The sequence below is a fragment of the Oncorhynchus keta genome, chromosome 30 (genome assembly GCF_023373465.1).
Source record: "Oncorhynchus keta strain PuntledgeMale-10-30-2019 chromosome 30, Oket_V2, whole genome shotgun sequence".
Classification (NCBI taxonomy): domain Eukaryota; kingdom Metazoa; phylum Chordata; class Actinopteri; order Salmoniformes; family Salmonidae; genus Oncorhynchus; species Oncorhynchus keta.
Genome location: NC_068450.1, coordinates 35,538,142 through 35,646,178, shown reverse-complemented (window position 1 = coordinate 35,646,178; position 108,037 = coordinate 35,538,142). Strand labels below are relative to the sequence as shown.

Genomic DNA, 108,037 nt, shown 5'->3' with positions numbered 1-108,037 from the left:
AATGGACCAGCCCATCTGGCATTTGCCCAAAATGCCTGATGGCAGGTCTGGCCCTGTCCAAAGGTCATTGTCATAGCCTATGAGATGATATCTTGACATGGGGGGGGAACTCAGGGGGAGGGGTTGACTGTCAAAATTGACCACAATTTTACAAATGAGTTTTATTGGCAAGGCAGCAAGTCATCATGTCCTGGCTATCAGACACACAGTAGACTTCCATAATATAAGGGACAAATATCTGCAGTGCCATTGGAGAGCACAACATTAGCTAGCATTCTCTGTAATCAAATTAACGAATGATGCAATGCTGAAGATCTGTTTACAACAGGGAGGTATGGGGACTGGCTTTTCTCTCCCTCCACATCGTTATCTGGCAAGTGCCTGAGTGGGCCTGCAGTGTCTCCTGACCCCTCCTGTCTCAGCCTCCAGTATTTATGCTGCAGTAGTTTGTCTCGGGGGGCTAGGGTCAGTTTGTTATATCTGGAGTAATTCTCCTGTCCTATTCGGTGTCCTGTGTGAATCTAAGTGTGCGTTCTCTAATTCTCTCCTTCTTTCTTTCTCTCTCTCGGAGGACCTGAGCCATGCCCCAGGACTACCTGACATGATGGCTCCTTGCTGTCCCCAGTCCACCTGGCCATGCTGCTGCTCCAGTTTCAACTGACCTGAGCCCTAGGACCATGCCCCAGGACTTACCTGACATGATGGCTCCTCACTGTCCCCAGTCCACCTGGCCATGCTGCTGCTCCAGTTTCAACTGTTCTGCCTTACTATTATTTGACCATGCTGGTCATTTATGAACATCTTGGCCATGTTCTGTTATAATCTCCACCCGGCACAGCCAGAAGAGGACTGGCCACCCCACATATGCTCTCTCTAATTCTCTCTTTCTTTCTCTCTCTCGGAGGACCTGAGCCCAAGGACCGTAGCCCAGGACGACCTGACATGATGACTCCTTGCTGTCCCCAGTCCACCTGACTGTGCTGCTGCTCCAGTTTCAACTGTTCTGCCTTGTTATTATTCGACCATGCTGGTCATTTATGAACATTTGAACATCTTGGCCATGTTCTGTTATAATCTCCACCCGGCACAGCCAGAAGAGGACTGGCCACCCCACATAGCCTGGTTCCTCTCTAGGTTTCTTCCTAGGTTTTGGCCTTTCTAGGGAGTTTTTCCTAGCCACCGTGCTTCTACACCTGCATTGCTTGCTGTTTGGGGTTTTAGGCTGGGTTTCTGTACAGCACTTTGAGATATCAGCTGATGTACGAAGGGCTATATAAATACAATTTGATTGATTGATTGATAGAGGTGCCTAGACCAGTGGCGGAAAAAGTACCCAATTGTCAGATACCTTAATAGAAAGTTACTCAAGTAAAAGTCAGCCAGTAAAATACGACTTGAGTAAAAGTATTTGGTTTTAAATATACTTTCACCTTTATTTAACCAGGTAAGCTAGTTGAGAACAAGTTCTCATTTACAACTAAGACCTGGCCAAGATAAAGCAAAGCAGTGCGACACAAACAACAACACAGAGTTACACATAGAATAAACAAGCGTACAGTCAATAACACAATAGGAAAAAAAAGAAAGTCTATATACAGTGTGTGCAAATGGCGTGAGGAGGTAGGCAATAAATAGGCCATAGTAGCAGAGTAATTACAATTTAGCTAATTAACACTGGAGCAATAAATGAGCAGATGATGATGTGCAAGTAAAGATACTGTTGTGCAAAAGAGCAGAAAAGTAAATAAAAACAATATGGGGATGAGGTACGTAGATTGGGTGGGCTTTTACAGATGGACTATGTACAGCTGCAGCAATCTGTTAGCTGCTCAGATATCTGATGTTTAAAGTTAGTGATGGAAATGTAAGTTTCCAGCTTTGGGGATGACCCCTGAGATATACCTGCTGGAGCGAGTGCTACGGTTGGGTGTTGTTATCGTGACCAGTGAGATGAGATAAGGCGGAGCTTTACCTAGCATTGACTTATAGATGACTTGGAGCCAGTGGGTCTGGCGACGAATATGTAGCAAGGGCCAGCCGACTAGAGCATACAGGTCGCATTGATGGGTGGTATAAGGGGCTTTGGTAACAAAACGGATGGCACTGTGATAGACTGCATCCTGTTTGCTGAGTAGAGTATTGGAAGCTATTTTGCAGATGACATCGCCGAAGTCGAGGATCGGTAGGATAGTCAGTTTTACTAGGTTAAGTTTGGCGGCATGAGTGAAGGAGGCTTTGTTGCAAAATAGAAAGCCGATACTAGATTTGATTTTGGATTGGAGGTGTTTAATATGAGTCTGGAAGGAGAGTTTACAGTCTAGCCAGACACCTAGGTATTTGTAGTTGTCCACATATTCTAGGTCAGAACCATCCAGGGTAGTGATGCTAGTCGGGCAGGCGGATGCGGGCAGCGAACGGTTGAAAAGCATGCATTTGGTTTTACTAGCATTTAAGAGCAGTTGGAGGCCATGGAAGGAGAGTTGTGTGGCATCGAAGCTCGTTTGGAGGTTAGTTAACAGTGTCCAAAGAAGGGCCAGAGGTGGATCAGGGAATAACCCGCAGCAAGAGCGACATCATTGATATATACAGAGAAAAGAGTCGGCCCGAGATTTGAACCCTGTGGTACCCCCATAGTATGAAAAGTAAATGTGATTGCTAAAATATACTTAAGTATCAAAAGTCAAAGTAGAAATAATGAAAAATTACTTATATTAAGCAAAGCAGACGGCAACATTTTCTTGATTTTAAAATTTACGTAGAGTCAGGGGCACACTCCAACACTCAAGACATTATATACAAAAGATGCATTTGTGTTTACCGAGTCCGCCAGGCCAGAGGCAGTAGGGATGACCACGTGTTCTCTTGATAAGTGCGTGAATTTGACAATTTTCCTGTCCTGTTAAGCATTCGTTAAGCATTCAAAATGTAATGAGCACTTTGTGTGTCAGGGAAAATGTATGGAGTAAAAAGTACAATATTTTATTTAGGAATGTAGTGAAGTAAAAGTTTTCCAAAATTGAAATAGTAAAGTACAGATACTCCAAAAAACTACTTAAGTAGTACTCTATAGTATTTTTACTTTTGTACTTTACACCACTGGCCTAGACACCGTCTACTGATGTGAGACACATGCATGCAAGCATCCGCACCATGAATACAGCAGGTTTTACAGAGATGCCATCTACAGTATTCTGGAGCACCATATCAATAAGGCATCTATTTACTGTATTTCAATGATCACCCTGATGGTATGTGTATCTGTGTATTGGTATCCAGCCAGAGGCGGCAGGTAGCCTAGTGGTTAGAGCATTGGACTAGTAACTGAAAGGTTGCAAGATCGAATCCCTGAGCTGACAAGGTAAAAGCTGTCGTTCTGCCCCTGAACAAGGCAGTAAACCCACTGTTCCTAGACCGTCATTGAAAATAAGAATTTGTTGAATTTGTTGAACATCTCTGGACAACTGAGAGAAAATAACTGCAGCAATGCGCCCCATCCAATCTGACAGGGCTTGAGAGGATCTGCAGAGAAGAATGGGACAAACTCCCCAAATACATGTGTGCCATGCTTGTAGCATCATACTCAAGAAGACTTGAGGCTGAGATGGCTGCCAGAGGTGCTTCAACAAAGTACTGTGTAAAGGGTCTGAATACTTAGCGAAATGTGGGATTTCAGTTTATTTTTAATAAATTAGCAAAACCTTTCTAAAAACCTGTTTTTTCTTTGTCATGAGGTAGTGTGTAGATTGATGAGGGGGAAAAAACAGCCATTATAGAACAAGGCTGTAACATAAAAAAATGTGGAAAAAGTTGAGGGGTCTGAATACTTTCCCTGTGTATTGGTATGTACTATATCTTAAAAATAGTATGGTGTAAGGGAAAATATCCACCCCCCTCTCGGATTGTGTATCAGGGAGAGTGGGATATGCAAAAAAAAAAAAAACACATTTCCAAGTCACAAATGCATATTAATACACACATGTGAAATAGGAAAATAAGCACCCACCAAATTATTAAAATATGGGTTTATATAAAAGGAGACATGTAAATACAGTAATCTCTTTATTACACATAGAACTAGATATTATGCCCAGGACATGGGATCATTAAAACAAAATAAAAATACAGAAGGAAAAAAAAAGTGTGAAGACATATTCAGATCACCCTGATGGATCCACGAAATAGTCCTGCAAAGCATAATAATGAATCACAAAAACATTAGGCGGTCATGTTTTTCTTTTGTAATATAATAAATCGAAAGAACAACAATCTGAATTCAAACAGCAGACATTTTTACAAGTGTATTCTTGAAAGTCCCACATGCATTACCTTTGAAATTACTAAACTGAGGGAGACTTGAAGAGGGTAAGACTCACATGTTGTCATAGCGATTCATTCCAGGCCATTCCTCACTTTGTACTCATGCACATCAGTGCTGTGCTGTTTGAAGAGCTGCAGATGAAAAAAATAACCTCTATAGTTTGGCATTCATCCTGGACTGCATTCAAAAATCCAAACAATGTTCTGCAGTATTGTAAAAGGAAATCAGGGGACAAATGTACAAATATCAGTAGGCTAACTAAGTAATCTTATGTTTTGTGTGTAACCCCCAATAGAGGAGGTGAGCAGTCATTACCAGGCCCCAGAGGAAAGCGGACGTCCCGAACGCTAGGCCCACACGCAGCCAATTGGGGTTGGTGTGATCTGGCTTTGCTGCGGTGAATGCAGACCGACTCCCAACTGCAAGATAAAAGGACAATGAGATTAATAATCAGCATTTGACTGACTGGCAATTCAACAGAAAGAGTTGTGAGGTTGTAATGCTTCAGTTGTTACTGTATGAGTCTGTTCTTGCTGACTCCCAATAGAGACCCCACAAGTGTCAAGTTAGTCACAAATTGTGCATACATTATTGTAGACTACACCAATACTAGGTTGACAGATTTGTCTCTCTTTATCTCCATAATTACAATCATTCGTGAGGTAATTATCGTGCATGAAAATCCTGTGTTTGGACTAATGATTACATCCCAGGTAGCTAATAATACCTAATTAACTAGTAGACTATTAGTAAGCTAATGTCACTTAGCTACTATACCTAGATAGCACATTCAATCATCTGAATACAGCTACTTTGTGTTTTCATGTCAATTGCAGTGTTATTAAAACGTGAATGGCTATGAATGTTGCCATATAACTTAGTACTTCACTTAGTCAAGACAGTTACGCTAACCTTTCTAAAATAACGTTAGCTATTGACATTGGCTAATATTAGCTAGCTAAGCTAAGGTCAGGCCTCAAAACAGCTCGATAGCCAGTCTTCTCGCAAGGTTAACGTTTTTTTTAAGTATATATATATATATATAAGGATTATTACACAAATTATACACCAGTTTCCTTTTTATTTACTTACTCTTGCTGGCGCTTGCTGCCCGTAGTAATAAACGATTTAGTGTCATTTTAGCCACAGAATTTGTTCCCTCATCCGAAATCGGTTCGTGACGAGCTTTGATCGACTATGTGCCCTGTCCAGTGGACCAGAATTTGAAATGATCACAGAATAATAGATTTTTAAAAAGAGGGATGATTTTATTTAGAGATTAAAGGCTCAGTGTTCCTAAAATAAAGTACACACTTGAACCATTTACTGTAAAATTTTGCAATAACATATTCACTTCTATATGTCATGTTTTTACGTCTATGATGCAAATGTCATGTTTTTACGTCAATAATGCAAACCACATAACAGTGATGACAATGCTGCAATGATGGATAATGGCTACGGAAATGGACTGTAATCTTATCTAATTCATTTAAAAAATATATATTTCTGTCTGGGACTGGGCACGGTGCCATGTAGCTAGCTCTGGAGAACCCAAGATTGGAATGAGAACTGAGAAAAATATATTTTACATCACGTCTATTGCAGAACCGAAGTGATGCACTATAACACGTCCCCTTCCATAATTGTCTTTGGTTGATTGATTACATTTGTAACTTTTCAGTTTGACAATTTTTCACCATACAGCAGCGGCACGCACACAGACCCAGAGAGCAGCTTGACCCGGAGGAGAAGGCGGCCATTTTGGTCTGAAGGGGGCCTTGGCTGTCACCACGTGAGGAAGAAGAGCCCGAAAGAGAGCGAGACAATTCCGGGAGCTTTGACTCGAAGAGACCGAGAGGGGAGAGAGAGAGAGGAAACTTCGATTCTGATTCATGCGCGAAGCTACAGAAGAGTAGCCAGATTACAGAATGCCCTCAATTACTCTACCGCCGAAGGAGAACGCTCTATTCAAGAGAATATTGGTAAGTACCTAGCTGCCGCTCGCTAGTTACGTTAGCTAACTTGCTATATATAGCAAGCTAGCTAACTTGCGCACGTTACAGTAGCTACTCTATACATGACCAGTAGCTAGCTAGCGTTGATTCGATTTGAAATAAAACAGCATGTATTCATGTTGTATCGTTAGTTGACATATGTTGTTCCTTCCATCACCCTCTCAACGATTAACGTTATAGCTAACTCGTGGGCTAGTATGTCGCGAGGCACTCGGAATGGCCTGATTGTCATCATTAGCTTGTTAGTTAGTGGTTTCAGTTTTACACCGTTTACCAACTAGCTAGTTACCATGAAACATGGCTAACAAGCGAGTAAACTTACTAACTTGTTATATGTTGTATCAGTTTGATGTAGCGGACTGGTTCAAAATAAACGCATGACTTTGCTCCAAAACATGATTGGCAAGGAACGTTAGCTAGCTACGGCTAGATAAGTTGGCTAACGTAGGAAGCTAGCTCGCTGCAAGCTCATTCTACACCAACCGCACAGGTACTTCATCATTACTCAGCATTTTAGCAACAATATAAACTATAACTAGCTATGGAGCTAGATAGGCGTTACATTTAACATGCTCAACGTATGTGCAGTGTTGTCCCCAAAGATATTACTGCAAACAGCGGTATGTTAAGTATTGCAATCCTTTACCATAGATTGCAGTTAGCTAACACAACCTAGCTACCCAGCCAGCTAGCTGTCACTCACGCTTTACTGAATCATATATCATATGGAAACTAATTATAAACAATTAACTTCTTATCATGCCAGCTAAAGTGCACACGTTTGGTCTACTTTTCTGAATATTGACCACCATTCACACAACCATTTCCTATTTCTGGACATGGTGTTTAACAATGTTGGCGTTATTGGCGAAGTTAGGTTGTCAATAGCTCGGCATCTCTCTAGGCCTGCAAATACAAGTAAGCCACACCTACAGTGTAAATATAAATATATAAACTTTCAGATGAGTTAGTTGCCAAGTAAGTATAAGTATACTCGTATATTTTTGAGCAATTATGTATATTGAGGAAAGTACATTACTGAATATATTTCTACAGGGTTGGTTCTCTGCAGAAGAAAAAAATCCACTCTGATGCAAGGCAAACATTTCTTTACCTTAGTTCCTTGCATTATTTTACTCTGCAAATATAATAATTAATTGGCCAATGCTGTTTGAGGAGAGCTTGCAAGGTTGTAAATGCTTACCACAAGTATGTTTTGTGTAGATGTGAATTGTCTGTTTCCACTCAGAGCCTCTAACGTTCTGTACAACATTCTGAAAACGTTTGTTTTAGTTGCTGTGTTGAATGCTCCTCAGTTTCCTTGGAGCCCCTGCCTTCTCCCTATGCCAGTGTGGATTCCCGGGTATTAGCGTTATGCGGGGAATTGGCAGGCTGATCACTGAGGTGCTAGGCCACACTGTGCTGACCCAGGCAGATAGGAATCTACGTCTGACTGGTTCTCTAATCACTGCATCTCATCACCCACCTGACCACACATTCACACAAAGCTAGATGTTTTTTCAGACCCAATCAATCAAGATAATACTTACTGTATTAGGTTGTGGTGAGCTACTGTCCCTGCTTGCTGGCAGGGTGGTATCACCAGACAACCTACCCAAAGGTGTTATTTGTAACTATGTATTTGGGTGATTCATCAGATCTGAACTCTAAGAACAGGCTTTACAAAAACCTTGATGACAACACACCTCTCCCCTGTTGCAGAGATGCTATGAGCACAAGCAATACAGAAATGGACTCAAGTTCTGCAAACAGATCCTCTCCAACCCAAAGTTCGCAGAGCATGGAGGTAAGGCCTGCTTCAACAGCCACTACTCACTTGTCTTTCGGTGGTTGGAACATCAGTGTTGGTAATTCATTTCTTGGCCTAATTATGTGTTTTGGCTGTGACTGACACTAGTTCCTTTTCTCCCTCATCTGTCCCTCAGAGACGCTGGCGATGAAGGGACTGACCCTGAACTGTCTGGGGAAAAAGGAGGATGCGTACGAGCTGGTGAGACGAGGCCTGCGCAACGACCTCAAGAGCCATGTCTGTATCCTTTTATACTAGGGCTAATGAGGTGAGGGTTCATATGAACCTCCTAGTCGGAGGAGGGAAGACATTCACAAAAGCTCGACATCATAATAAGCCCAAACTTTTGACTCCATCCCACAAGCCCTTACTGCGCCATGTCTACTGCACATAATCCAGGCAGGGAATGGGAGCGTGCTAGATTGGCTCTGACTGTTACTGTGACATCTAATAATATTATAGGCTTGGTTGCATTAATACAGGGTTCACTGTTTTCATTTGTCACCATGAGTATTAGCTTTCTTTTTTGCCTTGAAATGTAGTCATGTGTTTTTAGTAGTCCTCCAAATGGGTTGTTTTAGCGAGGGATTTAATTTCTGAGGTTTGTTAAAAAAAAGATATATATATATATATTAGGTAAGTCAGTTAGTAAGAACAAAATCTTATTTACAATGATGGCCTACCCCTGGTTTAGTGTGTGTGTAGTCTGTTGTTTTGCCTCCTTAACCTTTGCTCTCCCAGGCTGGCATGTGTATGGTCTGCTGCAGCGGTCGGATAAGAAGTACGATGAGGCCATCAAGTGCTACCGCAATGCTCTGAAGTGGGACAAGGACAACCTGCAGATCCTCAGGGACCTTTCTCTTCTCCAAATCCAGATGAGAGACCTGGAGGGCTACAGGGTGAGGACCCAGAGACGGACCGTGTGTGCACGCATGTCTCTACTCATAAGTATGAGCTCCTGCTGTGTATAATAATTATTCTGTTATGCTCCCTCTCTCTGCAGGAGACCCGCTATCAGCTCCTGCAGCTGCGTCCCGCGCAGAGGGCCTCATGGATCGGCTACGCCGTGGCCTACCACCTGCTGGAGGACTTTGAGATGGCCGCCAAGATCGTTGAAGAGTTTCGCAAAACGCAACAGGTGAGCTTGACCTCTGTGTTTTTGAGTCGAATAATTCTCATTGGGTGCTCTGTAGAGTTCCTGTATCACCCATCTGTGTACATTTTTCTGATTGGTCACCCTGCCTGGATCAGTACACCCAATTGGTCACTGCCTGTGTCAGTAAATGTGGTGGGTGGTGCTGTGTTTCAGACGTCACCAGACAAAGTGGACTATGAGTACAGTGAGCTGCTGCTGTACCAGAACCAGGTGCTCAGGGAGGCGGGGCTGTTCAAGGAAGCACTGGAGCACCTCACCACCTATGAGAAACAGATCTGTGACAAGCTTGCTGTGGAGGAGACACGAGGTGTGTGTGTGAGCGAGAGAAGGGGTGAAAGTGCATGTGAAAGTGTGTATTGAGTGTTTTAATCCTAATGTGTGTGAGGGTGTAGGGTTGTGTTTGTAGATCTATGCATAAAATGTGATTCATGTGAACCTATTTATTGCTCAGGAGAGCTGCTACTGCAGCTAGACCGCTCGGAGGAGGCCACTGAGGTCTACCGACAACTCCAGGAGAGGAACCCTGAGAACTGGGCCTACTACCAGGGTCTGGAGAAAGCACTGAAACCAGGTATCCTTTGAACCCTAACTGCTACCTACCCCATTCCCACTGGACCCTCTCTGGTCTCCTCTTTAGCATGGGTCCTCTCACTACATGTGTAGATTCTCTGACCAGATTTGAATCTGCGTATGAATGGCATGCTCTGACTGTTGGCTTCTTGTGTTCCCAGCTTGCATAGAGGAGAGGCAGAAGCTCTATGAGGAGGCGTGGGTGAAGTATCCCAAAGGACTTGTTCCCCGGAGGCTGCCTCTCACCTTCCTAACAGGTACATAAATAAGCCATTATCACTACTATTACTGTGTAATTATCCATGGTGTGACGGCCTTTCAAGACGATGGCTGATAGACACAAGCACGTTGAAATGTGGTCTGTGGAACACCGGAGGATGGGGTGTTGAGGAGCTCCATTCACTTCTTCTTTTCTTTTCAGGTGAGAAGTTCCGGGAATGTCTGGACTGCTATCTGAGGATGAACTTCAGTAAAGGTTGTCCGCCCGTCTTCACCACTCTAAAGTCCCTGTATCACGACAAGGAGAAGGTGAGGGAGAACCACTGCCATTCCATAGGCTCCAGCAAGTCACTGAAGTAACATGCCTGGACTGAGATGTCAGGGTGATCTTGTGTTTGCTTGTTCCTCTCCGTGTAGTTGTCCATCATTGAAGAATTAGTGGTTGGATATGAGACGTGTTTGAAAAGCTGTCGAAAGTTCAATCAAAGTGGTGAGTGCGATCAGATTTTCATGTTTTATGAAATCTAATAGGAACCGTATTAGAATCTCTAATTATGGTGTGTGTATTAGATGACGGTAAGGAGGAGCCCCCCACCACTCTGCTGTGGGTCCAGTATTTCTTGGCTCAGCACTTTGATCACGTGGGCCAGCAGACGCTAGCCCTGGACTACATCAACACAGCAATCGAGAGCACACCCACGCTCATAGAACTGTTCCTCATCAAGGCCAAAATATACAAGGTAACCCACACACAGCCGTTGAGAGCACCCCCGCCCCCGTATAATTGTTCCTCAAGACACACATTTTCTAGAAATGTCATTATAGTGAAGATTTACAGTGTAACACACTCTCTCTCTCTCTCTCTCTCTCTCTCTCTTCCTATCTTTGTCTCTGTAGCATGCAGGTAACATAAAGGAAGCAGCCAGGTGGATGGATGAGGCCCAGGCTCTGGACACTGCTGACCGCTTCATCAACTCAAAGTGTGCAAAGTACATGTTGAAGGCCGGCCTGGTCAAAGAGGCAGAAGAGATGTGCTCCAAGTTCACAAGGGTCAGTCAGTGTTTGTGTGTTAAGCTGTCAATGTGTAGACTGTACATAGTGTGTTGCCTTAAAACCCTTTGTGTGTGTGTGTGTGGTGGTAACTGTGGGTATCGGTGTGTTTCAGGAGGGTGCATCAGCGGTAGAGAATCTGAATGAGATGCAGTGTATGTGGTACCAGACAGAATGTGCTCTGGCCTATAAGTCCATGAACAAGTTTGGAGACGCACTCAAGAAGTGCCACGAGATCGAGAGGGTAAGTTTTCTAACTGGGGGGCAGATTCCCTGACGGGGGTTAAACCTGTATAGATGGCCCAGTGGTAGTACAGGTCTGGTCAGTGGTTGGATTGCCTCATCATATCTATGTGTCCCATTAGCATTTTGTGGAGATCACAGACGACCAGTTCGACTTCCACACGTACTGCATGAGGAAAATGACGCTGCGATCCTATGTGGACCTGCTCAAGCTGGAGGACGTGCTGCGCATGCACCCCTTCTATTACAAAGCTGCCCGCACCGCCATTCAGATCTACCTCGGCCTGCACGACAACCCACTCACCGACGACAACAAGGAACACCAGGCGGATGCCGGTACGTAATTGTGTGTGAGAGTGCAAGACCCAAACTGACGCTTGTTTGATATTGCTCATTTGATGATTTACACACTGGTTTTTGGTTTGGTGTAGTGCAAAGTTCCCTGTAATGTTTTTTGGCACTGAGCAAATTCCAGGTCTGCAGAGCACAAACTTGAACTTTGAAAATTCTGTGCAACTTCCAGCGTGCGTTTGCTGTGAACAGACTGTACCCGCTTTAAGTTAAGTTTTAATTGGTCAAGTAGGCTACTGTGTCTATTTAATCATAATGTAGGCCTACCAGAGTGGGCTACCATGAAAAAAAAACGATGGAGAAAATAAATCTCATAACATTTTAACACGGAAACAGCTGTTCTATCATTCAGCCTACCGTGGCAGCCAATGTGTGGAGTTCATTGTAGGCCTACATTCCATGAGGCTTGAAAAAAACACAGGGTATGACATTAATCTGTTTATCCATTTGTCTTTCAGACAAGGTGACTGGAAATGTTTGATGCAAGAAACTACTTTACAAGATAAAATGTGTTTTATTCCCATACCATTATTCCAGAGAATCAGACACATGAACTTCTTACGGCTGAAATCCAGTTAACGGGATCGATTTGGCAACAGCCAGTGAAAGTGCAGGGCGCAAAATTCAAATAGAAATCTCATAATTAAAATTCCTCAAACACACAAGTATTATACACCATTTTAATGCAGCCGCTGTGTCAGATTTCAATAAAGCACACCATGCAATAATCTGAGTACAGCGCTCAGAGACCAAAACAAGCCATACAGATACCCGCCATGTTGTCGAGTCAACAGAAGTCAGAAATAGCATTATAAATATGCACTTACCTTTGATCTTTATCGGAATGCACTCCCAGGAATCCCAGTTCCACAATACATGTTTGTTTTGTTCCATAAAGTCCATTTATGTCCAAATACCTCCTTTTTGTTCCCATTTAGTTCACAAATCCAAATTCACACAGCGCAGGCACTTAGTTCAGACGACAGTTCCATTACAGTTCGTAATTAATCTTTAGGATGTTTATCATAAATCTTCAATAATATTCCAACCGGACAATTCCTTTGTCTTTAGAAATGAAAAGGAACGCAGCTAACTCTCACGGGCGCGTGCGAGGCTGAGCTCATGCATTCTGCCAGATACCTGACTCGAACAGCTCTTATTCTCTCGCTCTTCACAGTAGAAGCCTGAAACAAGGTTCTAAAGACTGTTGACAGCTAGTAGAAGCCTTTGGAAGTGCAATTGGACCAAATTTTACACTGTATATTGGATAGGCAAAGACAACCTACAAACCTCAGCTTTCCCACTTCCTGGTTGGATTTTTTCCTCAGGTTTTTGCCTACCATGAGAGTTCTGAATATACTCAGACATCATTCAAACAGTTTTTTAGAAACTTCATTGTGTTTTCTATCCAAATCTACTTATAATATGCACATCTTAGCTTCTGGGCCTGCGTAGCAGTCAGTTTTCTCTGGGCACCTTATTCATCCAAGCTACTCAATTCTGCCCCCCAGCCATAAGAAGTTAACCTGTTACGCCTAGACGTTTCGACAACATCCAGTGAAATTGCAGAGCGCGAAATTCAAATTAAATTATTAGAAATATTTAACTTTAATAAAATCACAAGTGCAATACACCAAAATAAAGCTTAACTTCTTTTTAATCCAGCTACCATGTTAGATTTCAAAAGGGCTTTACGGTGAAAGCAAACCATGTGATTATCTGAGCACAGCACCCCACCATACAAACACTTGAAAATCATATTTCAACCAAGCAGGTGCGACACGAAGGTCAGAAATAACGATATGATTCATGCCTTACCTTTGAAGATCTTCTTCTGTCGGCACTCCAATATGTCCTAGAAACATCACAAATGGTCCTTTTGTTCGATAAACTCTTTTTTTATATCCCCAAAATGTAAATTTATTTGGCGCGTTTGATTCAGAAAAACACCGGTTCCAACTCACCCAACATGACTACAAATGATCTAATAAGTTACCTGTAAACTTGGTCCAAACATTTCAAACAACTTTCCTAATCCAACTTTAGGTATCCTAAAACGTAAATAATTGATCAAATTTAAGACTGAATATACGGTGTTCAATAGCGGATAAAATCAACGTGGAGCGTGCACCAAACAAGAGTACACTTCGCTTGACACTCATTCTGAACAGCCGTACTAATTCATTTCTCAAAGGAAAAACATCAACCAATTTCTAAAGTCTGTTGACATCTAGTGGAAGCCATAGGAACTGCAACCAGGTGCCTCATAAATTTAGTTACCCATAGAAAAGTCACCAATTTTATTTCTGGATGGTTGGTCCTTTCCTCTGTTTCGCCTGCCAAATAAGTTCTGTTATACTCAGATATCATTCAAACAGTTTTTTAGAAACGTCAGAGTATTTTCTATCCAAATCTACTAATTATATGCATATCCTAGCTTCTGGGCCTGATTAGCACTGATTAGCAGGTATTTTACTTTGGGCACTCTTTCCATCTGGACATGAAAATACTGCTATCCCAAACAAGTTAACCTCTTGCTTCTACCTGGCACGCAGGCGTCCCATCTAGAGCTCTGGAAATGCAAATGCACTACGCTAAATGCTAATATTATTAGTTAAAACTCATACGTTGATTAAAATACACATGCAGGGTATTGAATTAAAGCTACACTCGTTGTGAATCCAGGCAACAAGTCAGATTTTTAAAATGCTTTTCGGCGAAAGCATGAGAAGCTATTATCTGATAGCATGTAACACCACAAAAGACCCGCAGGGGACGTAAACAAAATAATTAGCATATTCGGCGCTACGCAAACCGCACAATAAAATATAAAACATTCATTACCTTTGACCATCTTCTTTGTTGGCACTCCTAGATGTCCCATAATCACTATTGGGTCTTTTTTTTTATTAAATCGGTCCATATATAGCCTAGATATCATTCTATGTAGACTGTGTGATAAATGGAAAAAAAATAGCGTTTCATAACGTAACGTCATTTTTTAAAATTCAAAAAGTCGACGATAAACTTTCACAAAACACTTTGAAATACTTTTGTAATGCAACATTAGGTATTAGTAAACGTTAATAAGCGATCCAATTAATCACGAGACTAAGTGTTTTCTATAGGGATCCATCTTGAAATACTGTCCGTCTATTTCTCAACCAAAATATCCGGTCGGAGACCGGAAGAAATGGTCTGTCTCTTGTTCGTTTGACCAAGAAACAAATCCTAGGCAAATGACAAGACTGTTGACATCGTGTGGAAGCTGTAGGTACTGCAACCTCAGCCATATTTAATGTCTTTCGCCCATAACAATGGGTTGAAGCGGCGGATGGATATATTTTTCCACTTTCAGTGATCAGATTTTCCTGCACTTTTCAATGAAACGCACATTATGTTAAAGCCACAGCCGTGATTTAACCAGTTTTATAAACGTCTGAGTGTTTTCTATCCACACATACTAACCATATGCATATACTATATTCCTGGCATGAGTAGCAGGGCGGTGAAATGTTGCGCGATTTTTAACAGAATGTTTGAAAAAGTAGAGGGTAGACTGAAGAGGTTAACCTCTTTCAGCTAGGGGGCACTATTTTTATGTTTGGAAAAATAACGTTCCCAAAGTAAATGGCCTATTTCTCAGGCCCATATGCTAGAATATGCATATAATTGACAGGATAGAAAACACTCTAAAGTTTCCAAAACTTTTAAAATATTGTCTGCGAGTATAACAGAACTGATATTGCAGGTGAAAACCCAAGGAAAATCAAACCAGGAAGTGGCCTCTATTTTGAAAGCTCCATGTTCCATTGCCTGCCTTCGCTCCATTTTAAAGGGATATCAACCAGATTCCTTTTCCCATCGCTTCCTCAAGGTGTCAAGTCTTTAGACATAGTTTCAGGCTTTTATTTTGAAAAAATGAGCGAGAAAGATAACATCGCGTAGTGGATAGCTGGGTGTTGGCATGAGTTTTGCTTGCGCAACAGAGTGGGGCAGCCATTGTATCTCCCTCTCCTACTGAAAAGAAATGGCAAAAATCGCTGAAGTTGGAGACTTATCTCCCTCACCAACTTCAAACATCTGCTATCTGAGCAGCTAACCGATCGCTGCAGCTGTACATAGTCTATCGGCAAATAGCCCACCCATTTTTACATACCTCATCCCCATACTGTTTTTATTTATTTACTTTTCTGCTCTTTTGCAGACCAATATCTCTACCTGTACATGACCATCTGATCATTTATCACTCCAGTGTTAATCTGCAAAATTGTAATTATTTGCCTACCTCATGCCTTTTGCACACAATGTATATAGACTCCACTTTTTTTTTTCCTATTGTGTTATTGACTTGTTAATTGTTTACTCCATGTGTAACTCTGTTGTCTGCTCACACTGCTATGCTTTATCTTGGCCAGGTCGCAGTTGCAAATGAGAATTTGTTCTCAACTAGCCTGCCTGGATAAATAAAGGTGAAATAAAAAGACAGTGCCGGTTGATATTATCGATTATATATTTTAAAAACAACCTGAGGATTGATTATTTAAAAAAAAACGTTTGACATGTTTCTGTGGACATTACGGATACTATTTGGAATTTGTCTGCATTGTCGTGACCGCTCGAGCCTGTGGATTTCTGAACATAACGTGTCAAACAAACGGAGGTATTTTGGATATAAAAATAATCTTTATGGAACAAAAGTAACATTTATTGTGTAACTGGGAGTCTCGTGAGTGAAAACATCCGAAGATCATCAAAGGTAAGAGATTTTATTGCTTTCTGATTTTCGTTACCAAGCTACTTTGGTGCTAGGTGTTCATAATGTTTTGTCTAGTGGTCGATGAACTTACACAAACGCTTGGATTGCTTTCGCTGTAAAGCATATTTTCAATCTGACACGACAGATGGATTAACAAAAAACTAAGCTGTGTTTTGCTATATTGCACTTGTGATTTCATGAATATAAATATTTTTAGTAATATTATTTGAATGTGGCACTCTGCAATTCCCACCAACGGTATGGTTTGCGTCAAGTTAAATAAAGGTGACTTTTTTTCCACTATTTTATTTACATTTTTTACAAATCCTGTCTCAAAATAAAACACTGCCCCTTTAAAAGGAAAAAAAGCTCTTTACATGACTTGCTTTTCACAGATGTCTAGAAATGTACACTTTATCTTGTAAGAAGCAATCCCTCACCAAGATCCCAGTTATAGATAATTTGTAGTCAGAAAATTACTCAAACTAGTAAAGGATATGAACAAAATGTGCACACGTGGCTACATGCAGCTCTCGCTTTGATCTCAAAACAAGCTCATCTATTCATGACTGCTCATGCTGGAAACTGTACCGCTGTTTAAATCACACCGGTAATAGATCCGTTGTATTATTTGTGAGACACTGCTGATTGAGCATGCATTTAAATAGTTCGCTTTTTATTTTACCGGGCTGATGGTCTCTGCATCTGATGGTCAGTCAGAGAGCAGCCGACTAAGGGTCCGCCTCTCAACATCCCTCCCCTCTTCCTTTCCTCCACTGACAATGACCAAAAAGGGACACCGTCTTCCAGCTGATGGCGAATCTCGAGTCGCACCGCAGTATTTCTGCCTCATGCACAAATTCATGTTACTCCTATGAACAGAGAAGGTAAAATGTTCCTCTATATTAAAAAATACCCAAGTCGCTAATACTAAAGCAAGCCCAGAGATGCACTTTCCTACTCTTTATTTACTGCTGCAGTGCTTGTTGTAGCGCTGTGTGGAAATAGGACGAACTTGGATTTAATAGCTTATAAAAGTGTTGAATACAAAGTGTTGACAGTGCTGAGTAAAAACTCTCATTAAAAACAGCATCTCTTTGCTGTATTCGTTGAGTCTCTAGTCATGGTTTTAAATGTTTAGAAATCTCACTGTAACAACTCTGCTGTAGCTTTCTTTTATGCCTGCTATGTTACTGCAGACACTGTAATCTGAGCCATTCGATTGGCCAGCGGTAGGCCTATAGTGCACCTGATTTGCTCTCCGGGCCCGCCGGGAAGGCAGAGTTTGTACATTCAGACACATGAAATGGTTCAAAATGGCTAGCTTGCCTGCCCGGCGCACAGGGCAGCTGAATCTGGTGCACTTAACGGCAACAACCGGAGATTGAAAAAAATAAAAATAGGAACAAGGCTTTCATTCGTTTTTTTATGATCGATTAGGAATGCCTTGGAGATCGACTAGTTGATCTCAATCGACCGGTTGTTGACCACTGCTCTAGAAAGTGAACATCACTAAAAATCTCTTGCTTCTCTCTGAATGCTGACATTTCTTCTGTGAAGCAGTCTTGGGCTACTGTGTGCCCACGTGCAGCTTAGAGGGAACATTGGTGTAGTGTCTTGATTTGTAAATGATCCCAGTGTCTGAGAGAAATGACACTGGCCCGTCTGTCCCTGTGCTGGTTCTTGTCCCACAGAGAACCTGAATGATAAGGAGCTAAAGAAGCTTAGGAACAAGCAGAGACGAGCCCAGAAGAAAGCCCAACTAGAGGAGGAGAAGAAGAACGCAGAGAAAGAGAAGCAGCTGAAGAACCAGAAGAAGAAGAAAGAAGATGACGACGAGGAGATCGGAGGACCAAAGGAGGAGCTCATACCAGACAAACTGGCCAAGGTGTGTGTGTGGCCTGTAAAAGATGAAGGAATGACTGAGGCCTATCCCGACAGACTCCTCACAGTGAGCCCTAGTCGTTGGAAATGCCTCAAAGAACAAACCTGTGGTTTCGCTTTACCCTCATGGCTACTGCCATTAGCCCTGTGGGATATCACTGCAGAACATGGTGAAATTACACTAAGGAGACTGAACAGTTTTTTGGGGGGATAAGACCCATGATATTGTTTTCTTCCCCCTGTAGGTGGAGAACCCACTAGAGGAGGCAGTGAAGTTTTTAACCCCCCTGAAAAACCTGGTGAAGAACAAGATTGAGACTCACCTCCTGGCCTTCGAGATCTACTTCAGGAAAGGTAAAGGAACGAGAAGCTGATTGACGTTCTGACACGAAGAATCTGGTACTTTAGTCAAAAAAAATTAAACAGATCTGTTGCTTTCCCTCTCGTAGAGAAGTACCTGCTGATGTTGCAGTCGGTGAAGAGAGCATTCTCAATGGAGCCCTCTCACCCCTGGCTGCACCAGTGTCTAGTGCGCTTCTTCAAAGGAGGTACAGTTTAGTAGGGCTTCTGCCACCTGTCATTTGGCCAGTCTGTTGGGCCTTGTCATCATCCAAACTCCATGCATTTAAGATACCCTCACCGCCATCTGTCTCTGAACCCTATGTTGATTGTTGCTGGAATAGTTGTCTGTGTTCTGGTACAAATAACTCTACCATGTTCTGATTCTGTGTGTATTCCTCAGTGTCTGACAGTAAGGACCTACCGGAGGCTGTGCGGACTGTTTTGAAGCAGGAGATCTCACGGCTGTTTGGGGAGAGCAACCCCCAGAACTTTAACAAGAACTACCTGAGCCAACACTCCAACTCTATACCACACCGCGTGGCTGGTACGTACCCGCACTACCTGACTCAACAGTCCACATGAGACTTCACCATAACTACACACACACTGTCAACTTGTAACTGAAAAGTTCCACGTTGTCCCCCTGCAGCTGCTAAGATGATGTTTTATCTGGACCCGTCCTCTGACAAGATGGCCTCTGAGCTGGCTACAGCGCCAGATGAGTCCCTCACTGGGAGAAGCATCACGGTGAGCGCTTACTCACTGCACTAATTCTTGCGCAACATTGTTATATTTAAATGTATCAAGTACCTTTGGCACAGTAGTCCCACACCTGAACCAGAAACAACATTGTTATATTTAAATGTATCAAGTACCTTTGGCACAGTAGTCCCACACCTGAACCAACATTGTTATATTTAAATGTATCAAGTACCTTTGGCACAGTAGTCCCACACCTGAACCAGAAACAACATTGTTATATTTAAATGTATCAAGTACCTTTGGCACAGTAGTCCCACACCTGAACCAGAAACAACATTGTTATATTTAAATGTATCAAGTACCTTTGGCACAGTAGTCCCACACCTGAACCAGAAACAACATTGTTATATTTAAATGTATCAAGTACCTTTGGCACAGTAGTCCCACACCTGAACCAGAAACAACATTGTTATATTTAAATGTATCAAGTACCTTTGGCACAGTAGTCCCACACCTGAACCAGAAACAACATTGTTATATTTAAATGTATCAAGTACCTTTGGCACAGTAGTCCCACACCTGAACCAACATTGTTATATTTAAATGTATCAAGTACCTTTGGCACAGTAGTCCCACACCTGAACCAGAAACTACATTGGGGAAAAAGGCAAGGAATAATGTCAATTGTCTGTGTGACCCAAGTCTAAGACACCTTGTCTTTCCTGTCAGATCTGCACAGATGTGCTGGAGGCGCTGCGTGAGGGCAATCTGGGCGATGGGCAGCAGAAGGCAGCGGAGGCGTACCGCGCCGCGTGTAACAAGCTGTACCCCCACACCTTGGCCTTCATGCCCCCTGGCTACGAGGACAACGCCACCACCATCAGCGCCAATGGAGACCTGTCAGCAGGCGAGCACGACGACATGGCCAATGACATGTGAGAGGGGAGCGAGGGATGGGAGGGGAGGAGCATAGAAGCTGCCAGCCGCTAGTCTGTCAACAACACCCCAGCTACGGTTGTTTGTGAATGCCCCCTGCAGTGCACTGACCTGGACTGAGAGAGCCGCGAAGAGGAGGGAAAAACAAATGCGCATTTTACTATTTTTTTTTTTTAAAACCCTGTTGACATCTCTTCTTTAACTGAACAAAATAAAACTGTATAAGAAAAGAAGTGTTAGGGTGGCTGCCGTTAAGTCAGGTTTTTACTCCTGTGTTTTCACGCCTGTGTTTCTCCTGTATGTGCATCTGCTTCTCACGTTTTTAAAGGTAATTTATATATTAAAAACAAAGAATTTAAAACATTTGCAAAAATTGAAAGATTATAAATTGTGGTGGTGATGGAGGATTGTGGTTTTACCTGTGAGCTGGCAAGTGCCAAAAATGAAAAGGTGGAACTTTTTAAAAGGAGACATCACTTGTTTCCCAGGGGAGGCGTAGCAGCGATGCACTCAGTTAATCAGCTACTGAGCTCAAGCAGTCCTCTGCTCTGCCACAAGGTGGTGCAGCGGTAGAGGTCCCGGCGTGGCCTCCAGGAGGGAACAGGACACGACTGATCTGAATGCAGAGACACAGAGCTCAATGCTCACCTGGAGTGCTGTATGACTGACAAATGTGCAGATTTCTGTTTTCCTTTTCCGCTCTGTATTTTCCTTCCTAGTTTTACCCATGTGAAAGTCCCATGAAACCACTTCCTGATAAAGCAAAAACACACTGACACTCTACAGTTAGTGGGGTTTGTTTTGGGGTTTTATTTCTGTTTATTGGTCAAATGTTATAGGCTCATCCAATGTTACCAATCCATCTTTTAATTTTTTGAGAAAGGCGTTTGTCAATCATACTGAGTTCTGCACACAGACCACTCCTAACACACAGAGGACTTATCAATAACTAAAGTTGAATAAAAAGCTATTTCCTGATGCCATTTTTCCTGCAGAAGTTTGTATTTTATTCAAGGATTCCGGATCAGTATTGTCAAACACTCAATTATTTGAAGGGTCTTGAAGAGGGACACTTGCTCACGTTGCCTCACATGCTCACCGTAGGTATTATGAGGGATGTAAATACCATGCTATGTTGGACAGGGATTTCAGAGTTTTGGTCTGGGCAGGTCCCCTACTGCCCCACCCTCATGCCTTTTGGCTTGAGAGCTGAGGAAGGTGTGGTCCAGGTTGAGGTAGGTGGTGAGGAACTCTGGGAAATCTCTCTTCTGGACAACCTCCAGGAACATGGCTGCAGCTGTCAACAACCTCTGTTCCTCTCTGGGGGGGGGGGGGAAGAATTGGAGGCTCAGAGGAGTGCAGAGACAGGAAACTTCTAGAAATGCAGAATGTTTGAGTTGTGAGTTACCTTGGAAACCTTGTGCTCTTATCCAACTCCTCCTACCTGACAGTGTGACAGCGTGTGACGACCTTCAGCTCCCCCATGACCTCCTGGGTCAACTCTGTCACAAGACCCCGGGTCACCACCCTGCTATCATCCTCCAGCTGTGTCTGATGACGGATCCACTGCCACACCTGGACACAAAACGCCACACAGACATCTCTCATGAAATGGATCCTGGACTCAAGTTTTTTTGCAATGGGAAGTGCGGCACAGGATGACCTAAACTAAAGTGAACCTACCTGGGATCTGGAGATTTCTGCAGTTGCAGAATCTTCCACCTGTCCCCTGTAGAAGAAGTGACCTTTGCCTAGGGGAGACCCATGGAGCATTACATCAACATTACTCAATCACATATCCATCCCAAACCTTCATTAAGGATGCTGGTTCATTATAATGCATACTCTTGAATTCTCACCTTTGAGCCAAGCATCTATGAACAGGATTCCTACAGCGATGTTATACTTCAAGCCATACAGGGTTACTCCACCCTAGAAGCACGTTTAGAGCAGTTCAGTACACGAGACGTGGAATGGTATTCCAGAGAGATGCATACAGTAGAACAACGTTATTGAGTAACTGACCGCTGGCATACAGAGCAGGTCGTCGGGGGTAACCGTGAGGTCATCTCTAAGCTGGTGCATCTGGTTGTCACCCTGAGAATGCAGCTGGAAGAGCTGAGAAGAGAGTGATACAGAAAAGTGGGGAGAGTGACAAATCCAATTGTATTTGTCACCTTCTTCATAAACAATAGGTGTAGACTGACAGTGAAATGCTTACTGAGAAGATAACAGTTCCTTTAAAGGTATAGCTCAACAATTCCTACATTAAGGACATACTTTCTGCATGGGCTCTATCAAGCCCAGGTCATACACCATGAAGCCATCAACACCAGCTTTGATCTCCAGTAACTTCAGTCTGAAATATGAGAAAGGGAGAAACACATTTTGCTGAATGGTGCAATTGGAGCCCAGTGAAATCATAATCGAGCAATCAGTCGTCACTGCTGTTGTGTAATATGACCAAAAACACAGAACAGATCAGGATCAGGCAAGAAATTGATACAGTACCGGTCAAAAATGTGGATACACCTACTCATTCATGGGTTTTTCTTTATTTTTACTATTTTCAATAGTTTCAGCAGAATAATAGTGAAGACATCAAAACTATGAATAAACACATGTAATCATGTAGTAACCAAAAAAGTGTTAAACTAATCAAAATATATTTTATATTCTTCAAAGTAGCCACCCTTTGCATTGATGACAGCTTTGCACACTCTTGGCATTCTCTCAACCAGCTTCACCTGGAATGCTTTTCCAACAGTTTTGAAGGAGTTCCCACATATGCTGAGCACTTGTTGGCTGCTTTTCCTTCACTCTGAGGTCCAACTCATCCCAAACCATCTCAATTGGGTTGAGGTCAGGTGATTGTGGAGGTTAGGTCATCTGATGCAGCACTCCATCACTCTCCTTGGTCAAATATCCCTTACACAGCCTGGAGGTGTGTTTTGGGTCATTGTCCTGTTGAAAAACAACTAATAATCCTACTAAGCGCATACTAGATGGGATGGCGTATTGCTGCAGAATGATATGGTAGCCATGCTGGTTAAGTGTGCCTTGAATTCTAAATAAATCACTGAGTGCCATCAGAAAAGCACCCTCACACCTCCTCCTCCATGCTTCACGGTGGGAACCATACACGGAGGTCATCCGTTCACCTACTCTGCGTCTCATAAAGACACAGCGGTTTAAAACAAAAATCTACAATTTGGACTCATCAGACCAAAGGACACATTTCCACCGGTCTAATGTCCATTGCCCTTGTTTCTTGGCCCAAGCCAGTCTCTTATTATTGGTGTCCCATAGTAGTGGTTTCTTTGCAGCAAATCGGCCATGAAGGCCTGATTCACGCAGTCTCCTCTGAACAGTTGATGTTGAGATGTGTCTGTTACTTGAACTCTGAAGCATTTATTTGGGTTGACATTTCTGAGGTGCAGTTAATTTCTGATTTCTGAGGCTGGTAACTAACTTATCCTCTGCAGCAGAGGTAACTCTGGATCTTCCTTTCCTGTGGCAGTCCTCATGAGAGCCTGTTTCATCATAGCGCTTGATGGTTTTTGCGACTGCACTTGAAGAAACTTGGAGTCCTTGAAATTTTCCAGATTGACAGACCATGTCTTAAAGTAATGATGGACTGTCGTTTCTCTTTGCTTATTTGAGCTGTTCTCACCATAATATGGACTTGGTGTTTTACCAAATAGGGCTATCTTCTGTATACCACCGCTAGCTTGTCACAACACAACTGATTTGCTCAAACACATTAAGAAGGAAAGAAATTCTACAAATTAACAAGGCACAACTATTAATTGAAATGCATTCCAGGTGGCTACCTCATGAAGCTGGTTGAGAGAATGCCAAGACTGCAAAGCTGTAATCAAGGCAAAGGGTGTCTACTTTGAAGAATCTCAAATATAAATGATATTTTGATATATTTAACACTTTTTGGTTACTACATGATTCCATTTGTGTTATTTAATTGTTTTGATGATTTCACTATTATTCTACAATGCAGAAAATAGTTTTAAATAATAGTAAAAATAAAGAAAACCCATGGAAGGAGTAGGTGTGCCCAAACTTTTGAGTGGTACTGTACATACAGTGTATATATCAGATGACGTATAGATGACTGTGTAGAATAGGTCCTTCACCTGGTGACGTTGGCCAAGGCTGCTCTATAGGGGGCACTGTCCCTGTCCTGAGGTAGCAGCAGGGCTGCCATACCTCCAGTAGCCAGGGCTCCTCTACGGTGACATGTCTGGACCAGCAGGTCCATGTAGCTCCGCAGGAACAGCTTCTCCATGTTGACATACTTACTGCGGTCAGGGAGCAGGAAGGTCCCTCGGTGACCTGTCAGGCAATCATATGAACTTAAAATGACCTTTTGGGAACTAGTAATCCAGTGATGTATCAAGATATACCCAGGGATTACCCATGTTTAGACAGCTGCTGCATTCAGTTTTATAATAAAGTTTAAACTGAGCTGTTTTGGACAGAATGGTCCCAATCTAAAAAACAACATGGTTGAAAGTTGAAAGCTGTCTTCTCCAACATTGCCAGAATAGAGACATTTTGTAGACCCATGAAAACCCTTAGTTTCCATGGAAAAGATGTGATTGAAGTCACTCACCAAACTTGTTGACAAAGGAAGCGGAATAATCCCAGATCCCACAGTTGAGTCCAGCAGAGTGATCCTTAAGCTCATACAGAATCTCCTCCATCTCAAATGCTGACAGCACATTCTCTATCAGCACGGTTGCCTTTATGCTGCCCACAGGCAGGCCCAGCTAGAGGATACAACACACACACACACACACACACACACACACACACACACACACACACACACACACACTTGTATTCAATGTTACTTATGATCAGTAATTTACGGTGTATCAGAGAAGCAATCAAATAGCAAGCATGCTGTTCTAAAGCATTTCACACCTTTACCATGTTGGCATGCTACAAACCTTCTGCTCTGTCCAGAGGAATATGTTGTTCCAAAGTCTCGCTTCCATGTAGCTCTCGACCTAACATGCATCGATGGTGGTGAGGAAAAGAGAGAGAAAGTAGTGGAGAGTTTGTTTTTTTATATCGTGTCAATCCTATTTGCTATTCTAACAGCCAATAACAGCACAGCTATCTACCATAGACTTACTTTGGAAAGGTAGAAGAATGGCCCACTCTCGCTGTCGAACAACAGCTTGCCACAGTGGAACATGAGGAAGCCGAAATCACACAGCGGCCCTGGCACCTCTTTGCCTTTAACCTGCATACACACAAATGAATCAGCGCTGCTGAAATATCATCCACGCAAAAATAAGATGATGGTCAGGGGCCAACTTTCACTGGGAATGGGGGGGGCATGTCCCCCCCAGTTTTATCTTTGGAATGTGATACAAAGGGTGCAAGGGCGTGCTTTAGGACCATGCGGATGCCTCGGAGCGATCAGGTAGGCTTTTCAGAGTGTTTTTCTGACAGAATATATATATATACATTTATATAGTATGTCCCCACCACTTCTAAAACCAAAGTTACACCCCTGATGATGGTTGTAGACATAACATGATCATTTGGATGGCTCTACACTTTCAGCCACTCCAGATGTTGTATGCATGTAAACTGAGGTATTGAGATGAATTTGGACATCAGAGTGTTGAAGTTGGAACTCAATACCATCATGTTGTGTTCCACCATGTTCCAGGCTCTAGGGCGGAGCATCAGAACAGGAGCCTGGGATATCTTGGGGGCATCTGTTGGAGGACAGTAACAGTTGGGCGTATATGTGAATAATAATAATGCAGGTCTTCATACAATATTCTGACCTGTAGATCTACTTAAACATGGTGGAAAGTTATGAAGTCGACTAATGCAGGGTTTGTGATTAAAATATAAGATATTATAAAGTCCAGTTAAACAATCAAGATAGACTGTATCTAGATACATTTAGATTCGGCTGATGTGTGCCAACAAAACGCTTCCTGCCCTGGACCGAGCCCACCGTGAGTAATGGGTAATAGAGTGGATATAAACTCACTGGGAAATTGATTGTGCACCGCCCGGTAAACATTATAAATGCCTTTTATCTGGTTGTGGTACGTTGGGCAGTTCCCATCATCAAAATCAACCTGCAAGAGAAAAACAACACAGTCGTCTACATAGTGAAGAGGGCTTTTCTGGAATGCTCTGCCCACCAACAGATCCAGAATCACCTGATTTATACGTCTTTTAACTTGTATATCAAAGCCTCCTGATATCCAACATCCCTTGCCTTGTAGCAACATTCTAGACTGGGTACATACGTGACTGTTTCTGCATTCAACAATGTTACTTGTATGTTACATTCAACAACGTGTCAAACAAGGCTAATTGGCCCCTGAATATCCTGTACCTGTAGGCCCTGTGCAGGGGAACTGAGGGCCTGAATGAAGCGCTGGGTGTCACAGGGGGCCAGGTCCCCCACATCCACATGTCTCCTCTGCAGCCTCTGGGGGACTGGACGGACCCTCCAGCTAGGGTCGCTTCTTACGGGGGCTGTGACCTCACAGAACCCCGGTAGGTCACCTGACAGGTCCAGGTGGGTCTTCCTGGAGATTCTAAGCCTCAGGATCTTATACGACAGAAAGACACATACTGTATTAGACTAGGTTGATATACTGTATATTTTTTCATGATCGCTGATCACTCAGTTTGTCAACAAGTAGGCCTAGAGAAAACAAATATATTTGGAACAATGTATTAGTGCTTTTTTTTTTACCTACCTTGTCGACCTCTTCATCAAATGCTGAGACCAGTTCCTGTAGGAAGACCAGGGAGCCTGCGGTAAAGATGGTTCGATACTCAGCCTCCAACCCTGGGGGAGAGGGCTCTAGCTCCATGGTTATAGGATCCTGTGGGCCATAGAGTTATTACAATTGCAATAAGATGCCTCAACGCCATGCAAAGAAATCATCAATCAACTGGGACATGACCGTTTTTATGAAGTACTGTACGCTGTACATGAATATGTCTAGTTGGTTACTGACTGTCTATAGATAAGAATGTTACAAACACAAGTTTACATGCATCAAAAAGGGATTGCAGCTTAACTTCAATAAAACTAGCAGGACAGAGCGGAAATGTGTGAGCTTTCACCCGTCATGACAATAAAGATAATGTTACAACATTTTAACAAACAACATTTGAACAAATTGTAATAGGGGGGAATGAGTACTCACGGACATGTTGATGCCTTTTTTCACTACTGAAGTGGACTTTGGTAAGGTGCACCACTAACCATTGTTTGTTTTAGGTAAAGGTTAAAAGCCACTTTCTAAAACATTAACAGGATTTTAAAGTGCTGACACACGTTCGAGATATTATCAAAAATCTGAATACCTTTTCCTATTTCATTCTAATTGTATTTGGAAGAGATTTAGTACTGCAGTTCACTTCTGTGATATTCCCATGTAATGCTTATTTTAGTGTTTTGACTGGGCTCGGTAGGGAGCTGGGACGCAGGCTGCAGTTGTAAGCAACGACCCTCGTGTCGAATCTGATCCAATCCACATCGTCTTTCATTTTCTTGGTTACCTCTCGCGAGAGTTGTGTTTTCTGTCAATGTTGTACGTGGCTTCAAATGTAATGCAGGGCGGGGAAGGAGTTAGAAGGATGCTTAAAGTAGCAACCTGAGATTGTTATTCCAAAACTAATGCATGGTCATATGTTTATATTTGGAGGTTACAGATTTGTCACGAATGTCCAATTCCATTTGTATTGGGCGAGATTGCTTGTCTCATTTTGACAGCTCATCCAGCTAGCATTGGCAGAGGCGCGGTTTTGCAAGCCATAACAGCTCTGGGTTAACGTTAGCTAGGCAGCTACTGTAGTTTGCTAGCATATCCTCGATAATCAACAACCAAACAATATGGCAAGTGTGGAGTCGTCGACGGAATTCACTAGTTCGCTGACGGTCTCGTCTCATCTTCCGCCACCACGGACGCGGATTTTCAAGATCATCGTGATTGGGGACTCCGGTGTGGGCAAGACATGCCTAACCTACCAATTCTGTGCGGGCAAGTTTCCGGAGAAAACCGAGGCCACGATCGGGGTGGACTTTCGGGAGAAACTTATCGAGATTGACGGCGAGAAAATCAAGGTGAATAGATAGATGACATAAAACAAGTGAAATGATTGTTTGGGTTGTTTCAAAACAACACAACCTGGAAACAATTGACATATAAATGCAGTCTACCTCATCCACGTTGGAGTTGTTGTGGCATAAATTTCAAACGTCTCTTGTCTTTGATCATCTCAAGGGCAGTGGCAGAAGCGAAAACAATCTGTCTGGTGCGCTGACTGCCCTCTGCAGAATCATACATATTACATACATTCAGTTCATCCTCTGGCAAACTCACAGTGAATATAAGGTCTCTCTAGGTACTGTATTTCAGTTCCTTGGAGACTGACAACATTCAATAAAGAAGCTGTTCAGAGTGTGTTCATTTGACTTTCCCCTCCAGGTTCAGCTATGGGACACGGCAGGCCAGGAGCGTTTCCGTAAGAGCATGGTGCAGCACTACTACCGCAACGTGCACGCTGTGGTGTTCGTGTACGACGTGACCAGTGCCGCCAGCTTCCGCAGCCTCCCGGCCTGGATCGAGGAGTGTAAGCAGCACGCTCTGGGCCAGGAGGTCCCGAGGATCCTGGTTGGGAACAAGTGTGACCTGCAGAACTCTGTCCAGGTGGGCACAGACTTGGCCCAGCAGTTTGCTGACGCGCACTCCATGCCCTTGTTCGAGACATCTGCCAAGAACCCCAGCAGCAATGGCCATGGTGACGGTAGCCATGGTAACAGTGATCACGTGGAGGCCATTTTCATGACGGTAGCCCACAAGCTGAAGTCCCAGAAGCCACTGATACTGAGCCAGCTGCCCGGGGGGGACATGGTGACCCTGACGAGGGGAAGGGACGAGGGCGAGGAGAAGGCGAGCTGGGCCTGCATGTGCTGAGAGAGCATTGGGGGGAGCAAGAGAAGAAGGTTGTGGGGAGAAATAGGAATCAGGGTAGATTCCTCTACTTCCAATATCAGGGGTAGACCCCCCCCAACAGTTAAGCACCTTTTTATTATTTAAGTGGATGTGTGGTCACCTGAGAGATGGGGTGATGTCATCATATTACAAGAGTTTAGGTGCCATCAGTCTTTGTCAACACCACATATTTCACTCACCTCCTGTGCTCCACCTTGACTGTGTGTTACCACACACATGTTCTGTGTTAGGAGGTAGTCCTGACGGTGTTAGCACTGTCATCAAATGGTAAACATCTCAGTGACCTGGGAAAGCTAAGGATAAAAAGGAACTTGTTTGAAGTAAATCTTGTTGACGGGTTCCACTGAACTGTGTTTGAGCTAGAAAACTGTTGGCCAGATTGATGTACAACATATTCAATTTACACACACACACCTCAGAGTATACAACAGGCAATATCAGTACACCTCACTCAGGCGTTTCTGGACCAAAATACCCATCCATCGGGTTTATAATTGTGCCCCTACGCAAGTCCCACAATATACAAAAGTTTTCTTCAGCAAAGTTATGATCTTCTGTAGCATGTCTTGCATAAGTAACGTCTATAAAACAACTATTACAATATACAACAAATACCATGTGTCTTAAATCTGTTCTAACTGTAACACGTTTTCTACCCTATGATGTCATCCCAAAGGCCTTCACTACCGTCACCATTGCTTTGTGCGTTTGGATCACAGCTGGTCCTGTGGTGCATCGTTTTACGTGTGTTTGTGAGAAGGATGTGTGGCACAACATCAGATCAGTTCAGTACTGTGAGTGCAGCACAGTGTGATGCTGCACGAACCACTTCGCCTGATGAGATCACTGTTGATGTGGGGCAAGACTCGTCATCATTCCCTCTTCATAATCTGCTTTGGCAAAGGAATGATGACAGCTGCTATCAATGCATGGGTATCTTTATCTTTACAACAAGCCTGTAAAATGTGTCAAAAGTAGTGGTGAGGAGATTGATTACCTGTATTGTTGCCGTTGAACCTTAGCTAACAGACCTGCTTCTATGAACATGGGACGGTTGCAAAGAAACCCCTCACCAGTGAAATGACCCTCTAAGGAAGACGGTTGGTGTTTATGTACTGTATGTCAGATAACCTGGAAGTCTTGTCGTATAATTACCGTTTTTAGCCAGCAGAGAACAGATGCCACCCCACATTATGTCAACACAACAATTAGCTGCGCTAAATTACTGTGGGCTTAGATAGCCTTTTCTCAGGATACAGTTCAATGAAAAGATATTCACTCTGACCTGTTGCCCTTAGATTGGTCTATAGAACTAGGCAAGGGGTGGGTGGGGGGGGGAATGGTAGGCTTTATCAATTGCCTTGCACTCTTGTTTTGCTTACATGTGCTTTAAATATTTGTGTTTTTTATGTGTTCTCTTAGTGCTCTGTGTCGTTAATTTGTCATTTCAGGTTAATCAATTCTTTTTTTTCTGTTCATTTTATCTGGGCTATTTGATACAAAGGTATGTCTGTTTTGAGAAAGACACTGTTTATTTTAACGAGACTGATCACGTCAGGAATTAATTCCTGGGCACAAAACGAGGGAGTAAAGCCTTGCAATGGTTTATGGATTACATTAGAAATGTTATGTGTAACCTTGCAATAAAGCATCCTGAACATTTCAGCGCAATGTATGTCATTTCAGGTCGACATGTTATTTGATCTGTGGGATGGGGGGGAGTTAAAGAGTTCAACTATTGTTGTGTTGATCGTTTGTGGGAGCTGTCAGGGTATTACAACTTCAGGGTTGTTGTGATGGTGGAACACCTCGTTGTCATTCTCGCCATTGGTCAACGTTAGGTAGGCATGCCTAGCCTGACACCATCACCATGGAAACACAGGAGCAAAGCACTAAGGCAGGATAAACCTGGTGAGGGTCAAACCATGCTATTAGATGATTGAACATTGTGTCACCTTTGGCAGTCTGTCAGACAATTGTAGCCTCACGCCAATGCCACCTTGATCACCTACCAATACTGTGTTTTTCCTTTGGGAAGCAAAGAGTCACCACAAAATTGAACAAATCAAGTGTTGTACTCTACATTTGACAAATCATTAAAATTGTTTAGATGAAAGAACACTCATATTGTTCACCAAACCAGTCCACACAGGTGCTCGAGTTTCACCGAGGTTGGTGTTTTTGTGTAAAAAAACACGTCAATGAACCCACACACAACGCCACGCAGGCCAACTGCAGCATGCCCAGGACAACGACCCTGCGCTGGTTTAATAAGGATCGGACCCTTTTTTTTTTCCCGGCCTAAAATGACAACCAAATCTAACTGCCTGTAACAGAAACAGCAGCAGTTCAAACTTTAGAACCAATTTCCTACATTTGAATATAAAAATTATTTTATCAAACAAAACTATGCTACATTTTATCTATGGAACCCTCGTGATGACAAATCAGAGCAAGATTACTGTATGTATGTAAGCACATTATTTACCTTCAGACGTGAATGTAATCAAACCCGTTGTCGTGAAGAGTCTTTTGTTGTTGTGCCCTTTCCTCAAACAATAGCATGGTATTTTTGTCACTGTAAAAGCTATTGTAAATTGGACAGTGCAGTTAGATTAACAACAATTGAAGCTTCCTGTCCATATAAGACATGTCTATGTCCTGGGAAATGTTCTTGTTACTTACAACGTCATGCTAATCACATTAGCACACGTTAGCTCAACTGTCCTGGTGGAGGGACACCGATCCAGTAGAGGTTTTTAACCCCTTCTCTGCCGGACACAAATAGCCATCGTTGTACTTCCTTCTTGTGTGACATTGTCCTTTGTCAACAAAGGTCAATTAATTACATTCATAATTTCATGTTTTTGAACACATAGGGTGAATTCTTAAAAAGTGTGATGTCATAAACTAGGACAGCTTAATCCTGACGAGTTAATTTCTTACTAGACCGTTGCAGAGAAACCACATGATCAAAATCACATCACTTCATTGGTGTCACATCATTTAGTGGGTTAAAGCAAGCTTTAAACAGGAAGCTCACTCGTAAGCACATGGTCAGTGACAGCTATTTTTCTGTTTCGAAGTTAAGATTATTAAACTCATAAATAATGCACTGTTTTGCTTTACCAAATATAACTAGCTAAAGTAGAACAACATGGAGCAACTCAAGTAGGACAGCATGGAGCATTTGTGTCTTCCTAAGGCTTGTAGTTCCTGGAGGTGTTGTGTGTGTGTATATGGTGGCTCGACAAATGTATTTCAATGGTTACGTCTTTTCCACTAAAACAAGGCAGGTTTGTCTGAAAAGGTGAACATGGTTTAGTCTGTACTGTATTCTGCCCTTCTTAAAGACCTGGCAACAAAGAAAGTATTTTTTAAACATCACGCTTTGGGCTGGATGTGTTAATGTGTAGTTCATACATACATAATCCATGGGCAGAATTACTCTCTTACCCCAATTAGCCATGACATCTCTAGTTTGAAAGTGACTGTTGTCTTGAAGCTGTGCCACGGCATTTTTCCTACATTTCCCCCCACGTGGGCCAGCCCACTAGCAATTTTAGTTCTAGCAAATGAGAGTCAGCCCCTCGCATTTGAGTGTGTGGTGGTTAATTTCTGTATTATCAAAAATGATGAGAGACAAACTTATCACACAAGTCAGAGTTATACTTAAATTAAATATTTATTAACTTATTAAAGGAGAGCAGGTCACACACACACACACAAGTGAATGATGTGAGTGCTCTGCAATAACGATGGCTGGTCGACGAACCACCCTTAGATGATTCATGGAGAGCACCGACACAAAGGATACAAAGATCTTTTATAGTCTACATGACAAACAACAGATGTGTGGAATGGGTCATACGGTTGGGATTTGTATGAAATAAATGAACAATTCACAGGAAACAGGTTCTGCTGTAAAGGGGTTTTGGGGTCTGGCCCCCAAAACAAGGTTCCTCTCATAATTATAGAAAACAGAAAGGAAAACGCAGCACACTGCTGCTCATGGTCCCAGGTGATATGTATGTACAATGTTTCAACCCTTAGGTCTTCATTAGGCATCCATATCCCAGGTGGGGCTGGAAGGTCCTATATATAGGGGCAGTACTCAGTGACATCACTTCCTGAAACAGGATGTAAAAGAAAATGTATAACATAGTTTCACAATATTACCATTAAATGTATCAATATATATGATCATACACAGGCAATGTGATCAGTATTTACAGTAATATACATACACATACAATATTAAATCAGGATTTAAAATTTTAAAAACAAAAACTCAATTTAGACATTGAAACTATTAAAACGGTTTCAAGATGTGATGGTTATTAAGCACAAAACCTCCCTTTCTACAGATCTCTATAGGAAAACGAGGGACAGGAACACCCTCCTTAGAGGTGACAGCTTTCATCCACATCCACTTATTAAAAGTCTCCCTATAAGTCAATTCAGTCATATCAGAAGAATATGCAGCTCTGATGCTTCTTATCAGGAACATTCCACGGGCCTCACACAAAGATTTAAAGAAAGAGGGTACAAAGACAATTGGGTAAAACATGTCAATGATCATTTTGAAGGACTTACAGTTGGATAGCCTTCAACCAAAAGTAAAAGAAAAAGCAGAACATGTCCAATAATGCTTTACGCAATACTCACCATTGGGGAAGGCATTTAAGGACATTATCAAGAAGCACTGGTAAATTATTGATATAGACCCACAATTGAAACCCATTTTTAAATATCCCCCACATATGGTTTTTAAAAGACCCCCAAACGTGAGAGATCAAATCAAATTTTATTCGTCACATGCGCTGAATACAACAGGTGTAGGTAGACCTTAAAATGAAATGCTTACTTAAGAGCCCCTAACCAACAATGCAGTTTAAAAAAAATACGGATAAGAAATAAAAGTAACAAGTAATTAAAGTAAAATTACAATAGCGAGACTATACAGGGGGGTACCGGTACAGAGTCAATGTGCGGGGGCACCGGTTAGTTGAGATAATATGTACAAGTAGGTAGAGTTATTAAAGTGACTATGCATAGATGATAACAACAGAGAGTAGCAGTGGTGTAAAAGAGGGGGGCAATGCAAATAGTCTGGGTAGCCATTTGATTGGGTGTTCAGGAGTCTTATGGCTTGGGGGGTAGTAGCTATTTAGAAGCCTCTTGGACCTAGACTTGGCACTCTGGTACCACTTGCCGTGCGGTAGTGGAGAGAAGTCTATGACTAGGGTGGCTGGAGTCTTTGACAATTTTTAGGGCCATCCTCTGACACCGCCTGGTATAGAGGTCCTGAATGGCAGGAAGCTTGGCCCCAGTGATGTACTGAGCCGTTCGCAATACCCTCTGCAGTGCCTTGCGGTCGGAGGCCGAGCAGTTGCAACACCAGGCAGTGATGCAACCAGTCAGGATGCTCTCGATGGTGCAGCTGTAGAACCTTTTGAGGATCTGAGGACCCATGCCAAGTCTCCTGAGGGGGAATAGGTTTTGTCGTTCCATTTACATTTACATTTAAGTCATTTAGCAGACGCTCTTATCCAGAGCGACTTACAAATTGGTGCATTCACCTTATGACATCCAGTGGAACAGCCACTTTACAATAGTGCATCTAAATCTTTTAAGGGGGGTGAGAAGGATTACTTTATCCTATCCTAGGTATTCCTTAAAGAGGTGGGGTTTCAGGTGTCTCCGGAAGGTGGTGATTGACTCCGCTGTCCTGGTGTCGTGAGGGAGTGTGTTCCACCATTGGGGAGCCAGAGCAGCGAACAGTTTTGACTGGGCTGAGCGGGAACTGTACTTCCTCAGTGGTAGGGAGGCGAGCAGGCCAGAGGTGGATGAACGCAGTGCCATTGTTTGGGTGTAGGGCCTGATCAGAGCCTGGAGGTACTGAGGTGCCGTTCCCCTCACAGCTCCGTAGGCAAGCACCATGGTCTTGTAGCGGATGCGAGCTTCAACTGGAAGCCAGTGGAGAGAGCGGAGGAGCGGGGTGACGTGAGAGAACTTGGGAAGGTTGAACACCAGACGGGCTGCGGCGTTCTGGATGAGTTGTAGGGGTTTAATGGCACAGGCAGGAGCCCAGCCAACAGCGAGTTGCAGTAATCCAGACGGGAGATGACAAGTGCCTGGATTAGGACCTGCGCCGCTTCCTGTGTGAGGCAGGGTCGTACTCTGCGGATGTTGTAGAGCATGAACCTACAGGAACGGGCCACCGCCTTGATGTTAGTTGAGAACGACAGGGTGTTGTCCAGGATCACGCCAAGGTTCTTAGCGCTCTGGGAGGAGGACACAATGGAGTTGTCAACCGTGATGGCGAGATCATGGAACGGGCAGTCCTTCCCCGGGAGGAAGAGCAGCTCCGTCTTGCCGAGGTTCAGCTTGAGGTGGTGATCCGTCATCCACACTGATATGTCTGCCAGACATGCAGAGATGCGATTCGCCACCTGGTCATCAGAAGGGGAAAGGAGAAGATTAATTGTGTGTCGTCTGCATAGCAATGATAGGAGAGACCATGTGAGGTTATGACAGAGCCAAGTGACTTGGTGTATAGCGAGAATAGGAGAGGGCCTAGAACAGAGCCCTGGGGGACACCAGTGGTGAGAGCGCGTGGTGAGGAGACAGATTCTCGCCACGCCACCTGGTAGGAGCGACCTGTCAGATAGGACGCAATCCAAGCGTGGGCCGCGCCGGAGATGCCCAACTCGGAGAGGGTGGAGAGAGGAGGATCTGATGGTTCACAGTATCGAAGGCAGCCGATAGGTCTAGAAGGATGAGAGCAGAGGAGAGAGAGTTAGCTTTAGCAGTGCGGAGCGCCTCCGTGATACAGAGAAGAGCAGTCTCAGTTGAATGACTAGTCTTGAAACCTGACTGATTTGGATCAAGAAGGTCATTCTGAGAGAGATAGCGGGAGAGCTGGCCAAGGACGGCACGTTCAAGAGTTTTGGAGAGAAAAGAAAAAAAAGAAGTTCCCTCTTCACAACTGTCTTGGTGTGCTTGGACCATTTAGTTTGTTGGTGATGTGGACACCAAGGAACTTGAAGCTCTCAACCTGCTCCACTGCAGCACAGTCGATGAGAATGGGGGCGTGCTTGGTCCTCCTTTTTCTGTAGTCCATAATCATCTCCTTTGTCTTGAACGTTGAGGGAGGGAAAGGTTGTTGTCCTGTCACCACACGGCCAGGTCTCTGACCTCCCTATAGGCTGTCTCGTTGTTGGTGATCAGGTCTACCACTGTTGTGTCATCGGCAAACTTAATGATGGTGTTGGAGTCATGCCTGGCAGTGCAGTCATAAGTGAACAGGGAGTACAGGAGGGGACTGAGCGCACACCCCTGAGGGGCCCCTGTGTTGAGGACCAGCGTGGCGGATGTGTGTTACCTACCACAAAGTCCAGGATCTAGTTGCAGAGGGAGGTGTTTAGTCCCAGGGTCCTTAGCTTATTGATGAGCATTGAGGGCACTATGGTGTTGAACACTGAGCTGTAGTCAATGAATAGCATTCTCACATAGGTGTTCCTTTTGTCCAGGTGGGAAAGGGCAGTGTGGAGTGCAATAGAGACTGCATCATCTGTGGATATGTTGGGGTGGAATGCAAATTGGAGTGGGTCTAGGATTTCTGGATGATGATGTTGATGTGAGCCATGACCAGCCTTTCAAAGCACGTCATGTCTACAGATGTGAGTGCTATGGGTCGGTAGTCATTTAGGCAGTTTACCTTTGTGTTCTTGGGGACAGGCACCATGGTGGTCTGCTTAAAACATGTTGGTATTACAGACTCGGACAGGGAGAGATTGAAAATGTCAGTGAAGAAACTTGCCAGTTGGTCAGCGCAAGCTCGCAGTACACGTCCTGGTAATCGGTCTGGCCCTGCAGCCTTGAATGTTGACCTGTTTAAAGGTTTTACTCACATCAGCTGAGGAGAGCGTGATCACACAGTCTTCCGGAACAGCTGGTGCTCTCATGCATGTTTCTTATTTATTTCCCTCGAAGCGAGCATAGAAGTAGTTTATCTTGCCTGGTAGGCTCGTGTCACTGGGCAGCTCTCAGCTGTGCTTCCCTTTGTAGTCTGTAATGGTTTGCAAGCCCTGCCACATCCGACGAGCGTCAGAGCCGGTGTAGTACAATTCGATCTTAGTCTGTATTGACGTTTTGCCTGTTTGATGGTTCGTTGGAGGGCATAGCGGGATTTCTTATAAGCTTCCTGGTTAGAGTCCTGCTCCTTGAAAGTGGCAGCTTCTAGCTTTTAGCTCAGTGCGGATGTTGCATGTAATCCATGGCATCTGGTTGGGGTATGTACGTACAGTCACTGTGGGGACGACGTCATTGATGCACTTATTGATGAAGCCAGTGACTAATGTGGTGTACTCCTCAATGCCATCGGAGGAATCCCGGAACATAGTCCAGTCTGTGTTAGCAAAACAGTCCTGTAGCTTAGCATCTGCTTCATCTGACCACTTTTTTATTGATCTAGTCACTGGTGCTTCCTGCTTTAATTTTTGCTTGTAAGCAGGAATCAGGAGAATAGAATTATGGTCAGATTTGCCAAATGGAGGGTGAGGGAGAGCTTTGTACGCATCCCTGTGTGTGGAGTAAAGGTGGTCCAGAGTCCCCCCACCCCTCTGGTTGCACATTTAACATGCTGATAGAAATTTGGTAAAACAGATTTAAGTTTCCCTGCATTGAAGTCCCTGGCTACTACGAGTGCCGTTTTCTTGTTTGCTTGTGGCAGAATACATCTCCTTCAATGCTGTCTTAGTGCCAGCCTCTGACTGTGGTGGTATGTAAACAGCTACGAAAAATACAGATGAAAACTCTCTCGGTACTCTTGCTTATATCGTGCACCAGCTGTCATTTACAAAAATACATAGTCTGCCCTCGTCTTACCAGACGCCGCTGTTCTATCCTGCCGGTACAGAGTACAACAGGTCAGCTGGTGATCGTGTCGTCGTTCAGCCACGACTCCATGAAGCATAAGATATTACAGTTTTGAATGTCCCGTTGGTACTTTAGTCTTCCGCGTAGGTCATCGATTTTATTCTCCAAAGATTGCACGTTTTCTAGCAGAGTGGAAGGAAGTGGGGTTTTATTCGATCGCCTATGAATTCTCAGAAGGCAGCCTGCCCTCTGGCCCCTTTTTCTGCTTCTCCTCTTCACGCAAATCACAGGGATTTGGGCCTGTTTCCGAGAAAGCAGTTTATCGCTCGCGTCGGGCTCGTCAGACTCATTAAAAGGGAAAAAAGGATTCTGCCAGTCACTTGTGAGTAATCGCAGTCCTGATATCCAGAAATTATTTTTGGTCATAAGAGACGGCAGCAGCAACATTATGTACAAAATAAGTTTTAAAAATAAGTTACAAACAATGCAAATAAACAAACAAAAAACACAATCGGTTGAGGACACAAAACATCTGCCTTCTTCGGCGCCATTTTAATAATATTGATATTAGATTTTGTGGTTAAATCTGATTACCCACTAGAAACTTTTTTGGACAAGGTTCTGGAGGGTAATTACAAATGTGGCCAATGTGGTCAATGCAGCTTTACATACAAATGCAACTTATTTACACACAGGACAAAGATTTAAGATCAAGGGTCTAATTACCTGCATGTCCACCAATGTTATTTAAATGTTGAAATAGCCTTGTGGTCTGTCTTACATAGGGAAAACCCATAGAAGCCTTAAGACACGGATCAATGAACAACGCAGCAATATACGGACAGGTAAGACAACGAATCTGGTTGCTGCTCATTTTGCACAAGCTGGACATCCTATTAGTTCTCTGGGATACATTAGAATAGAAATTGTCAATATGTCACGCAGGGGAGGAGACATTGAGAGGAAACTTCTTCTAAGGGAATCATCCTGGATCCACAGGCTGAACACTGTCTCCTCTTGGCCTTAACGAGAGGTTTGACTTGAAACTGTTTTTATGTCAAAATGTAGTTACAATTAGAATTTGTTTTAAATGTGTATGTATATTGATCACATTCCCTGTGTATGATCATATATTTTGATACACTGAATTGTAATATTGTGAAACTGTCATACATTGTTTACCTGTTTTTTCAGGAAGTGATGTCACTGAGTACTTCCCCTATATATAGGACCTTCCACCCCGACCTGGGATATGGATGCCTGATGAAGACCCAAGGGTCGAAAACATTATTATAAATAAATATAACCTAGGAGAATGAGAAACAGTGTGCAACGTTTTCTTTGTGTTTTCCATGAGTTTGTCTACAACTCCAGCACCTGTGGAAAGTATCTGGATGTGCGTATGTTCTTCAGCGTTTGTCCTCTCATAATTATCCAAGCAATCTGAACCCTGGTACCTTCCAGTACACAAACAGCAACTCATACTATGGAATGCGGTCTTTAGGTTTTATCACCAAAGGCATTGTAAATCCACTGTCGGCATTAAGCCCCAGAGGACCAACTCAGAAGACAACGCACAGATGAGTGTTCTAAGAACCCTATTCTATTCCATAAAACAACCATTTTATGCAATAACAGTATTATAACATAATTTTGCTCTCACAAGTGACAGCTAGAAGAGACCTGTCCAGCGTTCTCCAATGAGGTTGCAGGGCGGGCCCAATGGCTCAGTGGACACAGCAGAGAGAGAGAGAGAGAGAGAGAGAGAGAGAGAGCAATGACATGGTGCGCATATCTGCTCATATGTGACGTAGTAGGCAATTTTCAGAACTATTGGCTAAAAAGTATACAAAAGTACCAGAGAATCTGTAATGAATAGCTACATTAACTTACTCTGCTTGTCTGTGCTGAGAACCATCCATATTCTCCATTCTCCAAAATGGTTTCTATGATGAAAAAGCATTAGGAAAAGATATTAACAAATGTATGGAGAAAATGCTATGGTGGTAGCATTTCTGTTTTGTGGTATACCTCTGTGCAACTCCAAAATAAAATAGGAATCTTTCAAAAAGCTTTTGACCACGCTTTTACGTGTCTTAACTGTCTACAACAAAATGCAATGTCGTTGACCAGCTGCAGCATTGTTTCAAAGGGGCTCGCAATAATGGCCACAATCAATGCCATTAATACATTAGCATCTCCTGTAGAAAAAGTATGGCTCTGGTTACAATAATCAGTCTTACACCACCCTCTAGCGGACACACGATGAGCATCTCACGAAGGAGGCGCTTGACACCTAAATTACCTTGAACAGCGGCTAGCAGTATTGTAGAATTCTTTTCGGACGTTTTCCTATTTCAGCACCACATTGCATATTTATTTTTTGCTCTTTGAGGGTAAGTAATTTGAATATTTTCTGTCAATTTTTGACTTGTGTTGTTTTAATGGTTTTGTAGAAAGTGTTGTTATGGGTAGCAAATAAGACAGGCCAGTTTGTTTCGCCAGCTGGCCTCTTGTCGGCATAGCTAGCAAGATAAGCTACACAGTCTGCTTACTTTGGTGATATTTTTTTGGCCAGGACACTGGTAGAATAACAATTTATAACATTACCTGTGGCTACGCGATTCGAAAGTCAAAGTGTGAAATAATCATGTTAGATTTTGGGTGGACGAGTGTTTCTAGGTTGTGATTGCGGGCAGACAATTTTGATTTCTTTTAGCTAACGTTAGCTAGCTAGCTGGTTAAATTACATAGGATGCTAAATCAACGCTCAACTAGGGGTCGAGTAATGATATTGTCAGCCTGTGTATCTGTTTTAAAAAAATAAGGAGAAATTGCGATTTAAACAACAAAGCATAACCCCGCCACTGTTTTATTAAAAAGCTGCACTGGGTCTAGAGAAATGTAACCACTCTCATATTCAGACCGAGCTATGCAAGGGATGACAATCAGATTAAGGACTGACCATCCAATAATGAATGGGTATAGCTATATCATTAATAAAAGTCTAAATGGATGTAGCAATTCTAGATTGCTCCTTTTTAAAGTAACTGAAATTAAATTTAAACTAATTTATTCACAATTGATGTGTAACACTTGGCTGCGAATTGACTGGCGAATTGAATGGAGCAGCGGTAACAAATGTAAGTCTACCAGTAGAGACCGTTGCATTGATTGTATTGAATAATTTACAGCAAGTCAGTAAATCCTGCTTCTACACCTGCATTGCTTGCTGTTTGGGGTTTTAGGCTGTGTTTCTGTAGAGCACTTTGAGATATCAGCTGATGTAAGAAGGGCTATATAAATACATTTGATTTGAATCCTAAAACTGTTGATCAATCCACACATGCAGGCGCCATTTCACAAACCTCTACTTTTCTGAACAAAAATATAAATGCAGCATGTATAGTGTTGGTTTCATGAGCTGAAATAAAAGATCCCAAATGTTTCAAAACAACCACAAATATGTTGTGCACATGTGTTTACATCCCTGTTAGTGAGCATTTCTCCTTTGCCAAAATAATCCATCCACCTGACAGGTGTGGCAAATCAAGAAGCTGATCAAACAGCATGAGCACTACACAGGTGCACCTTGTGCTGGGGACAATAAAAGGCCACTGTCCAGTTTTGTCACAACACAATGCCACAGAGGTTTTGAGGGAATGTGCAATTCGCATTGCTGAACGTTGTGAACAGAGTGCCCCATCGTGGGGGTGGTGTTATGGTATGGGCAGGCATAAGCCACGGACAACAAACACAATTGCAATTTATGTCAATTTGAATACACAGAGATGCGTGACGAGATCCTGAGGTCCATTGTCATGCCATTCATCCGCCGCGCCATCACCTCATGTTTCAGCATGATAATGCATGGCCCCATGTTGCAACGATCTGTACACAATTCCTGAAAGCTGAAAATGTCAGTTATTTCATGACCTGCATACTCAGACATGTCACCCACTGAGCATGTTCGGGATGCTCTGGATCGACGTGTACGACAGAATGTTCCAGTTCCCGCCAATATCCAGCAACTTCGCACAACCAATGAAGAGGAGTGGGATAACTTTCCACAGGCCACAATCAACAGCCTGATCAGCTCTATTTGAAGGAGATGTGTTGCACTGCATGAGGAAAATGGTGGTCACACCAGATACTCACTGGTTTTCTGATCCACAGATGCATATCTGTGGGTATCTGCATATCTGTATTCCCAGTCATGTGAAATCCATAGATTAGGGCCTAATGAATTTATTTCAATTGACTGATTTCCTTATGAACTGTAAAATCTTTGAAATTGTTGCATTTTTATATTTTTGTTCAGTATACATAAGAGTTGAACAGGTCAGTCAGGGGCCATTGACCCTTGTCTAAGATCCTATTCCTTCTAAATGTTTGTCCCCTTCCAGTGTCCCTGTAAGTTGCAGCCCTGCATTCCAAAAAGGAAGACGAGTACTTCGCCATGAGCTCCGACGGGGATGGTAAGAGCCCAAGGCTTGCTTCACATACTTTCTGGGAAATGTGCAATGTCAACAGCATTTGTTTCCCGTGGACATGTTTGTAATAGAATGTGTTGTGTGTGTTGTAGGTGACATGGAGAATCAGGCTGAGCTGGAGGAAAAGACTAGGCTTATAAACCAGGTGTTGGAGCTTCAACACACTCTAGAAGGTGAGACGGCTGGATGTTTGCAGACCCATGAAAGCAGCGATAAATAATGTTAGTTATTGCAATTCCTTAAATCATTGTTGTTGTCAGACCTGTCGTCGCGTGTGGATGCGGTGAAGGAGGAGAACCTGAAGTTGAAGTCTGAGAACCAGGTTCTGGGTCAGTACATTGAGAACCTTATGTCTGCCTCCAGCGTGTTCCAGACCACTGACACCAAGAGCAAACGAAAATAAGGGACCAGACAAGAACTGCCACTGCCCTCCAAAACCAACCCCCCTCTACCTTCAGCCCTCCTAACCCAAATACCAGCCAATAACCCCCCTGAACTACAGCTGGTAGAGTTTATGCCTTTGTCGTCATGACATCCATAGCCCTAGACCCCCCCCCTCACTTCGCCACCTTTAAGATTTCTACAGTGAAGCTCAATTGTTTACATTGGGTTACTTTTTAACTTTTCTATTTATGTTACAGTATTATTGCCATTGTTACACAGTTGTTGTATCCGACTTTGTTATTTCTGGGTGTATATGTTTATTTTACTACACATAACCTCGCCTGAAGGAAGAGACGAGGGAACCGTGTCATTTCAGATTGCCTAGTAGTCTAAATAGGCTTGCAAAATTACGGTAACTTTCCCAAAAGTCTGTTTTTCTAGAAATCTCAAGACTATTGCCAGATTTCCTGCTTATCCACTTCTAATTGCAGGAATCTTCCAACCAGGATTTCTGGAAAACCCAGGGAATTTGGAGAAAGTTACTGGAATTATGCAACCCTAAGGGCTCTCTCTATTCAATCCGCATCGAAGTTTAGCTTAACAACGTGATTCAAATTTAAAGGCAATGTTCCGGCTTTAGCAGAGACCTCATTCACGGTAAACGCTGCATATGTCGGCTCAGAGGGAAATTACCTTTACATTTCTATCGAGGAATCTGTAACACTTCCGCTTTACAGCTTGAATAGAGCATCATGGTTTAATATCGTATGTTTTAATATTGTTTGTCATATTATTAGACTATGCTTTTAGGTCTAGGCTTAATTGGAATGCTGACTCTCTCCACTGGCAAAGTTTTCATCAAACACACAAGATGTTAAATCAGAGTTCAGACCTTTTGTTTTTCTAAAATTAATTGTTATTGTATGAACAATTTGGGGCTTGCGCATGTGCATCAATGGTAGAGAAAGTTGCTTCGTTGCATTTGTCAGCCAGTGGAAGTCACCCTAAACCTTGGTGTGTAGCCGTTGTGTACATTATGTTCTTTTTAAATGCATTTGTTTTAATAAAAGTGTTTGATTTGCCTGTTGAGTGTATGTGGTGGTATTCCTCTCCTGTCTCCACATAGTCCTCTCTAAACCACATCTCCAGCTTCCACATGGGCTCTAAGGGTGCCCGGAAAAACAAATGAGGAACAGCCACCATTGAGTTTTGCATCTCACTGAGGTCATGCTGTAAATGTATCTGTTGACATGTCGAGGCATGTGTCCACAGCTAACGCAAGGCTCAGTGTCTCAACAGTCAGGAACATGTTCTTATAGTTAATATTATATTTCAAAATCTGTCATGTGCTGCTGGGTCCTGTGGTAGCCTGATTTTCAGTTGACAAACCAATCCCTAGACTGATTATTTTTAACCTTTATTTAACCAGGCAAGTCAGTTAAGAACATATTCTTATTTTCAATGACGGCCTGGGAACAGTGGATTAACTGCCTATGCCTGTTCAGGGGCAGAACGACAGATTTTCAGGGGCAGAACGAGAGATTTGTACCTTGTCAGCTCGGGGGTTTGAACTCGCAACCTTCCGGTTACTAGTCCAATGCCCTAGGCTACGCTGCCGCCCCATTGAACTTAAATGTATTGACCACAACATTTATTTATAAAGCCCTTTTTACGTCAGCTGACGTCAAAGTGCCTATACAGAAACCCAGGCTAAAACCTCAAACGGCAAGCAATGCAGATGTAAAAGCACGGTGGCTAGGAAAAACTCCCTAGGAAGGCAGAAACCTAGAGAGGAACCAGGCTATGAGGGGTGGCCAGTCCTCTTCTGGCTGTGCCGGGTGGAGAGTATAACAGTACATGGCCAAGATGTTCAAACGCTCATAGATGACCAGCAGGGTCAAATAACAATCACAGTGGTTGTAGAGGGTGCAACAGGTCAGCACCTCAGGTGTAAATGCTGGTTGGCTTTTCATAGCCGATCATTCAGAGTTAGAGATATCAGGTGCGGTAGAGCGAGAGGGTCGAAACAGCAGACACGGAACAAGGTAGGCGTGTATCCATTGAATTAGAAACGGAATTTCTCAGGGAGATTCTCAATTAGAACAAAGTCTGTCCTCTCCTCGAGTCCTCTGACCTGGAAACCGATAATTACCTAGCAGTGTCAATTTGGACGGAGGAGTTTACTTCTCTCCTCGATTGACTCTGCCGGCCTCGGATACACAAATGTATTCTCCCGGCAGCAAATATTTTGTTTTAATATCCGGAGGTGAGGATTGGCGCCAAACCCCATATTCTCCATAGAAGTGATTGTTGAGTTGACCCAGCTGCAAGACTTGTGCAGTATTAGTGCCCCCTGCTGGGGAACATTAGCGGCGACTGTCTGCAAGTCGAAGTAAACTCGAGACTAAACTTGGGGAGAAATTGAGCTAACAATACTACTTACTCATCAACTATAATATCTGTAGCTATTGTAAAGTCAGACAATTATAGTCTAGTTTGTAGAGTAGAGAGAACCTGTATTTTCTACCTATGAAATATGGAACACTTATCACAGGAGGTTGGTGGCAACATAATTGGGGAGGATGGGCTCGAGGTAATGACTGGAGCGGAATTGTATCAAATACATCAAACATGTGTTTGATGCCATTCCATTTACTCCGTTCCAGCCATTATTATGAGCCGTCCTCGCCTCCACTGCTACTTATACGTTAAAGGTTGGGGAAAAAATCAAGAGAATTTGTCAAGCAGTTAAATTGCTATCCACAATCAAGAATGCCTTCATGTTCTTTCTTTATATACAGCACATAGTACCTACGTGTGGAGTGACTGATCCCCATTGAAACAAGTAGACTTGCAGTTCAGTACCAGGGAAATGCACCTATGGCAAAATACTAACTTGTGGAATGAACCTGATTGACAGCATTTTGGCCAGAGACATGAACTTGCGCAAACAATGTAACTAGCACTCAATAATACAGCCATACAATCATTGCATCAGTCCACATCTTTTTCTCTCTCACACACACACACACACACACACACACACACACACACACACATTGCATTCATTACTGGCGGAGTGTATCAATCAAATCATCTCTTGCTGAATTGTCGTTGTTATACTCTAACATAGCCCTGTACACGTTAAATCACGTTTTCCCTCAAGAGAACGGAGACTAAAACCGCAGCTGAAAGCTGGTGTCCAGTATAAAGTCTTCCACAAACGTGGAAATGCTCAAATTGATTGACAAACTCATTTAGGAACACACCAACTGAAACTGTCTCTTCCAGATTCACATTATAGTCATGGGTTGAAAAACTATCCGAAGGGCGAAGAGAACATCCACAGTGTGTGTGTACTTCCATTCAGTAGCAGGTGAGACGGTTAGAGAAACTGCATTGACTATCCATGTCCAATAGAGGTCGCTGTTGGTCCAGTTGTGGAGTGTAACAGGTAGGGGGGAGGCAGCGCGGGAGCTCAGGTTCCTGCTGTTTCTTCCCGTCATCAAAGTTTAATAAATATCTGACAGACAGGGACAAGCATGAGCATTAACCAAACCTGTAATCCGACACAGAAACACACTCTCTCTAATGCCCCCCATAATCAGTCAAGAGTAATTAACACAATGCTTAGCATATTGCTGCTTTCTCTTTCTGTAACACACATGATTTCCAGGGCTCTATTTGTGACACTCGTTTGTCCACGGGTTGTGATTGACACCAGAGCTACTGAAGGTACCAAGACACACTGATGGTTATTGTAAATAAGTTCAGAGTTCCCTCTAAGTTAAGAGAGGGAACTATGTAGGAATGTGGCTCTGTTCATTAGAAATTGAAAGGTAATGTCCTATTGAGCTGACATATACGCCAGTTACCATGAATGCATTCTTCCCTAACGCAGGAATGTTGCCTTTAAATTTCAATCACACCGTTAATGCTGAACTTCTGCGATACGGACCGCAGAGAGCCCTTGTCATTCTCGTGAAACAAATCCACTTCCTCTTTCAGGACACAGCACCTACAAGCTGAATTTACACTAAATTCCTTTCACTTCCTCATTCGCGCACACAGCTCACCTCACTGAGCAGAACCCACACGTCAGAGTCGCTGTGTACCAGCAGACGTAAAGCAGAGATGGGCTGCATCTGTGCGTCTATCTGTCCCTCAGCCATCCCATCCACAAAGGAACCTACAAGCGTAAGACAAAACATGCAATAATATATTAGTCACTTGAATGTGGCATTATTCTGAAAACCCCGGGCAGAATATACAGTCTATTATAACAGCAATCGACTCTATATCCAGTCATGTACAAAACATCCCACAGTGGGCTATAACCTTTTAACAATTGGAGTTTCATATGAGACTATTGTCTATGAGGAATTATGTTGGTTATGTATGAATGGATTGGACTCTGACATCAATGGAAGGCTTCTAAGGTGTGTCCCTTTCTTTGTTCTCCTCTCTCTCTCTCTCTCTCTCTCTCTCTCTCTCTCTCTCTCTCTCTCTCTCTCTCTCTCACTAGTTACCACAGCCACAAAATTCTATATCATAAAAAGTCATATACATATAAACAAACATGTATTTTTGGTCTTAATTTAAGGTTAAGGTTAGGCATATGGTTAGCAGTGTGGTTAAGTTTAAATCACATTTTAAGAAGATAAATTGAAGAAATATGTTGGGTTTATGACTTTGTGGCAACTATTGACGATCGTTCTCACTTATAGCAGTGATCCACTATGCGACTAGCACGCTAGCTTCGCCCTCATGTTGGTGTTAGCAAGCAGGTTAGGTCGTGCTTGTTATCAACAGCCAATCCAGTAGGGGCTGGAAACTATATAGTAAGCTTTGATTGGTCAACAGCAATGCAACATCACAGAGTACGCAACATCGCAGAGTACGCAACAAAAGTTACACTTTCCCTAACTTTGGTCCCGCCTTGTTCACGCTCCCTCACCCATGTTTATGTCATCCAACGGTCCCCACCCACTTCGCTTCCCTTCATTGAAAACGAATGGGACTCAGTTATTTAATCTCCCCCAAAGTGCTAGATGGATTTCTGCCATTAAGGGGAACATTGACTTTAAATTTCAATCCCGCTTTAAAAGCTAAATGTTATTTTTCTTTTTTCTCCCTTTTTTAAATCACCAAGAGAATCCGTAATTAATCCCAGTCCTACTGCTGTTGCCGCCCTAGGTCTAGTATTTCTAAGACTACTTCTCGCTCTCGGCCTCCTTGTAACTCTATATCCGTCTCCCTTGGCTTTCCCTTCTTCTGGCTCTTCAACAATTGGGTCTTATATCAGGTGTGTACCAGCTAATTAATATAGAGCTGATGTCCCCCCCCCGTGTAAATGTCATTAGTATAATAAATAAAATCCCTGTCATAATCCATCTGTTTAAACCGACAATTGGTCTTCTCACAAACCTATATGACCCCAACATCAAAAGGTGAGACTCATGAACACATACAGTACCTTTGGAATGTATTCAGACCCCTTGACTTTTTCCACATTTAATTACATTACAGCCCTATTCTAAAATGTATTAAATAAATACAAATAAAAATCCTTGTCAATCTACACACAATACCCCAACTTGATTGGAGACCAACTGTGGTAAATTCAATTGTTTGGACCTGATTTGGAATGGCACACACCTCTTTCTATAAGGTCCCACAGTTGACAGTGCATGTCAGAGCAAAAACCAAGCCATGAGGTTGAAGGAATTGTGCGTGTCAGGATTGTGTAGGGGAACAGATCTGGGGAACGGTACCAAAACATTTCTGCAGCATTGAAGATCTTCAAGAACACAGTGGCCTCCATCATTCTTAAATGGAAGAAGTTTGGAACCACCAAAACTCTTCCTAGAGCTGGCCCCCCAGCCAAACTGAGCAATCGGGAGAGAAGGGCCTTGGTCAGGGAGGTGACCAAGAACCCGATGGTCACTCTGACAGAGCTCTAGAGTTCCTTTGTGGAGATGGGAGAACCACCATCTCTGCAGCACTCCACCAATCAGGCCTTTATGGTAGAGTGGCCAGACGGAAGCAACTCCTCAGTAAAAGCCACATGACAGCCTGCTTGGAGTTTGCCAAAAGGCATCTAAAGGACTGAGAAACAAGATTATCTGGTTTGATGAAGTATGGTGGTGGCAGCATCATGCTGTGGGGATGTTTTTCAGCGGCAGGGATTGGGAGACTAGTCAGGATTTAGGAAAAGATGAACGGAGGAAGGTACAGAGAGATCCTTGATGAAAACCTGCTCCAGAGCGCTCAGGACCTCATACTTGGGCGAAGGTTCACCATCCAACAGGACAACAACCTTAAGCACACAGCCAAGACAACGCAGGAGTGGCTTTGGGACAAGTCTCTGAATGTCCTTGTATGGTCCAGCCAGAGCCCGGACTCAAAACCGATCAAACATCTCTGGAGAGACCTGAAAATAGCTGTACAGCAATGCTCCCCATTCAACCTGACAGACATTGAGAGGATCTGCAGAGAATAATGTGAGAAACTCTCCAAATACAGGTGTGCCAAGCTTGTAGCGTCATACCGAAGAAGACTCAAGACTGTAATCGCTGCCAAAGGTGCTTCAACAAAGTACTGAGTAAAGAATCTGAATACTTAAGTAAGTGTAATATTTCAGATTTATATTTTTAATTAAATGTGCAACCATTTCTAAAAAACTGTTTTTGCTTTGTCATTACAGGGTATTGTGTGTAGCTTGATGAGGGGGAATTAAACAAAATAAAAAACATTTTACAATAAGGCTGTGACGTAACAAGTCAAGGGGTCTGAATACTTACCCAATGCACTGTATATGGTCAGTGTTATACTCTATGACCCCCACAAGCTTCACAGGCTTCGTCTGGTGTCGGTACCGCCAATGTGTTAACTTCTGTCTGTAGCGTCCTAACAGTTTGGCCTACAAACTAATATGGCCTCGCCATCGCAATCTGACACTCTCACAAACATGTACATGTCAGTTGTTTTGTTCTACAACGCCCACAAGCCTCACAAGACAGAAGGTAACCCGGGAGCAGTTTTTAAAAAGTGAATGATATGTAAGTACTCTAGTGCCAAAAAAAAGGGGTTAAATATGGGTCAATTTGGGGGGTGGGGGGTGTAATTTCCTGGGCTTTGTCAGATCTCTTAGACATAGGACAGCCACTTCAAAACATAATTCCTTTATTTTAATTGTATTTTTTATGAATATGTTATTCAATGTGTTTCTATGGGCTAATACTGTAGCAGTAAGGCTAAATTCAATGTTTCATCAAATGACTATTGTAGCTGGAAACAGCTGAACCATCACTCCTGTGTTCCAATGGCACATTGTGTTAGCTAATCCAAGTTTATACTTTTAAAAGGCTAATTGATCATTAGAAAACACTTTTGTAATTATGTTAGCACAGCTGAAAATGGTTGTTCTGATAAAAGAAGCAATAAAACTGGCCTTCCTTAGACTAGTTTAATATCTGGAGCATCAGCATTTCTGGGTTCCATTACAGGCCTAAAATGGCCAGAAACAAAGTACTTTCTTCTGAAACTCGTCAGTCTATTCTTGTTCTGAGAAATGAAGGCTATTCCATGTGAGAAATTGCCAAGAAACTGAAGATCTCGTACAACGCTGTGTACTACTCCCTTCACAGAACAGCGCAAACTGGCTCTAACCAAAATAGAAAGTGGAGTGGGAGGCCCCGGTGCACAACTGAGCAAGAGGACGAGTACATTAGAGTGTCTAGTTTGAGAAACAGGCGCCTTATAAGTCCTCAACTGGCAGCAAAGTTAAAACCATATCTCTGGCCAGTGTCTGTTCTTTTGCCAATCTTAATCTTTTATTTTTATTGGCCAGTCTGAGATATGTTTTTTTCTTTGTAACTCTGCCTAGTAGGCCAGAATCCCGGAGACGCCTCTTCCTTGTTGACGTTGAGACTGGTGTTTTGTGGTCATATTAGTTCTTAGGCCAAACTGTTAGGATACTACAGACAGAAGTTGACACATTAGCGATACCGACTTCAGACGAGGCCCGTGAAGCATATGGGGAAATGTAAATGTAAAACACTGAACATGTAAAAATCTGCCGTTTCCAGCTAGGATAATTTACAATATTAACAATGTCTACACTGTATTTCTAATCAGTTTGATGTTATTTTAAATGGACAAAAAAAAAGCTTTTCTTTCAAAAACAAGAACATTTCTAAGTGATCAAACTTTTTTCTTTTTTTCTTCTTCATTAGGAAGTTGTGTAAATGTCAGATGTTTCCTGATTGATGTGGTGCTATTGTATATCATACCATTTGAAACGGCTGTTTCTCAGCTTTCAAAATATGTATCATGTTTTTGACACCAGCAAGTGATGCTCATTAATGCACACGAAGGTCATGGTCTCAGTAAATTCAGGAATTCCTAAACTCAACTATCGATGACGCAATAATGCCAATATAGCGATTTACAGTTACAATTCGCTGGATTTCTAAAGCCTAGTGTTTCCATTCCCCTTTGAGGTGATTTATGATTCAGCAAAGCTTAGTCATTCCTTCTCTCTCTATTTGCGCTATCTCAATCACAGAAGGCATTAAGAGGGCCAAAGGTACACTTATACAGACAACCAACCGCCACCACACAGACACTACCAGGGTAGAGTCCGATAGCTATTCTAGTTATTGTATTTCTATGATTCCGAATAATCCAGACACAGAACAACACCTTGATGGAGGTGTGTCTGCCCCGTCTTACCCTGGCAAGTGCTTGTGTCTATAAGGCCAGAGATGACAGAGAAACTACTAGCAATAAAAGGAGATCAGAGCTTTTTCCGACCACATCACCTGACCAGGAATAAGAATATTCAAACTCATGTACCAATCACTATGAAGCCTCCGTAAGATCCTTCGTATTGAGGAGACTGGCCACCCACCAGTCTGTCACTCACCGAGCTCTGGAGAGGAAAAACACATGTTAAACTGGGTTAAAATGGACCTCTGTTTTCACTATCTCAGGTCGCGTTCAGCAGAGCTGTGTAACGCAACATCTATGTCCATAGTCATTGCACTATGACGATGGTTCTGCTCCACAGTACTATACAAATAAAGTTATATTTGAATAGTTCTACGAAACACAGCCATTAGGTAACGGAAGTTTCTATGGAGTACAGTCATTCAAATGAGTATCATTTTAAATAGCCACACAAACACGATATGAGCAGAAGTCTATAGAACACTTCCACTATAACACTAGAACTAGAATGGGAATGTTTAAGATACATAAAGTTCATAGTCATTTAAGAGTAATTAACACATAGCTCAGCATATTTATATGTTTTCCCATCTGTAATACACTCGATTTCCAGTGTTCTATTGTGTGAGACTCACAAGTCACCAGACTAGTTACTGAATGTCAGGGATTGTGCTCATATCGTTTGATAGTGATTGACGTCAGAGCTACTGAAGGTACCAGGACACACTGATGATTATATCGATGACATTATGAACAACGTGTGACTCTTTCATTTTTTACTTTGTATAAGACTGTAGTGTAGTATGGACAGGAGTGAAAGTTTCATATTTTGTGTTGATTTATCTCAAACACACACACAGAGATAGGCCATCAACGTGTTAGCAGATAGCATGTGGTGGTTGGTGTTTCCTGTCATCTTGTTACATAGTCCCCAGGATCTGACACCTGAGTGTCACATCAGTCTCTTAGACCAGCTCCATGACACTGCAGTCACCAGAGAACTCTCTCTCTCTCTCTCTCTCTCTCTCTCTCTCTCTCTCTCTCTCTCTCTCTCTCACACTCACTCACTCACTCACTCACTCACTCACTCACTCACTCACTCACTCTCCAGTTAGTATGACCTCCATGGCACTCACATCACTAGGGAGCACCTCCACAGTGGTGTTATAAAACTTGTCTCCGTTGATCTCAATGTTTCCGCTGCGAAACAGGTACCTGGAGAGACAAGATTGGATCATCGGAGTCATTACCTACTGTAGAATTGCAACAGTTGGGCTGACTGGTCAAAATAGAATACACCTCTGTCATATATCCCTCTCATACCATAAATGACCACGATCAACAAGTGTCAACTAACTCAATACCTACAATGTATTTGCTCATAACTCGTAATTTCCTTTAACTCCATTCTAGTTGCTTTGAGACATTCCCTGTGTGTCTAATCACAGTGTGGTATTAAATCAAATAACATGTTCTTGATCGCATACACATATTTAGCGGATGTTGCGGGTGTAGAATTGTCCATTGTGAGAGAGGGTGTGACAAGTGGAAGGCAAAGTCCTGTTCCACAACCTTTATACAGGCAAGCAGACAGAGGGAATGGGAGTCAGCGTCGGGAAGGACAGTTTTTTAAATGCGACCTGTGGTTGAAGTTCAAATAAAAGTGTGTGTGTGTGTGTGTGTGTGTGTGTGTGTGTGTGTGTGTGTGTGTGTGTGTGTGTGTGTGTGTGTGTGTGTGTGTGTGTGTGTGTGTGTGTGTGTGTGTGTGTGTGTGTGTGTGTGTGTGTGTGTGTGTGTGTGTGTGTGTGTGTGTGTGTGTGTGTGTGTGAGATGAAACAGCTAGCTCACTAGTCTTTACCTGATTTGAATTTGTTCTGCTGCAGACAAACAACCGGACTTACACGTCCCCCTATCCCGTCCCTGACCATGATAGCAAATCCAAAGTCATTTATCGTATTCATTTCCAACGCAGTTCGTTACATTTAAAGCTACAATAGAGAAACAAGTCTGAAAATAAAAAGTTATTAAAGAAAGAAAATACCACCAATCTCTAAGGGTTATTTTTTCACAAGAGGACAAAGGGATACCGATATCTGTTCACGTGCCTGGTGTTCACGTTCACGTGCCTGGTATTCACGTTCACGTGCCTGGTGTTCACGTTCACGTGCCTGGTGTTCACGTTCACGTGCCTGGTGTTCACGTTCACGTGCCTGGTGTTCACGTTCACGTGCCTGGTGTTCACGTTCACGTGCCTGGTGTTCACGTTCACGTGCCTGGTGTAGGCTACTGTGGGAGTGTGTGTGTGTCCACTGACCCGGTGACAGTGAGTGGCTGCGGGAAGCTGAGCAGGATGAAGTCTTCAGCGGTAGGGGTCAGGCCCCAGAAGAAGTCCTGGCCCTCGTAGGCCCTCTCCAGGGTGTGCTGCTGGTAGTGCTTCAGACTAGTGCTCAGCTCTGCACGGGGGTTGCTGTGGGCAGCAAACAGTGGCGCCTTCCCAAAGTCCTTATCCTGCTCAAACACAATGGAGAGAGAGAGACATTTGAATTATAACTGCCACTAACTGAGTTTATCTTGCACAAACACACCAGAGAGAGATAATCTTACTTTCAGTTTCTGTACTTTCCCAGGCAGAGAGGAGTGAAGGCCTACATGTTGAAACAGAGAGGGTTTATATCTCAGCTTGAGCAGGCCCTTCTGCAGGTTGCAGTCTTTCTGGATGGGACAAAACGAGATGAAAAGCCCATCAACTCTCCATCCAATAAAGGAATTGTTCACTCAGAAGGTTTGTGAGATGCGTGGACTCTACATTAGATCATCGTTTGCATTTCATTCTCTTGAACAGAATACTTTATTTTGCTGAGCACAACTCACCGCATCTTTTTCTGGGTTGCAAGCCTTCACCCACAGAATGTGGTCCAACAGCCAATCAATGGGCTTGTCTTTGTGGAACATCAGAAAGAACTCTGCTATCATTGGTAGATCACAGGCTCGGAACATCTTGCCTGATGCAGACACAAACACACACACAAACCCATAAATGAAAATAAAATGACTTTATGACAAGGAAGTAGAGTCATGAGTGTATTGTACCTACCAGTGGAGGCTGGTGAGGGGAGGACGGCTCATAATAATGGCTGGAATGGAGTAAATGGAATGGCATCAAACACATGGTTTCCATTCACTCCATTCCAGCCATTATTATGAGCCGTCCTCCCCTCACCAGCCTCCACTGGTACATATCCACATCTGTGAGTGTAAATAACCTCATTAACTAAAGGTAATAAATAAACTGCATGTGTTCACCTGCTTTCGTTTCCACCGTTGTCGTGCAGTAGAAACAAGTGTTAATCTAAAAACGATCAACTACGACCTCCTTTTCCAGACACACACACACGAGCACAGACTCACCGATGAAGCCGAGCTGAGAGAACTCCAGCAACATCCAGTCATCCGAGGCCAGTGATCTGACGTATGTTTTCATGGCCTGAGAGTAGCCAGGCTTAGCCACAATGTCATCTTCCAACTGAGAACACATATTTTTTCCAATGAGGATGTGTTCATAAAAATATGATTTCAATTCACTTTCTAAATTCACATTTAAATGGAACAACTCACATGCAGTTAAACAGACAGACTGACTGACCAATCAGAGAAGTTTAACTCTGACCCCCCACCTGTACATAGTAGGTTCCCTTCTCATGTGCGTAGAGCATCAGGAAGCTGTAGTCCAAGTTCTGCTTGGTGCGCCATCTGAAAACAACCGCAATACAAACCACTTACTGCGGGCATACATGATGTGTTAGACTTTTTTCTTTTCATGATTTTAAGACCACACATCTGTATGTGTTGGGTTGGGTTGTGTTTGGTTGTGCGTGCGTCCGTTTCTCACTTGACTCTATCCTTGGAGTCTCCAAAGGTTTCCCTGAGTCTGCGGAAGTTGGGGTAGAAGTACTGAGAAGGGGACACTACCTCCAACAGGCCTGAGTGCACATCCTTAGGAAAACTACAGCCACACACAACAGGCAAACACACAGGTAAACTACAAACCACATTGAAGAAAGACTAACAACAACAACAAAAAAAACAGCCAAAACAGTCCAACTAAAATCCCAAACAACCAAAATGTCTCACTTATGCTTTATGAGTTCTGCTACGGCGTTGACGTATCCTGCATCCGTCTGAAATAAAGAGACAGAGAGAAGGGGAAATGAATGAGAAGGGGGAATCCAGTGAAAGTTTAAACATGAGGTCATATATTACTAAGAGTGGTGTGTTCGTGTGCAATAGAATCAGTGTAGATGAAACATGAGAGGTACAATACACTGAAGGTGTCTTGTGTCTTGACTCCCGTGTGTGCTCATATCCTCAGACACACAACCACTACACAACCACCACACAACCACTACGCAAAGTTACCATCAATTGGGCAAACCTTTGAGTTGGAATGCAAACATGCAACGCAGTTGCAGGGTAGTTGTGACGCGAGCGATCACAGTTGAACATTAGGAGCTGAAACGGCCTTTGGTCTTGAAATCAAGAACAGGAAATTCCTGTTACGTGCCCGTCAGTTTCTGTAGTTCAATTCTAGTGTTAAAGCATACACACCTCAGGTCCTGAAAGGCATGGTCACACATTCAATAGGTTGAGCAGGTCTTTTGTTAGAAACTAATCACTTTCTTTTTCTCATTCTAATCCCTCCATTTTCTGCTTTAAAATTATAATAATATGTCGATTAGAGTTTAGGGAGAGACCTGGCCAAAGTCTGGGTCCCCAACCTACATTTATTTAATTTTTATTCAGCTAGGCAAGTCAGTTAAGAAAAAAAGATTATTTACAATGACGGCCTACATCGGCCAAACCCTAACCCGGATGACACTGGGCCAATTGTGCACCGCCCTATGGGACTCCCAATCACAGCCAGTTGTGATACAGCCTGGAATCAAACCAGGGTCTGTAATAACGCCTCTAGCAAGGAGATGCAGTGCCTTAGACCGCCGCGCCACTCGGGAGCACACAATACCCCATCTACAAAGTCCCTTCCTCTTATGCTTAACATCTAGAAAGACACTTCTAAATGATCTGATGGGGCCCCAATTGTTATTGACTTTAAGTGAGGTTTGATTGGCAAAGACTGTCACGTGTGTCCATGTGCCTCTATCAGGGTACGTGAGCAAGTTACCTCGGCAACAAAGACGATGATGACGGTGTCTTCTCGTTCAGAAGGTGAAAGGCCGTAGAGGAGGGAGTTCAGGGTGCTAACCAAGTAGCTCTGCTTCTGACGCTTCACCGTAGGGATCCCCAATACCAGGGACACTGACGCATACGCACACACACAGGGAGGGAAGGACGGAAAGAACACAGTAAATAGCCTTATCTGCTGCAGATTTCACATTTCCAGAGCTATTGATAACACAGGTGGCGTTATGGTAAAGAAGGAATAAGGTCCACACAGAGCAGGGAGGGTGAGGTGGGTGGATAGAGGTCACACCAGGTTGTGTAGCCTCTCACTTTAACACAAGCCCTCCTGTCTGTCAAAGAGAACATGTTTACGCAGACACATTTTTACATGTAATACATTTCTACACACACACACACACACACACCAGGGATTAAGACAGATGGAAGTGTCTTTCACCTCCAGTCCGGCCCTTTCCCAGGACGACGTTAGGATTCAGGCTGTCTGCGTGGTCCCGTAGGTGTGGCAGGTAGAGGTAGGCATTGGGCAGTCTGGAGGAAAGCAGACCGAGTCTTCTCTTTATCAGTCCTTCTACACTCCACACCACCAGAAACCAAACCAAACACACAACGAACGGTCAGACATAAAACACACTTAATGCTTTTATTTTACAGCAGCAAATGACCTGTGAGAGGTCATTTGATTAGCATTGTTGGCAATGTTTAAAAGGCTTATCTTGGATTCACAAAAGTAAACAAACTTGGGAGGAGAGAGAGAGATGCAAATAAGGAAAGAGAAAGAAAGAAAGAAAGAAAGAAAGAAAGAAAGAAAGAAAGAAAGAAAGGAGAGAGAGGACAAAAAGGAGAGAAAGAAAGAGATAGGGAAAACACTGCCATGGACCAAAAACATGTGGATTCAGGAGGGGTAGTTTGATTTCTGCCCGTCTGTGACCAGCACTGAACATGAATTGAAAGTAAAGGATCGTCCTCAAACTGGATCCACAAAGTACAACGAGCCTTTACATGGATGACAACATGGCTGTCCTGTCACCTATGATCTAAATGTATACTGATGATAACTTGTCTCTGTCACCTCACCTGTGACATTAGTGGAGGAGTTGTTGTTCGCTATGGTGAGGTTCCTCAGGCTGGTCAGCAGACTGCTGAGCTCCCTGTACACCAGCTCCCCCCTGGACTCTGCAGCCAGCAGACGTTCATACAGCTGGATCATCTTAGGGTCGTAAGGGGGTTCACCCTTGTCTACCCACACACACAGAAACACGCACCCACACATGCATGACAGAAAGAGTCGGAGGAGAGTTTGAAACGTTAAGAGAGTGGATAACAGTTACAAGTCTATGTTTAATGCATGGATTTGAAAAAACTTTGAAAAAAGTATTGAGTAGTTGGCTGCAGGATAACAAAAGGTATAGCTCTGCAAACTACATGTACAGTAGAATAACCACACACACAAACACACACACGCTTACTCCTCCCCCCAAAATTAATTAAGATAATCCTCCCATAGCCCCATTCCACTGCCGGAATTTCCATGACAACCCCATTCATACAACATAGTTCCTCAAAGGACACTCCTGGTGTTTTAGTTGCCGGGTTAAAGCAGGAAAGGGGCAAGTGGAATGGTGTGTACATTTTCCAGAAAACAAGGAATTCACACTTTAGCAGTCTTTCTTTAAGTCATTGAAGTATTACATCATGTAAAACTGGTACCATGGTATAAAGTCACCATTACTTTTACTCTGTGTGTGTGTATGTGAGAGAGAGAGAGAGAGAGAGAGAGGGGGGAGAGAGAGAGCGCGAGAAGAGAGAGAGGAGCTAGAATCAAATTGATGTTTGTCGCACCTGGTGTACATTTCTGATTGTAAGAACAGATTGAGTGATCTGGTGTTGCAGAATCATGGAAATAGGCCTAACTCCAGATTGGAACCATTGGAAGGTATATACATTTGAAGTCAGAAGTTTACATACATTTAGGTTGGAGTCATTAAAACTCGTTTTTCAACCACTCCACAAATTTCTTGTTAACAAACTATAGTTTTGGCAAGTCGGTTAGGACATCTACTTTGTGCATGACACAAGTAATTTTTCCAACAATTGTTTACAGACAGATTATTTCACTTATAATTCACTGTATCACAATTCCAGTGGGTCAGAGGTTTACATACACTAAGTTGACTGTGCCTTTAAACAGCTTGGAAAACTCCAGAAAATTATGCCATGGCTTTAGAAGCTTCTGATAGGCTAATTGACATTATTTGAGTCAATTGGAGATGTACCTATGGATGTATTTCAAGGCCTACCTTCAAACTCAGTGTCTCTTTGATTGACATCATGGGAAAATCAAAAGAAATCAGCGAAGACCACTGAAAAAATATTGTAAACCTCCACAAGTCTGGTTCATTCTTGGGAGCAATTTCCAAACGCCTGAAAGTATCACATTCATCTGTACAAACATTAGTACGCAAGTATAAACACCATGGGACCATGCAGCCGTCATACCGCTCAGGAAGGAGATGCGCTCTGTCTCCTAAAGATGAATGTACTTTGGTGCGAAAAGTGCAAATCAATCCCAGAACAACAGCAAAGGACCTTGTGAAGGTGGGGACAAAGATCGTACTTTTTGGAGAAATCTCCTCTGGTCTGATGAAACAAAAATAGAACCGTTTGCCCATAATGACCATCGTTATGTTTGGAGGAAAAAGGGGGAGGCTTGCAAGCCGAAGAACACCACCCCAACCGTGAAGCACGGGGTGGCAGCATCGTGTTGTAGGGGTGCTTATCTGCAGGAGGGACTGGTGCACTTCACAAAATAGATGGCATCATGAGGCAACATCTCAAGACATCAGTAAGGAAGTTAAAACTTGGTCGCAAATGGGTCTTCCAAATGGACAATGACCCCAAGCATGCTTCCAAAGTTGTGGAAAAATGGCTTAAGGACAACAAAGTCAAGGTATTGGAGTGGCCATCACAAAGCCCTGACCTCAATCCTATAGAACATTTGTGGGCAGAACTGAAAAAGTGTGTGCGAGCAAGGAGGCCTACACACCTGACTCAGTTACACCGCTCTGTCAGGAGGAATGGCCCAAAATGTACTCAACTTATTGTGGGAAGCTTGTGGAAGACTACCCAAAACATTTGACCCAAGTTAAACAATTTAAAGGCTATGCTACCAAATACTAATTGAGTGTATGTAAACTTCTGCCCCACTGGGAATGTGATGAAATAAATAAAAGCTGAAGTAAAACATTCTCTCTACTATTATTCTGACATTTCACATTCTTAAAAGTAAGTGGTGATCCAAACTGACCTAAAACAGATTATTTTTACCAGGATTAAATGTCAGGAATTGGAAAAACTTTAAATGTATTTGGCTAAATCAATATATCAAATATACTGAACAAAAATATAAACGCAACATGTAAAGTATTGGTCCCATGTTTCATGAGCTGATATAAAAGATCCCAGAAATGTTCCATATGCACAAAAAGCTTATTTGTCTCAAATGCTGTGCACAAATTTGTTTACATTCCTGTTAGTGAGCATTTCTCCTTTGCCAAGATAATCCATCCACCTGACAGGTGTGGCATATCAAGAAGCTGATTAAACAGCATGATCATTACACAGGTGCACCCTGTGCTGGGGACAATAAAAGACCACTCTAAAATATGCAGTGTTGTCACACAACACAATGCCACATATGCGACTAATTTTGAGGGAGCACGCAATTGGCATGCTGACTGCAGGAATGTCCACCTGAGATGTTGCCAGAGAATTTAATGTTAATTTCTCGACCATGTTGTTTTAGAGAATTTGGCAGTACATCCAATCGGCCTCACAACCGAAGACCATGTGTAACCACGCCAGCCTAGGATCTGGCTTCTTCACCTGTGGGATTGTCTGAGCACAGCCACCCTGACAGCTGATGAAGCAGGAGTATTTCTGTCTGTAATAAAGCCCTTTTTGGGGGGGGGAACATATTCTTATTGGCTGGGCCTGGCTCCTCAGTGGGTGGGCCTATGCACTCCCAGGCCCACCCATGGCTGCGCCCCTGCCCAGTCATCATGTTATGCCCAGTCATGTTAAATCCATAGATTAGAGCCTAATGCATTTATTTAAATTGACTGATTTCCTTATATGAACTGTAACTCAGTAAAATCGTTGAAACTGTTGCATGTTTCGTTTATATTTTTGTTCAGTGTATTTATCTTTAAATATTACCATTCGAAAACAATAGAAAACTGATACAACAGTTCTGCACAAGCGTTTCACCTTTTGAAAGTTTGTAACCTAATTGAAAGTTTGTAGCCTAATAACTAGTGTTACACGTGCGACATTTTACCATTTCCATTATAAGCGGTGAACCAGGTTAGAGAGAGAAAAACAGAAGCCAGAAGACATCCAAGTTTGACATGAGTGAGCCTCATCTCATCTCTCAAACTGTCAATAGAAATATTCCGTCTGATTTTGGTCTAAAAGGAATACAGCGCTGCCGTTGCGTTCAAATGATAATCCACGCAGGTCACTCTCGCTCCTGTCATGACATTGCAAACTATGCAGCCCCAGGTTAGTCGTCAGAAAGTCCGTGCCCTGATGAAAGCCGGAAAGTCACTTCCTTATCTCTACATATAGTTTGACATACAACGACAACCCCTGGCTCGCCAACTAACTAACTCAGGACGTGTGACATTTTCCTGGAAAAGTGATGACACTTGAGCTGTACAGTCTTTCAATTGTGTTCTCAACCCCATCTGCTGGGCATATTTGGAACTGCGGGATTTTTATTCCAGAGTGGTTTGTTTTTCTACCAAGTCCTATCGAGAAAAACCAACAACTTGAAATGTCAATAGATGGATTGGTTGTTTAGCAACAAAATTAACGCGTGCGCAACTATTTAGGCTGACGCGTGCACAACTGGTTTAGGCTGTTGACAATATGTAAACTATATTTTATCTCCAAATGTTTATTGATTAAGGCCCTTCTCTCCCGATTGCTCAGTTTGGCCTGCCAGCCAGCTCTAGGAATTGTCAGGGTGGTTCCAAACTTGATGGAGGCCACTGTGTTCTTGGGGATCTTCAATGCTGCAGATATTTTTGGTACCCTTCCCCAGATCTGTGCCCCGACACAACCCTGTCTCTACGGACAATTCCTTTGACCTCATAGCTTGGTTTTTGTTCTGACATGCACTGTCAACTGTGGGACCTTATGTGTGTCAGAGTATGTGAGTGGAGTTGAGCAGTTGGAAACCAAATCATCGCTCTGGCGCTCCACTTCCTTTCCAGAGCTCCACTTCCTGACCAACAGCTCGCTAAAAACCGCTGTTCGCGCAAAGGAAAAAAATATTCTGCTCCAAATTCGCTTTATTCATTGAAATCACAATTTAACCAAAGCTCATCTATTTTTTGTGACTACCTGGACCTACCATTTGGTTTTGAAGTATTGAAACCAAACCATATGATTTTAATTACAACTATTTTAATAAACAACAGGAAAAGATGACGGTAAGAAACGTTCATAATTTCAAATAGGCTACATGTTGTATGCAAACACAGCATGCAAACACTCTAAATTGGCCAGGAGCCAGACAGGTACCCTATGAAGGAACGAAAATTAAATATTTAGGCTATATTATTTATATTATTTCAAGGCTATATCCAGTGGTGTAAAGTGCTTAAGTAAAAATACTTGAAAGTACTACTTAAGTCGTTTTTAGGGTATCTGTACTTCACTATTAATATTTTTGACAACTTTTACTTTTACTTCACTACATTCCTAAAGAAAATGTACTTTTTACTCATTTACATTTACATTTAAGTCATTTAGCAGACGCTCTTATCCAGAGCGACTTACAAATTGGTGCATTCACCTTATGACATCCAGTGGAACAGCCACTTTACAATAGTGCATCTAAATCTTTTAAGGGGGGGGTGAGAAGGATTACTTTATCCTATCCTAGGTATTCCTTAAAGAGGTGGGGTTTCAGGTGTCTCCGGAAGGTGGTGATTGACTCCGCTGTCCTGGCGTCGTGAGGGAGTGTGTTCCACCATTGGGGAGCCAGAGCAGCGAACAGTTTTGACTGGGCTGAGCGGGAACTGTACTTCCTCAGTGGTAGGGAGGCGAGCAGGCCAGAGGTGGATGAACGCAGTGCCCTTGTTTGGGTGTAGGGCCTGATCAGAGCCTGGAGGTACTGAGGTGCCGTTCCCCTCACAGCTCCGTAGGCAAGCACCATGGTCTTGTAGCGGATGCGAGCTTCAACTGGAAGCCAGTGGAGAGAGCGGAGGAGCGGGGTGACGTGAGAGAACTTGGGAAGGTTGAACACCAGACGGGCTGCGGCGTTCTGGATGAGTTGTAGGGGTTTAATGGCACAGGCAGGGAGCCCAGCCAACAGCGAGTTGCAGTAATCCAGACGGGAGATGACAAATGCCTGGATTAGGACCTGCGCCGCTTCCTGTGTGAGGCAGGGTCGTACTCTGCGGATGTTGTAGAGCATGAACCTACAGGAACGGGCCACCGCCTTACTCCATACATTTTTCCTGACACCCAAAAGTACTCGTTACATTGTGAATGTTTAGCATGACATGGAACATTCTCTAGTGCACACAGTTATCAAGAGAACATCCCTGGTCACCCTTACTGCCTCTGATCTGGCGGACTCACTAAACACATGCATCGTTTGTAAATTATGTGTGTTGTGTTGGAGCGTGCACCTGGCTATCCGTAAATAAATAAAAAGTAAATGATGCTGTCTGCTTTGCTTAATATAAGGAATTTTTAAACTAGTTATACTTTTACTTTTGATGATTAAGTATATAGGCAGTTAACCCACTGTTCCCAGGCCGTCAAATAGAAAATATTTTGGCAATTACATTTACTTTTGATACTTAAGTATATTTAAAAACAAACACCTTTACTTTATATTTTTATATTAAGTTTAACAATTGGGTACTTTTTTCCACTACTGGCTACAGCCTACCCATAAATACATTGTGAAGCATTTGCAAGTACAAGGCTGGCAGGGACACTAGGCTGGCAGAGACATTATGCGCTCAGCATTTAAACAATATTTAGTTGTATTAAATCATTATAGTCTATAAATTGCACATATAGACGGTGACTTAATTAGAATTAAATATAAATTAAACAAAAAATGCCTTATTAGGCTCCCTCTACAGTGCCTGGAGAGCAGTGCAGCAACGGAGAATACCCTCTCAGCGCTTGCAGAGCCACTGGCGATACTAAACACTCTTACATGCTGACCAGGCCGGACACGACGCGTGCGTCGCAAAATACATGTAGAAATCTATGTTATTCAATTATTGCACCCACACTGCTCGCGCGCGCCAACGAGCGTCTGCGACGCCAAGGACTAAAATTGAACTCATTCCTATTTCTGACGCAGATCGCGCTGAAAGTCCTGCCTCTCCCATCTCCTCATTGGTTTATAGAAGCAGGTACCCACGTGCCATCTCCTCATTGGTTATACCCACACGGGTGACTGAAAGACGAACTGTTTTGCGGGTAGTCGTGGTAATACAATGACTATTTAGATGTGATCACTATATAAGTTTAACGATGAAAAAGCCTGGACGGAGGAGAGATGACTAGAAACGATTATGTTGGTCGTTTTATGTGTGGATTAATTGTAGGAGTAGAGGTCCTTGTGCATTTCAGGTAAAATAACAACTTAATGTTTATATCCCAGGACAAATTAGCTAGCAACAGCAAGCTAGCCAAATCGGACAAATTAACGTTAGCTAGCAAGTGCAAGCTAACTAGCTAAATTGCCATACATGTTTAATGATTTCCGACCTGTCCCCAAATTAATGTCATTGGTTCAGAGTTTGTTTTGATATTTTAACCTGCCTGTCGTGATCGCGTTTGGTGTGTGTGTGTGTGTGGTGGGGGGGGGGCAAAATAAATGTATGCACGATCAGCCGGTTTGTGTTCCGTGCCACTCTTGCCAGGCTGGGCAGGATTGTGTAGTTGTTTTTTAAATATATTTCTGTATGTAGGAAAATTAACCCAATCAAAACGGAAGGCTCCTTGAAAGAGATGATATGCCAGTGTAACAGGGTTATATTGGTGATTCCCCTTGCCACTTTATTGTTATGCCAATGGGTTTTTGGTTTGAGTTTGTCTTGCCTTCACCTACTCAACATGGCATCTTATTGGCTGGTTTGCGTTGCTTGCTTACGAGGGGGGATGTTCCAGTTAGAATCGTCCCAGTGAACAAGCACCAAACCAGCGGTAAGTTGTTGGTTGCAAAGCACTGTTGGTCAAAAACGGTTTTTATACTCCCAAGTGATTTAAATGTACAATTTATATAAATTTGTTTGTAAATGTTATTAGAACGTCACACATAAGATGCAGCGTTTTTTGGGTGCATATTTGTTATACATTTTGTTGTAGAGAATTCCAGCTAATACTAGCTAGCAACTGACTGTCTGGTGGGGAGGGTTCGTATATTTTGTACAGTGTGTGAGTGCAGAGTTGGATGGTGAACTGCATTGCATGACGTGCAATTTTGTGCTGTTTCTATCAGAGGTACATTTTTCAAAATATTATATTGTATATTGTAATTGTTGTATTATTTTGTTAACTACATTTCCCAGTGAACACGCACCAAACCAGCATGCATTGAATGGTGAGCTGTGCATTGCATGATGTGCAATTTTGTGCTGTTTCTATCAGAATAAAGCTCCATGACTGGTGCCACAAGTTGGAGCTCGTGTCGATGATTGATTGTACACAACACAAGAAGAGTACTGTTACACCAGGCCTATTGGGCGAAAGTTAATGGCCTATTGTATAGATAATATAACGAAAATTAACGAAAGTTTTATAAATACTTTGCTACAATGACAGACTTAGCTACCCATATTGTTCCTTTCTGTTCGCATGTGCACTTAGTAAGTACACCATCATGCTTTCGAGATACCTGTCTTTTCAGATTCCACAATGAATATGTAGTTGTGGACACTACATGACCGCAGTCCCTCTCTTGCGCCTTGGTCCTCCTCATCTTTGTAAGTCACCTTGATTTTTCACCTGTGTGTTTTATAATTTCTTTATGAAAATATTTAGCATACTAGATGACAGTAGCTAACGCAGAAAGAAGGCCAGCTCGCTCCACGCTCCAGTCAAATTGGACACGCTCCTCTGCTGCAGCTCCGCTCTGCTCACCTACTCTGTGTTTTGAAACCCACCTGATGGGTATTTTTGGAACGGCATATTTTTTTATTCCAGTGTGGTTACTTTTTCTACAGAATTGATTTGATATAGCGAGGTACTACAGACAAAAACATAGACATGTCAATAGGTTATGAATGAAAGATGTTGAGAAACACAGACTTCATACAAACAGGCTGATTTTCTGCTAGATCTTGTGTCAAATGAGTGACAGACAGTTATACCAATGTTTGAGTCTGAGTGAGACACAACCCATAACAGCGCAGATTTCACCATTAATAGTAAAAAATTAAAACTAAAACTATTTCAGTCAGTTTTGTCTCTCCTAACAATATCTCCTGTGAACATGATTATAGCTCCAGTTTTCCATATTCCAGCTCTTAGTTTTATTTGGTCTCATTCTTCTTTGTCTCAGGGCAAAACTCTGCAGAGAGAAGACAATGAAGGAAAGGAAGATTTAGATTTGGATCACAATGTCAATGTTGTGATGTTATTTCATCTGTAGACATTGTACCTGCAACGCCATCATAGATGAACTGTGCAGGTTGAGGGAACTTGAGGCACTCGGCTTGTTTTCTGATTGGCTCCAGCTCTGATTCATGCAGTTTGCCAGTCTTTCCTGGAAAAGGGAAAATAAAATGGCTTTTTAAACACAGCAATCGGGTAAATTCTGACAAAGATAGACACCTACAAACACCCCACTCTCACTTTACCTACACAACCACCTACTCAAAAGCACACACACACTTACCAAAGATATAGAAAGATCGGACCATTCGGATGGGCACTCCTGCTACGGTAATGGTGTTACTGAAGTGCATGACGAGACAGTCAGGGCAGGCTTGCAGGAAGTGTGCCTTGGAAATTCCATTATCCTCTATATGTAAAAAAAGAAAAAAACACTAACTCAGCATAATTTCTATTTGATAATCTGCCATTAGTTTAGGATGAATTGAAGCAGCCTGTTAACCACTTCTGGTCTGGGATAGCTACATATTTAACTACAGTATTTCACTAACACTTGAAAGGGAAAGGTACGGATCTGACTTACTTAACTGCTGTATGGTGTTCTCTACAATGGACATATTCATTATGGAGTAATTAACACAGGTGTCATCACTGAAAGATAAGAGGATATGTCCTATTAGATTCAGAGATTGCCTCATGTCTCATAACTGTCAGTGGTCCAGATGTGTTCATCAAACCTATGACAAAGCAGTAGAGTAAGGAGCCACTCACATCATGTTTCCCTGTTTGAAAAGCACACTCTTGTCGCTTGATGTTGCTCGTAGTTCCACCTTGGAACTTTTTCCCATTTTCAGTTTTTCGGCATAACCTTCATCATCTGAAAACGCTTCGATGAGAATCCATTCACCAAAGACCTGTAGGGAAACACATCACACTGGCATTCACTTTTTCAGTTGAGAACTTGCTACATAGACATGACATATTATAAGCCTGATCTAAACACATAACGGCTCATAGATTTTTATAATAACTAATACAGCATCATAACTGCCAGCTTTAAGTAAAGTGTTACCAAAGACTATATACAATATGCAAGATCAAGGTGATGGCAAGAGTCATGGGTAGTCTCGTGGTGATGCTACAGCCTCTGGCATCCATGTCTTCAGTGTCAGCATGGATATGAATCTCTCCTACTGCCCTTTGACACAACCTCTATCTTCCCCCTTCCATCCTTTCTCAGTATGCATTCAATCAAATCAGAAAATATCAATTCCCACTCCTTTAAAAAAGTATAGGTCTGACACCCACCGTGTTGAGCTTGTCGGCAGGGAGTGGTTTGACCATTTTACCACAGTCCTCCTCAGTCGGTGGCTCAGTCATCGGTGCCGCGGTCACCCTGCTCACTGCCAGCAGAGCCAGGAGAGCCACACCGTAGTAGTACACAACACACATGGTGGAAACTGGAACCTTATCGGAGCCACAGAACCACCCTCTAATATAGCTACAGCCTGTGGTTTGACTTTGTCCCGAGTGTGTTCCAGGGTGATCCGGGTTGCGTACGAAATTACACTATTCCCTATATAGAGCACCACCTTTGACCAGGGTAGTGCCTTTAAAGGGGAATAACGGCACATTTCCAAACGGTGTCTATGTTCCTAAACCCCTCTGACCTGTTGGACTGTCTGTCAAAGTGCGCACCTCTCACGCAGGGAGTGCGTCACAGGGTTACGAGGTCCCCCACATAGAACTTTGCTGAATAATGCAAATGTACGAAATATAGAAACATTCTGACACAGCAAAAACACCCCATTGTGAGACATAGCTAATACATTTTGTGATATATTTGGTCGCGGTTTCACAGTTTTACCTTTTCTGAGATCTCTGCTTATAGAGGAGACAGCAGCCAGCTCATGCAACAACACACACGAGGAGTCTCCTCATAAACACAACCCACCGGAAGGTTTCAAACTTGTCTACCTCAGACTTGAGCGCATCCCCCAACACAACACACAACTTTTACTATTGTCACAGACGCATCATCAGACCTCGGCAGTAGCCTATTTCATTTCTCTCTTTCCATGCTCTGGAAACCAAGCAGATCACGCTGTGCTCTAATGATGGCATCGTAGCCACACTAATACACTAGAATATAATTGTCGATCTGATGTTCAAAACTGTGTTCACAACTTTAATCTCCTAAATGATGTCGCTGGTGTATTTTGTTAGAATTTTCGAATATATTGCGCATTAGGCTAAGGTTTTTACCTGGCGCGAGTCCACCCTGGCTCGAGTCCAATGCGCGAAGCAACACACAACCAGCTCGAGAACTGTATACCGAAGCAAAGTTTCACCAATATTTTATAAGAAATTATAAACTCGGTGGTTCGAGCCCTGAATGCTGATTGGCTGACATCCGTGGTATATGAGACCGTATACCACGGTTATGACAACATTTATTTTTACTGTTCTAATTACGTTGGAAACCAGTCGCTTGTGTCGTCCTTAGCAGTGGTATATTGGCCATATAACACACCTCCTCGGGCCTTATTGCTTAATTATAAACTGTGTGGTTTGAGCCCTGAATTCTGATTGGCTGGCAGCTGTCGTATAAAAGATCGTATACCACGGTATGACAATCATGACTATCATTTTTATTTCTCAACTCTCAGTATTCAGCTTAATAGCAACTATTTTGAGATATGGCGCGGCATGCGTGATATATATGCGCACCGACCATTGCGAGGGCATAGGCCTATAGGTTTCATGGGTAGGAAGGAGCCTACAACTGCCACGTTTATTTTTTAGGACGTTACATTTACCCTTGGATGAATACATGGCTACTAGCAGTGGGTAGTAGATTTTGAGTTAGCGATCTAGTTCATGTTTAACCCCAAATTAATTAGCCTAGTTAGTGCACATAAAGATGTATGTAATTCATCTCTATTGAAAAAACAATCATGGTGCGGGATGGGGTGAGTTGGCGGCCACAGGAGGTTGGTGGCACCTTTAATTAAAGAGAACAGGCTCGTGGTAATGACTGGAGCGGAATCAGTGGAATGGTATCAACCACATGGTTTCCATGTGTTTGATGCCATTCCATTTGCGCCGCGCCGGCCATTATTATTATGAGCCGTTCTCCCCTCAGCAGCCTCCACTGTTGGTGGCACACGCAGTAATCTGGGCTGGTGTGGATAAAATGCCAAGGCCGAATTCTTGTCCCAGTCTGCCCCTACTGTGACAGAATGTTGATATTCTTCATAGATTTCCTTATTCCACAAAGTTCTATCTAGCGCTGTAGTGAGTGAGGGGCTGGATAACTCAACACGGTGGGTGTCTGTCTGTCTGTCTGTCTGTCTGTCTGTCTGTCTGTCTGTCTGTCTGTCTGTCTGTCTGTCTGTCTGTCTGTCTGGCTGGCTGGCTGGCTGGCTGGAAGCACAAACTTTTTATTAGAGTCCAAATGATTTTATTAATGCAACCATTTCATCATCAGTAGCCATATTACTGTGAACCATGTTATATATTGAGATTCAGCAATGCGCAAGCTCTCTTTTATCTCAGCACAAATTCTGCAGAGAGAAGAGAGGAGATGTTAGTGAAAACTTTAACAAGGTTCTAAACACACAAGGACTCAGCCAATAGAGATCTATTCTCGTCTGTTAAATTACAACATTCTAAATCAATACTAAATGTTGCCTGGTGTCCCTTTTGTTGAGTAGGGTAGGGTTAGGGTAAATAATGAATACTGTGCAGGCGGAGGATACTGGAGGCATTCTGCTGCTTTCCAGAAATGCTTCAGCTCTGTCTCCTGGGCTTCCCTGGAAAGAGGAAAATAAACTAGTTGATTCCATGACTTGATTGACTTGGGTTCCTGGTTTTCAAAAGCTTCTGGGTAAATGTTTGGGTAATATTTGGCCATTCGAGACGTCTCAATAGCACATGTGCGCACACACACCTACCAAAGATATAGAGAGATCAGATATGCACTCCGGCCATGGTGCTCCTGCTGTGCATGGCGAGACAGAGGATAGGTTTGCAGTAAATGTCCCGCGGAAGTCACATTAGTCTCTATGTAAGAAAACTACACAGCAACTCTCGGAGTAATTTAACAGCCTATTTTCTATCTGAAATCTGGTATAGGATGTTGACAGAGGAGTTTTCCCATCATTGTCAAAGGAAATGAGATGATCATTAGCTAGCTTACACTTTTTAATAGGCTTATCTGAGAGCTGTATGTCTCTTCACGTAGCCACTGTGTCTAACAATACATCACACAAGGGTTTGGAAACAAAGCTATAGAGAGTTACTATAAACTTACATCAGGTCTTCCTGGAGGAGACGGACTATCTTGTTGTGGGAACTGGGAAAGAATTCAATCCAGGAGCTGTTGGTCTTTCCCAGTATCGCATTGAACATCTCATGGTCCAGGAAACCCTTGATGAAGACCCACTTCCCGAAGATCTGTGGTGAAATGTATTGGTCTGTCATTAAATTTCATACATTTCTATTTGTGTGGTGAGCATAGTGCCTGAGGGCAGAGGTTGTATTCTGCCTATAAACACGGGTCTATAAGTTGGAGTCAAATGCCTTTTAAACTCCTTTTAGATTCAGCTTACAAATTGGAAATCATCACTATTTCTAACATACCACAACACCACTATGGCTTAGGCCCACATTATAGATATACAGTTGAAGTCAGAAGTTAACATACACTGAGGTTGGAGTCATTAAAACTCAATTGTTTACAGACAGATTATTTCACTAATAATTCACTGTATCACAATTCCATTGGGTCAGAAGTTTACATACACTAAGTTGACTGTGCCTTTGAACATCTTGGAAAATTCCGAAAAGGATTTCATGGCTTCAGAAGTTTCCGATAGGCTAATTGACATCATTTGAGTCAATTGGAGGTGTACCTGTGGATGTATTTTAAGACGTACCTTCAAACTCAGTGCCTCTTTGCTTGACATCATGGGAAAATCAAAAGAAATCAGCCAAGACCTCAGAAAAAAATAGGACCATGTACTATGGGACCACGCAGCCGTCATACCGCTCAGGAAGGAGACTCGTTTTGTCTCCTAGAGATGAATGTACTTTGGTGCGAAAAATGCAAATCAATCCCAGAACAACAGCAAAGGACATTGTGAAGATGCTGAAAAGGTATCTATATCCACAGTAAAACGAGTCCTATATCGACACAACCGGAAAGGCTGCTCAGCAAGGAAGAAGCCACTGCTCAAAAACCGCCATCAAAAAGCCAGACTACGGTTTGCAACTGCACATGGGGACAAAGATCGTACTTTTTGGAGAAATGTCCTCTGGTCTGATGAAACACAAATAGAACTGTTTGCCCATAACAACCATTGTTATGTTTGGAGGAAAAAGGGGGAAGCTTGCAAGCCGAAGAACACCATCCCAACTGCGAAGCATAGGGGTGGCAGCATCCTGTTGTGGGTGTGCTTTGCTGCAGGAGGGACTGGTGCACTTCACAAAATTGATGGCATCATGAGGAAGGAAAATTATGTGGATATATTGAAGCAATATCTCAAGACATCAGTCAGGTAGTTAAAGCCTGGTCGCAAATGGGTCTTCCAAATGAACAATGACCCCAAGCATACTTCCCAAGTTGTGGCAAAATGGCTTAAGGACACATCTTAGGGCTAGGGGGCAGTGTTCGGAAGTTCGGAGGAATGACGTGCCCAAAGTATACTGCCTGTTACTCAGGCCCAGAAGCTAGGATATGCATATAAGCATGGGTAGCATTGGATAGAAAACACTCTGACATTTCTAAAACTGTTAAAATAATGTCTGTGAGTATAACAGAACTGATATGGCAGGAAAAAACCCAAAGAAAATCCACCTGGAAAATGTTTTTTTGAAGTCACAGTCCATTTCAATGCTTGTCTATGGGATATACAAATAAACAGCTCCCAGATTGCAGTTCCTATGGCTTCCACTAGATGTCAACAGTGTTTAGAAAGGGTTTCAGGCTTGTTGGCTTGGTGTCTCTCATTAGAAATGTAGTCTTGTTGGCGCGTGAATGAGGTGCGCCCTCTTCGTTATTTATCTTCCCTATTGAACATACTATTCTCCGTCTTAAATTTCATCATTTATTTAGATATTAGAGTACCTGAGGATTAATTAGAAACATCATTTGACTTGTTTGGACAAACTTTACTGGTAACTTTTTGGATTTGTTTGAATGCATGTTGAACGAGTGGATTACTGAATCAATCCCGTCAACTAAACTGATATTTTTGGGATATAAAGAAGGACTTTATCGAACAAAGCGACCATTTGTTGTGTAGCGGGGACCCTTGGGATTGCAAACAGAGGAAGATCTTTACAGGTAAGTGATTTATTTTATCGCTATTTATTACTTTTGTGACGCCTGTGCTGCTTAGGAAAAGTATTTTGGTGTGGGGCGCTGTCCTCAGATAAGGACAACAAAGTCAAGGTATTGGAGTGGCCATCACAAAGCCCTGACCTCAATCCCATAGAAAATTTGTTGGCAGAACTGGAAAAGTGTGTGCGAGCAAGGAGGCCTATAAACCTGTCTCACTTACACCAGCTCTGTCAGGAGGAATGGGCCAAAATCACCCAACTTACTGTGGGAAGCTTGTGGAAGGCTACCGGAAATGTTTGACCCAAGTTTGAAAGCAATGCTACCAAATACTAATTGAGTGTATGTAAACTTCTGACCCACTGGGAATGTGATGAAAGAAATAAAAGCTGAAATAAAACCTTCTCTCTACTATTATTCTGACAGTTCACATTCTTAAAATAAGGTGGTGATCCTAACTGACCTAAGACAGGGAATGTTCACTAGGAATAAATGTCAGGAATTGTGAAAAACTGAGTTTAAATGTATTTGGCTGAGATGTATGTAAACTTCCGACTTCAACTGTAGGTGATGTACTCACAGTATGCTGGTCTTCCGGTGCGAGCGGTTTGACCAGATGTCCACCATCCTCTGGGGCCTGTGCTGCTGTTCCCACAGACAACAGAGCAAGGACCAGGGCCACGTAGAGGACACACATTGTGTAAATCAAGATAAACTGAGCCTGCAGAGAAGTAAGTCTTAGCAAGAAGGAAGCGTTGGTTGTCAATGAGCTGAATCACCTTCAATGTATACTGAGGGAAGACTGGTGTGTTTCAAGAGAATGTTTCTCCCCATGTTACGCAATACCGAAGTTACCCAAATCAGCCTGTGGGGTCAAGGCTCCTACTGATCCCCAAGGTCAATTTACATGTGGTTGAACTCTAGGGTGCAGTGACACCATGATTAAACCATTGGACCTCTACAACTATCAATTATTTATTGTTTGTTTGGTTTGGTTAGGGGCTCTATAGGGCAACACCCCAAGAGACATGTTTTGACGGTGAACTATAAACCAAACATTGACTTACTCTTATTGCTTTTAGTATCAAATGTAAATTAGACATCTGCACACTGAAGACAATATTTTATTTTATTTCGTTAGATAACATTTTCTGAAATTGGCCATAATTACACAATCATTGAGCTTTGGCTATACAACAAGGTGCAAAGGGATACATTTCACAGATAGACAGAGACGGATTCTGCTGAAATATCCAAATGTACAGGACAAACATTCCTCCTTTAGTGTGGAGGGACTTCTTCGTTGTGTCCAAAATTCCCAACTTCCCGTAACCCCTATACCACAGCCCTAAGTGTAGGTATGTGCAATGGATTGTAAGGGTGAATGGAAAACTTTGTCATAGAGGAAGGTGAGAAAGGGCCTAGCACCATTGACAACGGCAGCCACAACCTCTGGCTTGCCAAGAATGGGGTGAGAGGAGGAGGCCATTGTAGTTATGGGACGTAGCCATGCGATAGAAGGGGGTGAGAGGTGGGAGGCCATCGTAGAGTATTGGGACATAGCCATGGGACAGACGGGGTTGAGAGGGGGGAGGCCATCGTAGAATATTGGGACGTAGCCCAACATCACACTGTTATCAGTGGGAAGAGAGTCAATAGCAGGGCACTTATGAACGATGTCACACTCGTGCTGCCTCCTGTTGCTCCATTCAAGCAAGAGCATGGCCAGTTCTCCAGTCCCTCTCTGTCTATGTCTCTGTGTCTGTCCAAGCCCTTCCTCTGGCCTCCCCTCTCTTCTCTCCCCCTCTCGCGGAGCTCCTGCCGTCCAGTAGGGGGAGGCAGAGAGAGCGATAGGTCGTCTAGGACAGGTGCGGAGGGGTGAGGGCAGTCCAACCAATCGGTGGCCAGGGATCGGGGATATCCTGCCTCCGGGGCAGAGCGTGGGTAGGGGAACTTCCAATAGGAATCTCCTTTGAAGAGATAGACGGAGCCTGAGGAAGTGGTATAGGAGGGGGCTTAATGTCTGTTGATATAAACAGATTCACACATGTATTGTACATTACGTGTGGTGTCTCTCACACATATAATCTTTCATAGTGTCACTCTCATAGAATCTCAGTCTGTTCTCCTCGTTCATCTCTCACTCACTTTCTCTCTCATACACCATCTCTTTCTCCCTCGATTTCTTCCTCGCACACTCACCGTCTCTCTCAGTGGTAATCCCATTCACTCCTCCTCTGATAAGGTCAGCCCAGGTGCTACTCTCCTCTTCCTCTCCTCCTCCTGCTTCCCCCTCTCCAATCTCCCCCCACACGGGTCCTTCTTTTGGATCCCACATCAGGCCCTGCTCCACCTCTTCTTCCTCTCCTCCCCCCTTTCCTTCTGTCTCTCCCCATTTCCTCAGAGCTGAGAGGGGGCGGGGGTAGCCCTCCTGGAGAGAGAGGTCATTGAACAGCCAAAACTGGGACTCTACAAAACAAAATGGAAAGAGGCAATGAACAGTGTCCTCAAGGTTGTGTCTGGTTTATAATTGATTCACATAGAGTATATGATGAGAAACTAGAATCAAGAGCATAGTTTAGTCCGTCGAACAGCACTAATTCTCCTCTGTTGTTAAAGGTCCAATGCAGTGTTTTTTTTCTTCTCAATATCAAATCATTTCTGGGTAACAATTACTGTGATTGTTTTAAATTAAAATGGGATTCATAGCAAAAAGCAATTTCTCAAGCAAGAATTTTGCTTCGACTGTCTGGTAGAGGGGAGGGTAAAACTGAAAATGGGGTCTTTATTGGTAGAGAGGTTTGGAACTGTCTTTCTTATTGGTCTAATTTACCACATGAAGATGTCACCAGGCAAGCCAAAACTCCATCCCATCAAAACAGGCAGACATTTCAGGTGTTTTTTTCAAACAGCTCTTACTATGAAAATGGTCTTATTATAGTTTTCACAATTTAACAGCATTTTCCAACATCGTAGTGTGTGGGGTGACTGGAGTCAGAGGTTACCTACCAGTGATGAATATGATGGCATGGTCTGAGTGTCTCTCCAACACAGCCTGCAGGGGGGGCAGGTTAGGGGGCAGACCCCCCCACAGCCTCCTCACCGAGGCCCCTCGGCCCGACACCAGCCCCCCAGTACTGACCCTCCAAATACTCAGCCCTGCCAGAGAGGGGGGCGGGGGGGAATAGAGAGGAATAAGGCAGGATAGTCAGGGGAGTATTGGGAGAAGGACAGATACAGATAAAGAGATGTGAGGTGAAGCGAGACAGAGAGGAATTCAATACAAAGTCCTGCAGTTGTGGGTACATCCACCAGGGGGCGATCATACCCGTAGTTTAAAACCGGAGGCTAGGGGAAATAGTCCAACCAATAGGGAGACTACCTACACCACACTCACCTTTAAAGAAGAATGTCTCTCCCCTAATCTTAGCCACTGCATCAAAGCTAGTGTTGCAGCGGTCTACAGAATGGCTGAAAGAGAAGGAGAGAGCAACAGAGAGGATGAGAGGGAAGGAGAGATGCAGAGATGGAAGAGATAGTTATTGGTTGAATGGCTGCCCCTTATCCACTTTTGTTAACCTGTCAGTACCTGTGTCTGTAGTGTGTCAGTACCTGTGTCGGTGTCGGTGTCCGTCGCGATGCTGTAGCTGAGGTTCAGGAACCAACCGAGGAACGTCTGTGACCATGAGTTGATTTCTATTACCTGTCAAAACACCTTCCTTTCAGAACTCAGTACAACAACAGGAGGACACACACCCACATGAAGTGGACAAATGATAATAAACACAAGCACACAGACTGACCATAGAGCCTGGTGATGAGCTCCAGGTCGTTGGGGCCCAGGCGGTAGTTTAGCGGGTCTCCTACGGGGCCCTGGTAGTAAGGTCTCATCACAGAGCGCCTGGCAGACGAGTGGGACAAACCCAGGGCGTGGCCCAATTCATGCACCAGCACGGTGAACAAGTCCGTTCCCTCAGAGGCTGGGGAGGGGCGATGGAGGTGAGGAGGTGTAGAGTTTCAGTTTAGGGGAATGTTAGTAGTGTCTTGTCTTGTGTACATAATATTCCAAAAATGTGTGTCAATAATATTTTCCAAATTGAACCCCTTACTATTGTAAACCTCAGGATTATTAAACAGTGGAGAGTTGACCATAAATTCTACCTAACTTACCAGAGGGCTGCACAGAACTATCACAGTAATGCAAATACTTGCTTTAAACGTTCAGATCTACAGGAAGTTCCTAGGGATAAGGGCTAGTGTTTGGTTTGGTATTGGGCTCTTGAACCCCCAGTAGCTCTCTGGGTCTTCTGGCTGTCACTCACCTGGCTGGCGGAACACCCACTCCTCCTCGGCATCTAGGTGTACACCGCCCGCTCTGGCGAGGTCAGAAGGGAAGAAGGCGTGGCCGACAGCTCCTCCTGCACCATCGAATGGGTAGCCGTCACCATGGAAACCGTGAAGGAAGTCCACCTGCAGATCCGCCCCTTCTGGGCCTCCCACCTGGCAATAGGAGAAATGGGCAGTAAGGTCAGAGGGGGGAGGAAAGAGAGTGCAAGAGGGGTAATCTTTGTATTCAACTATCACAAAAAGGAACGTCTTGGGAAAGAGACTGACCTCGTGGAACTCCAGCGGGGTTGGCTCTGCCCACACCCTCAGGGCGTAGAACACTAGAGAGCGAATCGTCTCGCGGGAGAGGGAGGAAGAGGTGGGGTATGAACGCAACCTAGGGACATTTATTTGAGAGAAAGAAAGAGAGCAAGGTAGGGAGAGAGAGAGAGAGAGAAAATGAGAGAAGCATTACTAGGGAGGATGAGAGAGCTGTTGGGATGACAATTGAGGGATAAGTTGATGAATAAGAGGGTATGTTGGAGGGATGATGAGCAGAAGTCTAAGGAACCTCCAGTTGATGTTCCTTCTTGTCCATGTTGTCACAGCCCTCTTTCTCCTCAGGCCCTGCCCCTCCTGGAGCTGATTGGCCAGTGGTTTGGGCTCCTCCCCTTTGTCTGGCAGTGAACATCGCGGGGCTCGCATCAGAGCCAGCGTCTGCTTATCTGAGAGAGAGAGAGAGGATGGATACAATCACCATAATTTCTCCAAACCCAACCCTCTTTTTTATTTTCTCACCTGCAACTCCTGTCTCCTCTAGGCCTGCAAACCTTTGCATGGCGCTAACAGCATGAGTGACAGCTGTCCAGGCTTGTAGCTGTCCAGTGGAGGAGTCCGAGGGGGGGAGGTAGCCATACCTCGTCAGCCAATCCTGGGACAAGACACCGAAATATTGCATTGTGATAATGTGACAACGTCATGAGCAGCAGAGGTGGTGGTTTTGAGTGGGTAAAGAGAAATCACAGGTTAAGTGGAAATCAGATAAGTAAAAAGCAGGGGTTGACTCGACAGCTCTTCAATGTGTCTACATAAAGCGTCTAACTCAATAGACCAATCCTGTGAAGGTCCATGACCAGATGCACGTGAGCCCAGTTAAGCTTGCTCATCAAGGCAGCTCTAAATGAGTCAAAACCAGATTGAGGCACGTGATGTATTACCTTTGCTAGTGGATTGGTATTCCCTATTTTCTCTATTCACTTTGACTATTTTCACTAGGCCATCGTAAATAACAACTTGCTGAAATAAATAATGAATTCTGCATGAATAATAAAAACGTCCTTGTTAAAGACCTATACGCCTCTGCATTGTCCCTCACCACCAGTCCAGTGGTCTCGTCGTCCGTGGGGGTAACAGGAGCAGAGCATGTGGAAGCTGTTGTGTCCGTTGGGGCAACTGCTGAGCCTTGGACCCCGGCCACGGACACGGTTTGCATGCGCTCGCACACGTACAGGAGGAGAAAACTCCACGCCGCTGCCTTCATCCTGCTGGCGTTCACATGTTCCAATCAAACTCGGGGAAACAAAGTTGGAGTGAACATTTATCGCCTCCGGTCAGTTCAGCCATGCAACTGGTCAAGGTCTATGAGGTGTCATCCATCCTTTATGGTCGGGTTGACGGTGAAGAGTGAAGGTAAGCCGTGACAGGACCTCTCAGAACTTTTTGCCACTGCTGAAACCAGTCAAACGCTCTGGGAATGGGAGGGAGAAACCACCGGTTTACATTGTTGGTTTTATGCTATTGTAATGCAGAGATACAATATTATATTCATACCTGACAATAATGATGAATGAAAATGTCATGTAAAATGTCATGTAAAATGACATGTAGGCATGTTCAATAGGAGACGAACCAAGAAATATCTAATCAGGAGATTGAAGAACATTTGCATAAAGTAAATAAGGGAGGATATGGAAGGGTGTGTACAATAAGATTTCATTTCAAAGAGGGAAAGTGTGTGTGGGATGGAGGTGGGAGTAAGGGGGGCTGAGAAGGATGTGGTGGTTTAATTAAATTAGCTGGTGTCATTTAGTTAAAGAAGGGGGGGGCAAAAAGGGAGGGATGGAAGGATGGATGAAAGGATAGAGGGATCACGGAGGACAGTTGTAAAGTAATGGGATTAAAGTGGAATGGGGGTTCAGTCCTTTTCTCAAGGGACAGATAGAAGGAGAAAGGGGGGAAAATAAAAGACAAGTGGTGCCCCCGTCTCCCTTTCAAGGATAAAAGGAGAGAGTAAAGGGGAGACTAGGAGAGAGAGACGCTTAAGAGAGGAGGTAGGCTGCAGAAAGAAAGAAAGAAAGAAAGAAAGAAAGAAAGAAAGAAAGAAAGAAAGAAAGGGAGGGAGGGAGGGAGGGAGGTGTACAGTAAGATGGGTGAAGGGTGGCATGTGGTGGTTGAGTAATGAAAGTGCCAGCGGGTGTTAATGAAGGGATTCTTTAATTATGCTGGGTTCCAAACACGCACTCTTGTCTTGGGCCCTCTATCTGGTTCAGTGCATGTTGGCGTTCTCAAGCACTCATCACGCACAAATGGTTCTAACACCCTCTGTCAGACAATATGGCAAAGAAACACATTAGCTAAAAAGCATACTGCAAATGAAAAATATATTATGTTTAATTAGCTACTACAATGCATCTGTACACCAATACTGGAAAAAAGTGCAACATTTATTTTTACTGCATATGTAACAGTATAACTTTACACCGTCCACACACACACTCAAAAATAGTGCATACTCACACAAGTTGATTCTCATGATCGACAGTTAGACAAAAATTGATAAAAGGTGCAGTTTATCCAATGCTTACCTTACCCTTCGTCCCTGACTTCGAACTCTCTCTCTCTCGTTCTCTCCTCTCACTCACTCTGAACAGATGTGTCCCTTTCCCAACCGCTAACCCACTCACTCCGCCTTCACTCCCTCAAACACTATACCCCCCCCCCCATGTCGCTGAGCTCTCACAATAGTCTCCTCAATACTACCACTAAAATAAATCTGTGTGCGTGTGTCACTCAAACCACATATATGGCTATCAATCCTTTCCAACTCCGAATTAATTGTAATATTTATACAAAGTATATATGTATATTTATAGACAGTATATATCTGTATACTGTATGTAAACTATAACACATTTTTAAATAAAACAATTAGGCTCAGAATCGTGTTTGGCACGGCGTATAAAAATACATTTTATGTGTAACTAAAGATTCTCTCTGTGGAATTAGTGAGAGTGAGACAGCACATATGGTGTGTTTGTTCGTGTCTCTGTGTGTGTGTGTGTGTGTCCACGGTTGACTGTGTGTAGTAAGGAAGTGGGGTTAGTAAGATTTTTGATTAAATCCTCTTAACGAAAGGATTTAAAAAATGTAAGAAAGATTTGAACAGATCTCGCTCGCTAACTGTCTCTCTATTTCTCTCTCGCTCCCACTCTCTATCTGCAGGGGTATTATTCTATCCTACTGACCTCCTTCTGGAAATAATACTGACTAATAAAGCCAATTACCATTTTTTTTTCAACTAGGCAAGTCAGTTAAAAACAAATTATTATTTACAATGACAGCCTACTGGGGAACAGTGGGTTAACTGCCTTGTTCAGCGGTAGGACGACAGATTTTTACATTGTCGGCTCAGGAATTTGATTCAGCAACCCTTCAGTTACTGGCCCAATGCTCTAACCTCTAGGCTATCTGCCACTCCAAACAGAGGAGACAGAGAGAGATACAGAGACAAACATAAACAGATTTGAGCGACAATGCAGGATAACTATAACACCACCTGTTGAAACTTTATATCGACAGAGAGAGAGAGAGAAAGTAGACAGAGAGAGAGAGAGGGAGAGAAAGGAGAGAGAGAGAGAGAGAGAGAGAGAGAGAGAGAGAGAGAGAGAGGAGAGAGAGAGAGAAAGGAGAGAGAGAGAGAGAGAGAGAAAGGAGAGAGAGAGAGAGAGAGAGAGAGAGAGAAAGAGAGAGGAGAGAGAGAGAGAGAGAGAGAGAGAAAGGAGAGAAAGGAGAGAGAGAGAGAGAGAGAAAGGAGAGAAAGGAGAGAGAACAGATGCTTTTCCAGTTGCACCAGTATAGATGCACCCCTCTTTCTCCTCCTCCATTCTCTCTTTGATTGAAAAAGGACGTTAGGACTCCCTGTTTTTACAAGAAAACTTGATCCCCTGATCTGCCCCTAATCTTTAACCAGGACCTGTCAAAGCAGAGACAAAGGGGGATAAAATACCTAATGGCAATATTAGCACCACCACTTCGCTCATTTAAAGCCCTCACTCTGAACCTCAACTCATCACAACTTCGCCAACTGACCCCATTTCTCTGTGATATTTGTCTTTTTTCTAGGCCTTTTCACCCGTCCCTAGAATGCCTGCCCTAATTTGGAGTAAACTTCTACTGCTACTTACAGCTATTTCACACTATTCACATCTACGGTACCTGTACTTAAATACTTGTACATATATTCCTCATTTCCTCTTTCTTCAAGTGCTGGATTTTCACCCACAGCAGCCAATCCACCATTCATTCTGATTTGAACTCCAAACCTCCAATGTCCACAGATTAACCCATCTTTCCCAGTATATTGCCATTTTATTTTGCAATACATCCTTGTAGCAAATACTTTAAATAATAGCTTACATTGAAACAAACGGATTGATGTGTCAATTGTTGTTTTATATGTCAGTTCATAGACTCAATGCCAAGGTATTGGGACATCAAAACCCTGTTCGCAACTGTGGTTTAACACCATTGACTATATTCAAATTCCTTGAATCTGTAGTTGGCTGCCAACTAGGTGGAGAAAATAGAAAATAGTTTCCCCTGTTGTCTTGACGACGGGGCCAACCCACATGAATGTATGTGGTGGTTGGGCAGGGTCAAAGGTGATGTGCTGGAGGGGGAGATGGTTAACGCATGGAGGCTGTATTTTGTACTCCTGAAACAGGGAATGGGGAATTAGCTTGAATATGTGAATGGGCTTGTGTGTCTGGGAATCTGCGAATGCCCCAATTGTGGGGCTGAACTTGTGGTTCCCCAGGCAACTGAGGCACTTTTTTAGGAACTCTACATTGCATGGGGTCTTTGTCATTCACTCAGCATGTGGCATACCTCACAACTGACATCTTTCAGATGTCCTGTTTTTTTTTACACTCTGCGACATTAAGGACAGTTGTTGCTGGGTTAATTGTCCTGTCGCATACTCCTAGAAGGAACCCACTGGGCACAGTTCAACGTCTATTCCACGTTGGTTCAACGTCATTTCACTGAAATGACATGGAAACCATGCTGATTCAACCAGTGTGCCCAGTGGGAAGGGTGTTCATTGCCTGATGCCAGTCTGCTCGAATGACAAGAACCGGGTTGGGAAGGTTGTTGAAATGACCAGATCGTTGAAATGACCAGATCATCAAATGACACTATATGATTCTTTTAAATTTTTCACTGTAGATAATCTTTAGTTAAACTAAAACTAATATGACAGGCATTTCAGTGCTGAAACAGACTGGCATCCTCTCTAGGACAACTGGCATTAGACTTACAGTAACTGACATCAAGTGAGGCCAACTCCATAAGGAACATCGCTTGGAGGAGAATGCAGAGCCATACTGTGACTGTAGGCCTGCTGTTAGCTGGGTATTCAAATCGAATCAAATTGTATTTGTCACATGCTCCGAATACAACAGGTACAATACATTCACCTTACCGTGAATGTAAATAGACCGGGTGGCCATTTGATTAATTGTTCAGCCGTCTTATGGCTTGGGGGTAGAAGCTGTTAAGGAGCCTTTTGAACCAAAGACTTGGCACTGCCGTACCGCTTGCTGTGCGGTAGCAGAGAGAACAGTCTATGACTAGGGTGACTGGAGTCTTTGTACATTTTTTGTAGTCCACAGTGTCCCTATTGTGCCTCTATCTTTCCCCTGTTAACTAGATGTCTAGTTAGGGAAGCATAAACCTCTGATGTTGCACAGACGACTGCTGGAGTTGAAATGCTAGATGCTAGAGTTGAAATGCTAGAGTTGACTGCATATGCTAGAGTTGAAATGCTAGAGTTGACTGCTAGATGCTCGAGTTGACTGCTAGATGCTCGAGTTGACTGCTAGATGCTCGAGCTGACTGCTAGATGCTCGAGTTGACTGCTAGATGCTCCAGTTGACTGCTAGATGCTAGAGTTGACTGCTAGATGCTCGAGTTGACTGCCAGATGCTCCAGTTGACTGCTAGATGCTAGAGTTGACTACTAGATGCTAGAATTGACTACTAGATGCTAGAGTTGATTGCTAGATGCTAGAGTTGAAATGCTAGAGTTGACTGCTAGATGCTAGAGTTGAAATGCTAGATGCTAGAGTTGACTGTTAGAGTTGACTGCTAGATGCTAGAGTTGAAATGCTAGAGTTGACTGCTAGATGCTAGAGTTGAAATGCTAGAGTTGACTGTTAGATGCTAGAGTTGACTGCTAGATGCTAGAGTTGACTGCTAGATGCTAGAGTTGACTGCTAGATGCTCGGGTTGACTGCTAGATGCTCGAGCTGACTGCTATATACTAGAGTTGACTGCTAGATGCTAGAGTTGACTACTAGATGCTAGAATTGACTACTAGATGCTAGAGTTGATTGCTAGATGCTAGAGTTGAAATGCTAGAGTTGACCGCTAGATGCTAGAGTTGACTGCTAGATGCTAGAGTTGACTGCTAGAGTTGACTGCTAGATGCTAGAGTTGAAATGCTAGAGTTGACTACTAGATGCTAGAGTTGACTACTAGATGCTAGAGTTGACTACTAGATGCTAGAGTTGACGGCTAGATGCTAGAGTTGAAATGCTAGAGTTGACTGCTAGATGCTAGAGTTTAAATTCTAGATTTGAGTGCTAGATGCTAGAGTTGACTGCTGTGTGTGTGTGTGTTAAAAACTCCAACCACCCAAGCCATAGACCGTTCTCTCTGCACGACAAGAGGTACCAGTGCATCAAGTCTGACACCAACAGGCTCCTGAACAGCTTCTATCCCCAAGCCATAATACTGCTTAATAGCTAACAAAATGGCTACACGGACTATCTGAGGTGACCTTTGCATTTTATTCTTATTTCTGCACTTCCTCAACACACATGTACACTGTTACCCAACACACACACACACACTGTTACACACAACACACACACACACACACACACACACACACACACACACACACACACACACACACACACACACACACACACACACACACACACACACACACACACACACACACACACACACACACACACAAACTCCATCATTTGCTCACTCACACATAATATGCACATACATTTATACTGACTCTACACACCCGTACACCCACTCACAAACAATCATCATTCAAGGTGCTGCTACTCTGTTTATCATATATCCTGATGCCTAGTCGCCTTACCCTATACATATCTATCTCTATCGATCCAGTATCCCTGTAAATATAGTAGGGGAGAGCAAGGTAAGTTGTCACACGGGTAAGTTGTCAAACTGTTCATACCTCCAACACTAGAGGCGCTATCTCAAAAATCAAATAGCTAATTTGTGCGACTGCATGTTCTATGTTTAACTTCCTGTTCACGTGTGGTCAAGGTCACTCTAATCTGAGGTGAGCACAAGTTTATTTTTTTCCCCTTCAAAATTAAAAAAATGGCACTTTACATTTTATTCAATAAAACTTTGTTAGGTATGAATGTTCAAAATTATAATCTTGCACTGAGTAGAGAAGACAATAACGTGTCTTTTGATACTTTAGCTGCAGTCCTATGTTGAGCTAACCTCGAGATTTAGCCAACATTAGCACACATGTCAGTTTGGGGCAAGTTGTCTCAATTACCTTGGGGCAAGTCTTCACGTGTGACAACTTGCCCCAGTATACATAGACACATAGAACATGCTCCAAAAACATTGTGATATCAGCTCTGATAATAGTATTAAATGTTACTGTAAATTGATTATTATATATACGTATAGTTTAGAGCAGCAGACGTATCCCTGGACTACACAAGACAGGCTCTGGCGTGTGTGTGTGTGTGTGTCTACTAACACACTACATGCCTACTGTATGAGACAGTATATACACACACACACACACTACTTCATACAGTGTCATGAATTTAGTGTGGTGTTATGAATTGAATTGTGGCAACAAGGATAGTAGACAGGAAGGTGGGCGTAGTAAGCCTGTAATGAATATGTAATTGCAATGAGGAAATGTGTTTTGGAAGGAAGGAAGGATGGAAGGGAAGGAAGGAAGGAAGGGAAGGAAGGAAGGAAAGATGGGTAGAAATGATAAAAGAAAGACAGAGAATGGCAGCACACCACCTGGCATAATGTTAAAGGTAGTGAGGCAGGTGAAGTTGCAGAACAATCAATCAGGAGTACAGTGAAGGATTTTGACATATATTACCATACTCTGACTCGGTATTGTCAAAAGGTTGCCAGAGAGGAAGATGAAAGTCAGACAGCCATGCCAACAACAGTGGTTGGCTATACAAAGCCACGGCAGGTTTTTTCACCTGATTTGGAGATGCAGCTTGTTCAGTATGTTACTAGGTCAGCTGACATTTATTTTGGTCTGTCGCCAAGTGAGGTCAGAACTCTTGCCTACCTGTTTGCTTTGGCACACCAGCTTAAGTTCACTGCAATGTGGGCAGAAAAAGAAAAGGCCAGCTCGGAGTGGTTTACAGGATTCTTAAAGTGGCACCCAACGATGTCACTGAGAAAGCCAGAGGCAACTAGCCTTGCCAGGGCAAGTCGCTTCAACAGAGAAAATGTTAACTCTTTCTTCGACAATGTAGCAGAAGTGCTACAGAGATATCAATTTGGACCAGGAGACATATGGAATGTCGATGAAACTGGGTGACCATAAACCTGACAAAGTGGTGGGCAGACGTGGATTCAAACAAGTAGGGTCACTGACATCCGCTGAAAGGGGAACCCTTGTCACACTGGCCTGTGCTTTCTCAGCTACAGGGAATAGTATACCTCCATATTTTATATCCCCCCGTGTCAACTTCCTCAATCATTTCCTGATCAATGGGCCACCTGGCAGCAAAGGAAGGGCAAATCCCTCTGGGTGGATGAAAGATGAGCACTTTGTTGACTTCCTGAAACATTCTGTCGAGCATACGAAGTGTTTACTCCTTTTGGACAACCAAGACTCTCATCTGTCCTTTGATGGACTCAATTATGCCAAAGAAAATGGCATAATTATGCTGTCATTATGCTGCCATCCCATTGCTCTGATCGGCTTCATCCCTTAGACAGGTCTGTCTACGGGCCGCTAAAGAGGCACATCAACACCGCGTGTGATGCCTGGATGAGAAACAATCCCGGGAGGACAATGTCAATTTATGACATTCCTGGGATTGTGACAATCGCCTATCCTCTGGCTGCAACCCCCTTGAACATTCAGTCTGGCTTTAGGGTGGCTGGGGTACAACCTTACAACAGGGATGTATTTCTGGAAACCGAGTTTGCGCCATCCTACGTTACAGATCGCCCCATTTAGAACCCAACCCTACCAGGCCCCAGCACCAACCCTGCCCTGCCCTGCCAGGCACCAGCACCAACCCTGCCCTGCCAGGCCCCAGCAACATTCCAGTCCTGCCAGGCCCCAGCACTATTCCAGCCCTACCAGGCCCCAGCACCAACCACCAGGCCCCAGCACCATTTCAGCCCTGCCAGGCCGCAGCACAAACCTGCCAGGCCTCAGCACCATTCCAGCCCTGCCTAGCATGAGCTCAGACACAGACCTGCCCAGTTCTTATGCTAGCACCAGCTCACCCTTGCCCAACAATGCCATTGCTGACAGCACACTACCAACTCCAGAGGACATCCGGCCAAATCCAAAAGCTGGCCCCCGGAAACCAGCTTGCAAAGGAAGAAAAAGGCGCCAAACAATTCTGACACACCAGTGAAGCAGGCACTAGAAAGGGAAAATAATAAGGCACAATCTATCAAAAAGCTGTTTCCAAAGAAAGGGAAGCAAGGGGGGAGTCAAATTCTGGATCTGCAAAGAACAAGAAGGCAGCTAAAAAAAGAGAAATGGTAGAAGAGTCATCATCAGATGAAGAGGATTGCTTCTGCCTCGTCTGTGTGAAGCCATTTTCAAATCCTTCCAAAGGAGACTTGAGTGAAGTGTGTGAGAGGCAACAAATGGGCCCATGATGCTTGCACCTCAGGCCAGGCAATTTATGTGTGCCAGAACTGTGACTCTGAAGATGAGACTGATTAGTCAGATACGGATGTAAGTCGTATAGGCTGTTACAAAACTGTGTGTTAGTGCATTAGTGTGTTTAAACACCACCTCTGTTTTGTTAAGACTTTAAACATTTAAGCAAGTTATCTGCAGCATTACATTACATTCCGATTCCAACAATAACCGTGGATCTATGTGCACGCCAGAGAATGTTCGGTCTACAACTCCGGTACTGAAATAAGATATGAAGATGTAATGAATACAACATATGTGCCCAAGACTTCATTCTTTCATTTGGTATGACATTTATACCATTGGGATGTATTGTGCCCAGTAAATGTTAGACAGCGTGAAAAGTGTGACATCATACCTCACTCTCCCCTACTGGAACTGACCCTGTATATCATATCAAATCAAATCAAATCAAATTGTATTTGTCACATGCGTCGAATACAACACCTTACAGTGAAATGCTTACTCACGAGCCCCTACCCGACAGTGCAGTTTCAAAAAATACGGATAAGTATAAGAGAGGGGGTGCAAATAGGCTGGGTAAAAGCCTATTGGACCTAGACTTGGCACTCCGGTACAAGCGGTAGCTGAGAGAACAGTCTATGACTTGTGTGGCTGGAGTCTTTGACAATTTTTAGGGCCTTCCTCTGACACCGCCTGGTATAGAGGTCCTGGATGGCAGGAAGCTTGGCCCCAGTGATGTACTGGGCTGTTCGCACTACCCTCTGTAGTGCCTTGCGGTCAGAGGCCGAGCAGTTGCCATACCAGGCAGTGATGCAACCAGTCAGGATGCTCTCGATGGTGCAGCTGTAGAACCTTTTGAGGATCTGAGGACCCATGCCCAATCTTTTCAGTCTCCTGAGGGGGAATAGGTTTTGTCGTTTCCACTTCACGACTGTCTTGGTGTGCTTGGACCATGTTTGTTGGTGATGTGGACACCAGGGAACTTGAAGCTCTCAACCTGCTCCACTGCAGCCCTGTTGATGAGAATGGGGCCTCTTTTTCCTGTAGTCCACAATCATCTCCTTTGTCTTGATCACGTTGAGGGAGAGGTTGTTGTCCTGGCACCACACGGCTAGGTCTCTGACCTCTTCCCAATAAGCTGTATATAGTATGCTTACTTACTTAATCGTGTTCTTCTCATTTCTTAATTTGATATCTCCTGTGTTTTATACCTTGTTATTTTTACTTCTACATTGTTATTGATTACTGTATTGTTTGGTTAGATCTTGCAAGAAAGACATTTCACTGTACTTGTGCTTGTGACATTAAAACTTGAAATGTGTGTGTGTGTGTGTGTGTGTTTGTGTGTGTTAGGCTAAAATGGGGTATACTATTACCGACAAACTACAAGCGTAACCTAACCACTAGCAGGCATGTTCATGCCTTCAGAGAGACATTATAAACAATCAAATATATCAAGTTTCACATCAAAGCATTCTCAGTGAGCACTGCAGAAAGCTGCCTATTCAGCGTCAGAATATCTGTTAAAATGTATTCACAAATCCTCTTTCACTTAATAAACTAATTATGTTATTACACTAAGTCAATGCCATTTATATTTTTTCTTGTCTTGACTTGGGTCACTGAGAACATAGATTACAAAATAATACAGCGAAATTATTCTACAAAATCCCCAAAATTAATGCATCAACAAATTGGGGGCATGGTGGTCATCAAATCATAAAAACTAAAGCTCTTCTTATTCTCTACATATTCTTATTTTCTACATATTCTTATTTTTGTTGATGAGATTGTAAAATAGTTGCCAGAAAACCGATCTTGATCAAAAGGAGTGGAGATGCCGGGGATTGAACCCGGGGCCTCATACATGCAAAGCATGCGCTCTACCACTGAGCTACATCCCCTACTGAGATCAACGTATGAATTCACCCTATACATACTGAGATATCACATTTGGTCAAAAGTAAAGTTGATAGTGTAGAAGTGTGAAACGACTTGCAACTTTCTGTTGTGCGGAACCTTTGTTCATTCCATGTCTTGCTGCTAAACACGATTATTACACTGTATCTGGCATGTACATCTCACGGCGCTCTGTTAAATGTAAATCTACTACCAATGTAAATCTACTACCACCGTGCGGTACGTGGAGGTATTTCCTCGGGTTCTCGGCTTCCGGTCTTTGAGGAAGCGTTAGCATAGTCGTCTAGTCTCTGGCATTAGATGCAACACCATGGCCGACAAAGCACAGATACAAGAGGCGATTAAAACACAAGGAGAAGTCGTGCGGAAACTAAAGGCAGAAAAAGCAAGCAAAGAACAGGTCAGTATTCAACGCCTAGCACGACGATGTTCCAAAATGTTGTACGTACAGCGGGACTGTGATGGGATGAACAAACACGCGTGCTACATATGTCATAAACGAAGCTAGTGTTAGCTGGCTACTCATGCCAAAATACGGGCCTTGCCGGTTCACAGTCTGTTAACTAACTGACTAGATTAATTATCTAGTCAGTTCAATTAGAAGTGGAATTTCATGGCTATTACAAAGTAAATCATGAATGCTATTTTTCTTCTGCACGTAAGTTAATAATAGTGCTTCAAATTATACAGCTAGTTATCAATCCAAACTGATGCAATCCCCTTAGGATAGTTGTCACTGTGCATGGGCTGGTCATTCATTGTGTAAATTCATGGTTCCTTTTAATGGCTGAATGTTGAGCTTATCCGACCGTCTCTCCCCACCTTTAACTAACTACACAGGTGAGGATAGAGATGATCTGTATGCGTTTTCATTTACTTGGTTGGTTTGATGCTTCGCTGTGACAGGTTGGTTTGATTGACCCCTGCCTCATGTTTTGTCCTCCATGTTGTGATGATGCGTCATGCCCGACCGTCTCCCTAGTGATAGGGTTGCTCACCACTTTTCTCCTGTTCTTCCTGCTCGATGCCAACAACCCTGCTGGGGTCATACCTTCATCTCCGTCCGTCATCTACTTCCTCTACCTCACACGTCACCATTTGGAATGCAAACACTCCGACTGGATATTCCTGGATAACCCTGCCGTCACCTGGCATTCACGGACTGTGGTTATTGGACAACATGGCTTGGTGGACTTTGCCATTGGACTGTATTGCTGCTCTGATGCGGCACTCCTGAACGGCCATTTTGGTTGTTTTTTGTTTTTCGTTTGATTTTGTTTCGCTTTCCCCTGCTGGGATGATTAACCTGGGTATGGCATCCCTGCGTCTTTATGCGGGGTTGGTGGGCTGTCGGTCTGGATTTTGTGCCCGCTCTCTACGCACCCTCTCTGGGATGACGGTGTCTCAGGTAGGACCCTGACTCTGGGATGGGGGAGGATCTGTTCCAATGTTCTGAGGAACATTGAACTGTGTTTGTGTCTTTCTTTCCTAGATTGATGAGGAAGTGGCCAAACTGCTAGAGCTGAAGGTTCAGCTTGGAGGAGATGAAGGCAGACACCAATTCACGCTCAAGACCGCAAAGGTAAGTACTGCCACCATGGAGAGTGCACCTCACAGGCAGCGGGTGATCATGAAGAGCACTTGCTGCATAATATGTTTACTACTAGTCTTTTATTGAAAATCCAAATTAGCAGGTGATGTCTTGCTTATGCACTCTTTCTCTCCCTCCATCTCTCTCAGGGAACCAGGGACTATAACCCTAAGCAGATGGCCATCAGAGAGAAAGTCTTCAACACCATCATCGGCTGTTTTAAACGCCACGGAGCCGAGAACATCGACACACCCGTCTTTGAGCTGAAGGTGTGTGGGAGGCACAGAGAGAGAGAGAGAGAGACACACACACACACACACTGTTGACAATGAATAGAACGTTGTAAACTAGCCGGTGGATTTGTAATAATTCGGGATTTTGTGCTTATGTTGACAATTTGTAGGAAACGTTGACAGGAAAGTATGGTGAGGATTCTAAGCTCATCTACGACCTGAAGGACCAAGGAGGAGAGCTGCTGTCCCTTAGATACGATCTCACTGTATCCTTGTATTTGTCCTGATGCGTACATTGCTAAGTGGGCTAGCCTGCAAGCTGGTCAGGTAATTCCCTATGTTTTTCATGGTCATGCCTCGAAAGCAAACCAACTGGTGGATTTGAACAAGGTTAGGAGCCAATCGGGTGTCTACTAGTCCTTGACCCCACCCCCTCCCAGGTGCCTTTCGCCCGTTACCTGGCCATGAACAAGGTCACCAACATCAAGCGCTACCACATTGCCAAGGTCTATCGCCGTGACAACCCCGCCATGACCCGCGGCCGCTACAGGGAGTTCTATCAGTGTGTAAGCGTCAGAGCGAACCCTGGTTCGACCGTTCATATCAGCCATAACACTGGAATCATTTTTGCTTTCTGCTACATCCAGATGTTTGTGGATACGCATGAACCATTTTCTTGCTAAGTGTGTGTTTCTCAACCTCCCAGGATTTTGACATTGCAGGCCAGTACGACCCCATGATCCCAGACGCTGAGTGCCTGAAGATCGTCCACGAGATCCTGAGTGAGCTGGAGCTGGGAGACTTCCGCATCAAGGTAGGTCAGAGACACACAGCACCCGTGGTAAAACATCCTGTGACGCGATATGAGGCAAGGAATACATGGAAGGTCTGTATGTATGGCCAGACTCGTCCTAACTCCCCTCCCCCGCCGTAATATCCTCTCTGTGCAGGTGAACGACAGACGTATTCTAGATGGGATGTTTGCAGTGTGTGGAGTTCCGGATGACAAGTTCCGCACCATCTGCTCCACAGTGGACAAACTGGACAAGGTAAACCCACTGCACCCAAACCTTATGTGGTTAAGGAAATGGAATGCTAAACGGTAAACATGAACAATGGTTTAATATGCAAACCAAGTAAATAAAGGATTTTTTCTCTCCACCTTTTCTATGCTGCTCCCTGCTTTTCTCTCCCACCTTTGTGTTCTCTCTTCACCCCACACCCCAGATGTCTTGGGAGGATGTGAGGAGTGAAATGGTGAAGGAGAAGGGTCTGTCTGAGGAAGCAGCCGATCAGATCGGACAGTATGTCAGCTTGCAGGGTGAGGACAGGTCACACACACACACACAGCGACTGACTTTGACCTTTCCCCTGGTCTGACCCTGTTTGTGATTGGTGTGTGTTCCAGGGGGGATGGACCTAGCTGAGCGCCTGCTGCAGGATGCTAAGATGTCACAGAGCAAGCAGGCGTGTGCCGGCCTCACAGACATGAAGCAGCTCTTCAGCTACCTGCAGCTCTTCCAGGTTACAGACAAGGTGAGGGGTCAGAGGTGACAGGTTATCTGGTGACCAAGGTGATATGACAGGTAATGCGTCTATAGAAATCTGTCCATCAACAGCCTACTCCGTAGAGGCATTTAGTTCTCAATGAACAGTAATTGTTTTTTTGGGGGTCAGGGGTTAGATAGATAATGATATGATCAGCTGAAATAAGTCTGAGGATGCAGTCCTTTTTTCCAAATCCCTCGCCTCGTGTTCCTTCCTACTGTCTCCTTTTAATCTGTCCTCTCCCTCCCTTCTCTCTTCCCCCTCTCCCAGGTGGTGTTTGACCTGAGTCTGGCCCGTGGGTTGGACTACTACACAGGTGTGATTTATGAGGCCATTCTGACCCAGACCGGCCCTGTCCCAGTGGCGGCAGCCCAGAACGGGGCGGGCGAGAAGGCTGAGGAAGGTGTGAGCGTGGGCAGCGTGGCGGGCGGTGGGCGCTACGACGGCCTGGTGGGCATGTTCGACCCCAAGGGCAGGAAGGTGCCGTGTGTGGGGGTCAGCATCGGCATCGAGAGGGTCTTCTCCATCATGGAGCAGAAGGCTGAGGTAAGGAAGGGGGACGGGGCATTGTCAACGGCCAGCTCTCTCCACAGGCTGGTCTGTTCATGAATGTGTCAGAGAGAAACTCTGTGTGTGGCTGACTGGTGTGTTGGGGTCTGGCTCCCCCAGGCATCGGCGGAGAAGGTGCGAACCACAGAGACTCAAGTCATGGTGGCCTCGGCACAGAAAAACCTTCTGGAGGAGAGACTCCGATTGACCGCTGAACTGTGGAACGCTGGGATCAAGGTGTGTGTGTGTGTTCGATTTGAGATTGACACGGTGAGTCAGAGATGCGTGTGTAGAGTTTCCACTGGTGAAACGGCTGAGTGTGAGCTGTGGCTATTCATAAGAGGAACCTTTATATAACTGTGTTTGTTGTCAGGCAGAGGTGATGTATAAGAAGAACCCCAAGCTGCTGAGCCAGCTGCAGCACTGTGAGGACTCTGGGATCCCCCTGGTGGCGATCCTGGGGGAGCAGGAGCTCAAGGACGGGGTGGTGAAGCTCCGAACGGTCCACAGCCGAGAGGAGGTGAGATTCTCATACACACACAGCATCTCTGTCAGTTAAACACACACACACTCTTGAATAAAACACCACGTTTTTGTTTTTTTCTCAGATTGACGTGTCCAGAGCCAAACTAGTGGAGGAGATCAAGAGAAGGACCTCGGACATCTAAGTTGTGGTTTTGCCTGACAACACCCCGCCTCATCATCCGATTGGCTCAAGAAGTTGTTTACCACAGGTCTCACCGCTGACCACACAAAGCCCTCAACATGCCCACCAAGACATCACGTCTCAACTGCAGAAGATTTCCCAATAGTTTCATTTGTCCAGGCTTTGCGTATTAGTGGTCTCAAAAGGCAGTGGTTTCATGCCGACTATCCAGACACCTGCGTACCCTCAAGGACGAGGAGCTTTGATAATGTACATAAGACAATAGTATGACTCTGGTACCATTTCAATAGTCACTGTATTAGTCTTAGCCCTAAAGGTTAATCTGCCTATATAGGAAACATTAAAATGCCTGTCTTATCAGCATACCAATAAACAGATATTTACCTCCACCTTAAGAGATTGATTTACAACCGGTGTATTCAACAGCAGGTTACAATTTAATGTGATCTGTCGTGTTTTAGAAAACCTACTTGAATAATTAAAACGAGAAACTGTCAAATTACAATGGTAAAACCATTGGACTGCAATAAATGCTACACGGTCCACGAGTGTTGGATATTCCCAAAACAATATAGGACATTTACCCCCTGTGAATTCTTCCTGTGTTTTACTAAAAGGGAATGCTGTTAAGTGGTTTGCAGCATCCTTGAAAGATGCCGTATGTAAATGCTTACTAAATGTACATTTGTTCAGCTGAACTAACGAGCTGTTGAGTGTTCATTGTTGACAGATGTAACCCTAGTCTGTTGCTGCCTCCACGATGCTCCCAACCACCACCAGCATTCCCTAATACTACAAGGGTTACACCCAGTCCTTGTGAAAAGACCTCAAATGTACATTTATGGAATCCATGTGGGATATTTCAGATGTATAATATCTACCACCCTGAACTCCATATTAGACAGCCAAACAACTGACATTTATTACAAATATTTTTATTCAAATTTAGAAAACAGGCAAAAGTAAAATCACGCATCTACTCACGATTTACTAAATTTAAAAGAGTGCAAGACAAGTATTTTCACAATTAAAACAAAACAGTACAGTAGCCGCTCTGCGCCTCACAGGGATTGGGGTGATATCAGGCCCTGCGCTGAGGACCTGCTGGGCTGTAGCTCTACAGGCAGTCTGCACCAGCCCCGGTAGCTGAAGCACAGGAACCCGTCAGGTCCCATGTGGCGGTACTGCAGGTCGTTGAGGAGCTTACCCTGCCCGTACACCTCACACACCCTGGAGCAGAGCTGCTGCGTACACAGGAGGCACCTTAGACATCCTCCTGGGGGAAACAGGAGCTGTGTGCAGCATGGGAGTCCCCCCCACAGCCCAGCAGAACGCAGGGGAGATCGGGGGCTGTCGAGGAAGCGGCAGGGAGAGGTGGTGGTGGGGGGTCTGGAAGGCTTGTCGTGCTTGGGCCTGCCACTTCACAATGATGGCCAGTCTGAAGCACTTCTTAACGGCTGCAGAAATACGGAGGGTACGGGATGATTGACGGAGAGATGCCAGCATTTCAAATGTAAACGAGATGATAACAGAAAGCGGTGTATACTCTGATCATTGGAGATTGGTTCTAAAAATCATGGTTCCTAGTTCAATTTAAGAGTTTTGAACGAAGAGCGGGTTGGGAGCCTAATGGGCCTGCCGGCTCACCGAGAAAAAAAACACAATGTCATAACTATTTGATGAGACATGTGCGTCTTGCAATAGACTAGCCAAAACACCAGCCAATTAGCTGCTTTTGGAAACAGGCCTCGGAGAAAAAAAAGTTTCAAACATTTTGCGCCTTTCATAATATAAACAGACACTTTGGGTGATGCTGACAAATAAGTAAGTTAAGGATGTTGAAGTGTATGTGCACTTGTTATCGGTGAAAAAAGAAACTGTCACGCGCAAAAGGCATTGCACACCATTGTCCAGTGTGCGTGCATCATATTACGCGAATGCCAGCAAAACCAGTGAACTGCATCAGAAACACGTGGATGTTATGTCAAACGACAATGCTTAAAAACAATAACGCTATAAGTAATTTTAGTTTACCTGGCTTGAGCGGTCCTCCATCATCCCAACTCTTGAAAAAGTACCGTAGCCTTCAATTGCAGATTCCCATGTCCTATTGATTAGTGAAGTACAACGGAGATATACCGTGCCATCAGGTAAAAAGCGATTACATCGCTGATGTTGTCGGGGGAGGGGGCAAAAGGTTGTAAAGTTGCTCACGTTTGAAGGCCAGGGCGACTGACAATACATTTGTGGTGTCGGAAAGGCCATTTGCAGCAAGACAAATGTTGAAAATCATCCGGAGAAGAAACCTCAAGTATTTTAACTGCACCGGGTCCCAGAGAGGCAGTCCTATGTGAATTTCTAACAGGTGTATCCTTCAGCCTGCGTTGTTTCAGAGCTGTATCATTTTAATCTTTGAATGAAAAAAATTATAAAGGGAAACAGGATTCTACAAGGATGACGGTGATCCCCTATTTGGAGGGATGCAACTACACTTTTCTCTCACAAGATGTCAGCATCTCACCAGGTCTGTTGTAAGTAGGCTTCTAGTCATCATCATCAAACTCTCAATAGGATCTTGAGCTTCTCAGCACATCCTCAAACACATAGTCTGCGCGCTGCCAGTGTTTCTGGGTTGTGTGTAACAGTATTGTATCCATCCCTCAACCAGGGCTCAAACCAGGGACCCTCTACACAAATCAACAACAGTCACCCATGAAGCATCGGTACCTATCGCTCCACAGAAGTCGTGGTCTTTGCAAAGCAAGGGAAACAATTACTCCAAGGTCTCAGAGCAAGTGACGCTAACTAGCTAGCCATTTCACACCGGTTACACTCACCACCCCCCTTTGACCATCTCTATAGCAACCCCAGCTGCTGGGCAGAGCCCAACTGAGTGAACCAGGTCACGGCACCAATATAACAGTATTGCTTCCGTCCCTCGACCCAGGGTCCCTCTGCACACACCGCCCCTGCAGAGCAAGGGAAACAACTACTCCAAGGTCTCAGAGCGAGTGACGCTAACTAGCTAGCTATTTCACACCAGTTGCATGTGCGCAATGGTGTTTCCCCCCCCACAGTTGTGTTGGTACTCACCTGTATGGCATGTAATGGGGTTACCTGAAGTGAGGGTGTATGGGATTTTGTAGTGTATATGCGGCTGGATGTGGTTTGATGGGGACACAGGGTTAGAATTGCTTGACTGTTTGGTGTGGTTTTGCTTTGTAGTGTGACGTAGCCAGGCATCACTACAGATGTCTCTGTGTCTGAGTCTGTCATTAAAGGAGTGTGTCATTCCCGCTGCTAGCCACTCTCCCTCACATCTGCATATCAAGGTCTGCTATCTCTCTCTCTCTCTCTCTCTGTGTAACACATATATCCTGTAAAACATGTTTTAAAGACCAACCGTGTGAGGGTGGTTGGGTCGGGTGGGTGGTCTGTGTTGTGGTGCTGGTGTGTGTGTGTGTGTGTTACCATTGGTAATTAGATGTGTTCATTTGAGTCTGAGGGGAATAAGAATTGGCTTTGAACTTGCTTGCTTTGTGATCCACTGTGTGATAGCAGGGGCTGTCTGTCTGGGTCCAAAACAACACAGTGGGGGTGGTGGATAAACCGTGGTTGGAGAATTGACTACTGTGGAGTAGTTTGGCCATGTCTTTGCAGGGGTGCACTGCACCTTCGGATGACTTTTATGGATTTCTGATAATGGCTTTCGGAGCAGCTTGTTAATTTCCCTCTGCCAAAAAAAAAGGAGAGATGGAAAGTTGGAGTGAAAGAGAGGGACACACTGTTTCCTCTTAGACTGTTCCCAGTAGAGTGCTTTATCTGAAGTGTCTCTATGAAACAAAGTGAATTACTGTATCTAGACTGGCCAGATAAGAGCCCTGCTTCAAGCTAATGAGATTTACATCAAGGTCCTGAACATTTTTATTGACCATGGCTTCTGGACTTGATGCTGAGGTGGATATAGATGAATGGGTTTCCCCCTGTGTGCTTGTTTGAAGGTTTCCTCCCTTCTCTCTACACCATCCTGTGTGTGTCTGTGTGCCTTTCCATGATTGGGTGAGTGACTGTGCAATATAAAGTGTTGACGTGTGCGGCAAAGGAACACACACAACAGCACAGGGCCACTGAGTGGTTACACGGCACTGTGTCACGCGTAAATGTGTTTATTAGTCTACACAAAACCAACTAGATTATTTAGTGCTGCAAGTTGTTACATCATTGGTAGCATAACTGCTGCCTGCCATATTGGCCCTGGTTAGGAGACAGATACCGTACATGACAGTAGCAGGGAGCCACAGGGGACAGTCTTCCCATTGAACATCCGTTTTATTACCTTGAAGTTGTGAGCAACTGTGTTGGTGAAGAAATATAATGTCTTCGTAATTGAAAAAGTATTTCAAACTGAGTTGGCTTCTGCTATTTTATGCTGCTGCCTTTGGGTAATTTTCAGCTTTTGTATCTCTTAATTTTAAAAACTAGGAGGTACATTTGAAGTAGAGGTGAAGGTTCCAGAATATCTACTCCTGTCAGAGTCAAATTAGTCTCTGAGACTGTGTCACTCTGTTGCTAAGAAGTGTCAGCTGCATAGCGACAGCAGATTCTGAGCCGTAGGGCCTTGGGAAGCTCTCTCACACACACACAATGAGCAAGATTACACACACACACACACACACACACACACACACACACACACACACACACACACACACAGCTGTGTCCCCGCCTCTCTCACCTAAACATCAGGGACAGGGAGTGATCTCTTTCCCCAGTCTAACCTGAGGGCGTGCCCTGGGCAGCGTCAATCTGTTTCCTTTCACCCTGCATCTGCCGTTACACAACTCCCAACAAGTCTTCAAGACTTTGAAACACACTTTAATAATCTGAGTGTGTGAGTTTTGACATCAGCATCGTACACTGTGTAGAAAACTTTAGCAAAACCTACTCTTTCCATGACATAAACTGCCCAGGTGAATCCAGCTGAAAGCTATGATCCCTTATTGAGGTCACTTGTTAAATCCACTTCAATCAGTGTAGATGAAGGGGAGGAGACCGTTTAAAGAAGGGTTTTTAAACCTTGAGACAGTTGAGACATGGATGTGTGTGCCATTCAGAGGGTGAACGAGCAAGAAAAAATATTGAAGTGCATTAAACGGGGTATGGTCTTCGGAGCCCGGCACACCAGTTTGTCAAGAGCTGCAACGCGGCTGGGCATTTTCACGCTCAACAGTTTCCCGACCATCAAGAATGGTCTACCATCTCAAAGGACATCCAGCCAACTTGACACAACTGTGGGACGCAATGGAATCAACATGGGTCAGCATCCATGTGGAACGCTTTCAACACATTGTAGAGTCCTTGCCCTGACGGAGTGAGGCTGTTCCGAGGGCGAACGGTGTTCCTAATATTTTGTACACTCAGTGTATTTGCTTGGTTATGAGAAGGACCTTGATGTTGGCTTCTGAATTGCTGAGGGCTAGCAGGGCTTTTTCTTACTCAGGACTTTGTTCATGCATTTTTCAAACGGTGACCTCGGCATCATTCAGAATATCTATCAGCATTTTATTTATGCAGTATGTTTTGGAGTTGGTCTTTCTTGAAAATAACTATAGATACTGTGAAAAAGAAGCCACTTGTTGGTCAATAAAATGTGTTGTTTTTATGGTACCTGTGTTTAGAGCCAGATTACTAGATTCAATTATATTTAAAAGTAGGATTTACTGTGTTCTGTCATGTTTTTTATGGTGTGTGTGTGTGTGTATGTCGCTCAGTTGAGCCAGTAAGCAAAACGCTGCTGGTTTGAATCCCTGGTGGAAAAATCTGCCATTCTGCCCTTGTGCAAGGCAATTAACCCCCGACAACAACTGCTCCCCGGGCTCTGGTGACGTGGATGTCGATTTAAGGCATCCCCCGCACCTCCCTTATTAAGAGGGGCTGGGTGAAATGCGGAAGACACATTTCAGTTGAATGCATTCAGTTGTGTAACTGACTAGGTTTCCATCTTTCCCAGTTGTGAAAAATCTCTCGGTCTCCCTCCCTCTCTCTCTCTCTCTCTCTCCCTCCCAGTAGATGTGTGTCTGGGCACGGCTGATCAGTGGCAGACGGGCCTAATTCAACCAGGTGATAACATGTGTCCTTTGTGCGGGGGTCAGTACTGTATCTAATTTGTATTGCTGTGTGTAGTTGAGCGTGTTGGTCAATATTAGCTCTGGAGGCTCTTTCTCAAAGGGATGTGTTTGCTCTCCTTTTCTCCCTCCCTCATACCTCCCAACCCCCGCCCCCTGATGCTCCTGATAGGGATACGCGTGGAGCCGAGCAGTCACTCACCAGGAGAGACGTGTCTATGTACTGTGACAACACTAAAACACAGCCACCAGCAGATGTTTAATAAGGAAGTGTGTGGAGCAGCGTGTGTTCAATTTGACCTGACCATCCCAGTGTGACTGTAATATAAAGGAGATTTTCAATTAAACCTACATGGAAACTTTTTGCATACATTTGTATGTTTATTTATTTCACCAAGGAAGTTGACTGAACACATTTTCATTTACAGCAACGACCAGGGAAATGGATATGGGGAGAGGAGGGGGGATGAATGAGCCAATTGGAAGCTGGGGATGATTAGGTGACCATGATGGTATGAGGGCCAGATTGGGGAATTTAGCCAGGACAAGCCAGCAGTGGGGATGCAGGGTGGTATGCTGCTGGCATCGTTGGATGTGTGTCTGTGTCTGTGCGTGTTTCTGGGTGCACATGAATGTGTCGTTGTGAACAATGCCTTCAGTGCCAACTTTTTCCACATTTTGTTACGTTTCAGCCTTATTCTAAAATGGATTATATAATTTTTTCCCCTCATCAATCTACACACAATACCCCATAATGACAAAGTGAAAATATGTTTTTCGCAATTTTTGTACATTTATTACAAATAAAAAACAGAAATACCTTATTTACATAAGTATTCAGGCCCTTTGGTACGAGACTCGAAATTGAGTTCATGTGCATCCTGTTTCCATTGATCGTCCTTGAGATGTTTCTACAACTTGATTGGAGTTCACCTGTGGTAAATTTAATTGATTGGACATGATTTAGACAAGCACACACCTGTCTATACAAGGTACTGCAGTTGACTGCATGTCAAAGCAAAAACCAAGCCATGAGATCGAAGGAATTGTCCGTGGAGCTCCGAAACAGGATTGTAATTGAGGCACAGATCTGGGGAAGGGTACTAACAAATGTCTGCAGCATTGAAGGTCCCCAAGAACACATTGGCTTCCATCATTCTAAAAATGAAAGCGGTTTGGAACCACCAAAACTATTTGTCCGCCCGGCCAAACTGAGCAATTGGGAGAGAAAGGCCTTAGTCAGGGAGGTGACCAAGAACCCGATGGAGTTCCTCTGTGGAGCTGGGAGAACCATCCACAAGGACAACTGTCTATGCAGCACTCCACCAATCAGGCCTTTATGGTAGAGTGGCCAGATGGAAGCCACTCCTCAGGAAAATGCACATGACAGCCTGCTTGGAGTATGCCAAAAGGCACTTAAAGGACTCTCAGACCATGAGAAACAAGATTCTCTGGTCTGATAAAGACCAAGATTTGGCCTGAATGCCAAGGGTCACATCTGGAGGAAACCTGGCACCATCCCTACGGTGAAGCATGGTGATGGTAGCATCATGCTGTGGGGATGTTTTTCAGCAGCAGGGACTGGAAGACTAGTCGGGATCGAGGGAAAGATGAACGGAGCAAAGTACAGAGCGATCCTTTATGTAAACCTGCTCAAGAGCACTCAGGATCTCAGACTGGGACAACAGTTCAATGACCGTAAGCACACAGCTAAGACAATGCAGGAGTGGCTTTGGGTCAAGTCTCTGAATGTCCTTGAGTGGCCTAGCCAGATCCCAGACTTGAACCTGATCGAACATCTCTGGAGATACCTGAAAATAGCTGTGCAGCGTTGCTTCCCATCCAACCTGATAGAGCTTGAGAGGATCTGCAGAGAATAATGGGAGAAATCAATCAAATGTATTTATAAAGCCCTTCTTACATCAGCTGATGTCACAAAGTTTGTACAGAAACCCAGCCCAAAACCTCCAACAGCAAGCAATGCAGGTGTAGAAGCACGGTGGCTAGGAACAACTCCCTAGAATGGCCGAAACCTAGGACGAAACCTAGCGAGGAACCAGGCAATGAGGGGTGGCCTCTTCTTTTCCTCTTCTGGCTGTGCCGGGTGGAGATTATAACAGAACATGGCCAAGATGTTCAAATGTTCATAGATGACCAGCATGGTCAAATAATAATAATCACAGTGGTTGTAGAGGGTGCAACAGGTCAGCACCTCAGGAGTAAATGTCAGTTAGCTTTTAATAGCCGAGTTAGCTTTTCATTCAGAGTATCTGTACCTCTCCTGCTGTCTCTAGAGAGTTGAAAACAGCAGGTCTGGGGCAAGGTAGCACGTCCGGTGAACAAGTCAGGGTTACATAGCCGCAGGCAGAACAGTTGAAACTGGAGCAGCAGCATGGCCAGGTGGACTGGGAACAGCGAGGGGTCGTCAGGCCAGGTAGTCCTGAGGCATGATCCTAGGGTTCAGGTCCTCCGAGAGAGAGAATACTTAAATTCACACAGGACACCGGATAGAACAGGAGAAATACTCCAGATATAACAGACTGACCCTAGTCCACGGACACAAACTATTGCAGCATAAATACTGGAGACCGAGACAGGAGGGGTCGGGAGACACTGTGAATCCGTCCGACGATACCCCCAGACAGGGCCAAACAGGCAGGATATAACACCAGCCACTTTGCCAAAGCACAGCCCCTACACCTTTAGAGGGATATCTTCAACCACCAACTTACTATCTTGAGACAAGGCCGAGTATAGCCCACAAAGATCTCCCCCACGGCACGAACCCAGCAGGGGTCGCCAACCCGGACAGGAAGATCACATCAGTGACTCAAGTGACGCACCCCTCGCACCCCGGCATGGAAGAGCACCAGAAATCCAGTGATGGCATGGAAGAGCACCAGAAAGCCAGTGATGGCATGGAAGAGCAACAGAAAGCCAGTGACTCAGACCCTGTAATAGGGTTTGAGGCAGAGAATCCCAGTGGAGAGAGGGTAACCGGCCAGGCAGACAGAGCAAGGGCGGTTCGTTGCTCCAGAGCCTTTCCATTTACATTCACACTCCTGGGCCAGACTACACTCAATCATAGGACCTACTGAAGAGATTAGTCTTCAATCAAGACTTGAAGGTTGAGACCGAGTCTGCGTCTCTCACATGGATAGGCAGACCATTCCCTAAAAATTGAGCTCTATAGGAGAAAGCTCTGACTCTAGTTGTTTACTTAGAAATTCTAGGGACAGCAAGGAGGCCTGTGTCCTGTGACCGTAGTGTATGTGTAGGTATGTACGGCAGGACCAAATCGGAAAGCTAGGTAGGAGAAAATCACCAAATAAAGGTGTTCCAAGCTTGTATCGTCATACCCAAAAAGACTCTAGACTGTTATGGCAGCTAAAGGTGCTTCAACAAAGTACTGAGTAAAGAGTCTGAATACTTATGTAAATGTGATATTTCCGTGTTTTTATACATTTGAAAACATTTCTAAAGACTGGTTTTTGCTGGTCATTATGGGGTATTGTGTGTAGACGGATGAGGATAAGAACAAATCTATTTCAGAGTAAGTCTGTATATGGTGTCATTGACGGTTGAGGGAATCTATAATGTGTATGGGTTTGCTGACAACATCACGAGAACACTGTGCACACTTCAATGGGGTAGAAGTCTGTGAGTTGTTGTGATTCTGTATGGTTAGATAGCTACCAACAATGAAACTGCCCTCTGGGGAATCGTAAGTGACTCATTTCATCTAGTTCCATCTTGTTCTTGAATCGTAAGTGACTCATTTCATCTAGTTTCATCTTGTTCTTGTTTTGATGATGTGTTTTGAGTGATTTCATGTTAATGGCTCAAATCTTATTTGTCACAAGCCGAATACAAACGTACAATGAAATGCTTACTTACAAGCCCTTAACCAACAATGCAGTTTTAAGAAAACACACAAAAAAAGTAACAAATAATTAAAGAGCAGCAGTAAAATTACAATAGTGAGGCTATATACAGGGGGTACCAGTGTTGCCAACTAATTTTCAGGGTAAGTTGCTAGAGGCAGGTTGATTTGTTGCTAAAAGTTGCTAAATGACATTGTGATGTCAGTGCGTGATAACGTAAAACTGCGTCATTACGTAGAATACATAATAACGTTACTCAAATTGACTGGCCATCTCAGCAAAAAATATGATTTGACATTTGTTCAGGTACAGACTCCTAATCCTTTCTGTACTTCTGGGTGTACAATTTTGATTGAGACATGTTGATTGATGTTGTAAGTTTTGTTCAAGAACAAACATTCGTGACCAACTATATTAATTGGGTTTGGCTCGTCGAACCCGTACTACTGCTGCTGCAGTCAGCCAACAATGATTTGCAATTTACTGAAATTGCTGCTGGCCTGCTGCTGCCTGTGCACGAGCTGAGCGCCTGCTGCTGACGTCACGCACAATGCACTTTTGCAGCCAGGCACGTGTGTTGTGACTGAGTGTGTGACAGAGAACATCGTTTTTGTATAATTTTAGAGGGAAAATGCGTGAATTTTACCGTTTAGGTCACTTTTCAAAAGTTGCTAAAAGTTCCAAATAAAAAAATTAAAGTAGCTAAATTTGTTGCTAGGTGCTGTCTGGAAAACTGCTTGCCATGCGGTAGCAGAGAGAACAGTCTATGACCAGGGTGGCTGGAGTCTTTCACAATTTTTAGGGCCTTCCTCCGCCTGGTATAGAGGTCCTAGATGGCAGGAAGCTTGGCCCTGGTGATGTACTGGGCCGTACACACTACCCTCTGTAGTGCCTTGCGGTCGGAGGCCAAGCAGTTGCCATACCAGGCAGTGATGCAACCCGTCAGGATGCTCTCGATGGTGCAGCTGTAGAACCTTCTGAGGACCAATGCCAAATCTTTTCAGTCTCCTGAGGGGGAATGCTCTCTTCACTACTGTCTTGGTGTGGTTGGACCAAGTTAATTTGTTGGTGATGTGGACGCCAAGGAACTTGAAGCTCTCAACCTGCTCCACTACAGCCTCGTCGATGAGAATGGGTCGCATGCTCTGTCCTCCTTTTCCTGTAGTTTGCAATCATCTCCTTTGTCTTCATCACGTTGAGGGAGAGGTTGTTGTCCTTGCACCACATGGTCAGGTTTCTGTCCTCCCTATAGGCTGTCTCGTCATTGTTGGCGGTCAGGCCTACCACTTTTGTGTCATCTGCAAACTTAATGATGGTGTTGAAGTCATGCCTGGCCGTGCAGTCATGAGTGAACAGGGAGTACAGGAGGGTACTGAGCACGCACCCCTGAGGGGCCCCCTTGTTGAGGATCAGCGTGGCGGATGTGTGTTACCTACCCTTACCACCTGGAGGTGGCTCGTCAGGAAGTCCAGGATCCAGTTGCAGAGGGAGGTGTTTAGTCCCAGGGTCCTTAGCTTAGTGATGAGCTTTGAGGGCACTATGGTGTTGAACGCTGAGCTGTAGTCAATTAATAGCATTCTTACATAGGTGTTCCTTTTGTCCAGGTGTGAAAGGGCAGTGTGGCTGCAATAGAGATTGCATCATCTGTGGATCTGTTGAGGCGGTATGCAAATTGGAGTGGGTTTAGGGTTTCTGGGAAAATGGTGTTGATGTGAGCCATGACCAACCTTTCAAAGCACTTCATGGCTACAGATGTGAGTGCTACGGCTCGGTAGTCATTTAGGCAGGTTACCTTAGAGTTCTTGGGCACAGGGACTATGGTGGTCTTGCTTGAAACATGTTGGTATTACATAATCAAACAGTGAGAGGTTGAAAATGTCAGTGAAGAGAATACACTTGCCAGTTGGTCAGCGCATGCTCAGAGTACAGGTCCTGGTAATCCATCTGGCCCTGCGGCCTTGTGAATGTTGACCTGTTTAAAGGTCTTACTCACATCGGCTGCGGAGAGTGTGGAACAGCCAACAACTGTAACAATCTATTTGAGAGACAAGAAGTCCTCATTGTACACATTTATTTATGTTTTTTATCAACATTGGAGACTAAATATAGTTTACATGTTGTCAACAATCTAAGCCAACCCCGTCTGTTTTCCGCACGTGTCGGTTTTGTTGCAAAACAACCAACACGTCTATAGGTCTTTATGAATGTGCTAATAGCATGACTTTCCACTGACATGTCTATTGTTTTAACGGACTTCATCAGGAGAAAGGGGACATTTCTGTGGAATGGTAATGCTGGATCTGCAGAATGCAGATTCTCTACAAGTAAAAAGCCCTTGGTTTTAACAGCAGGACAATTAACTGGGTTGAGTCCCATTTAACAGGTAGAGACCAAATGGTGGATTTAATGGAAAACTTTCTTGTGCAAAGGGGATTAGCTGTGGGGTCCCGCAGGGGAGCATTCTTAGCCCACTTCTCATTCTATGGTCACATGGTACTACAACTCCAGATGCTCTCTCTTCATCGAACTATGTTTTCTCTCATAGTCTGAGAGCATCTGGTCGTCACAGTGGTGGCACAGGGCTACTCATTTCTCCTAAGTGGAATTGTTCTCTTTTCTCCCTCTCGCACCTGTCCATTTCCTCATTTGAATTCCACGCTTTCACTTTTACTTCTCCACTCAAGCGTAACATTATTGTCATCTATTTCCCACCAGGTTCCCTTCGAGAGTTCCTCAATTACTTGACACATTGATAAGCTCATTTCCTGACGGTGGCTCACTGCTCTTCGTACTTTGCAACTTCAACCTCCCAACCTCTGCCTTCGATTCCATTGCAACTCTCTTTCCCCTCCTTGCCTCTTTTGCCTTCACCCTTTCCCAGTCCCCTCCCACTCACAAAGCACTTGAAATTAAGAATAATACACAGATTGCATATATCCCCAAATCGCAGACATGCTTTTAGCCCCACATCCTCTTCCTCTCAGTGTCTTAAATGCAAAACTGATACAGGCACCCTAACACATTGTTTATGGTCATGTACCAAAATACAAAGATACTGGTCTGGTGTTCTGCAAGAAATTGAAAAGATCCTAGGGGTTGATCTAGAATTTGACCCAGTTTCTTTACTGATAGGTCTCCCTAGTAGGCATGTTACTTCTGTGGGTAAAAGGAGGCTTTACAACATTCTTACCTTCGCAGCGAGGAAAAACATCCTTTTACAGTGGATTAGTGATAAGGTTCCTTCTATTAAAGATTGACATAAGATACTATTTGAATGGGTGCCTCTGGAATATCTGACATGTACATTGCATTCTAAAACAGACCAGTTCTACAAAGTATGGGAACCTTATCTGGGGCGGCAGCGTAGCCTAGTGGTTAGAGCGTTGGACTAGTAACCAGAAGGTTGCGAGTTCAAACCCCTGAGCTGACAAGGTCACAATCTGTCGTTCTGCCGCTGAACAGGCAGTTAACCCACTTTTCCCAGGCCTTAACTGACTTGCCTGGTTAAATAAAGGTAAAATAAAAAAATAAAAAAATCTAAATGACCTAGAACCTGAGGTATCAGCTATTATGCTGCAAGGATTCTCTTAGAATGGCGGGTTATTTCATAATATATATATGATAATATATGCCATTTAGCAGATGCTTTTATCCAAAGCGACTTACAGTCATGTGTGCATACATTCTACGTATGGGTGGTCCCGGGAATCGAACCCACGTTACAAGCGCCATGCTCTACCAACTGAGCTACAGAAGGACCACTTCAGAACTACACTGTACGTTCCATGTGTGGAACCTAACCTCTTGGTTTAAACTGAGCTTTTTTGTTTAATTTCTGTTCGTAAGTTTGTTTAAAATGTATGTATTGAGAGACGCAAT

At 43.7% G+C, this 108,037-nt stretch overlaps 9 protein-coding genes, 2 long non-coding RNA genes and 2 other non-coding genes across 18 annotated transcripts; 6 read left to right on the top strand and 7 right to left on the bottom strand.

The window, feature by feature from the left end:
- Positions 1 to 4,046: 4,046 nt before the first annotated feature.
- Positions 4,047 to 5,567, bottom strand: ndufc1 (NADH:ubiquinone oxidoreductase subunit C1). Its single transcript, XM_035744371.2, has 4 exons — positions 5,411 to 5,567; positions 4,634 to 4,737; positions 4,374 to 4,449; positions 4,047 to 4,184 (listed from the first exon to the last, which is right to left on the bottom strand). Exons 1-3 carry the CDS (start codon positions 5,454 to 5,456, stop codon positions 4,390 to 4,392), a joined length of 210 nt encoding a protein of 69 aa, XP_035600264.1. The 5' UTR covers positions 5,457 to 5,567; the 3' UTR covers positions 4,047 to 4,184; positions 4,374 to 4,389.
- Positions 5,568 to 5,910: 343 nt separating this feature from the next.
- Positions 5,911 to 21,336, top strand: LOC118363477 (N-alpha-acetyltransferase 15, NatA auxiliary subunit-like). Its single transcript, XM_035744367.2, has 20 exons — positions 5,911 to 6,303; positions 8,059 to 8,143; positions 8,283 to 8,387; positions 8,888 to 9,045; positions 9,150 to 9,284; positions 9,456 to 9,609; positions 9,754 to 9,873; positions 10,034 to 10,129; positions 10,294 to 10,400; positions 10,509 to 10,581; positions 10,662 to 10,831; positions 10,989 to 11,141; positions 11,257 to 11,385; positions 11,507 to 11,720; positions 18,189 to 18,382; positions 18,624 to 18,732; positions 18,828 to 18,926; positions 19,121 to 19,264; positions 19,370 to 19,467; positions 20,152 to 21,336. Exons 1-20 carry the CDS (start codon positions 6,250 to 6,252, stop codon positions 20,359 to 20,361), a joined length of 2,607 nt encoding a protein of 868 aa, XP_035600260.1. The 5' UTR covers positions 5,911 to 6,249; the 3' UTR covers positions 20,362 to 21,336.
- LOC118363995 (small nucleolar RNA SNORA18) lies at positions 18,416 to 18,549 on the top strand. The gene has a single exon (XR_004821499.1). It is a non-coding gene; the product is annotated as a small nucleolar RNA SNORA18 (small nucleolar RNA).
- Positions 20,888 to 28,755, bottom strand: ugl (ureidoglycolate lyase). 2 transcript variants are annotated; one of them, XM_035744369.2, is made up of 15 exons: positions 28,592 to 28,755; positions 27,120 to 27,248; positions 26,750 to 26,968; positions 26,396 to 26,486; positions 26,035 to 26,111; positions 25,517 to 25,627; positions 25,329 to 25,388; positions 24,989 to 25,145; positions 24,510 to 24,708; positions 22,639 to 22,717; positions 22,384 to 22,476; positions 22,218 to 22,290; positions 22,042 to 22,109; positions 21,803 to 21,933; positions 20,888 to 21,678 (listed from the first exon to the last, which is right to left on the bottom strand). In XM_035744369.2, exons 2-15 carry the CDS (start codon positions 27,234 to 27,236, stop codon positions 21,507 to 21,509), a joined length of 1,647 nt encoding a protein of 548 aa, XP_035600262.1. In that variant the 5' UTR covers positions 27,237 to 27,248; positions 28,592 to 28,755; the 3' UTR covers positions 20,888 to 21,506. The 2 variants fall into 2 exon arrangements, with proteins under 2 accessions (XP_035600262.1, XP_035600261.1); XM_035744368.2 differs by lacking the exon at positions 28,592 to 28,755 and adding an exon at positions 27,576 to 27,812.
- Positions 27,979 to 31,052, top strand: LOC118363480 (ras-related protein Rab-33B-like). The gene is made up of 2 exons (XM_035744370.2): positions 27,979 to 28,495; positions 28,860 to 31,052. The coding sequence occupies exons 1-2, from the start codon at positions 28,265 to 28,267 to the stop codon at positions 29,346 to 29,348; spliced, it is 720 nt and encodes a 239-aa protein (XP_035600263.1). The 5' UTR covers positions 27,979 to 28,264; the 3' UTR covers positions 29,349 to 31,052.
- An 8,014-nt stretch (positions 31,053 to 39,066) lies between these two features.
- On the top strand, positions 39,067 to 39,571 carry LOC127914000 (uncharacterized). The gene is made up of 3 exons (XR_008087576.1): positions 39,067 to 39,115; positions 39,216 to 39,303; positions 39,465 to 39,571. It is a non-coding gene; the product is annotated as an uncharacterized LOC127914000 (long non-coding RNA).
- On the bottom strand, positions 39,175 to 40,362 carry LOC127913999 (uncharacterized). Its single transcript, XR_008087575.1, has 3 exons — positions 39,934 to 40,362; positions 39,453 to 39,530; positions 39,175 to 39,316 (listed from the first exon to the last, which is right to left on the bottom strand). It is a non-coding gene; the product is annotated as an uncharacterized LOC127913999 (long non-coding RNA).
- Positions 40,363 to 40,518: 156 nt separating this feature from the next.
- Positions 40,519 to 44,230, top strand: LOC118363476 (short coiled-coil protein B). The gene is made up of 4 exons (XM_035744366.2): positions 40,519 to 40,666; positions 42,677 to 42,748; positions 42,856 to 42,936; positions 43,024 to 44,230. The coding sequence occupies exons 2-4, from the start codon at positions 42,730 to 42,732 to the stop codon at positions 43,164 to 43,166; spliced, it is 243 nt and encodes an 80-aa protein (XP_035600259.1). The 5' UTR covers positions 40,519 to 40,666; positions 42,677 to 42,729; the 3' UTR covers positions 43,167 to 44,230.
- Positions 44,231 to 44,550: 320 nt separating this feature from the next.
- LOC118363475 (alpha-1,3-mannosyl-glycoprotein 4-beta-N-acetylglucosaminyltransferase B-like) lies at positions 44,551 to 61,747 on the bottom strand. Its single transcript, XM_035744365.2, has 15 exons — positions 61,416 to 61,747; positions 58,154 to 58,315; positions 57,516 to 57,647; positions 57,060 to 57,193; positions 56,012 to 56,058; positions 55,770 to 55,883; positions 55,555 to 55,630; positions 55,289 to 55,403; positions 54,752 to 54,882; positions 54,485 to 54,592; positions 54,195 to 54,388; positions 53,017 to 53,095; positions 52,007 to 52,082; positions 47,224 to 47,336; positions 44,551 to 46,670 (listed from the first exon to the last, which is right to left on the bottom strand). Exons 1-15 carry the CDS (start codon positions 61,498 to 61,500, stop codon positions 46,653 to 46,655), a joined length of 1,584 nt encoding a protein of 527 aa, XP_035600258.1. The 5' UTR covers positions 61,501 to 61,747; the 3' UTR covers positions 44,551 to 46,652.
- Positions 61,748 to 66,439: 4,692 nt separating this feature from the next.
- On the bottom strand, positions 66,440 to 68,316 carry LOC118363473 (saxitoxin and tetrodotoxin-binding protein 1-like). Its single transcript, XM_035744364.2, has 6 exons — positions 68,039 to 68,316; positions 67,502 to 67,644; positions 67,314 to 67,381; positions 67,014 to 67,139; positions 66,777 to 66,881; positions 66,440 to 66,686 (listed from the first exon to the last, which is right to left on the bottom strand). Exons 1-6 carry the CDS (start codon positions 68,180 to 68,182, stop codon positions 66,649 to 66,651), a joined length of 624 nt encoding a protein of 207 aa, XP_035600257.1. The 5' UTR covers positions 68,183 to 68,316; the 3' UTR covers positions 66,440 to 66,648.
- A 5,868-nt stretch (positions 68,317 to 74,184) lies between these two features.
- LOC118363472 (matrix metalloproteinase-17-like) lies at positions 74,185 to 80,353 on the bottom strand. 4 transcript variants are annotated; one of them, XM_035744360.1, is made up of 12 exons: positions 80,264 to 80,353; positions 78,775 to 79,146; positions 78,198 to 78,330; positions 77,971 to 78,124; positions 77,688 to 77,796; positions 77,396 to 77,573; positions 76,877 to 77,053; positions 76,686 to 76,776; positions 76,471 to 76,544; positions 76,083 to 76,232; positions 75,276 to 75,542; positions 74,185 to 75,064 (listed from the first exon to the last, which is right to left on the bottom strand). In XM_035744360.1, exons 2-12 carry the CDS (start codon positions 78,937 to 78,939, stop codon positions 74,700 to 74,702), a joined length of 1,863 nt encoding a protein of 620 aa, XP_035600253.1. In that variant the 5' UTR covers positions 78,940 to 79,146; positions 80,264 to 80,353; the 3' UTR covers positions 74,185 to 74,699. The 4 variants fall into 4 exon arrangements, with proteins under 4 accessions (XP_035600253.1, XP_035600255.1, XP_052344308.1 ...); XM_035744362.1 differs by having other exon boundaries at positions 80,269 to 80,315; XM_052488348.1 differs by lacking the exon at positions 80,264 to 80,353 and adding an exon at positions 79,920 to 80,162.
- A 9,120-nt stretch (positions 80,354 to 89,473) lies between these two features.
- Positions 89,474 to 89,545, bottom strand: trnaa-ugc (transfer RNA alanine (anticodon UGC)). Its single transcript has one exon. It is a non-coding gene; the product is annotated as a tRNA-Ala (tRNA).
- Positions 89,546 to 89,794: 249 nt separating this feature from the next.
- On the top strand, positions 89,795 to 94,538 carry LOC118363469 (histidine--tRNA ligase). Of its 2 annotated transcripts, XM_035744357.2 has the most exons (14): positions 89,808 to 89,961; positions 90,544 to 90,969; positions 91,054 to 91,143; positions 91,302 to 91,421; positions 91,556 to 91,651; positions 91,826 to 91,951; positions 92,092 to 92,199; positions 92,336 to 92,434; positions 92,613 to 92,706; positions 92,794 to 92,921; positions 93,204 to 93,479; positions 93,603 to 93,719; positions 93,856 to 94,002; positions 94,091 to 94,538. In XM_035744357.2, the coding sequence occupies exons 2-14, from the start codon at positions 90,859 to 90,861 to the stop codon at positions 94,148 to 94,150; spliced, it is 1,572 nt and encodes a 523-aa protein (XP_035600250.1). In that variant the 5' UTR covers positions 89,808 to 89,961; positions 90,544 to 90,858; the 3' UTR covers positions 94,151 to 94,538. The 2 variants fall into 2 exon arrangements, with proteins under 2 accessions (XP_035600251.1, XP_035600250.1); XM_035744358.2 differs by lacking the exon at positions 90,544 to 90,969 and having other exon boundaries at positions 89,795 to 89,961.
- The last annotated feature ends 13,499 nt before the right edge of the window (positions 94,539 to 108,037 follow it).

What these genes read in the sequence shown, in the direction of transcription:
- ndufc1 (XM_035744371.2), bottom strand. Translation starts at nt 5,456, where the DNA reads ATGACACTAAATCGTTTATTACTACGGGCAGCAAGCGCCAGCAAGA. An exon ending in GGCAGCAAGCGCCAGCAAGA is followed by an intron (nt 4,738 to 5,410) that starts GTAAGTAAATAA and finishes TTTATCTTGCAG; the next exon opens with TTGGGAGTCGGTCTGCATTC. An exon ending in CCGCTTTCCTCTGGGGCCTG is followed by an intron (nt 4,450 to 4,633) that starts GTAATGACTGCT and finishes TTTCATCTGCAG; the next exon opens with CTCTTCAAACAGCACAGCAC.
- LOC118363475 (XM_035744365.2), bottom strand. Translation starts at nt 61,500, where the DNA reads ATGAGGCTCACTCATGTCAAACTTGGATGTCTTCTGGCTTCTGTTTTT. An exon ending in TGGAGGTGCTCCCTAGTGAT is followed by an intron (nt 52,083 to 53,016) that starts GTGAGTGCCATG and finishes TTTCCTCTCCAG; the next exon opens with AGCTCGGTGAGTGACAGACT. An exon ending in CGGAGGCTTCATAGTGATTG is followed by an intron (nt 47,337 to 52,006) that starts GTACATGAGTTT and finishes TTACGCTTGTAG; the next exon opens with GTTCCTTTGTGGATGGGATG.
- ugl (XM_035744368.2), bottom strand. An exon ending in CCCCTGCACAGGGCCTACAG is followed by an intron (nt 26,487 to 26,749) that starts GTACAGGATATT and finishes TTTCTCTTGCAG; the next exon opens with GTTGATTTTGATGATGGGAA. An exon ending in ACACGCTGTCACACTGTCAG is followed by an intron (nt 21,679 to 21,802) that starts GTAGGAGGAGTT and finishes CCCCCCCCCCAG; the next exon opens with AGAGGAACAGAGGTTGTTGA.
- LOC118363472 (XM_035744360.1), bottom strand. Translation starts at nt 78,939, where the DNA reads ATGAAGGCAGCGGCGTGGAGTTTTCTCCTCCTGTACGTGTGCGAGCGC. An exon ending in AGAAGGAACATCAACTGGAG is followed by an intron (nt 77,797 to 77,970) that starts GTTCCTTAGACT and finishes AAATGTCCCTAG; the next exon opens with GTTGCGTTCATACCCCACCT. An exon ending in CCCCGCTGGAGTTCCACGAG is followed by an intron (nt 77,574 to 77,687) that starts GTCAGTCTCTTT and finishes TCCTATTGCCAG; the next exon opens with GTGGGAGGCCCAGAAGGGGC.
- LOC118363476 (XM_035744366.2), top strand. An exon ending in GCTTCAACACACTCTAGAAG is followed by an intron (nt 42,937 to 43,023) that starts GTGAGACGGCTG and finishes TGTTGTTGTCAG; the next exon opens with ACCTGTCGTCGCGTGTGGAT.
- LOC118363480 (XM_035744370.2), top strand. Translation starts at nt 28,265, where the DNA reads ATGGCAAGTGTGGAGTCGTCGACGGAATTCACTAGTTCGCTGACGGTC. An exon ending in TTGACGGCGAGAAAATCAAG is followed by an intron (nt 28,496 to 28,859) that starts GTGAATAGATAG and finishes TTTCCCCTCCAG; the next exon opens with GTTCAGCTATGGGACACGGC.
- LOC118363477 (XM_035744367.2), top strand. Translation starts at nt 6,250, where the DNA reads ATGCCCTCAATTACTCTACCGCCGAAGGAGAACGCTCTATTCAAGAGA. An exon ending in GAGACCTGGAGGGCTACAGG is followed by an intron (nt 9,046 to 9,149) that starts GTGAGGACCCAG and finishes CTCTCTCTGCAG; the next exon opens with GAGACCCGCTATCAGCTCCT. An exon ending in TATACCACACCGCGTGGCTG is followed by an intron (nt 19,265 to 19,369) that starts GTACGTACCCGC and finishes GTCCCCCTGCAG; the next exon opens with CTGCTAAGATGATGTTTTAT.
- LOC118363469 (XM_035744357.2), top strand. Translation starts at nt 90,859, where the DNA reads ATGATTAACCTGGGTATGGCATCCCTGCGTCTTTATGCGGGGTTGGTG. An exon ending in CAGTGGACAAACTGGACAAG is followed by an intron (nt 92,435 to 92,612) that starts GTAAACCCACTG and finishes CCCACACCCCAG; the next exon opens with ATGTCTTGGGAGGATGTGAG. An exon ending in TCATGGAGCAGAAGGCTGAG is followed by an intron (nt 93,480 to 93,602) that starts GTAAGGAAGGGG and finishes TGGCTCCCCCAG; the next exon opens with GCATCGGCGGAGAAGGTGCG.
- LOC118363473 (XM_035744364.2), bottom strand. Translation starts at nt 68,182, where the DNA reads ATGTGTGTTGTGTACTACTACGGTGTGGCTCTCCTGGCTCTGCTGGCA. An exon ending in TTCAAACAGGGAAACATGAT is followed by an intron (nt 67,382 to 67,501) that starts GTGAGTGGCTCC and finishes CTTATCTTTCAG; the next exon opens with TGATGACACCTGTGTTAATT. An exon ending in CCGATCTTTCTATATCTTTG is followed by an intron (nt 66,882 to 67,013) that starts GTAAGTGTGTGT and finishes TCCCTTTTCCAG; the next exon opens with GAAAGACTGGCAAACTGCAT.